Here is a 115,650-nt window from a genome sequence, read left to right on the forward strand (position 1 = left end):
TATCTACATAATCATTGTTAGATCCCCACCCATTCCATTCCTTTGATCTATCTTCTTTCTACCCTCAAGACCTTCCCTGCCTGCAGGGTATTATTAATCCTACCAGTTAAAACCCTCGCAACAGTTGCTAAGTAAGCTCCTACCTTTCCAGCCCCTTTTTGCCTTTCTCTGCCCCTTTCCTAGCCATTTCCATTTCCGACTTGCCACTTCTGGGTCTGTCCTTTAAAAGCCTTGGCTCTCTGATCAATAAAAAATTTTATTGCCTCGCCACCATGTGTTTGGTTCCTGAGTCATCTCCCTCACATTGCTGAATGAGTAGCAGCCCAGGCTGGCTCCGGTCGAGTTCTCTCCAACCTAGAGAGTACGCGTCCAGGAAGAGGCACCCCCACACTAGCCCAACACAATGACAGTGGAGAGAGGGATTTGTGAGAGGTCTAGGCCCATCATATCTGTGTGGGGATCCTAAGATTCCCTGACTAGGGCCCTGGATGACGGGATGGCCTAGTAGTTAACAAAAGAGCCATCATTAAAATATGCTGGTTTCTTGCCCTTATCCAGCTTTGATGTTCCACTGTGAACTGAAACTCCTCAGACCTAGGTCAATTCACTTTCTTTAGTCCTCTAACAGTGCCTCATCAGGGTCTCTTTTTCTGTCTCAGTACACCCAACTTGGTCACTGACACCCACTCTGTTCTTGTCCACTGCTTCATTTGTACTTCCTGTGATGGCTCTTTTATGGACCAGTGAGTTACTACTGAGAGACTTGCACTGATGGCTGTTTTTTTTTTTTTAATACTTTATTTATTAATGAGATTAGATAGAAGGAGAGAGAAAGAACCAGATATCACTCTGGTACATGTGCAGCCAAGTATCAAACTCATGCTTGAGAGTCTAATATTTTATCTACCTCCTGGACCACACCGGTTTTTTTTCCCCTTCATTTATTTACTTACTTATTTGATAGGACAAAAAGAAACTGAAAGGGAGTAGGGTAATTCTGGTTTGAGGCCCTGGCTCCCCACATTCAGGGGGCTGCTTCACAACTGGTGAAGCAGGTCTGCAGGTGTCTGTCTCTTGCTCTTTCTATCTTTCCCTACCCTCTCAATTGGGAAAAAATGGCTGCCAGGAGCAGTGGATTCGTAATACCAGCACCTAGCCCCAGAGATAACCCTGGAGAGAGAGAGAAAGAGAGAGAGAGAGAGAGAGAGAGAATAAGGGAAATAGAGAGAGAATAAGGAAAATGAGAGGGAGAATGAATAAGGGAAATAGAAAGAGAATAAGGGAAATGAGAGAAAGAGAGAGAAAGACCTTCAGTACTACTTCACCACTCTTAAGCTTCCCACCTGCAGGTAGATCTGGGTCCTTGAACCAGGGTCCTTGCACATGGTAATGTGTGCTCAACTAGTTGCACCACAACCCTGCCCCCTTGATGGCTGACTTTTTCCAACACATTCTCTTTGTTATAAAAATAAATAAATAAAAACTCTGTCCTTCCTGGCAGCAGGCTTTCTACATCCCACTGAGTGTCAGTATAGATGCTGAGATTGAAAGGAGAAGGGCTGGTAATTGCTGGCTGTCAGAAAGGCTTCCTGCTCAACTTGGCCAGAACACTTAGCCTCCAGTACACAGATCTGCCTGGCATGCAGGCTTGAAACTGTTCTGCTGGGAGATATTATGATTGTCAAAGCTACATTTTGGATCAAGGAACATCTTGAGGAAGTTTTACTGGCTGGTTTTATTTCTTTTGCTCTTCTCTCCTTCCTTCTTTCTCCTCCTCCTCCTCTTCCTTCTTCTTTTCTTGATACCATGGCTATCACTGGGGGTCAGTGCCTACACAAAGATGCCATTATTCGTGGCAGTAGAATTTCTTTTCTCTATTTTCTGATAGAGACTCAGAGAGAGAGAGAGAGACACCTGTAGCACTGTTCTGTTCTACTGATTATGAATCTTCCCTCTGCAAGTGAGGACCAGGGGCTTGAACCCAGGTCTTTGTACATGGTAATGTGTATACTCTACTGGGTGTGACCTGCCCTCCTCCTTGACTGACTGATTTCCCCCTCCTCTAAAGCACTGTTTACTTTAGTATGGTGTGGGGGATTGAACCTGGGACTTTTGAAGACTCAGGCATGAGAGCCTCTTGGCATAACCATTCTGCTATCTATCCCCACCCATACTAAAGTAAAGACTGACTGATTTCTAAAACTCTTCACATACTCTCCAATCCTACTAATTTTCTAAGTTTTCTGAATCCCATAGTTGATGTGGATGCATCTCCTCTTGAGTTGATTTATCTTCTTAACCCATAAAAATTGCCTTTTGGGGGGCCAGACTGTGGCTCATTTGGTTGAGCTTTTCATCTGCAAGAGGAATGCCTCATCAGCTGTGAAGCAGGTCTGCAGGTATCTTTCTTTCTCTCTATCTCCCTCTCCATTTCTCTCTGTCCTACGAAATAAAACAGAAATACTAATAATAAATATAGGAAAATATGGCCACCAGGAGTTATGGATTCATAGTGCTGGCACCAAGGCCTAGCAATAATCCTGGTGGGGAAAAAATCATTTTAAATCAATGGAACAGCTCCCTGGACCCAGAACAGACCAATGTGGGGAATCAGCCAGGTGCCTATCCAGGGTGCCCTGTCCTAGGAGATAAATATGCCACCACATTGTGGGCAAAGCTATCAGGATTTTCCCCAATGATTGGGGTCTCTCTATCTCCAGCTCTTTTAGAAAGAGACAGAGAGGGAGAGAGACGGAGGGGGAGAGAATGAAAGAGACTATAGCACCAAATTTTCCTTTAATGCAGTGGGGACTGTAATCTAACTGGGTCACACACATGGCAAATCAGTGTGCAGTTCAAGTGAGTAATTTTGCTGTTCACCCCCCCGCCATGGTTTCTAAACTCTTGGCAGTGACCATAGTGTCTACTGCAACTTTGTCTTGTCTGCATTTTATTTTTAGGTCTGGAGACAGATTGGCATAGTAGAGTGACAGAAGAAAGGCTTAGATGCCAGACATAGCCACCCATCCATTTTCTGTATGTCTTGCACCTCCTGTCCAGAGCTCCCATAAACCTGTCTGGACTCAGTCTCAGGCCCCCCCCTACACTAGACAGTATGTGGTGTTTTGTTAATACCAACTCATCCTCCTAAACTCCGAGTCCTCTCCTCAAACAGCCCTCTGCTCTGTCTTAAGATTACTATGTGGTGTATTGCACTAAAGTAAAAGACTCTGGGGTGGGTAGGGAACAATGATGGCAGAGGACCTAGTGGGTGTTGTATTATTATGTGGAAAACTGGAAACTGTTATGCATGCACAAACTATTGTATTTACTATCGACTGTGAAACATCAATCCCCTAATAAAGGAAAAAATGAGGGGAAAAAAGAGATTCCTATGGATACTGCTCCCTTAGCATCCCTTCATTCAGGCAGTCAAAACTTCCCTTCTTTTCGTGTTTCTCTGCCTCTGGCACCTGATTTTATACCATCAGCCAACCTTAAAACCAGACTGAGCTCTGATCTGGCTCCACCATTCACCAGCTGGGTATCTATGTCAAGTTTCTTACATTTGTTGTGACTTAAGTTTCTCACCTGGTGAATGGGCACAGAATAGTCCCCATCTATCTGGTTATTGCCATAATTAAATGAAACATCGTAGGCAAAGAGTTTAAAACAGTGTTCAACAAATGCCGGCTATTGTTATCACTATTGCTGTTACTATCCTTGCAATTGTCATCATCCCTGACACCTATGGCAGTTTCTGCATGATTGCACTGCTCCTGGGAGACTTTTTTCTTCAGATAGAGAAAGAGAGGGAGAAGGAGGAGAGTGAGAAGGAAAGGGAGAAGAAGGGGTAATAGCACTGCTCACCACCCCACCACTCACCCTTTGCAATGGTGCTCCCATGTGGTGATGGGGCCTAGAACTCAGGGATCTGCCTAAAGGTAAGTATGCACTCCCTGGAAGAACTATTTCCTGGTCCCTATACCTAAGGTAATTTCTGAGGGTGAGTGAGTGAATGGCAGTGTACATGTGCACGCACGCACACACACACTCATTCATACACACATATGCACTTGCACAAGTAATAAATATACAAGAGTTTGGTTCTCTTCTCATACTTCATGCAGTTAGTTGCCAACATCCTAGATTGTCTGCCCCTCAGGTAAGCCATTCTCTGAGGTTCATGCTCAAGTTTAACTGAGCAGTGCTCTGATTAAAAATAATAATAAGAAGAAGGATGAGATTATATCATGGAACAAAGTGGATGGAACTGGTGGCTGTTATACTAAGTGAAATAAAGAGGTGAAAGACAACCACCAGATGGTCTTGCTCATATATGGAATGTAAATAATTAAATCAAACAAACTTGAGAAGAAGAAGGAGAAGAAGGAGACTAGAAGAAAAGAAAGAAAAGAACTAAACCCAAACTTATTTATGATAAAGGGGCCAAAACTGCCCAATGAGGAAAAGAAAGTCTTTTTAACAAATGGTGTTAGGTGAATTGGGCAACCACCTACAGAAAAATGAAATTAGACCACCACCTAATACCTAACACAAAATTAACTCAAAATGGACCAAAGATATGGATATTAGACCTGAAACTATAAAATACAGAGGAGAATAAATCAGTGATACATTTCAGGACCTTAATATTAAAGACATATTTGGGCAAGGGAAACAAAAACAAAAATGGATAAATGGGACTATATCAAACTGAAAAGCTCCTACACATCAAAAGAAAATCCTATAAGGATAAACAGGAAACTCAACAAGTGGGAAAAGATATTTGCACACAACACTTCAGACTAGCAGTTGATATCAAACATCTATAAAGAGTTCATAAAGCTCAATGAAAAGAAAAAGAACCCAATTAAAAAATGGGCAGAATATATGAATAGATGGTTCTCTAAAGAAGAGATACACATGGTCCACAGAAACATGCTGGAATGTTCTAACTCATTTATTATCAGAGAAATGGAAATCAAAACCACATTGTTATTCCACTTCACACCTGTGAAAATGGACTACATTAATAAAACAAGAGAAGATAAGTGTTGGGAGGATGTGGAAAGAGGGAACTCTATGATACAGATGGTAGGAATGTAAACTGGTACAACCCCTATGGAGAACGGTATTGAGAATCCTTAAACAAATACACATAGAAATGCCATATGACCCAGCAATCCCACTACTAGGCATTCACCCAAAAGATGCAATAACATCAATTCAAAGGGAAATGTGCACCCTCATAGTTATAGTGGTTTTATTCACAATAGAAAAAACTTGGTAACAATGAAATGCCCTTCAACAGATGACTGGATAAAAAAGTTATGGGGCATATACTCATTAGGTTATTATACAGCAATAAAGATGGATGACATTGTATCCTTTGGGATAAAATGGATGGAACTGGAGGATATTATGCTTAGTGAAGCAATAAGGAGGTGAAGGACAACTATAGAATGGTTTCACTCATATGTGGAACATAAATAATTGAAAAAAGTCAACCAAACATTAAGACTGTGGGAGAACTATAGTGATTATTTGTGGGTGTGGGGATGGGGACACAGACCTTTGGTGATGGACGTGATGAAATTAAAGTAATAATATTAATAAAATTTAGAAAAAGAGAAATAAAAGAAAATAGTAACCAACTCATCTCTTAGATTTAGCAAGAACAGTGGTGGTGATCATAGGATTCTGGTGGTACATGTAGTGACTCATACATACATATACAAATAAGAAATTGTTATATTCCTGAAATCTTATCATGTCCCAAGCCACTGTTAAATCACTAATAATAATTTAAAAAATCACAAAATGAAAAATAAAATGCAGCCTAATACGGCCTCCTAGTCAGCTTCTCAGGACATAGTCCCATCTGCAGTATTGGATACCTATCTCAAGTGTTCAGGGCACAGATCCCAAGAAAGGGAGGCTCTGTTCTTCCAGTGCCTTATCAGTTGTCTTGGTTCCTCTCCTCCCCTGAAACAGTAACAGTCAAATACACTGAGTGTGGAGTAATAGGACTGTCCCTGTAGCAAACACTGGCTTATCATCAGGTTGAAGGTCACAAGTATAGGACCAAATATGTCATTAAATCCAAATGAATAACGAATACATAAAATGATATCAATTTACATGCTTCCAAATAAGTAAGATTTAGATACATGGCAGCAGTAACAAACAAGGAATAAGGAGATTAGGAATTATAGTGTTTGAAGTCTTGTCACCATTTTTGAAATGACAGACATACTTATTTACAGTAGACTCAAGCCAAGGATGCTTGTTACAACTGTTAGTGTTACCACTAAAAGAAGGGGGGCAGTAAAACCACTGAGAAGAGTGAACGGAATAATAAAAATACCTCAGTTCAAAAAAGAATAAAAGGAAAAGTAGACACAAATGAATTTGCAGTGGCTCAGCTCCATAATAATGAGATGGAAGAGGACTTATACAGGTTGCAGGAATGGAGGAGTCCAGTTAAAGGTGAGAGGCAGTCTTTCTGCTCATGCTTAGATGAAATGGTTGGAAGCAGGTATGATGTCACAGGGGCTCACCACACTCCTGCAGAGACTGAGAGTGGCAAATGGGTAAGTGAGGTAATGGGAGGTGGAGTTGATACCCACAACCTGAATGCTTTGCTTGTCTGAACTCCCTGAGACTGTGGGCTACAGTCTTAGTCTAGGGAAGATCTGGTTTTCATCTCCACTCTCCAGCACTCAGGGCATATCCACAGTCCTAAGAGTTCCTGGGACACAGCCTGTGCAGGGGTACACCCACTAAACAGTCTATACACACAAGAACCCCAGCCAGGCCCATGGGGATGGGCCCGGGCAGGAGAAGGCAGGCAGTCATGGGGACATACAGAAAATGGAACCTTCCACATGCCTGTCCCTGGCTCCAAGGTTACTGTACACAGGAGGTGGGAAATGTGTCTCCCAGCTCTTCTTTCTGTTTGGCGCTGATGGGAGGGGCAAGGCTGGGAGTGGTGAGAACAGCATAGCTTATGGGCTATGCGAGACAGAGCAGCCTGGGAGGTGGAGCTGTGGAGGGTCCCTGCTACAGTTGCTGCAGCTTTCAAGAGTTACTGGCCTCCAGGGCTGACTCTGCACAACATGTTCCCAAAGGTACCGCTGCTCCTTCTGGGGTTCATTGCTCTAGGGCTTCGAGTCTGCAGTTTTGAATATGAGGATATCAGTAAGTTGTGGCCTGACTTCACCATGTGCGTGGAGTACGCAGTGTTTCGGTACAACCAGGCACAGTCAGATATATTCGCCTACAAGCTGCTGTGGGTGCACCGCAGCCAGCGCAAGGTAAGGCTCCCCATGAAACCTGCAGCCACACCCCACACCCCTGCTATTGGCCAGGGATGCAAGTCCTTAGTCTGTGTGTGTGTGTGTGGGGGGGAGGAATGTTTCGGTTTAACACATTTTTTAAAATGTACTTTATTTTGTGTGAGAGACATGGAGAGTGAGAGATATAGCATAGTGGTTATGCAGAGACTCTTATGCCTAAGGCTCTAAAGTCCCAGGTTCAATCGCCCACACTACCATAAACCAGAGCTGAGCAGTGCTCTGGTCAGAAGAGAGAGAGAGAGAGAGTATTACTGTGATACATACAATGTGTGGGGGTTGGAACTGAGGAACACATGTGTGCAAGTTCAGACCTATAGCCCTGGACACCTTCTCAGGTTTACTTTTTTTTTTTTCCCCTAAATAAAATCACTAAAAGTGCTCTGAGTTGGGACTGGGTGGTGGTATAGCCGGTAGGGACTGGGGTTCAAATTCTGAGTCCTCATCTGCGGGACTGGTGGGGAGCTTCACTAGTGGTTCTCTTTTCCTTTTTTTCTCCCCCCCCTCCTTCTCAATCTCTGACTCTATCAAAAAGGAAAAAAGTGGAAAAAAGGGCAATTAGGATCATCAACCTTGGTGGCAAAAAAAAAAAGTGCTTGAGTTTCTGTTGGGTTTTCCCTAATGAAACACAAGCAGAAGGAAAGCAGTAAGAGAGGGTGGAACATCCAAGGGAGGGATGGAGCCATTCTGGGAGGGAAAGACAACATATGCATGACCCAGGTTTGAGACCAAAATTAAAATGCTTTACAGTGGATGGGCTATGTTGTTTTGTAAAATGGTTGCACCAGTTACATTCCTATCTACAGTGTGTGGCAGGTCCTTTTCCCTCCACACCCTTTGGAACACTTGTTATTATCTCACAGTTGGTATTATTAAATAAGGAGTTCATAGAATGGTATAGAAAGCAGTTAGCTATCCATTTACAGGGAGAAAGTTCATAGGCATAGAAAGTTAATAGTGCTGCATGTGTCTGTCTTTCTCCCTATCTCCCCTTCTCCTTCTGTAGCTCCCCTCCCCTCTCGATTTCTCTGTCCCATCAAAAAAATAAAAGTAAAAATAAGTGAGATAAGCCAGAAAGAGAAGGATGAATATGGGATTGATACTACTCATAGAAGTTGAAAAATAAGAAGAAAAGGGAAAAGACGAAGCAGAACTCGGACTGAGTTTGTTATATTGCACCAAAGTAAAGAAGTCTGGGGTTTGGGTAGGGTTCAGGTCCTAGAACATGATGACAGAGGAGGACCTACAGGGGGTTAAATTATTATGTGGAAGACTAAGAAATGTTACACATGTGCAAGTTTCTGTATTTTACTGTTGACTGTAAACCATTAATCCCCAATAAAGAAAATGAAATAAATAAAATAAAAATAAATAAACTGTTAAAATGTTGTAAAAGAATGCAAATAGCAGCAAACTATTTCTAAGACTTCTGAGAACTATGGTGGTTATCTTTGGGAGGTGGGATGGTGCGGATATAGAACCTTGGTGGTGGGTGTGGTGTGGAGCCACTACTTCTGTAATCTTATAATCTTGTGACCAACTATTAATCACAAATATAAAAAATGGGAAACGAAGAATGAAATTAGCTGTAAGGGTAGGGAAGTTATGCTCATACAATTGAAGCATCATTAGTGTTTAGCTACACCTTTTTCCCTCAGTGTTTATTCTTACTACTTCCTGCTTCATTCCTTTCTTCTTTCCTTCCTTCCTTCCTCTATTTCTCTCTTCCTTCACTTTATTTCTTTCCCTCTTTCTTATTTGTCTTATTGAGTAAATAATGATTTATAATATTATTGTTGTCACATGGGTACAGTTTTTCATATTTTCATGATAGATGTCTGCACACCAATTCCACCACGAACCTAGGTCCTCTTCCTACTCCTCTAAAGGCTGTTGTCCAGGTGTCTTTCTATCCATTCTCCCATTCAGGTCCCAATGAGCTCAGAGGCAGTGATGTTACAGGAGCTCTTGAGTTTGAGGACCTCCAACTCCTACATCACTACTGAGGAGACTGAGAGTGGTCCCCACTCTCACTCCTTCTCCACCCCCCCACCCCCACTCCCACCCGACCCCACCCCTGCACAGAGCACACTGATTTCTCTGATCCTCTGCCTCTTTCTTGGTTTTCATCCAGCCCTGGAGACAGAGTAGCCCAGGTGCCTTTAGCACTGATGCCTAGTGCTGCTGCTCCAGCCCAGAGTCCTGTCCAGGCTCTAGGTCTGGGTGGCCATGCAAGAGCTAGGTGTACATGAGTGAGCGTATATAAATGTGTTGTTGATTCATGTTGGGCACCAGAGAATATTGTATGTCAGCTGTAGGATTTTCTTTTTTAAATTTATTTATTTATTTATTTATTATTTAAGAAGGGATAAATTAACAAAACCCTAAATGTAGTTGACTTTCTAGACATTTCCATGTCTGTCCTATAGGGGGAGCATTCTTCCTAGGGTAATTTCTGGCTAGATTCTTCCTCTGAGTTTTCTTCCTCCTTTAAAGAAATGAAGTCCAAAAATATAAAAAATAATAAAAAAGAAAAAAAGAAATGAAATCCTAACTTCCGATAACTTCCTACAGGTGACTAACAAGCACATGAATCATTGCCTGTTTTGTAAATATACTAATATACTCCTTGGGGGCTAGGTGGTGTTACACCTGGTTGAGTACACATGTTACAATGTGCAAGAACCTGGGTTCAAAGCCCCCATTCCCTGCCTGCATGGGGAAAGCTTTTCAAGGGTGGAGCAGGGTAGCAGCTGTCTCTCTGTCTCTTTCCCTCTCTATCTCAGCCTTCCTATCGATTTCTGGCCATCTCTATCCAATAAACAAAGATAATATTTTTTAAAAAATCTGTAAATATCCTCCAAGATGAGAATTTACAAGATGAATTCTTTGGTGCAGTAACCTCTCACATGGAAACAGGGTCACCAGAATACCACCTATTGTAAATAATTCTGTAATGTTGAATTAAAAATAAAGGACTTAATGGAAGTGTGGCTGGGTACAGGTTTAAATAATCAAAGCTTTATTAGGGTGGTACAATAGTACGGGACATTATATTTTAAATAGAGCAAAATAAGCAATTACCAGCAGAGGTATGGGTTACTCATTATGGCTGTTGAAAGTCTGGAGAGTTTACAGGCTAGCTCAGTTATATGTGTTCAGTTCCTAGGAGAAACAGCCATGTCAGGCAACTCGAGTACACAGGAAAGTTGGGAGCCAGGCAGAGAGCAGTGTCTGAACCAAGAGTTGGCAGTATGCAGCAATGGAGTCTCTTCCGCCTGGCAAACACTTCAGTTCCATCCTGATGTCAGCCTGGTGTCAGCTCCTATATTAATCCAATTCATCAACTATATGCTAATTACATCACAACAGTAATACATGCGGGGCGTAAATCGCATGTGTCAACAGGCTAATGTTCTCCATAGCAGAGTCATTCCAGTCATTCTCCTGTGTCTGCTATTGCTGCTCATTACTGTGACCGGGAGATGGGGTATGTGATAGTGCATGCAGGCTCTTCCAGTGAAGGTTTAAACCTGTCTCCAGTGCAAACTTTATATTATTATTACTATTTTAGGTTTTCTTTTTTATTTATTGTATTGGTGGCACATTACATTTCCTTTGTTTCTTTGTTTAAGATGGAGACACACCAGGGCACCAAAGTAAAAACCCTGTGGTGAGGAGTAGACATGCAGCTTCCTGGGACAGTGGGGGGTGGGAGTGGGTGGGAGGGATGGGTAACAGTCTTTTGGTGGTGAGAATGGTGTTTATGTACACTCCTAGTAAAATGTAGTCATATAAATCACTAGTTAATTAATACGAGAGGGGGAAAATTAATTGTATGTCTCGAAGTTTTTCAAAACAAACTGAATCTTTTCAATATATACACTGTGTAATTGATATGCAGACTCTCTCAAAAGCCTAGACCAAGTAGATCAGAAGCAACCAATAGCACGGCTATATACAAGGTACTGGGTACTGTACAGCAAACCCTAACAAAAGGACTTTTCAAAGTTAACCCAATTACCAAACAATGTGATGATAACATTAACTATCAATTGTCTTTTTGAACCCTAAGACAGCAGGAACCTCACATCTCCACTATAGAGCCTCTACTTCCCCCAGTCCTGGAACCCTTGGATAGGGCCCACTTTCCCGTATGCCTCTCCCAATCCATATCAAATAATATTGCATCTGCCGGTCACAACATAACCAACACAACGATTGCCACCTCAACATGCTTCACTTCAGACTGTGTCTAGAGACTTCACGTGTGGAATGACAACCCTTCAACTTCATTACTCGGGTGAGACCTTTCCTTTCATAGTATACTCTAATTTCATCTCAGGTGGTTCACTTTCTAACAAAGTCCCAAAACCTAGATATACACCAGTTTCTGTGTATCCGTAAACTACTGCAAAATATATGCCTGAAAGCAGAAGTGCACTAGAGTTTGCAGTGAATACCTCCCTAACATTTCCTCTCCACTATTCCAAGCTTTGGGTCCATGATTGCTCAACAATTTGTTTGGCTTCGTATGTTAACTCTTTTCAGCCACCAGGTTCCAGGTGTCACCAGGATGCCGGCCAGGCTTCCCTAGACTGAAGACCCCACCAATGTGTCCTGGAGCTCCGCTTCCCCAGAGACCCACCCTACTAGGGAAAGAGAGAGGCAGACTGGGAGTCTGGACCAACCAGTCAACGCCCATGTTCAGCGGGGAAGCAATTACAGAAGCCAGACATTCTACCTTCTGCAACCCACAATGACCCTGGGTCCATGCTCCCAGAGGGATAGAGAATGGGAAAGCTATCAGAGGAGGAGGTAGGATATAGAGATTGGGTGGTGGGAATTGTATGGAATTGTACCCCTCCTACCCTATGGTTTTGTTAATTAATCCTTTCTTAAATTAAAAAAAAAAAAGATGGAGACACACATACACAGAGGATGAAAGAAACTATAGCACTAAAACTTTCTTCAGTGCAATGGAGACTAGACTCACACTTAGACTGTATGCATGACACAGTAGCAAACTACTTATTTTTTATTTTTATTTTTATATTACAGAATTACATGTCGACAGGAGTTTGAATCCACTCCGTTTCCACCACCAGAGTTCTGAATCTGAATCTTTACTCTCCCCACTGCAATCCACCACAGTTCCCCTAAAGTTGTAGACATGGGCCAACCATCTTCTGTACAACTATCTGTCCTCATTTGTACATAGTTGCCCTTCTTTTTATGATTCAATCCTCTCTTCCCCTCTAGGCCACTCATAACATCATAGCTACCTCCATATATCCCTCTCCTTTTCTTTCTCTCTCTGGGTAATGAAGGAACTGGAGTGCACAGCACTCTTATTTTCTTTTTTTATTAGTATTAATTTATTTATAAAAAGGAAACACTGACAAAACCATAGGATAAGAGGGGTGCAACTCCACACAGTTTCCACCACCAGAAACCCGTATCCCATCCCCTCCCCTGATAGCTTTCCTATTATTTTTTTAAAATTTATTTAAGCAAGGAGACATTAACAAAATCATAGGATGGGGGGTACAACTCCACACAATTCCTGCCACCCAATCTCCATATCGCATCCCCTCCCCAATAGCTTTCCCATTCTCTATCCCTCTGGGAACATGGACCCAGGGTCGTTGTGGGTTGCAGAAGGTAGAATGTCTGGCTTCTGTAATTGCTTCCCCGCTGAACATAGGCGTTGACTGGTCGATCCATACTCCCAGTCTGCCTCTCTCTTTCCCTAGTAGGGTGAGTCTCTGGGGAAGCAGAGCTCCAGGACACATTGGTGGGGTCTTCAGTCCAGGGAAGCCTGGCCGGCATCCTGATGGCATCTGGAACCTGGTGGCTGAAAAGAGTTAACATATAAAGCCAAACAAATTGTTGAAGAATCATGGACCCAAAGTTTGGAATAGTGGAGATGAAGTGTTAGGGGTACTCACTGCAAACTCTAGTGTACTACTGCTTTCAGGTATATATTTTCCCTGGTTTATGGATACCTGTGAACATATGCTCTATCTCCTGGAACCTGGTCTATATTTAGGTTTTGGGACTTTGTTAGGAAGTGAACCACCTGGAATGGAATTAGAGAATCCTATGAAAGGAAAGGTCTCACCCAAGTGATGAAGCTGAAGGGTTGTCGTTCCACACCTGAAGTTTCTAGACACCGTCTGAAGTGAAGCATGCTGGGGTGGCACTTGTTGTGTTGATTAGGTTGTGATCAGTGGATGCAATATTATTTGATAAGAATTGGGAGAAGCATAAAGGAAAGTGGGCCCTTCCCTAGGATCCCAGGACTGGGGGAAGTTTAGGCTCTATAGTGGAAATGTGAGGTTCCTGCTGTCTTAGGGTTCAAGAAGACAATGGATAGTTACTGTTATCATCACATATTTGGTAATTGGGTTAACTTTGAAAAGTCCCTTTGTTAGACATACAATTTTTCCCCCTCATATTAACTAAATAGTGATTTATATGACTACAATTTAATAGGTGTGTACATAAACACCATTCCCATCACCAAAAGATAGTATCCCAACCCACCCATCCACCCCTAACCCCGCCAACCCCCACCCCGCCGGCCCAGGAAGCTGTATGTCCACCCTCCCCCTCACCACAGGGTTTTTACTTTGGTGCCCTAGTAGCTTTCCTATTCTTAAACCTTCTGGGAGTTTGGACCCAAGGTCACTGTGGGATGCAGAAGGTGGAAGGTCTGATTTCTGTAATTGCTTCCCCACTGAACATGGGCATTGACAGGTGGATCCATACCCCCAGTCTGCCTCTCTCTTTCCCTGGTGGGGTGGGGTTCTAGGGAATCGGAGTTCCAGGACACATTGGTCCAGGGAAGTCTGGTTGTCATCATGCTAGCATCTGGAACTTGGTGGCTGAAAAGGGAGTTAACACATAAAGCCAAACAAATTGTTGACCAGTCATGAACCTAAAGGCTGGAATAGTGCAGATGAAGAGTTGGGGGGTGGTCTCTGTTTTGTAGATAGCTATTAGGCATATTTTAGTTATATTACAAAGGGCCTGTGGCTATACTAGTCTTTTCTTTTTCTTTTTTTTTCCCCCCCTGAGCCTGAAATCTGATATGCAGGTGGATCCAAGTTATTATCTGGGGGAGATGATATCATGGGTGGAAAAAGGACCTGAAAGCTGGATCAGGGAAGAGAGTAGCTCCCTAATATGGGAAAGGGGTGTAAATATTGTAGACTGTAAACTCCATCAATTTGATGGGATCTGAGGCCCATATACAGTTTAGGAGCCTATGTGACTTCTGCATCCCTGTAGATCTGAGCTTACATTCTGTGGTCATGAGTAGGAATGTTCCAAGCTGTCCCAATTTCAGGACCCATCTTCCTCAGGTGTAGCATAGAGTATGTTGTCCAATCTCCCTTCGGAGGACGGAATATTCTCTACCATTGTTGATCCAAGTTGAGGGCAAGGTCCTCTGGGGGCCCACACAGGGGTCTATTGTGTTGTTCCTGATAGAGATGACCAGAAACAATGGAGAGAGGGATTTATTTGAGGTCTAGGCCCATCATGTCTGTTTGGGAATCTCAGGACTCCCTGAATAGGGCCCCAGCTGATGGGGTGGCCTGATAGTGACTAAAGAGTCATCATTAAAGTATGCCAGTCTCTTGCCCTTATTTAGCTTTTGCAGTCCTTGCTTTGATAAGGATAGCTTTGGAGTGAGTGAGGTAAGTATATAATAGGAAGTAGGTGAGGAGGGTATCTAAGTCTAAGTAGACAGTATTTCACTATGAAATTATTACTGACTCACTGCAGACTATTGTGTACTTTTGCTTTCGGGTATATATTTTGCTCTAATTTATGGATACATATGAACATATGCTCTATCTCACAGGATCTGGTCCATATCTAGGTTTTGGCACTTTGTTAGGAAGTGAGCCACCTGGAATGAGTTAGATAATCCTATGAAATGGAAGGTCTCACCTGAGTAATGAGGGTGAAGGGTTGACATTCCATGCCTGGTGTCTCTGGACACAGTCTGAAATGAAGCATGCTGAGGTGGTACTCTTTGCATTGATTAGGTTGGGATCAGCAGATGCAATATCATTTGGCCTGACTTGAGAGAAGCATGCAGGAAAGTGAGCCCCACCCTAGAGGTTCCAGGATTGGGAGAAACATAGGCTCTAAGGAGGAAGAGGGAGGTTCCTGCTATCTTAGGGTTTAAGAAGTCAATAGATAGTTAGAGCTGTAATAAAATTATTTGGAAATTGGGTTAATTTTGAAAAATCCCTTTGTTAGGATTTGATGTATCATACACAACATCACCATAATTTATGTCCTTTGACATTATTTGTATATAGCTGTGCCATTGGTGGCTTCTGTTCTTCCTGGTCTAAGCTTTTTTTTTTTTTTTTTTCCTCCAGGGTTATTGCTGGGCTCGGTGCCTGCACCATGAATCCACCGCTCCTGGAGGCCATTTTTTCCCCCTTTTGTTGCCCTTGTTGTTGTAGCCTCATTGTGGTTATTATTATTGCCATTGTTGATGCTGTTCATTGTTGGATAGGACAGAGAGAAATGGAGAGAGGAAGAGAAGACAGAGAGGGGGAGAGAAAAACAGACACCTGCAGACCTGCTTCACCATCTGTGAAGTGACTCCCCTGCAGGTGGGGAGCCGGGGGCTCGAACCGGGATCCTTATGCTGGTCCTTGCGCTTTGCGCCACATGCGCTTAACCACTGCGCCACCGCCTGACCCCCCCTGGTCTAAGCTTTTAAAGAGAGTCAACATATTGAAGACTAAGTCTATGGTCTGTGCATTGAAAAGTTTGAGACACTCAATTTTTCCCCTCTCATATTAGTTAAATAGTTATTTACATGAATACAAATCAATAGGAGTGTACATAAACACCATTCCCACCACCGAAGGACTGTCCCATCCCATTCCCCACTCCCCACCGCCCTGTGAAGCCCAACATCCACCTTCACCCTCAACCTAGGGTTTTTACTTTGGTGCCCTATGACTTCTTTTTTTGCATTCTATCACTTCTCCCCCACTGGGGAGTATGGATCAAGGTTGTTTATGGGGAACAGAAGGTAGGAGTTCTGGCTTCTGTCGCTGCTTCTCCACTGAGCATGGGCCTTGATAGGTCGATCCATACCCACAGCCTATTTCTATCTTTCCCTTGTGGACCAGAGCTCTGGAGATGCGAGGGTCCAGGACACATTGGTGAGGTCGTCTGCCCAGAGAAGTCGGGATGGAGTTGTGGTAGCATCTGTAACTTGGTGTCTGGAAGGTGGCATGACTTAAGCTGACACAAGATGGTTAATGAACAGGAACCAGAAAGTAGGATCAGAGCAGATGAGCTTAGGGATTTTAGGGTAGAAGAAAGCTAGGAGAACCATTTTAGGCATGTTCCTGGGGGCATACAACTATAGTAGTTTTGCTTGAGTTTGGTAGCTAGCCTGAGGTTGGATAACAATATTGTCTTAAGGGGGCAGGCAGTGGTGCATCTGGTTAAGCACACACATTACAGCGTGCAAGGACTTGGGTTCTAGCCCCTGGTTTCCTGCAGGCAGGGAGGCTTTAAGAGTGGTGAAGCAGGGCTGCAGGTGTCTCCCTGTCTCTCTCCCTCTCTATCTCTTCTTCCCCTCTCAATTTCTGACTGTTTCTATCCAATAGAAAATCAATAAAACACACACATATATATAAAAGAATATTGTCTGAGGGAATGGTGTCAGAGTAGAGAAAAGGGCTAGAAAGTTGGATTAGGGCAGGGAGTAGCTCTCATTCTTATATAAAAAAAATTCTGTGGCTAAAATTAACTATTTACCTCCATTCACCTGCTCCAGGGCCCATATATAAATACATTTTTATATTTAGCACCAGAGCCTGTGTAACCTCTAAGTCTGTATTGGTTTGAGCTTATAGCTCATGGTACATCTGAGGAAAATTGCAGGCTGCACTCATTTCAGGACCAGTCTTTCTTGAGTGGCAGGGCAGAATACCCTCCCCCTAGCCTCCCTTTGGAGACTGGGGCTATCCCTACCATCATTGCTTTATGGTAGAGCCAAGGTCCTGAGAGGGCCCACAAGATGTTGTTCTTTATGGAAGTGACCACTGGTAGTGGAGAGAGGGATCCTTTAGAGGTCAAGGTGCATCACATGTGTATGGGAATCCAAGGATTCCCTAACTAGGGTCCCAGATGATCAGGTGGATAGCACACTATTTAAATGAGCTATTTTGCCAGCCCTCTTTTTTTTAAGTAAAGGAAAAAAAGAAAGAGAGAAATCTTTGAAGCTTTTTAAATTATGTGGTATCCACCACAAACCTAGGGTAATCATATGAACTTTCTTTTTTTTTTTTTTAAGAAATAGAGAATTAAGAGGGAAATGTAGGATCTGAATAGCTCAGCGAGAGAGCACAGGCCTTTCATGATGGGATTCTAGATTTAATCCCTGACACTGCACATGCCAGAACAGAGTATCACTGTGTGGGGGGAGGTCTGTCTTTCACAAACATAAATAAGAAGGGCTAGAAAGAGAGCAGCCTGGGAAGTGGCACACTGGATAAAGCACTGAACTTTCAGATTAAGGTCTGGAGTTTAATCCCCAGAATTAAACATGTCAGAGTGATACTCTGGTTCTCCTTTTCCCCTTCTCTAGTTAATAGATAAACTTAAGAAAAAATAAATATTTAGCAACAAAAAAGCAAATGACCCCATTCAAAAATGGGCAGAGGATATGAACAAAACATTCACTACAGAGGAGATCCAAAAGGCTAACAAACATATGAAAAATTGCCCCAGGTCGTTGCTTGTCAGAGAAATGCAAATTAAGACAACATTGCTGTGAGAATGGCATACATCAAAAAGGACAGCAGCAACAAATGCTAGAGAGGCTGCGGGGACAGAGGAACCCTTCTGCACTGCTGGTGGGAATGTAAATTGGTCCAGCTTCTGTGGAGAACAGACTGGAGAACTCTCACAAGGATAGACATGGATCTTCCATATGACCCAGTAATTCCTCTCCTGGAGATATACCCCAAGGAATCCCTAACACCCAACCAAAAAGATATGTGCACACCTATGTTCATAGCAGTACAATTCATAATAGCTAAAACCTGGAAGCAACCCAGGTGCCAAACAACAGATGAGTGGCTGAGAAAGCTGTGGTATATATACACAATGGAATACTATGCAGCAATTAAGAACAATGAACCCACCTTCTCTGACCCATCTTGGATGGAGCTAGAATAAATTATGTTAAGTGAGCTAAGTCAGAAAGATAAAGATGAGTATGGGATGATCCCACTCATCAACAGAAGTTGAGAAAGAAGAGCAGAAAGGGAAATTCAAAGCAGGAGTTGACTGAATTTGGAGTAGGGCACCAAAGAAAAAAACCTGGGTGGAGGGTGAGGGTGAATGTTCAGCTTCATGGGGGTGGGGTGAGACACAGTTTTTTGGTGGTGGGAATGGTACTTACGTACACTCCTATCAATTTGCAGTCATATAAATCACTAATTAATATGAGAGGGGAAAAATTGATTGAATATCTTCAAAGTTTTAAAGCACAGACTGAGTCTTTTTAATACATAGGCTGAGTTTTTGATATGTTGACTCCCCTAAAAGCTTAGTCCAGGGAGAACAAAAGCAACTGGTATCATAGCTATATGCAAACAATGTCAAAGGACATAAAATATGGTGAGGGTGCTGTATGATAACAAAGGGATTCTTCAAGTTAACCCAATTGCCAAACAATGTGATTATGCAATAACTATCTATTGTCTTCTTAAACCCTAAGACAACAGTAATCTCCTGCTTCTTCTATGGAGCCTATGTTTCTCCCAATCCTGGAACCTCTGGGGTGGGGCTCACTTCCCTGCATGCTTCTCTTAACTCATACCAAATGATATTGCATCCGCTGATTCCAACCTAATCAATGCAACAAGTACCATCTCAGCATGCTTCACCTCAGACTGTGTACAGAGACATCAGGCATGGATTGCCAACCCTTCACCCTCATTACTCAGGTGAGACCTTTCCTTTCATGGTAGTCTCTAATTCCATTCCAGGTGGTTCACTTCCTAACAAAGTCCCAAAATCTAGATCTATATCCAGGTCCCTAAAATAGAGCATATGTTCCATAAACTAGGGCAAAATATATACCTGAAAGCAAAAGTACACAATAGTCTGCAGTGAGTCAGTATCAAGTTCATAATGAAATAGTATCTAACTAGACTTAGATACCCTCCTCACCTACTTCCTATTACAGTTCTCTCACTCACTCACTTTTGCTAACTTTAGCAAGGCAAGGACTGCAAAAGCTGAATAAGGGCGAGAGACTGGCATACTTTAATGATGACTCTTTAGTCACTATCAGGCCATTCCACCAGCTGGGGCCCTAATCGGGGAGTCCTGAGTCTCCCTAAAAGACATGATGGGCCTAGACCTCAAATAAATCCCTCTCTTCATTGTTACAGGTCATCTCTATCAGGAACAACACAATAGACCCCTGTGTGGGCCCCCAGAGGACCTTGCCCTCAACCTGGATCAACAATGGTAGAGAATGTTCCATCCTCCGAAGGGAGACTGGACAACATACTCTATGCTACACCTGAGGAAGATGGGTCAATACTGGGGCAGCATGGAATGATCCTATTCATGACCACAGAATGTGAGCTCAGATCTACAGGGATGTAGAGGTCACATAGGCTCCTAAGCTAATTATGGGCCCCAGATCACATCAAATTGATGGAGTTTACAGTCAACAATATTTATACCCCTTTCCCATATTAGGGAACTACTCTCTTCCCTGATCCAGCTTTCTGGTCCTTTTCCCAGCCATGATATCATCGCCCCAGACAATAATTAGGATTCACCTGCATATCAGATTTCAGGCTCAGGCAAAAAAAAAAAAAAAAAAAACCAGAAAAATACCACTATTATAGCTACAGACCCTTTGAAATGTAACTGAAATATGCCTACTAGCTATCTATAAAATGGAGGTCCCCCCCCCAATTCTTCACCTGCACTATTCCAGTCTTTAGCTCCATGATTGTCCAACAATTTGTTTGGCTTTGTATATTAGCTCTCTTTTCAGCCACCAGATTCCAGATGCTAGCAGGATGCGACCAGACTTCCCTGGATGGACGACCCCACCAATGTGCCTTGGAGCTCTGCTTCCCCAGAGCCCTTCCCCACTAGGGAAAGAGAGAGACAGGATGGGAGTATGGATTGACCTGTCAACACCCATGCTCAGTCTGGGGGGGGGGGGGGGCAATTACAGAAACCAGACCTTCAACCTTCTGCATGCCACAATGATCTTGGGTCCATATTCCCAGAGGGTTAAAGAGTAGGAAAGCTATCAGGGGAGGGGTTGGTATATGGACTTCTGCTGGTGGGAATTGTGTGAAGCTGTACCCCTCTTATCCTATGGTTTTGTTAATGTTTCCTTTTTTTTTTTTTAAATAAACAGTTTTTTTTTAAAAAAAAAAAAAGGAAAAATAAATAGGGCCAGAAAAATAGTTTACTTGACTACTGCATCTGCTTTGCCATATTTGCAACCCAGCTGAGCCCAGCCCCCACAATACTAAAAGAAGTATCATTGCTTCATTGTTTTCTCATAAATATATATATATATATATATATATATATATATATATATATATATATGGATATGGATAAGTAGGTGCAGCATGGTGAAGCCCAGTGACAAAACACAAATAAAAAAATCTCATAAATGAATATATTTTTTAAAAAGAGGAAAAAGTAAGATAATATGCTGAGCACTTGTTCATATGTACATCCTTATTTGAATGAGCACAGACACACCTTTTTCCTTTAATTCTTTTCTCTTTAAACCTTTTCTCTTTAATTCTGTCACAAGTACAAAGTAAGTACTTCTCAACAGGTTCTACAATCTCTTCTTGACAGCAATTTACTTGGACATATTTAATGGACTTGGAGATGGGCCGCACAATTTGTAAAAAACATGACGAAGACATCGACAACTGCCGTCTGCAAGGAGGCCCAGAAAAAAAAGTGGTATAAATATAAATAATAGCAAGGAGGGCTTCTGGGAGGAGGTATGGGAAAGTTGTCATGGAGCTCTGAGAAAGAATGGAGCTCCTAGTCCCCACACACCAAGCTCTGGGACCTCCTACATGGAAAATGGTCATGAGAAACATAGTGTTCCTAATAGTGTAGTGACTGAGCCCAGTGCCCACAACCCAGATGTCTGACCAGGACTGCCTTTAAGACATCCATAAGCTAGATGGAGTCCACCACATGGTCCAGCCTTCAAGTTTGCTGAAACCGATATTGCTTTCCTCTGTTTTTTTTTTTTTTTTTTTTTACCAGAACACTGATCAGTTCTGGCTTATGGTGGTGGTGGGGATTGAACCTGAGGCTTTGGAGCTTCAGGCATGAGAGTCTCTTTGCATAACCATTGTGGTATCTACCCCCACCCCTCACTCTTCCTTTGCATCTCTTCTTCCTGGTTAGAAGACTGCTCAGTTTGCCTACTTAAGTATTTGCTAACATCTAGGCTAACATCTTCTCCATGGCATCTGAGACCTTGAGAATGAACCTCTTTCAAGATGATGCCATTGAGGTGCTAACCCTCTTCCAAGCTCAACTTTGGGGGCAGCCTCCCCTTTGAGTGAGCTTGCACCTGCTGAGTAGTAGATGGTAGCTGGACTTTTCCACAGGCACCTGCTAGCTCCCTCAGGACTGACAGGCTGTTCATGGAGCATCAGGTGCATGGGGAAATTCCATAGGAACATGTGATGCCCCATTCTGGGCACTCCTCTGAGTTCCCAGGCTCAGTTCAGTTCATTCAGAAACTTCTGCCCACTATCCTGATGGAAACTTGAGCGTCTCAAACCTTGATACAGTGCATTGTTTGGGATTTTATTTTATTATTTGGTTGCTAGTTTTTGCTGTTCTTTCCCCTCTTGCAGTTGAAATGTTTCTGGAGCCACTAATGGATGCTAAGTGCCTGTGTGTGTGTGTGTGTGTGTGTGTGTGTGTGTGTGGTTGTTGTTGTTGTTTTAATTTTATGCTTACTATTCTTTTTTTCAGGTGCGCTGCACTTTTGTGGTGAATGTTATCCCTATGACGAGTGAGTTCACCCTCTTGAACAGTACCTGCCTGTAGATATAGGTAGGAAAGATGTTCTTGGCTGTTCTTAGCATAAGTTCTTTCTCGTATGGACAGTAGCAGTCAACTGAGAGATTTATGTAGCAACATTAGGACAATTAAAGGTATCTCAGAGCACTTTGAGTCCTTGTCAGTTTTGTACTCTCCCTCATCGCTTATTTTTCCATTGACTTTCCTGCAAATTTCAAGTGATGGACAGTTTATCTGTTACTCGATTTCTTTTTTAAAATATTTTATTTATTCCCTTTGATGACCTTACTGTTTTATTGCTATAGTTATTATTGTTGCCATTTTGTTGATGTCGTTATTGGATAGGACAGAGAGAAATGGAGAGAGAAGGGGAAGACAAAGAGGGGGAGAGAAAGACAGACACCTGCAGACCTGCTTCACCACCTGTGAAGCGACTCCCCTGCAGGTGGGGATCTTTATGCCGGTCCTCGCACTTTGCGCCACCTGCACTTAACCCGCTGCGCTACCGCCTGACTTCCTTTTTTTTATTTTTAATATTTATTTGTTCACTTTTGTTGCCCGTGTTGTTTTATTGTTGTAGTTATTATTGTCATCATTGTTGAATAGGACAGAGAGAAATGGAGAGAGGAGGGGAAGACAAAGAGGGAGAGAGAAAGGTAGACACCTGCAGACCTGCTTCACCACTTGTGAAGCGACTCCCCTGCAGGTGGGGAGCTGGGGGCTCCTTATGCTGGTCCTTGCGCTTTACGCCATCGCTTAACCGGCTGCGCTACCGCCCGACTCCCCTGTTATTCAATATCTTGACTGTAGACACAGAGTGTTCATTAAATCAAACTCCTCAGGTCATGGAGACTGTCATAACTGGAATTTGGATATTTACTTATACATTAATTTATCTACCTATCAATCCATCTGTGTATTCACCTATCATCCATTCATCCACTCGTCCATCCATCCATCCCCTCATTCTTCAATCCATCCTCCATGTATCCATTCTTTCTTCCATCCATCATCCATTCACGTCTTTATCCTTCCATTTGTTCATTTATTTATTCCCAATCTCTCCATTCCCCTTGTTGATTCTTCTGAAAGAGAATGCAGACAGTTTTGCTAGGGAACATCTACCTGCATCCATGGTCTGCTCCTAGACATGGAACTAGAATGGGCCTTTTCTTACTTCTCTCTCCTCACAATGTAGCCACAAGCCACATGCTTTGAAGTTTACATTTTTAAAATTCAGTAAGTTTTGATTTTGTTTGTCTCATTTTACCAGAGCACTGCTCAGTTCTAGCTTATGATGGTGCCAAAGATTGAACCTAGGACTTTAGAACCTCAGGCATGAAAGTCTTTTTGCATAACCATTATGCTATTTCCCCCATGCTCTCAATAAGGTATTTTTTGTTGCTATTTTTTTATGAGAGACATCATAAATTCTACAAGCTATAAAGAAATAGTAAGAAATTTTTTCATAAAAAATTAAGCTTTTTGTGTAAGATATTAAAATCATAGATTCAATGGATAAATTCCAAAGAAAGAAGATAAAAAGGAAAAAAGATTAATTTGTAGTCATATAAATCATTATTTAATTAATATGAGAGGGGAAAAATTGATTGTATGTCTCAAACTTTTTAAAGTACAGACTGAGTGTTTTTAATACATAGGCTGAGTCTTTGATATGTTCACTCTCTCAAAAGCCTGGACCAGGAAGAACAAAACCAAGTGGTGGCATATCTATATACAAATAATGTCAAAGGACATAAATTATGGTGATGTTGGGTATTATACAGCAAATATTAACAAAGGGATTTTTCAAAGTTAACCCAATTACCAAACAATGTGATTATAACAATACTATCTATTGTCTTCTTGAATCCTAAGACAGCGGGAACCTCATATTTCCACTATAGAGCCTATATTTCCCCCAGTCCTGGAACCTTAGGGTGGGGCACACTATCCTGCATGCTTCTCTTAACTCATAGCAAATAATATTGCATCTGCTGATCCCAACCTAATCAGCGCAAAGAGTACCACCTCAGCATGCTTCACTTCAGACTGTGTCCAGACACTTCAGGTATGCAATGACAGCCCTTCAGCCTCATTACTCGGGTGAGACCTTTCCTTTCATTCTCTAATTCCATTCCAGGTGGTTTACTTCCTAACAAAGTCCCAAAACCTAGCTATAGACTAGGTCCCATGAGATAGAACATATGTTCCATAAACTAGGGCAAAATATATACCTGAAAGCAAAAGTACACAATAGTCTGCAGTGAGTCAGTATCAAGTTCATAATGAAATAGTATCTAATTAGACTTAGATACCCTCCTCACCTACTTCCTATTACAGTTCTCTCACTCACTCCAAAACTAACTTTTGCAAAGCAAGGACTGCAAAAGCTGAATAAGGGCAAGAGACTGGTTTACTTTAATGATGACTCTTTAGTCACTATCAGGCCACCCCATCAGCTGGGGCCCTATTCAGGGAGTCCTGAGATTCCCAAACAGACATGATGGGCCTAGACCTCAAATAAATCCCTCTCTCCATTGTTACAGGTCATCTCTATCAGGAACAACACAATAGACCCCTTTGTGGGCCCCCATAGGACCTTGCCCTCAACTTGGATCAACAATGGTAGAGAATGTTCCATCCTCCAAAGGGAGACTGGAAAACATACTCTATGCTACACCTGAGGAAGGTGGGTCGATATTAGGGCAGCTTGGAACATTCCTACTCATGACCACAGAATGTGAGCTCAGATCTACAGGGATGTAGAGGTCACATAGGCTCCTAAGCTAATTATGGGCCCCAGATCACATCAAATTGATGGAGTTTACAGTCAACAATATTTATACCCCTTTCCCATATTAGGGAGCTACTCTCTTCCCTGATCCAGCTTTCTGGTCCTTTTTCCACCCATGACATCATCTCCCCAGACAATAATTAGGATTCACCTGCATATCAGATTTCAGGCTCAGGCAAAAAAAAAAAAAAAAAAAAAAAATCAGAAAAATACCACTATTATAGCTACAGACCCTTTGAAATGTAACTGAAATATGCCTACTAGCTATCTACAAAATGGAGGACCCCCAACACTTCATCTACACTATTCCAACCTTTAGGTCCATGATTGTTCAACAATTTGTTTGGCTTTGTATGTTAACTCTCTTTTCAGCCACCAGGTTCCAGATACTATCATGATGCCAACCAGACTTCCCTGGACAGAGGACACCACCGATGTGTCCTGGAGCTCCACTTCCCCAGAGTCCCACCCTACTAGGGAAAGAGAGAGGAAGGCTGGGAGTATGGATTGACCAGTCAACGCCCATGTTCATCGGGGAAACAATTACAGAAACCAGACCTTCAACCTTCTGCATCCCACAATGATCTTAGGTCCATACTCCCAGAGGGATAAAGAATATGAAAGCTCTCAGGGAAGGGGATGGGATACGGAGATCTGTTGGTGGGAATTGTGTGGAGTTGTACCCTCTTATACTATGGTTTTGTTAATGTCTCCTTTTTTAAATAAATTTAAAAAAAGAAAAAAAGAAAACCTTGGTGGACATAGTTAAAACCAAGCATTAATTTCCCTAAAATAACACTGAAGGATGTAAAGAAGAACTAACAAAACACTACAGAAAATGAATAGGGCACCTTCCAGATACCAAGTTGCAGACATTACCATGATACCATCCTGACTTCTCTGGGCAGATGATCTCACCAATGTGTCCTGGAACCTCACCTCTCCAGAGCTCTACCCTACTAAGGAAAGACATAAAAAGGCTGGGGGTATAGGTTGACCTGCCAACACCCATGTGCAGCAGAGAAACAATTACAGAAGCCAAAACTTCTACCTTCTGCACCCCCAAAACAATTTTGATCCATAAACCCCAGTGGGGGAGAAGTGATAGGAGGAAGAGGATAAGAGGGCTCTGAACTCCAGCTCCATCAGGACTCAGAGAGAAAGAAGGAAAAAGGGAGGGACATTTGGATGTAGTAATAGGGCTGTTGTAGCTTGGAAGGAAAGAGAGGTTGGGAAGAAATGGGGCAATTATGTGCAAATGTAGACAGACAGTTGTAGAGATGATAGTTAACCCTTGGGAGAACTGCTGTGGCTTGCAATGGAAGGATTGGGGATTTACAACTTTGGTGGTGGGAATGGTGTGGAATTACCTCCCTGCTGACATGTAATTTTGTAAACCAATATTAAATTGCTAATAAAATAAAAAAAAAAAACAGGTAGGACATCCATAAAGAAAAATATCAAACATACATGAGAAGATAATTAATTTTGCTCTATTAAAAAGAATTGTTTTGTCCAGTTAAAGAATAGCTGAGTGGGGCCCACCTGCAGGCAGGAGAGCTTTGTAAGTGGTGAAGCAGTGTCGCATGTGTCTCTATATCTCTCTCCCTCTCTATCACCCCCTTTCCTCACCCCCTTTCCTGGCTGTCTCTGTCCAATAAATAAAGATTTAAAAAAAAAAAAAAAAAGAATAGCTGAGCTGCAGGCAGAAAAATAGAGAAGCATAGGTTGTCAAATTCTGGTCAAAGACTCTTAAGCATCTACTGTACTTCACTTGAGTGCTAGTTAGAATTCCAGGCTTTCAGGCCCTGCACATTCCTGCTAAGTCAGGACCTACATTTTTCTGAGCTTCCTGGGTGGCTCAAATGCACTATGATATTCAGGAAGCATGGAGACAGACCATTGCTTCTCAAACATAGCTGCACTTTGTAACCCTGTGGAATTTTTTTAAATGTTGACTTTACAGAAATTTGGTGGTGGATGCAGAATGAAACCATACTGCCATAATCTTATAATATTTTAATTTTTATTTTATTTAGCTTTTTTTTATAGCCACTGACGTTATTACTTAGACTTGAGGCCCAACACTATGAATCCACTGCTCCTGGCTGCCATTTTTTCCCTTTTATTTATTTTTTTCTCTTTATATTTTATTTGATAGGGTAGAGGGAAAATGAGAGGAGAGAAGGAAGTGGATTGGAAGAAAGACAGACAGCTACAGACCTGCTACACTACTCTTAAAGAGTTCCCCCTGTTGGTAGGGAAGTGGGAGCTAGAACCTCGCTCCTTGCACATGCACTCAACCAGGTACAGCACCACCCAGGCCCAGTCTTGTAATCTTGCAGCCATTCCTTTTTAAGTCACTAATAAAAAATTAAAAATAAAAACATAAATAAATAAAAGTCTGACTTCCTGGACCCTCCTCACAGATTGACTTACTATTATTAATGTATTTATCATTGGATAAAGACAAGAGAAATCAAGAGGGAAGGGAAGATAGAAAAGAAAAGAGACAGAGATACCTACAGCCCTGCTTCACCACTTGTGCTTTTCCCCTACAGGTGGGGATCAGGGGCTTGAGCCCAGGTTCTTGTACACTGACTTTTTTTTTTTTATGAGACAGAGAGAAATTGACAGAGGAGCAGGAGAAGAAGAGGAAGGAAGAGAGACAAATAAACACCTGCAACACTTCTTCACTGCTCCTGAAGCCACCCACCCACAGGTGGGGGGGGGACCAGGGGCTTGAGCTCAGTTGGTAATATGCATGCACTTGGTAATATGTGAGCTCAACCAAGTACTCCACCACCCAGCACGTACAGATTGATCTTTTAAAGACAAATTTATATATTAACAAGACAGTGAGAACTAGAGCATCACTGGAACATGTGATACCAGGATTAGAACTTAAGACTTTCTGCATGCAAGTTCAGTGCTCTATCCACTGTACTACCTCATAAGCCACACCTGAAACTGATTTTATGGACAGAATTGACATGAACATTGTTTCAATTTGAAAGATTTTTACTTACTTATTGATGAGGTAGAAGGGTAGATTAAAAAAAAAAAGTAAATAGAGCATTACTGGCACATGCATTTCCAGGGACTGAACTCAGGACCTCTTTATCCACTGTGCTGCCTTGCAGACCACTGCCCCAGGTATTTCTCTGGAACCTTAGGCATTAAAGTCCTTTTGAATAGTCATTATGCAAAAAACATTATTTTCTTACCATAGCACTGCTGGACTGTGGCTTATGGTGGTATGAGGGGTTGAACCTGGGACTTTGGAATCTCAGGCATTAAAGTCTTTTTGCATAACAATTGTATTTTCTCCCCACTCACCCAGGAATTTCTTAAAAGTCCCCAAATGCTTTTAATATCAAGCTTAACTTGAAAAGTCATAAATATGACTTCTTTTTTAAAAAATATTTTATTAATGAGAAAGCTAGGAGACAGAGAGAGAGAGAACCAGACATCATTCTGATACATGTGCTGCCTGGTATTGAACTCAGAACCTCATGTTTGAGAGTCCAGTGCTTTATCCACTGTGCCACCTCCTAGACCACATAAATATGACTTCTATGACTAAATTCATAAAAGACTGAATTGTGCAAATCTTTTGAATAAATTCTTTTTAGTGTATTTAATATTAAAATGATCACATACATTTGCAAAGATACAGGAAAACTATTGCCCAATACAGTTGTAACTATTGAACATTAGAAATAACCAAACACCCCCTCAGTAGTCAGGCAGTTTAAATACAATATGGTGAGTTTGTATCTATACTGTTGGACAACCTGTCTAGCAGATTCATGCCTATATCTTCTTCCCTATACACCAATCCCCCTCATGTCTATCTCATTAGTCTTTGACCCCTGAAACTTCTCCAGCAAGTAGCTGAACACTGATTTTGGATTTTACAGAGTGACCTCACTATTGAGAGCCTGGGAGATGCATACCTCATATAAGTATGGCAAAGGACCTGGCTTCACAGGCTGTGTGACCTGTACCCTGGAAAGACAGTGGAAGGAGAAGACAGTGGCCTAAAAGAGAGGGAATCCTGAGGCCAAACATTTTAGATGCTGGCATCTAGGTATAGGAGGGTAGGAAGCCTGTGAAGGTCCATCCACGCTGAGGGCAGAGGCAAGAGGCCTGTGGATAGAAAGTCCCACATGTAAGAGGTGTCCTCAGTGCTGCAGGGTCACAGACTGTGAATTACATCACAAAGTGTGAGCTCCCTGCAGGGGTGTGTGCAGGGGGTAGGTAGGACAACCTCTCATGAGGGCATAGGCACAGACTGGGAGTGCTGGAGACCTGAAAGAACACAGACAGGGGCTCCAGGAAGAGCCTAACCTACCAAGAGTAAGGGGTACTGGTAAGTAGAGCAAGTTTCAAGTCAGAAAACCTGAAAACACCTTTTTCAGTCATATCTTCCAGTAAGTAGAAGCACAGGAGCCAGTGTGGTGACAAGGGTCTCAGGTCTGCACATCGATGCCTAAATGCTCTTTACAGTTTACATGGAGGCTGAAAGCAAAAACAAGCTTCAGGTGGGAGGTTTTTCCTCAAAGGAACGGGCAACCCTAAAAGATGACTCTAATAGTTCTGTCTTTTGTATTTAGCCTAGTAGCCGCTGTTGTGGTAAGATCTCTGAGTTTGCAGGGGCAGTAGCAGCTACCTTACCTCACACCACCGCAGCTCCGGTGCCCAGAAGGAGGCTCACCTACCCACCTGAGTGAAGATGACAGGTCCCCAGGGGTCCTGCCTGCTCCTACTTGCCCTTGTGGTGGTCCTGGTGATCAGCATAGACCCAGACAAGAATAAGATCAAGGTGCTGAGGGAATTAAAAGTCATCAATGCTTCCAATGCCAATGTGAAGCAGTGTCTCTGGTTTGCCATGCAAGAATACAACAAAGAGAGTGAGGACAAATACCTCTTCCATGTGGTGAAGATAGTACAAGCCCAGCTGCAGGTAAAGGTGTTCTTGCCAAACATGGACATTTGTATGAGGTGGCAAAGACTGAATCCTGACTGAAAGAATCAGCATGTGAGAAGATATTAATATACAAAAAAATCATAAATATGTGTATGCTCAAGTGCATGTATTACCATAACACCAGAGCAATTTCAGTAGATTGTTTTAAATACTTTTTTAAAAAATACTTTTTATTTTTATGCTTGTTCCAGATAAATACTAAATAATTTGCATATATGAACTCATTGACCCTCAAATAGCAAATGTTTATTGCTTCTATTTGCTATGGGTAGAATATAAATTGATTGCCATCTTTTTTTTTTTTTTTTTAACCAGAGCACTGCTCAGCTCTGGCTTATGGTAGTGTTGTGTATTGAAAAAGGACCTCCAAATCACAAGCACAGAAGTCTTTTGCATTATCATTATCCTAGCTCTTCAGCCCTATGCAATGGATATTTTGCTGTGATGCTAGCACAGGGCACATTTTAATCTATCCATGTGACATAGAATGTGGGATTGCAAAAAGACATTTGGCGCTATTTATGTTGAGATTACTGAAGTGCCATCTGTTATTCTTTAATTCTTCTTTTTTTTTTTTTAATTGCCACCAGTTGTTGCTGGGGCTTGGTACTAACACTACGAATCCACCGCTACCAGTGGTCACATTTCATTTTCCTTTTTTTTTTTTTTTCTATTTTACTTGATAGGAGAGAGAAAATTTGAGAGGGAGGGGTCGGAAGACATAGAGGGAGAAAAGTGTCCTACCCCTTCACAAGTGGGGTGTGCTAGTTCAAACCCTGGTCCTTGTGCTTGGTAGCATGTATACTCAACAGAGGGCACCACTACCTGGCCCTCATTTTTTTTTTTTTTTTTTTTTTTACCAGAGCACTGCTCAGCTCTGGTTTATAGTGGTAGTGGTGTAGTGGATTGAACCTGGGACTTTGAAGCCTCAGGCATGAGAATCTCTTTGCATAACCATTATGCTATCTACACCTTAACCACCCCCATCCTTGAATTCTTGTAAATCTAAGATTTATTTTGTGAAACCAAGGACATTCCACTCTTCTGTCTACAAAAACAGTTCCTCCCTCACAAGTTGCCCAGTGCTAGAAGGCATTGTTTACTTGGATGCCATTATGGTTGGTACTTTCTAAAGTTTACAACACATGGCCTGACCTGCCATGTTCTAGGAAAGGCTGTGGGAGTAGGAATTCAGCGATAATACCAGTCTCATTTTATTGGTTGATCATATGGCTTTTTAATGCTGCCTCACACTTGTAGTAATGCGTTGTAGAGACAATCATTGTAGGCAGATCATTGTTGGCAGAGTAGTTTCAGCCTCAAACTCTCCATGCTTCCCTCCACTAGCAGCAGCTGGGCTGGTTTACCTACTGGCATTCATGATCCCCTCTCAGCAGGCAAATATGAGCCATAAGCGCCACATTTTCAGTGTATTCTATTTATAACATAGCACCTTTTACTAACAGGACAGACTTGTCCATCTGGAGGCATGTCCCCAACACTTCTTTGAAATGGAGTGGCTCTGTGTATCAGTCTCCTTTCTTTGATACAGGCAGGCAGGATGGTAGGTAACAGTGTATCTCACCAGTCTCATCTCTGTTAGCTGCAGAAGACAGAACAAAGAAAGACAAACATGATCACAGCCCTGAGCGAGTTGGCAGTCTTATTAGGAAGCAAAGCTGCTAATCCAGGAATGAGGGTTGTGATGTAGCAGGTTGGATTATAAGAGCTAGCGGTTTTACAGTTCCTATCCTATTCCTCTGACACTTCATGGACCAGGTTTATTCCCTTGACTTTGGAAGGAGAAATGGAAGTAGGAGGTCTTACCTTTAGGTCCAGGTGGTGGCATACCTGGTTAAATGCATATATTACTATGTGCAAGGACCTGGCTTCAAGTCCCCAGTCCTTACCTACAGGGGGAAAGCTACACAAGTGGTGAAGCATATCTGCAGGGGTCTCTGTCTCTCTCTCTCTCTTTCTATTCCCCTTCCCTTTCAATTTCTCTGTTTTACCAAATAAAATAAAGTTAAAAAAATAATAAAGGTATAAATAAATAGAAGGTCCTACCTTCAGTAAGCCTCCACAATTTAAAGGAATTTTTCCCTAAGTATCCAGACCTAGAGGATAATTGGCATCAGCATGTATAGAATGTAAGGGCATCCAGCATCATGGGCTTTCCTCTAAAGATGTACTAAGAGAGGGAAGAGAGATAGTGTGGAGAAGGGGTTAAAAGTGAGTATAAGGGGGTGTCAGGTAGTATGCAGCGGGTTAAGTGCACTGTGACACAAAGCTCAAGGACCTGCGTAAGGATCCCGGTTTGAGCCCCGGATCCTCACCTGCAGGGGGTCGCTTCACAAGCGGTGAAGCAAGTCTGCAGGTGTCTATCTTTCTCTTCCTCTCTCTGTCTTCTCCTCCTCTCTTGATTGCTCTCTGTCCTATCCAACAACAAACGACATCAACAACAACAGTAATGACCACAACAAGGCTGCAACAACAAGGGCAACAAAAGGGGGGGAAATGGGCTCCAGGAGCAGTGGATTCACTGAGCCCCAGCAATAACCCTGGAGGCAAAAAAAAAATGAGTATGAGTGACATTTTTAGTCTGTGCTAAAATTTAAATCAATCTTTTAAAAAGGGAATTTCACATTGCTGATTGGCAGGTCACGGATCATTTGGAATACTTTCTTGATGTTGAAATTGCCCGCAGCAATTGCAAAAAACTTTCAAACAATAATGAAAACTGTGTCATTCAAGAAAATGTCAAACTGGAAAAGGTAGGTGACATACCATTTGTCTGTATTGTTTGGGGATGCTCTAAGCTCCAGTCAGATCTCTTTGAGATCGGGATCACTGCTAATGTTTGACCTCCATAGTGGTCATACCTTTGGTTTAGGGAGCAGGGTGTACAGGGAAGCAGAATCTGGTGGGGTCCTCAGAATCTTTCCTCACTCCTCTTCTTAGAGCATAGTCTCAGTTAATTAACCTTCTGGTGCAAGAAAACTTGTCAACACATATTTAAGAATGTCTGTCCTCTTGAATCTCATGAACAAATTAATTGTTGTTGGCCCCATAGCTGCTTGTCTTCTGAAAGCACATACACACCCCAAACACCAAAGCATCAATTCATTCCTCTATCTGCTCATTAAAACTTACTTTGTACTATCGTTCGTATTGGAGATTGAGCAGTGATGGGTGGGAGGGAAGATAGCATAATGGTTACGCAAAAGACTCTCATGACTGAGGCTCCAAAGTACCAGGGTCAATCCTCTGCACCACCAAAAGCCAGAGATGAGCAGTGCTCTAGCAAAGAGAGAGAGAGAAGGGAGGTGATTTAGAGAGAGAGATTGGTGCTGGGTAGTGGTGCACCTGGTTAAATGAACCTGTTATAATGTACAAGGATCCAGATTTGAGCCCCTGGTCCCCATCTGCAAGGGGAAAGTTTTGCGAGTGGTGAAGCAGTGCTGAAGGTGTCTCTGTCCCTCTCCCTCTCTATCTCCCCATTCCTTCTCAATTTATGGCTGTTTTTATCCAATAAATAAATATAATTTTAAATTTTTTTAATAAAAAAAGAGAGAGAGAGAGAGAAGCGACTAGAATGGACAATGCTCCCCATTCTCCCATGTTTACAGATGACTCTTGCCAGGTTCAGTCATAGTTTCCAGGAAGATCAGAGGGCAATCCAAAGACTTTCACAAAGGACTGCCTCAAGCCTCTATTTCTTTCTCTCGGTGGGGAGAGTACTGTACTCGTCTCAGTGCTTAATCTGAGATTGGTGTGGCATCTGACTTTCTGATGTTTGTTTCTTTCTTCACATAAGTCATTCTCCAGCATGAGTGGACATCTGATTTACCTGGATGCCTTGATAAACCAAAGTGTTTTGAGTTTGAGCTGCAGTTTTTGATCCAGTTAGTCTGGAATAGGTACAAGAATTTCTGTTCTTGTGGCCCAGGAGGTGGAGCAGTAGCAAGAGCACTGGACTTGGAATATGAGATACTGAGTTTGACCCAAGGGGATCCTTTGATTCTCCCTCACATATTAAATAAAAAATAATAATTTGCATTCTTTACAAGTTCACAGCTGCTGCTATTTCCCACCTTAGAGTCATATTTTCACAATATGTTATGTAACCATGGCATAGGAAATTGCTAGGAACAGTTAACCAAATGCATTCACATTATGCTGGACTAAAACTGCTTCTGTGGGCTCAAATGGGACAAATGCCTTTGTTTCTAGTTAGTAATAAATTCCCAACAGGACAAACATTGAAGCAGTAAACATGTCTTAATACCATCTTGTCTTTGTGTCAGTTTTGTTGATGTTTACTAATAGTAAACATGTATGATTGGTGTTTAGTCTCTGATCACCACATTTTTGGTGGATTAACAGTCCCTCTTTGTACCTTTTATTGTGGGAGCCATACTGCTAATCCCAAATTGTAAAGAGAATGTTGGGTTTTGTCTTCACTTGTCTCTGAGGACATGTGGGATTCATTATGCTGATTTTAAATTAGGAATTTTGATATCATATACATTATGTACTTTTATACTTCCCTGATGTTAAGAATCACTTAGAACATGTGGTTAACACACAACACACACACACACACACACACTCTCATTCTAAACCTATTAGAATTTCCTGTTGGGAGCTGAGCGGTAGCACAGCTGGTTAAGCCCACATGGTGGGAAGCACAAGGACCCGCATGAGGATGCAGGGGAGTCACTTCACAGGCGGTGAAGCAGGTCTGCAGGTGTCTATCTTTCTCTCTCCCTGTCTGTCTTCCCCCTCTTCTTTCAATTTCTCTCTGTCCTATCCATCAAAAACAACAGCTATGACAACAATAACAACTACAACAAGCGCAATATCATGGGCAACAAAATGGGAAAAATGGCCTCCAGGAGCTGTGGATTCATAGTGCAGGCACCAAGCCCTAGCGATAAGCCTGGAGGCAAAAAAAAATCCAATTGATTGTGGGGTATGGACAATAATTTAATATAAAACTGTTTTGAATTTGTCAGTCAATATTTTGTTTGGCATATTTGCTCTATTTACTAGGTAAAGTTGAGGTAAAATTTATTTCTCAATTATATTTTGGTTTTAGGTATTTTTTTTCAGTCTTCTATAATGATAACAGGGCTATTTCACCTTTTCCTGTGTTCTTGATCAATTAAAAAATCAAAGAGCTCTTGGCTCCCAAATATTGATGTGATTTGTCCATGAAACTACTTTGATTTGGTATGTTTCGGTATTCTGTGAGTAAGGGAGGTCTACATATTTCATGGAAGTACCTTAGTGTTTCTTTATTATTATTATTTTATTTATAAAAAGAAAGCATTGACAAAACCATAGGATAAGAGGGGTACAACTCCACACAATTCCCACCACAAGAATTTTGTATCCTATCCCCTCCCCTGATAGCTTTCTTATTCTTTAACCCTCTGGGAGTATGGACCCAAGGTCATTGTGAGGTGCAGAAGGTGGAAGGTCTGGCTTCTGTAATTGCTTCCCCACTGAACATGGGCATTGACAGGTCGATCCATACTCTCAGCCTGCCTCTTTCTTTCCCTAGTGGGGTGGAGCTCTGGGGAACTGGAGCTCCAGAACACATTGATGGGGTTGTCTGTCCAGAGGAACCTGGTGGCTGAAAAGAGAGTTAACATACAAAGCCAAACAAATTGTTGACCAATCATGAACCTAAAGGCTGGAATAGTGCAGATTAAGAGTTGGGGAGGTCTCCATTTTTTAAATAGCTCGTAGGCATATTTTAGTTATATTCCAAAGGGCCTGTGGATATACTAGTTTTTATTTATTTTTCCCCTGAGCATGAAATCTGATATGCAGGCAGATCCAAGTTATTGTCTGGGGAAGTACCTTACTGTTTCTAACCAATTATTTAAGATGTCCTTTACTTTTTTCCCACCAGAACTGCAATCTAACTAGTCTATCAACTATTATCTGTCACTATTACTATTATAGTCTGTTTATCAATAATCTACCCACATAGTCAGCCATCCATTCACCTGTTCGTTTATTCATCTATCCACTCATCTGTCTACCCATACATCCACCTATCACACATGTGCAGACTGTTAAATCTATCCTTTCAATAGTATTTTGAAATGCAAAAGGGGTTTTTGGAATAATGTATATATTAGGTCCTAGAAACCTCTAAGTCTCTCTATTCTGACTTTATTATTTACTAGAATAGTTATTTGGGCAACATACGTTAGTTCATATATAAAATATAGTTGTTTTATTTACATTTTATAATAGTAAAATCATTACTAAAATTTAAAAATAAAACCAAATTCACATTTATTCTGCCATTGAAAAATGATGCTTGCTAGTATTTGTTACAACCGTGACTGGTATTAGTACAGAGAATTCTCCAGTAGCTGTTGATGACTGTGAATATCTCCAGCTCCCAGCAAGTAGATACCTGGGATCTGCCTTGATAGACGACAGTCCCCTTTCCAGTAAACTGATAGCCAGCAACAGGGAAAGTTCTTTTCTTGTCTTTTATTTTGTCTCCTGTTCTTTTATTTTTCTTTTAGCACACTACTGATTTTTGTTATGGTGATCTTTTTCAGAGAGCAGTTTGCAACTTTTTGGTGAGTGCTCTTCCCTGGAATGGGGAATTCAATGTGATGAAGAAGAAGTGTGTGGATGCCTGATGGGCTCTGGAGCATGTCTCTATCTTCAGTGTCTACCTTCCTTGTAAAGAGTAAAGGCACATGGCAGTATTCCAACATACTTCTCTCATGTGTGCTTCTCTGCTTGCCACTTTGCTTTCTAGTTTCACATTACTTGGTGACAGAAGATAAATATGCCCAATGTCTCTCTCTTTCCTGCCTCTAGGAATGACTGATGTCACTGAGTACAAAGATGGAATGAGGTCCAATCACATTTCCTATTAGCAATCTAAGGAGAAATGCCTTTTTATTATTGAGTAATGTCTCCTGGATGTAGGGGGAGTTAACTCAGGAAACTTCCTTTGGCTTGAGGTTCCAACCTGCTTCAGGATCCTACATGGATAAGTCAACTGGGTTTGGAGACACCCCCTGGCAGAAGAGGAGTCCTCTCCCAATGGGGTCTCTCTGAATTGGAGGAAGCTGTGTTGCTTCTTAGGTAAATATTTATACTGGTCAAAGAGATAGAGGGGTAAGGACTATAGCCTTAAGAGTAGACTGTGTGGGGGCTGGGTGGTGGCACAGCAGGTTAAGTGTACATGGCGACAAGCGCAAGGACCAGCGTAAGGATCCCAGTTTGAGACCCCGGCTCTTCACCTGCAGGTGGAAAGCTTCATGAATGATGAAGCAGTACTGCAGGCCTCTCTATCTCTTCCTCTATATCCCTCTCTGGTTGTCTCTATCAAATAAATAAAGATAATAAAAATAACTAAAGTGTGGTTCTGTGGTCACTTTTACTCTCAAACTGTCAGTCTACTATAGTGCTTGACTTTTGCAACTTCAAAGTAGGTCAGGAACAAAACATATTGCCATGCTCTTGCCCAAAGAACAATGGGTTTTTAGACAATAGGATATGGGTTTGGGAGCTCACAAGCTTTTTTTTAAAACAAATAATCCCGTATTTCTTGAAATATTATATACAGTAGTCAATACCTAGAAGCAACCCAAGTGCTCATCTACTAAGGAGTGGGTAAAGAAAATGTAGCAAAGGTAGATAACATAATATAATGTTTATACATACTGACCCTAATGCCTGAAGCTCCAAGATCCCAGGTTCAATCCCTCACAGCACCATAAGTCAGAGCTGAGCAATGACTGTGATAAGAAAGAGGAAGAAGAGAAAGAAGAAGAAGAGGAAGAAGAGGATGAGAAATTCTGACATTTACAGCAACATGAATGGTCCTAGAGTAAGGTATCATGCTAGAACCATAGAATTTCACTCATATGTGGGATATAGAAAAATCAGGAGTAAGAGGAGAAGATAATGGTTATGTAATGCTGGGAGAGCCTGAAGGTGCTTCTTCCTGAACAAGCGCTCTCTGGGTTGGAGAGAACTTGACTGGAGCCAACCTAGGCTGCTGTGTGGGAGAGGGATCAGGAACTCGTGCCGGGCTAGTGTTGCAGGAGACTCTGGGACTCTCAGAGCTGGAAGGCAATCTCAAGTGTGTTAAAACAGAAGAGCAGCTGTACATATACTCGCTATGTAGGGTGGAAACAGGATGTGACGTAAAGAGGGTGGAGCAAAAAGAGACTGGTGGAAATCAGGGTGACTACGAGAGGGGGCGGAGCAGAAAGACATCATGAACCAGTGGGGATTAAACCAATGCCCTGGAGGCATGGTAGTGCTTAGTTAAGCAGGATTAGAGACAGAGGCTTTAGGCCAGGGGGAGCTGGCATACTACCCAACAAGGTAAGAGACTTTCATGCCTGAGACTCTGAAGTTCTAGGTTCAATCTCCTATACCACCTTAAGCCAGAACTTAACAATGTTCTGATATATATATATATGGGTAAGGGAGATAGCATCATGGTTATGCAAAGTAACTCTCTTCCTGAAGCTCCAAGGTCATAGATTCAATCCCCCACGTCACCATAAGCCAGAGGTTGGCAGTACTCTGGTAAAATAAAATAAAGATTTAAAAAAGAGAGAAAACTAAATCAATAACAAAATTTTAAATTATAAAAACAATTAATAATTATTAGTAGAGAAGGGGAAGGCTATGCAAAGGTTCCCGAGTGGTTGTTGGTTTTGTTAGTTTTATTCTCATTGAAATGGAAAGGTTTCTTTACTTGCTGGAAGACCACAGGATCCTCTATCATCACTTTGACCTGGTTTATCCTTAATTCCCTTAGTATCATTTAACCTTGATTTACCCTATCTATAAAAACTAGTGTCCATTTTTTGTTGTTGTAGTTGGTAGTGGTGTTTCAAGAGAAAAATAAAAGATCCAATCTTAAAAATGGCTAGAGATTGCAGTTTTAGCTAGTAGCAGAGTCTGGTGAGATTTGCCTTAAATCAATTTAAAAAGTAATTGCCAACCTAGCTTTGCTGGAGAGAGAGATGAGGAACTTGTGGCAGCGTGGTAATACAATTTTTACTGATGTGGATGTCCCAGAGTCGGGTGTGAGCACAGCACATTTAGGCCACATGGAGCTAGCAAAATGGCCGCCTCCTGCTATGCACACCAGCCCTTCTCCAGGTCTTCTCCAGGTCGGGACTTGAAGAGAAAGAGGGCAAAACCAGAACAGCAGTGGGCTTTCTAGGGTAAAAACCAGAAGTGGCAAGTCGGAAATGGAAATGTCTAGGAAAGGGGGTGGAGAGAAGTAAAAGGTATGCTGGGAAGGCGGAAGTGTCCATAGCAACTGTTGTGATGGTTTTAACTGAATTAGCAATACCATGAGGGGATAACGTGGTGGGGATCTTTCAGGCAAAACTATGATTATGTAAATAAACCATAATGTCAGCAATGGAGCAGAGCAGGGGGCCTGGCTTTAAGGCCTGGTAAGTAATCAACAAAATTAATAAACTTAGACAAGCAATATTATGGGAAGGAAAAAAAATCTCAAGGAAGTGCACTGCTTACAATCAAAATGTGTATAACTGAATTCATGAATGTATGTCTTCTATTGCAAAAAATCTAGTGTTCAGCTACATTTTTCTGACAAAAATTGTATCAAAGAAAATCAGAATGGAAGATGCCAATAGATTCAGCAGGAAAAAGTTTTTTAAAACCCACTCTGTTAGACCTGAAGACTGGAATCTAGGGCCAAGCGGTGGTGCACCTGGTTGAGTACACATGTTATAGTGTGCAAGGACCTGGGTTCGAATCACTGGTCCCCACCTGTGCATTGCACAGGTGAAGCAGAGCTGCAAGTGTCTCTCTGTCTTTCTCCTCCCACTCTATCTCCCCCTTCCTCTCAATTTCTGGCTGTCTCCAATAAATAAATAAAAAGATAATTAAAAAAAAGACTGGACTCTGAAGTAGAGTATAACATACAGGTACTTTAAACCTTTAAGTATTTTGCTTGAGGATGATGAGCTCAACGTGGGTCACTCTCAGGAAGAGAATCAGCTGAGAGTAATGACATTATCCCCTGTTCCAAGTAGTGTCTGCCTACGGACATGACAGTGACAGGCCCAAGAATGTTCAGTCAGGCTCACTCACAGCATGTCCATGAACCCTACTACTACTCCTGGGAATCTCAAGGGCTTTTTTTTTTTTTTTTTTTTTTTTGCCTCTAGGGTTGTTGCTGGGGCTACTCCTGGTGGTCATTTCCTCCATTTTTATTTGATGGGACGTAGAGAAATTGAGAGAGGAGGGAGAGACAGAGCTGGAGAAAGAAATATAGAATCTTGCAGAGCTGCTTCTCCACTTGTGAAGTGTCACCCTTGCAGGTGGGGAATGGGGGCTGGAACCCTTATGCTTCCGCAGGTCTTCACATGAGCTTAACTCTGTGCATCGCTGCACCACTCCTCAAGGCTCATCTCTCACTATGTGGTGCACTTGCAACCTTATTATCTCACAATCTTGTTAATAATTATTAAATCACTAATAAATTTAAAAAGAAGAAGAAGGGGGGTTGGGCGGTAGCACAGTGGGTTAAGCGCATGTGGTGGGAAGCAAGGACCAATGTAAGGATACCAGGTTGAGCATGGTTCCCCACCTGCAGGGGGTCGCTTCACAGGGGGTGAAGCAGGTCTGCAGGGTCTAGCTTTCTCTCCCCCTCTCTGTCTTCCCCTCCTCTCTCCATTTCTCTCTGTCCTATCCAACAACAGCAATAGAAACAATGACAATAATAACAACTAGGACAACAGAAATGGGGAAAAGTGGCCTCCGGGAGCAGTGGATTTGTAGTGCAGACACTAAGCTTCAACAATAAATATTTTAAATTTATTGGAGGCAATAAATAAATCAATCATTAAAAAGAAGAACAACAACAACAACAATGGAAAACATTTCTCTAATCACTCAGTCTTCTATTATTAGTAAAACATAATGAGAATGTGAAACCTTGGATCAACACCAGATGTGCGATGAAGAGAACTTCAATTTACTGAGACTTACAACAAATTCCATTAACCAAAGAAGGTCCAAAGTGAAGCTACAGAGAAGTTAATTGCATAAGCTTCAGCAAATAAACAACAAATTTTAGTAAAGGTATAAGATATAAAGTATAAAAAAATCAAATGGACTTTCGTGGTAGGTATGGTATGGAACTATACCCCTACAATCTTATAATCTTGTCAACTATTATAGAATCACTAATAGCAAATTATATTGAATTAAAAAATAAATGAAATTTTTAGAAATTAAAGGAACAACTGAAAATATGAAAATTCAGTGGATGAGTTGATAGCAGAATAAAAAGAACAGGAAATGCCCAAGGACAAGAGTAAGGATCCTGGTTGGAGTCCCTGGTTCCCCACCTGCAGGAGGGGTCACTTCACGGGTGGTGAAGCAGGTCTGCAGGTGTCTATCTTTCTCTCCCCCTCTCTGTCTTCCCCTCCTCTCTTGATTTCTCTCTGTCCTATCCGGCAACAACAGCAGCAATGACAATAATAATAATGACAACAAGGGCAATAAAATGGGAAAAATGGCTTCTAGGAGCAGTGGATTAGTAGTGCAGGCACCAAGCCCCAGCGATAACCCTGAAGGCAAAAAAAAAAAAAAAAAGTTGGTAGGACAAAGGTAGATAGCATATTGGTTATGTAAAGAGACTCTCATGCCTGAGGCTCCAAAGTTCCAGGTTCATTCCCCTACTTCACCATACACCAGATCTGAACAGTGCTCTAGTTTAAAAAGGAAAGAAAGAAAGAAAGAAAGAAAGAAAGAAAGAAAGAAAGAAAGAAAGAAAGAAAGAAAGAAAGAAAGAAGGGAGGGAGGGAGGGAGGGAGGGAGGGAGGGAGGGAGGGAGGAAGGAAGGAAGGAAGGAAGGAAAGAAGAAAGAAAGGAAGAGGGGGAAGTAATGGCTGAAAACTCTTTAAATTTGATAAGAGACATAAGCCTGTATATTTCATAAGCTGAGTAAAACACAACAGGAGAATTCCAATCTAATGGACACAGTAAAACCTACACATAAATTTCTAAAATCTCGGAGAATCGGGCAGTAGCGCAGCGGGTTAAGTGCGTGGTGTGAAGCTCAGGGATCAGCGCTGGGATGCATTGGATCGACCTTCCCGTGGTGCATGCCGTGAGTACCCATTCATTGGGGAAACTGACGATCCTTCCTAGCCGACTGAATCTACATGGATCCCAGTCACTTTCAAAGCCATTAACTGGCTACGGAAGAAGGGCAAACGCTAGAAGAAGAAGGATCAGAGCTAGGATCCCGGTTGGAGACCCCGGCTCCCCACCTGCAGAGGAGTCACTTCACAGGTGGGTGAAGCAGGTCTGCAGGTGTCTGTCTTTCTCTCCCCCTCCGTGTCTTCTCCTCCTCTCTCCATTTTTCTCTGCCCTAAGGACGACGACATCAATAACAACAACAATAATAACTACAGCAACAATAAAAAAAAAAAAAAGGGCAACAAAAGGGAAAATAAATAAATTTTGGAACTCCACTTCCCCAGAGACCCACCCTATTAGGGAAAGAGAGAGGCAGACTGGGAGTATGGATGGGACCAGTCAACGTCCATGTTCAGCAGGGAAGCAATTACAGAAGCCAGATCTTCCACCTTCTGCAACCCTTAACGACCCTGGGCCCATGCTCCCAGAGGGATAGAGAATGGGAAAGCTATTGGGGAGGGGATGGGATATGGAGATTGGGTGGTGGGAATTGTGTGGCATTGTACCCCTCCTATCCTATGGTTGTGTTAATCTATCCTTTCTCAAATAAAAAATAAATTAAAAGAAAAACATTTCTAAAAACTAAAGCAAATTAGAAAAAAAAAAAAGATACCTTTTGTATAGGGGGAAACCAGTTTGAACGATAGATTTCTCATCAAAAACCAAAAGGTCAGAAAAAAAAAAGGATCATTTTATAGGCAAGGAATGTTAGCCTAGTAGCCTATCTGTAGTGAAATAAAATCCCACAGAAATTATGGAGAACACAAAATATTCTTAAATGAGGGGAAACTAAGAAAAAAACTGTTGGACTGGATCAAGCCATAGCTCCCCAGATAGGGCACTTGTCTTGCCATGCTCATGGCCTATATTGGAAGGTGCTAAGGTACTCAAGGAAAACTCAAATGCTGTGATGTCTCTCCTTCTCTCTGTCTCTTTCTGAGGGAAAAGTTTGCCTGGACAGTGAAATTGCGCAGACACAGGGCCCTGGCTCTGAGTGAAGAAAAAGTAAAGAAGGATTTTTAAAAAAAACCTCAGTCAAAATTTAAGGGGATCTTTTACTAACAAATCTGTCTTTTAATATTATTTTAGGAGAGAGAGAGGGAGAGAGATTTTTGGAGGGGCTGGGCGATGGTGCACCCAGTTGAATACAAGTTACCATACACACCTAGATTCAAGGCCATATTCCTCACCTTCAGTGTGAAAGCTATATGAAATGAAGCAGGTCTGCAGGTTTTATCTTTTTTCTATCTCCCTTTTCCCTTTTAATTTCTCTCTGTCCTATCAAATACACTAGAAAGAAGAAGGGGAAAAAAAGGCTCCCAGGAATGGTGGATTCATGGTGCTGGCACTGAGCCCCAACAATAACCCTAGTGGCAAGAAAAATAAAATTGTGGGGCTGGATAGTGATATTTCTGGTTAAGTGCACATATTATAGTGCATAAGGCCCCAAGACCCAGGTATGAATCCCTGGCCCCTACCTGCAGGGGTGAAACTTCACAAGTGGTAAAGTAGTGCTGCAAGTTTCTCTCTCCCTATCTCCATTTCCCTTTCCTTCTCCCTTTGCCTATCTCCCCTTCCCTCTCCATTTCTCTCTGCCTCTATCCAAATACGTAAATACAAATATTTTTAAAAGAAAATGTTTTTCTTCTTTATTGGGGGCATTAGTGGTTTACAGTCAACAGTAAAATACAGTAGCTTGTACATGTATAACATATCTCAGTTTTCCACATAACAATGCAAGCCCCTCTAGATTCTCCTCTGCCATCATGTTCCAGGACCTGAGCGCCTCCTCTCCCTCCCCCACACTCCAGATTCCTTTACTTTGGTGCAATACACCAAACCCAGTCCAAGTTCTGCTTTGTGTTTTAAAAGAAATTTTTTATTGTTGGGCACCTGGGCTGCTTCCAGGTTTTAGCTATTACGAATTGTTCTGCTATGAACATAGGTGTATATCTTTTTGGTTGGCAGTATGGTTCGACCTATCAATGCCCGTGTTCAGCAGGGAAGCAATTACAGAAGCCAGACCTTCCACCTTCTGCACCCCATAATGACCGTGGGTCCATACTCCTAGAGGGATAAAGAATAGGGATGCTATCAGGGGAGGGGATGGGACTGTACCCCTCTTATCCTATGATTTTTGTCAGTGTTTCCTTTTTATAAATAAAATTAAAAAATAAAATAAATAAAATGAAAAATGCATGAAGAAAATATACCATGTTAACACTGGACTAAAGAGAGTAACAGAGAAACAGCTTAGAATTTCATCTTACACTTCTCAGTTATGATTCTCTGACAATGCCAATCGGTACTTATCCGAGTAAGAGAAAGACCAATTTCCAGGCTTCTTAGCTCTTGAGAGATTCTGTCGGCAGACACAGAGAATGGGATTAAACCTGGCTAGGGAGCTTAGAGTCACAAAGAGGAAACTCCAGCAAAGTGGAGAGCCAGGTAAGCAGAAATGGGAATGCTTAGCTGAGCCAAGGTTACAAATGAGTGAGAACATGACTGGCAATTGAGTCCTTTTTTTTTTTTTTTTTTTTTTTTGCCTCCAGGGTTATTGCTGGGGCTGGATGCCTGTACTATGAATCTACTGCTCCTGGAGGCCATTTTTCCTGTTTTGTTTCCCTAGTTGTTGTTGTTATTGCTGTTGTTGTTGGATAGGACAGAGAGAAATTGATAGGAGAGAAGACAGAGAGGGGGAATCTGCAGACCTGCTTCACCACTTGTGAAGCAATCCCCCTGCAGGTCCTGGGGAGGCAGGGGCTGGAACCAGGATCCTTATTCAGTTCTTGCACTTCCCACCATGTGCACTTAACCCACTGTGCTACTGCCTGGCCCCCAGTTGAGCCTTTTTATCCCACAGAAGTATATTATTGTTGGGTAGTATGCCAGCTCCCCCTGGCTTCTGCTTAACCAAGCACCGGTATACCTGTATAGGGATTGGTTTGATCCCATTCAAAGCGGTCTATTTACATGGTTTGATCCCATTCAAAGTGGTCTATTTACATAAATTACTTTTACATTTACATAAAGCACCACACTCCCTCCAGGGCATTAGTGGTTCAGTGATAGAATTCTTGCCTGCTCCGCACCCTCTCCTTGTCATACCGATTTTCACCAGTCACTTTTCTCTCCACCCTCTCTGCGTCGCATCCTGTTCCCACCCTACTGGGCTAGTATATTTATAAGGGCAAGATTGTAGTTTTTAGTTTAGCTTAGCTTGGTATAGATTGTGCTGCGTCCTGCATGAATAAAGAGATACTGCCTACAGCTCAACCATGAGTCCCGGGTTGTCTGTTACCTGCCCGTGAAGCCAGCCCGGCGAAAACAACATATTATATCTGCACAGACTTGTCAGCTCACACCTACTTTGCATTTCTGTTAGCAACTGCTGTTGGCTATAGGTCCCCCAGCTCCTGGCCCAGCTACCACCCACAGCCTCTTATTCCTGAGGGACTCTCAAGTCTCTGATCCTCTGAGCTTTGCTGTTTCGTACCTTATCCTGCCACTAAGACCATGGGTAACATAACATGTGCAGCAGGGTTAGTCCTAAGCTAAGACATTCACAAAACCAACGGATGTTGAACAAGAGGACTTCTCCATGGGACAGGAGCTGGGTGCTCTTGCTAAGTCTGTGGACACCTAAGAATTGAGCGACCCCTGTCACAGTGGCCTGGCCACTCACTGATGCATCAGAGTAGCTGGGCTTACCTCACAAAGGAGCCATAGATGTGATCACCTGGCTGGCGGGTGCAGCCAGCAACCTAAGCTCCTCCCACCCACACCTTGAACCTTAAGGGTGCTGGGGACAAGATTGGAGCTGGGAGGAGCTCAAGTCCTTGGGGAGGAGAGAGGTTGTCCCTGGGGATCCAGACAACCAGCTTCAGACTAAGCACACAGGAATGTGGGCGAGGGCTGGGTTCTGATGTGGGTCTGGGCATAGCTGAACCAGGTAAGAATGACCATGATGTCAGGGTAATTTCAAGTATGTCCCTGACAACTCTTTCGGAGATAATAGAGCAAAAGGGCTCAAAGGCCAGATTGAGCTGCTGAAATCTCACAGTAACGCAAACCACTGAGGGAGAAGTTAGGCTTCAGCAAAGAGCATGTTGATGTCCTTATGGCACAGAGGCAAGTGTGGGAAGCTGACCTGGGCTTCCAGGTTATACCAGCCTTCCTGTGGAAGGGTTACGAACCCACAGTGGGACTCATAGAGCAGGCAGGAGGTGTGTGTGTGTGTGTGTGTGTGTGTGTGTGTGTGTGTGTGTGTGTACAGAAAGGAAACAATTAAGTTGGGGAAATGAACTGCAACTAATTTCTCACTGGATTTCTCTTTGGAGAAAGAGAATCCCAGAAAGAGCATTTTTTTTTTTCTTTTTCTTTCTCCTTTCTCTCTCTTTCTTCGTCTACTACGAACCCACCACTCTCAGTAGCCATCTTTCCCCCCTCTTTTTTCCCTTTTTATATTTTATATGATAAGAAGAGGGATTGAGAGTGGAGGGGAAGAGAGAGGGAGAGAGCGGGAGAGACCTGCAGACTTGCTTCATTGCCTGTGAAGTGCCCCGGCCCCCAAGGTGGAAAATGAGGCTTGAGACCAGGTCCTTGCACACGGTAATGTGTGATTAGCCAGGTACACACCACCACCTAGCCTCCCCCAACCTCCAAAAAAGCAATGTTAACAAGGCTTCTCTTTTTCACCACAGTTCTGCCAGGAAGCCCTTGGATAGAGGCACAGGACCAGATCTGGGAGGCCTGAAGGAACTTGGTCTGTGGTTGCTGGGCTAATGCATCATGGCCAGGCTCTGTCTGAGTCTGCTGTTCTTGGTGGCCTCTGCAGTCCTTGTGTCCAGAAGTGTTCACTCCTGGGGCTCATCGAAGGTGGTGAGGGAATTCAAGGATATCCCTAAAAACTATGTCTATGTGCAGCAGGCACTGTGGTTTGCCATGAAAGAATACAACAGCAAGAGCAGAGACAAGTACACTTTCAAGGTCGTGGACATTTTGAGATCCCAGGAGCAGGTCAGTGAGCAATTGCTCCTTATTCTCTCTCTCTTCATGTCCAAGGTCATGGCATATACATTTTTTCTCTCAGTTCACCTAAAGACCATATGCATGACTCAGGTTTGAGTTCAGCCCCCACTGCATTAAAGAAAGCTCCTGTGTTGTTTTTTCTTTGCATAACTTTCTCTCTCTCTCTCTCTCTCTCTTTTTTTTTTTTTTTTTTTTTTGCCAGAATACTGCTCAGCTCTGGTTCACAGTGGTGCAAGGGATTCAACCCGGGACTATTGGAGCCTCAGGCATGAGTCTCTTTGCATGACCATTATGCTATCTATCCCTGCCCTTCAGTGCTGCTCTCTCTCCCTCTCCCACCCTCCCTCAAAAACAAAACAGTGGTGGGTACAACATAGCTGTTTAAAATCCCTTGACATTCTACATATATACTGTTAGAAACATAATGAAGAAAGGGATAATGAAGAACACATTATTCTCACAAACAACAGAAAGGAGAAGGAGGAGAGGGAGAAGGAGGGGAAAGAGGGGGGGAGGGGGCGGGGGAGGGGGCGGGGATGGAGGAAGGAGAGAAAGCAATCAGGTGGGAAGCAGAATACTTGTCAGTTCGCCCGCTCTCCCGTGCTCACTACATCCAAGGATGCTCTGGTGCTGTCGTTCTCCCTTTCTCCGTTTGTCTCTCTGGCTCTATCTCTTTTTAAAAGAACTTCTTATTGGGTGGAGACAAATTGAGAAGGGAGGGGGAGATAGAGAGGGAGAGAGACAGAGACACCTACATCCTTGTGCACTGTAATGTGTGTGTGTGTGTCTCTCTTTTAATTTGAATAAGGCCACTTGGAGCAATGAATCCCTGTGATGACAAAAAACAAACACAAACCAGACTGGGTGGTGGTATACTTGGTTGAGCGCACTTGTTACAATGCACAAGGACCAGGATTCGAGCCCCTCATCCCCACCTGCAAAAGGAAAGCTTTGCAAGGGATGAAGCAAGGCTGCAGGTGTCTCTCTGTCTCTCTATCATCCCCTTGCATCTTGATTTCTGGTTGTCTCTATCCAATAAATAAAGATAATAAATTTTTAAAGACAACAAAACTATTATAAGGCAAATAAAAACAAAAAAGGAAAAATGCTGGAAATTATCTGGGATTTTAAAAAAATATTTATTTTATTTATTTATTCCCTTTTGTTGCCCTTGTTGTTTTGTTGTTGTAGTTATTATTGTTGTTGTCGTTGTTGGATAGGACAGAGAGAAATGGAGAGAGGAGGGGAAGACAGAGAGGAGAGAAAGATAGACACCTGCAGACCTGCTTCACCGCCTGTGAAGCAACTCCCCTGCAGGTGGGGAGCCGGGGTTTGAACCGGGATCCTTATGCTTTGCGCCACCTGCGCTTAACCCGCTGCGCTACAGCCCGACTCCCCTGGGATTTTTTTTAAGACAGAGATAAGAGAGAGAGAGAGAGAGAGAGAGAGAGAGAGAGGATCAGACCATTACTCTGGCACATTAGTGTCAGAGATGGAGCTTAGCATCTCATGCTTGAGAGTCCAATGCCTCATGCACTGTGCCACCTCCTGGGTACTGGCTTCTTTGCTTTTTACCAGAGCACTACTCACTACTGAATTATGTTGGTGGTGAGGACTGAACCTGAGACCTCAAAGCCTCAGTTATGAAATTTTTTTGCATGACCATTATGCTGTTGCTATCTCATGCCTTCCCTGATTTGGAAACTTAATGGTATACACACAGGCCCTGTGTAAAGAAAACAGTTACACTGCAAAGTCAAAACAACATGACATATTTTTTCTTTTCTTTTTTGTCTCCAGGCACTATGAATCCACTGCTCCCAGAGGCCATTTTTTTCATTTTATTGGATAGGACACAGAGAAGTTGAAAGAGGCGAGGGGAGATAGGGAGAGAGACAGAGAGATACCAGCAGACCTGTTTCACTGCTTGTGAAGTGACCCCCCTGAAGGTGAGGAGCCAAGGCTCTAACCAGAATCATTGAGAGGGTCCTTGTACTTTGTATCATGTACACTTAATCCAGTGTGCCACCGCATGGTCCCTTCTTTTCTTTCTTTTTAAAATAATTTTTAACCTTTTAAAATTACTTATTTATTATTAGAGACAGAAATTGAGGGGGAGAGGAAATAGAGAGGGAAAGAGATGGAGACACACCAGCAGCCCTGTTTCACCACTTGCAAAGCTTTCCCCCTGCAGGTGGAGACCAGGGACTTGAACCCAGGTCCTTGTGCACTATAATGTATGTGCTTAACCTAGTGTGCTACCTCCTGGCTCCATGCAAAAAGAAATTTTTTTTGTTCTGACTTTTCCAGCAGCCCAATATCTTACTGGATGATTTCAAAAGTGAAAAGTACACAGAGCTATGTCAGGAGTTGGCCAATTATAACCTGCAGCCAAACCTGGCCTGCTACCCATTTTAATGTTCTGTGGACTAAGAATGAGTCCAAGAAATAGAAATTGGATTTTTGTGATATAAAATCTAATGTCAGTGTTTGCAAATAGAGTTTTAGTAGAACATGGTCAGACACACTTGCTGGGTGTAGTCTTGGAGTTGTATTTATGCTGCAATGGCAAAACCGAATGGCCTGCAAAGCTGCCATTACCTACTCCCTGGTCCTTCAAGAAATAATCTACAGCTGTCCTCTTCAGTTTATTGTCAGCTGAGATTCTATTGCAGGTTTTTAAAATTTCTTTATTGGGGACTAATGTTTCACAGTCAACAGTAAATACAATAGTTTGTACATGCATAACATTTCCCAGTTTTCCACATAACAATACAGCCCCCACGAGGTCCTCTGTCATTATGTCTATTGCAGATTTTGTGCAACATAAATGCTGGTCAAAGCAGGTGATAGTAGCACTCGAGTGACAGCTGGCAACTACATAAATATTAATCTGGGGCCCATCCAACTACTTTCCATGAGTTCACTCCCTTGGGTCTCATAATGTGTTTGGAGGAAGCTACTTTCTCTCACTTAAGTGCCTCTCAGTGGTGCAGATGAAGCAGGGGTAGCAAGTCAAGGGAGCTTGATGGAGACAGATTAGGAGAGCCAGGGGGCATCTGTGACAACAACTAGGAGTGAATGAGCACATTCACAATCAGGACCCCCTCAACCTCTCATCCTCAGGGAATCTAGAGTCATCATAGAGCTCCATTTACCATGAGACCTCTGAATGGGAGGGCTGAGGGTGGGCCCCGCAACAGTGAGGAAGGCATCCTGAAAGCAGGGGTTGGAGAGAGAGTATCACAAGGAATAAGGAGTGGGTCACAAAACTTGTGAATGCATTAGAGAGAAATGATGCAATCTAAGCAGATTTCAGCTGTATGTTTTGTTTCCCATTGTATGAAGCTGCTGTGGCCTCTATTTCCTCCTCTCTCTCTTCTCCTCCTCCTCTCCCTCCTCCTCTGTACTTATTCCCATCTCTAACAACTAATCGTTACCTCTCAGAATATTTTCTTGGGAGTAGTTTTCTTGTTTTACTTCAGGAACAACAGTCATTTATTCAAAAATTAAATACCAGGGCCAAGTGATCTTGCACCCAGAAGAGCACATACATAACCATGCACAAGGACCCAGGTCCAAGTACCCAGTCCCCACTTATAGGGGGAACCTTCATGAGCAGTGAAGCAGTGCTGCAGGTGTCTCTCTTTTTCCTTCTTCATCTCAGCTTCTCTCTGTCCTATCAAATAAAAGAAAGGAGGGAGTCCAGTGGTAGCACAGTGGGTTAAGTGCAAGTGGCACAAAGTGCAAGGACCGGCGTCAAGATCCCGGTTCGAGCCCCCGGCTCCCCACCTGCAGAGTCACTTCACAGGCGGTGAAGCAGGTCTGCCGGTGTCTATCTTTCTCTCCCCCTCTCTGTCTTCCCCTCCTCTTTCCATTTCTCTCTGTCCTATCCAACAACGACGACATTAATAATAACAACAACAATAATAATTACAACAATAAAACAACAAGGGTAACAAAAGGGAATAAATAAATAAGTATTAAAAAAAAAAAAAGGAAAAAAGCGGGCTGGGGAATGGCCACCAGGACCGGCAGATTTTTCCAAGCAGGCACAGAGCCTCAGCGACAACTCGAGTGGCATTTTTATTATTTTATTTATTTTATTTTATTTATTTTCCTTTTTGTTACCCTTGTTGATTTTTATTGTTGCTGTAGTTATTATTATAATTGATGTTGTCGCTGTTTGCTAGGACAGAGAGAAATGGAGAGAGGAGGGGAAGACAGAGAGAGGAGAGAAAGACACCTGCAGACCTGTTTCACAGCCTATGAAGCGACGTCCCCGCAGGTGGGGAGCCGAGGGTTCGAACCAGGATCCTTACACCAGTCCTTGCGCTTTGTGCCACGTGCACTTAACCCGCTGTGCTTCCACCCGACTCCCATGAAATTTTTTTAATATACATTTTTTATTATCTTTATTTATTAGATAGAGACAACCAGAAATCGAAGTAGGGGAAGACACAGAGGGAGGGAGAAAGAGACTACTGCAGCACTGCTTCACCCACTGCAAAACTTTCCCTCTGCAGGTGGGAACTGGGGCTCAAATTCGGGTCCTTATGCATTATAACGGCCAGGGGCACCACCACCTGGCATCCCCTAGTAGCGATTTTAAAAAATCAAATTAAGGCGCAGTAAGCCTCTTCCTCTCTGGGCTCGGACCTAGTTGGCGGCGCCATGGCCAAGCGTACCAAGAAGGTGGGTATCGTGGGTAAATACGGGACCCGCTACGGCGCCTCCCTGCGGAAGATGGTGAAGAAGATCAAGATCAGCCAGCACGCCAAGTACACCTGCTCCTTCTGCGGCAAGACCAAGATGAAGCGGCGCGCCATGGGCATCTGGCACTGCGGCTCCTGCATGAAGACCGTCGCGGGCGGCGCCTGGACCTACAACACCACTTCTGCTGTCACAGTGAAGTCCGCCATCAGGAGGCTGAAGGAGTTGAAAGACCAGTAGAGGCGCTACCACCTGCAATATTACTAGCCTGTAATAAATGGGTTAATTTATAAAAAAAGAAAAAAAATCAAATTAAATACCACAACGAAAGAAAGGCAGTACTCCCCTCTCCTCATTACCACAAGACATCTAGTGAGGGAACTGTAGAGGGACAGAATGGAGAAATTATTTATCCTAAATGGTCAGTGATGTATTCATTGATCAGCGATGACAATGTATACTGTTAGTTCTTTTATAGTATCTAATTTGTAATTTACAGGTCACAGATAGTTTGGACTACTATCTCGAAGTCAAAATTGCCCGAACAATGTGCAAGAAATCTTCAGGAGAAAATGAAAACTGCTTATTACAAACTGATCCTAAAATGCAAAAGGTAAGGTAGACTAGTGTTGTCAAAGAATTCACAGCAACAACTGTACAGAAAACAAACTTGATCAACAACTCAAGTTGGCAAACTGGGTAGTAAGCTTCAAAAAATGGACCAGTGATTCTATTTTTAATTTTTTGTATTGTCTTTATTTATTTATTGAATAGAGACAGCTAGAAATTGAGAGGGAAGGGCATGATAGAGAGGGAGAGAGACAGACAAACACCTACATCACTGCTTCAACACTCTCAAAGCTTTCCCCCTGCAGGTGGAGACTGGGGGCCCAGGTCCCTGTGTGTCGTAATAGGTGTGCTCAACCAGGTCTGCCACCATCTGGCCCCAGTGATTTTATATTATTTTATTTTTTCCCTCCAGGGTTATCACTGGGGCTCAGTGCTTGCACTACGAATCCACTGCTCCTGGAGGCTATTTTTTCCCCTTTTGTTGCCCTTGTTTATTGATGTTGTTCTTATTATTTTTAAACATATTTTATTTATTTATTTACTACTGAATAGAAACAGAAATTGAGAGGGAAAAGGGAGATAGACAGAGAGACACCTACAGCCCTGCTTCACCACTTGTGAAGCTTCCCCCTGCAGGTGGGGACCATGAGCTTGAATGCGGGTCCTTGAGCATTTTAGTGTGTGTGCTTAACTAGGTGTGCCACCACCTGGCCCCTTATTATTATTATTATTATTGTTTGTACGTGCATAACATTCCCCAGTTTCCCATTTAACAATACAACCCCCACTATGTCATTTATCATCCTTCATGGACCTGTATTCTCCCCACCCACCCACCCCAGAGTCTTTTACTTTGGTGAGATATGCCAATTACATTTCAGGTTCTACTTGTGTTTTCGTTTCTGATCTTGTTTTTCAACATCTGCCTGAGAGTGAGATCATCCCATATTCATCCTTCTGTTTCTGACTTATTTCACTCAACATGAAGGCCCCTTATTATTATTACTGCTCCTGGAGGCTATTTTTTTCCCTTTTGTTGCCCTTGTTCTTTTCTTGTTATTATTGTTGTCGTTGGATAGGACAGAGAAAAATCGAGAGAGGAGGGGAAGACAGGGGGAGAAGAAAGACACCTGCAGACCTGCTTCACTGCTTGTGAAAAAGCAGTGAAGCGACCTACACACACACACACACACACACACACACATACACACCCCTGCAGGAGGGGAACCAGGGCCTCAAACCAGGATCCTTATGCCGATCCTTGTGCTTTGCCCCATGTGCACTTAACCTGCTGCTACCACCTGGCCCCACCTAGTGATTCTATTTTTATGCAGACTATAGTTAGGGTGATGCAGTCATTAATATGTATCTATCTATCTACCTGTCTATCTCTGCATCTTTCAGAAAGTAGTATGCATATTTATGAAAAAAGCAATAGACATCTTGAATTTGGCAACATGCATATTGCTTGTAAGAAAAAATGGCAGAGAACACATGATCAGGGGTGGGATTTCTATATGATAATGAAAAGAAAGTTGACCAAAGTTCAGCAGTTCCACCACCCTGCAGGTGAGGAGCTGGAGGCTCCAACTGGTCCTTGTGCTTCACACCACCTGCACTTAACCCGCTGCATTACTTCTGGACTCCCGACTTTTTTTTAATGACTGCTGATGTACTTTGTGTATTTTAATGGAGCTCCCTCACTCATCTTTACAAATTTGTCTTGGCAATTCTCTATAGAAGTTACTTGCCCTTTTGTCATTAATGAAGCAATATATACATATTGTAGTACCCAAAGCCCTGATCATTCTGCAGACCCTGGAAAAAAATTGTGTCTCCTCCCAGCTCTACACACTTTTTTTTTTTTTTTCATGGTTTCTGACTAGATTTTGACATCCTTCCCCAAGGCATACAGTACCACTTACTAGGATTGTTGGGTGACTTCCTTGGGAAGAAACCATTGCACTTACGGAACTGGGATGGTCTCTATTGATATGAAAGAAGTTGGTGTCACTGGATACATGGGCCAGAACTGGAGATGAAAATGACTGAAGATGTCAAGTCCAGGGCTCTGACTAGTGGTATTCTCCTGGTGGAAAGGCAGCCATGCCCACATCTGAGCTAGCTTCAGCCCACTGGCAAGTGAATAACTTGGCCTGCCATGTGGAGTGAGGCTGACTCCTCTCTGCCATCATGTTCCAGGTATAAAACTAAAGAATGTGGGGACAAGTGAGTACTGGTGGCCTCTCAGACATCCTGAAGTCAAATATTAGCACTTGGAAATAAAAACCTTTTAGTTTTCAGAAATTTTCTTTCCTTTTTTTTTTTTTTTTGAAACTGCTTATTCTTTTTCGTCTCTTTCAGATGTTGCTTTGCACCTTTATTGTTGCATCCAAGCCCTGGAATTTTGAACTCACCATGCTGAAGAATAAATGCAAAGATACATAATTATCTCCTAGCACATTATTCTGCTCTCACTTCTATTTTAAAGAGGCAAAGACACCTAAAAGCCCTTAAAATAACATGGATGACCCACAGATTTCATTTGTGTGGCCTCTTGCTTGCATGTGTGTTCTTTGGGAACAGATTCTGAGACCGTGAAGCTGAACAGTGTGGGGCAATCTCTTATTTCTAATTCCTCCACCATCGTGGCTGATCTGCAACCAGCACATAAAGGAGAGTGTGGTCCTTTTCCACATTTCACCAAACTCTGAGCACAGGAGTTACTACCAAGGACTGCTTTTCCTGGAAAACCCAGTCCTTAACTGTCTTATTCTGGTGGGTAGTTTTGTAGAACTCTAAACTCATATCTTAAAAATGTCCATCTATGGGAGTTGGGTGGTAGCGCAGTGACTTAAGGGCACGTGGCGCTAAGTGTAAGAATCTCGGAAGGATCCCGGTTTGAGACTCTCTCAGCCCATTCCATACATAATCCTTTTTTTTTTCTTGTAAGTTCACTTGTTTTAGTTATCGTGAATGTAACTAGCTGGTAGTTGTCTCTGACCTCTTATTTTACATAATATAATCATTTCTAGTAATGTCCATTTGGTCACTATATAATGCCATCTATTTGATGGCCAAATACCATTCTATTTGTTGTAAATGATGTCCAATTAAAATTGCTTGTCTGGGAGTCGGGCGGTAGCGCAGTGGGTTAAGCACAGGTGGTACAAGGCGCAAAGCACAAGGACCAGCGTAAGGATCCTGGTTCGAGCCCCTGGCTCCCCACCTGCAGGGGAGTCGCTTAACAGGCGGTGAAGCAGGTCTGCAGGTGTCTATCTTTCTCTCTCCCTCTCTGTGTTCCCCTCCTCTCTCCATTTCTCTCTGTCCTATTCAACAATGGCAACATCAATCACAAATAACTACAATAATAAAACAATAAGGGCAACAAAAGAGAATAAAATATTTTTTAAAAATTGCTTGTCAAGGCAAAAAATAAGGAGTTGAAGCAAGGCATTTATTCTTTTGCAAAAGGACATGCCACCAACAGAGGTAGTCAGGCAGCAGTGCACCCACTTCACCCTTCTCCCATTTTTTATACCTGACGCAGAACTCCACCCCTGGACTGGGCTTCAGAGCTCATAATCTCCCCATTGCCTAAATAAGGAAAGGAGGAAGAGAGTCTGAGGGTCTCTGCTGGAGGATTAGCAAGCACTGCAAGAACTAAAGAATACAAAACTACTGCCCACAGGTGGTCATAGATAACAATTTATAAAAAGAAATTTTGTAATAACCAGTTGTTTTATTCGTGTCCCCTTTGAAGACCTAACCATCTCTCACATATTGAATATGTATCCCAGAACTTATGCATCCAGTCACCTGTCAGTGAAAATTTATACTGATTCCGTGTTTGGGAATATCGTGAATAGTGCCGCTATCAACAGGAGCACATACGTTCTTTTGAATTAGTGTCTTCATATCCTTTGAATAAGTCCCTAGGAGTGGCATTGCAGGATCATAAACCACTTCATTTTTGTTTGTTTTTACTAGTACACTACTCAGCTTTGGCTTGTGGTGCAGAGGATTACACCTGGGACTTTGGAGCCTCAGGCATGAGAGTCTCTTTGCATAACCATTATGCTATCTACCCCTGCCTCTCCCTTTTTTTTTATTTAAGGACCTCCACACTGTTTTCCTTAAGTGCTACACCAATTTGCATTTCCACCAACAATGTACCAAAGTTCCTTTTTTCTCCACATCCAGGCCAGCACTTGTTAATCTTGGTTCTTCTTCTAGCGTTTGCCCTTCTTCCGTAGCCAGTCAACAGCGTCAGGTTGAGCCTGATGTAAAGTTTCGAGACCTCCTTTGAATCTGGAGAGGTGGCAGGCGTTGACTATGTGGGTCATAGTCTGTCTGTAGCCGCAGGGGCAGTTCGGGTCGTCTCTGGCTCCCCAGCGATGGAACATAGCGGTGCACTGGCCATGGCCTGTTCAATAGCGATTGAGGAGGGCCCAATCATAACGTGCTAGGTCAAAGCCGGGTTGACGCTTGCAGGGGTCTGTGATGAGGTGTTTGTTCTTTACCTCAGCTGACTGCCAAATCTGTTTCCAAGAGACTGGAACAGAGAAGTTCAGTGTAGGCGTAGGGGACCAGATTGGGTGACGAGACGTCAAGCATTGGACAGGGTGGGCGAAGATATCCGAGTATATTGGCAGGTCCGGTCGAGCGTAGACGTGGGAAATGAACTTAGATGATGCCGCATCCCGACGAATATCTGGTGGGGCGATGTTGCTAAGAACTGGCAGCCATGGAACCGGGGTGGAACGGATGGTTCCAAAAATTATCCTCATGGAGGAATATAATTTGGAATCGACCAAGTGGACATTGGTGGAAGCCATTCTCACTAGTATGAAGTAGTATCTTTAATAATTTACATGTCTCTAATGATAAGTGATGTTTAGCACTTCTTCCTGTCTCTGGGCTATCACTATATATGATTTGGAAAAATGTCTTTTTAGATCTCTGTCAACTTTTTTATTGGGTTGCTTTCTTATTTGTTTTTGCTGTTGAGTTCTTTATCAGGAACTAGAAGTTCACTTCTGCTGCTGAGGCTGTGTATTCTAAGCAGAGCTGTATCCAGGTAGTCCTTAGAGAATGGACGCTCTTCCTGTTGCTGAACCCACATGTAACTGTCACTCCTGCCACCATGGCATCATTGTTCTTGGGCTGGTTGAGTGTCAGGGAGCCTGGAAAAAGGGTTAACTGGGGAGTGTAGAAATGCCATCCTAACCTCCAGATTGTAAGTGTTCCTTTATAAACATTGACTTTGAACTCGAATAACTTCTTTTTATCCATTCAGAAGGATCTATTACCATTTATCTGATTCATAGTTGCTTGTTTCCACTTTTCATTCTGGTTCTTTCCAGTCCTTGAACATCTAGACAAACCACTAACGTTGCTCCAACCTCAGTGTGCAACCTCACATCTGGTCGGTTCCCTGTCTGGCAGAACAAATGGCCAGATGAACTGCTTTCCATCTCCTGCTGGGATGGTGTCCTGTCACAGTGTGCTTTAGGGGCATTTGCACAGAGGCTGCCAGGCTGAGTCCTGCACTGTGGGGTGCCTGTATCCCTTGAGAGCCCCATGCAATTCAAGCTTTCCTTCCTCTGCTTCCTGATGAGGGGAATGTGTCATAGGTGAGGGCTGGGAACGAAAGGGCACTGCAGCAGAACATGGACCTGTGGCCACTACTATATATAAGATATGCTTGAGACACACAGCTCCTAGCCCAGGTCATATCTTTACTTCTGCTCCATGCTGGGGTGCTGCTCAGTACTTCTGAGCCTCAGGGATTGTGAGGGATGACTGTTTTGAGGTGCCATGACTGTGGCTTGACAGAGACGCTGAGTGCAAGATGAACCCAGAGCAGAGTCAGGTACCTTAAGACTCATGTAACCATTGTCCTGGGGAGCTTGCTCACACAGTCCTTGGCTTAACATCTCTAGGGGGAATGAAAGGGGAACTTCAGGCCTCCCCTCTGAGAGAGACTCAGCTTCCAGTAGCTGCAGCAGCACATCCTAGAGGTTCTTAGAAAGGCTTATTTGGGGGCTGGGCAGTGGCACACCCAGTTGTGCAAGGACTTGGGTTCAAGCCCTTGTTCTCCACCTGCAGCAGGGAAACTTTCACAAGCCATAAAGCAGGTTTGCAGGTATCTATCTTTCTCCCTCTCTATTTCCTCCCCCCCCTCAATAAATATTCTACCATATCCAATAAAATAGAAAAGAAAAAAAAGGCCACTGATGGTGAATTCGTAGTGCTGACTCTGAGCCCCAGTAATAACCCTGGTAGCAAATAATAAGATACTTAATCTTCTGTCTGCAATATATATTGCATCCTTATAAAGAAGATAGGGAAGAGAAAATTAAAGTCTACGGGAAGCCAGGAATATAGGTAGGATGTGCACTCACATATACGAGGCCCCGAGTTCACTGTCCACCACTCAGAAAGATAAAGATAATCATATGGAAAGTGCATTCATAGGGCTGTACCTACTGACACGTTAACAGAAAAAGCTACTTGTAAGTGATTCTGTGAAGTGCAAAGCCAACTTGTTCAAGAATCAACTGTAAAATGTCACATGAACTGGTCATACCAGGGAGCTATTACGGAAGCTCAATGTGAAATTTCACTTCAGGTGAGTACAGACAGACAGTGCTTGAATATGTTTACCTTTACGAATATTTATTGCCTGTTATTAGATTCGATTTTACAGAAAAATTAAATATACACACTTTCACACACATAAAATAGAAATCGAGGCATCTTTCAAATCAATATACTGAACCAAAGTCCTGGGTTTGAGAATTCAGTAATCATGATTTGGGTCCAGGGCCACCAGTCCATGATTTCAAATAGCTGAGAATCTTGTCAGTAATTGGAACAAAGTCTTCTTTATATGTGATAATTGTTTCCACATAAAACCCTTTTGGAGACTCAGTTAATTCATTTATTGGTGCATTCCTTTGTAGTACTTCATCACCTTAAAAATAAAATATCTGAGTTAGCCTTAAAACTCATTATTCCTAGTAAAGGCTTGGAGATAAAACTATTAAGTGTAAAAATCATCTCCAGTGGCCTGGAAGGTGGCACAGTGGACACGACACTGGATTCTCAAGTATGAGGTTCCAAGTTTGGACCCTGGCATCTCATGTACCAGTTAGTCTGGTTCTCTCATTCTCTCATTAAGATAAATATTATGAAAAACCAGAATTAACCCCCCAGCCCCAGATTCCTGACATTGTATATATTTTTTAAAGTTCTTTTTTAAAAATCTTATTTATTATTGGATAGAGACAGAGATATTGAAAGAGAAGGGAGAGATAGAGAGGAAGAGAGACAGATAGACACCTGCAGACCTGCTTCACCGCCTGTGAAGCGACTCCCTTGCAGGTGGGGAGCCGGGGGCTTGAACTGGGACCCTAACAGGTCCCTGCGCTTTGCGCCACTTGCGCTTAACCCACTGCGCTACCGCCCGACTCCCGACATTGTGTATTTTTAAAGAAACAAATGATACATGACGACTACAGACACTGGAGTGTTTTTAAGTATTCAATCAGTGAGTATGGGTACTTTCAGACCACTGAATAACATTCCTAACTATCATAGTTATCTTATTTAAAATACACAATTCAATGATTTTCAGCATTTTCAGATCTGTGCTATCAAACACCACCATCAATTTTAGAATATTTTCATCAACGAAAAGAAACCCCATAACTGTTAAAAGATCACCAGTCATTTTTTCCCTTCTGTCCCTGGAAACCACTAATCTACTTCCTGTCTCTAAGAGATTCCCAGTATCCTTTTGAAGACTAAGGGGTTTTTCTGCTCCGGCAACTAGAAAGATGTCAGTGTGCTGTGGCTGGTATAAGTCCTGTAATTAATTATTTAATCGCCAAATGCGGTAAGGCCAGTGTTACAGAAACAGCATCTCTTAAAAAAAACCCGAGCAGGCTCTTTAAAATGCCATCTGGAACCTTACAAAGGTTCGCTAAATTTTGAGTATAGGGGCTGGCTTATTCAGTACACAAACAAGATTCAGGTGAGAGGCTCTAACAGCTACTTCTGCCAGACTGCAGGACAAAAAGCGACTATGCACAACCATTTTCGCTCGTTTTGCTGTGCTACGGCACAGCAGACGAAGTCGCCCCCTACCGAAGACTGTATCAGTACCTGCCGGCTTTTTATCTTTCTTGCCGTATAAAATCATAGAGCCCAGCATCGTCCAGGCACCCAGAGCGTAAACAACCGACATGCGCCGATACCAAGAAGTGGCTTGGTTCGGAAGCATGGCGCCGTCCCAGGAAGACCTACAGCTCCGGGAGACCAAGGGCGAAGGCGGGCCTTCCTGTCAGACGTCACACCCACCGCCGCCGCCGCGTCCAATGGCGAGGTTGCTTCCGGGCGATGACCCGCTGCACCCTAGGGCGAGTAGTCTGGAAATCCACGTGAAGTATGGTAGTTCCGGTCTACACTTAACGTACCATGTGATGGGGATCAAGAGAATTTTTAACGTCTGCCTTCCTTTGGCTTCACGAAGTATATGCAAAAGTTAATCTCGTTCCTCCGTCGGGTGTCAAATTTATGGGGCTACACCTCGCCCATTCACTCAGTCATTTTTTTCCTTTCTGGAAATCTGGTTACCTCCGTGCTAATCCTTCCACTGGACTCTGGATCCCGATGCTTTACTGCCGCCTAGAGGCCTTTCACACCAGTTACACTCTAAATCACTCTTCCACCCATTTTCATTTTTTTGACCATTACCCTCATCACACAATTATACCCACATCTAAAAACAAAAGGAAACAAAACCTATCAGCTCTTCTCTTACCTACACTTTTCTTTGAACAATGTGAGAGCAAAAGTGATGTGATTGGCACAGAATAGACATTCAGAAAATTGTCTTATCAGGAACTACGTTTCAGCCATATCAAGCAAGAGTACTAACATTAGCTCCATCTGCTCCTTTTATGGCTTTACAGTGACCTTTAGGTCTATTTGGCCCACATTCTAGACGGAACATGTTCTGCCATACCTCCAAATAAACTTAAATAAATCAGAGGCTTAAATGGAACAGCAAAAATTACAAACCTAGAATACAGGAGAAAACCTTAAGTTTGAGATAGGCCAAGTTTTCTTAGCATACAAAAAGACAAAATACAACCCAGTAGGTATAATTCAAATAAAATTTTTTTATTTTTTATTTTTTTATTTTATTTTTTATTTATTAATGAGAAATGTAGGAGAGAGAAAGAACCAGGCATCATTCTGGTACATGTGCTGCTGGGGATTGAACTCGGGACCTCATGCTTGACAGTCCAATGCTTTATCCATTGTGCTACCTCCCAGACCACTCAAATAAAAGTTTTTGTCTTGTTTTGTTTTCAAAATTAAAGTTTTGGCTCTTCTGGCTGGTGAAAAGGCTCACTTGGAGAGTGTGTTGCTTTGACATGTTGCCCAACCCGGGTTTGAGCCCAGCCCTCACTGCAATGAAGGATGTTTCCTGCTGTGGTGTCTTCTACTCTCTCCCTTTGCTTCTGTCTAGAATAATCAATCAATAATAGTTCGGTTCTTCACAAGTCAATTAAGGAGGATGGGGAAGATAGCATAGGGTTATGCAGAGACTCTTCTGCCTGAGGCTCTTAAAGTCCCAGGTTCAATCCTCTGCACTACCATAATCCAGAGCTGAGCAGTGCTCTGGTAAACAGTCAATACAAAAAGGAAACATCACAATGAAATATAATAGGTATTTGACAAAGGATTTGCATCCAGAATAATAAGGATACATACATGCACCTTAACAATTCAATTATAAAAAGGCAATCCAACTAAAAAAACAGAACACATTTGGACACTTGACAAGAAAAATGGTCAATAAACACAGAAAACACCACCGGGCCCAGTGGGGAAAATAGCTTAGTTGCCTAGTGCTAAAATCTTGCATGCCTAGGGCTCCCAGTTCTGATCTTTAACTTGACATATACTAGATTGGTAGTGTAGTTTCTCTTTTTTGTAGAACCAGGACCTCACAGCAATCTTACTCCTGAGTCAGTATGTTTTTGTTTTTTCTTTTCATTCAGACACCACAGTACCATAGCTTCCTCCAATACCAAAGTACCCAAGCCTAGACTATACCTTATCAGTGAGCTACCTCTCTGGGCTCTTTTTCTCTCTCTCTCATGTGAAACTATCTCATGGCGGGGTGGGGGAGGGGTATCATTTTTAAAGAATGAGACCAGAGCATTGCTCAGCTCTAGCTAGGGATTAAACCTGGAACTTCTGGGCCCTCAGGTATGAAAAGCTGGTACACAACAAGTACACTACCTCTCTAATCCAAAATAAATCTTGTGTCCCTAGGTTCAACTGATGGCACCCAAATCAAATAACACAATGAGATATCAATACACACCTATCAGAATGATTAAAAATTAAGAATACAAGCAGGTGTACAAATTTGGGGTCTAATGAAATGTCTACTGCCACGCCCCACTCAACTTCAGAACGACAGGTCTGACAGGGTCAGCACCCCGGAAAACTCTCTTCAAGGAAGAATTCTGGGAGTGGGTCTTGGCATCCTGAGGAGATCTAAATTGGAAACTCTGATTATTGTTTTCATTATGTACATGGTAATGATGTTGTGTAATCGGGGACAAACAGCCCCTGTTCCCAGATTAGATAGATGAACAGGAAATGAGGTGTATGAAGTTATGGGTCATCAAATACATAAAGTTTTAGGAAAAATTCTTAATAATACTTACCTCCTCTTATGAAATATGTTAAAACTCTACATAAAATACTATCTGCTAAGCCTATTCCTCAGAAATGCATCACCCCATGAAGTACATTTCTGTGTAAAACCTCAAGGCCATCTAATCTAGAAATGAACTTTACTTTCTGTTTCAGCTATTGTTTATGTAAGACTGAAAGATATATAAACTCTCACTGGCTGAATAAAAACTGAGCTCAGATTCACCCTCCAACAGAGTGTGGTGTATTCTGTTCTCCCTTGCACCGACTCCTGACCCACCGGGTGCTCGTCTTCGGAGTTCCCTGATCCTTCCTGCTGCTCTTCCGCTGTAGTGGTCCGTCGCAGTCTACCAATGTAGACAGTGAGCGTGTAGTGGGGGGGGAGGGAGGAAAAAGGAAGACTTTGGGGGGGGTTGTCATCAGAACTCTTAGCAGTGAGACTATAAAATGCACACAGCCTCTTTGCAATACTGGTACAGCTACCATGACTCATATATATTATTATTAGTTATTAAAATAAATGAAAACGGGCGGGCGAGACAGCATAATGGTTATGCAAACACACTCGCATGCCCGAGGCTCCTAAGTCCCAGGTTCAATCCCCTGCAACACCATAAGCCAGAGCTGAGCAGTGCTCTGGTGTTTGTGTGTGTGTCTACATCTCTCTCAAAAATAAGATTAATAAAAATATAAATAAATAAATGAAAACATCTTATCTGTACCAAATATGGAGTATGTATATGGAGTATCTTCAGACTTAAGACTCCTAAGCCAAACAATGAAAATAATCCAGATATTCATCAACTAGTATCACTTTTTAGGAAAAGCAATTTAAAATAGCAAAATGACTTGTGGTGGGTGGAATAAAAGCAAGATAGGCTTTTTTTTTTTTAACCTGTAATCTTAAAATCTTGTAAATCACTATTAAATCACTATTAATTAAAATAAATAAACAAGACGGGCTGACTCAGGAGTCCACACCAAAAATTCCTAGAGGATATGCGTAGGTTATACGTTCATAGTTGGGCCAAGGTTTTTGTACCCTTTGTCAATGAACCCAGATTTCTGTTGAGTGTGTTGTAAACAGAGGAACCATTCCTTTTTCTTTTCTTTCTTTAATACTTTAATTATTTATTGGATATAGATAGAGAAATTGAGAGAGAAGGAGGAGATAAAAAGGGAGAGACAGGTACCTGTAGCACTGCTTCACCACTGTAAGTGGGGGCCAGGAGTGCTTGAATCCTTGCACATGATAACATGTACACTCAATCTAGTACACCACCACCCAGCCACTAAGGAACCCCTTTCTTCAGGTTTCCTGCTCTGACCACACTTGAGAGAAACTGTTGCTGTTATATGCTCTCTAGGATAAATATTTACCAGTTATATGTTCCTTTGATTAAAAGACAGTATCCACTCAAATTACTTACTTGAGTTACCAACCAGATAAATGTGGTAACAATGTGTTAGTCACTGTTCCCATCGGACACTCTTTATGCCTTTTCTGGGTTGCAGTGTTTACACAAAAAGTAAACATGCAAGTTAGGACAATACTCCACACCAGTCTGCCTCAATAATATTCCTCATATCTTGTACCTTTCCTTGAATAAATGAGAATTAAGTTGAGAAAATACCTCTTAGAGGAAACACTTTACCTCTTAGAGGAATCACTTTACACACACAGAGTTTCATGAATCAAATCTGTATTAGCATTATATTAGTCATACTTTCTTCATTCAGATTTATTTGCTTTCTCATCATAACAATTTCATTTAAGTAAGCTGCCAAAATACGTCATCTCAGATTTTATACAGACCCAAGTTAGAATACAAAAAGCATACAAACCATCTATAACACCAAAACATTTATGACCTTATAGTTTCATGGTACAAGGTAAGGAGCACAAACAAGGAATACAAATAAATTATAATCTAAAGAGTTACAACACTTCTTTTGATTATTAAAATCCACCAGAAAAGTGAAAGGAATGTTCTTAAGTCTTTAAAAATAATTGTGAACAAAACTTGACAGTGTTTTCTTCTATTTCCGGCTAATTCTCAGCTTAACTGGCACTAGAAACAGCCAACTTCTTCAAATGGTCCATGAACACCTGCAGGCTAACATCATCAGTTAGGATGGGTGCTCCTGTTTCCTGAAATTTAATTGCAAAGATTTATTATGGTTTATTATGGTTCTTTAAGACTCATTCTGCCTTAGAAAAATCCAGAATCCCCTCTGCTATGAGCATTCCACCATCCTCATCTTCTACTTAAATTCATTTTTTGTTTTAAACTGAAGCACCACTTAGAAATTGAAGAGGAGGCAGAATCAGTAGTGTAGAGAATTGGATGTTTTGGCCCTGCACTTGCATATATAAGACCCTGGATAAGGTTTCCAGAACTGTATAACAGGAAGGACAATAGTCAATGGACATCTTTGAAATGGGGAGCAGTGCACTGCTCTTCCCCCCTATACCTCCCTCCCCCAAAACAAAGGTAGGGTGGGGAGGAAGAGTGCTGTCCTCTGGCCTGAATTTACCATTACACTGCATATTGTGGACGGGTAGGAACTACACTGGGGTACCCCACTTCTCATATTTATTTATTTATATCCCCAGCAAAATATTCAACTTGTCCTGGTTTTGGGTCAAAAACCATCTAGTTCGGGAGTTGGGTGGTAGCGCAGCAGGTTAAGCGCACGTGGCGCAAAGCGCAAGGATGGGCATAAGGATCCTGGTTCGAGCCCCCGGCTCCCCACCTGCAGGGGAGTCGCTTCACAGGTGGTGAAGCAGGTCTGCAGGTGTCTGTTTTTCTCTCCCCCTCCTTTCTCCATTTCTCTCTGTTCTATCTAACAATGAACAACGTCAATAACAACAACAATAATAACTACATCAATAAAAAAAAGCAACATGGGCAACAAAAGGGAATAAATAAATAAATATTTTAAAAAAACCATCTAGTTCATAGGATTTAAAAACAAGTGTTTAAAAAAATAGTCTGGCCTCCCCAAAACATCTGATAATTTCTTACCTGCCCCCAAGCGTATAGGTTGTTGTGTGTTTGGGATGGGTTCACTTTGGACAAGAGGAATCGAGCCTTAAAAAGAAAGAAAGGAAGTGGCATTGATATTAGTGTAACAGTAAAAAAAAGTTTTCACAATATTTTGTGTGTTCATTTTTTTTTTTAACCAACAGAAACCTATTTCTATAGCTTGAGGCTCTCCATTTATTAGGGTTTCTAAAACATTGCTAATAATGTTATTTGTTTATTGGTCGCCAGTGGGGTTTCACTATTCCAAGTCAACTTTCTCAGACACAAAGACAATGTAACAGCAAAGCTGCCTTGAATCTGGGTCATGCCCAGGACATAGCAAGCACATTGTAAGTATGTATTTTATTTTAGCAATGCCCTACATCAATGTTTGTGATAACCTGATTAAAAATGATTTTTTTAAATTTACTAATGTCAATTTATGCCACCACATAAAATATTAGCCGCGCTGTTTGGACTTATAGCCATAAAGTATGTAATAAAACCAAACACACATGAGAGCAAGGATTCAGCTCACTCACCTGACTACCTCCATGCTCCGTATTAATGTAACGAGGCATTGGGAAGCGCGCCTGCAGAATTTCTTGAGCATCATCCAATGGTGCCTGCAGAAGGTGCTTGAAGTTTTCATACTCGGGCATATCCTGGTACCCAGCTTTACGCCACTGGGCTATGGTCTACACCAAAACAAACAAACCAAAATTATCGTGGATGGTGTATTGCACCAAAGTAAAAGACTCTAGGGTGGGTGGGGGGGAGAGTACAGGTCCTGGAAAAGAATGACAGAGGACCAAGTGGGGATTGTATCGTTATGTGGAAAACTGAGAAATGTTATGCATGTACAAACTACTGTATTTACTGTCGACTGTGAAACATTAATCCCCCAGTAAAGAAATTAAAAAAAATTATTGTGGAAACAATGAAATAACAACTTTGAGAATTTAACTTTAACACTGTCACAACCATCTTGTATAAGGTGAAGCTGTTTGCAGTGAAGAAGACAAGTTAAGAATGACAAGTCTGAGCCGGGTGGTGGCGCACCTGGTTGAGTGCACATGTTATGATGCTCAAGGACCCAGGTTCAAGCCCCCAGTCCCCATCTGCAGGGGGAATGCTTTGCAAGTGGTGAAGCAGTGTTGCAGGCGTCTCTATCTCTTCCTCTCTGTCACCCCCTTCCCTCTCGATTTCTAGCTGTCTCTACCCAGTCAATGAAATAAAGAGGGGGGTCAGGCATCACAGTGGGTTCATCGCACATGGCGCGAAGCACAAAGACTGGTGTAAAGATCCCAGTTTGAGCCCCCGGCTCCCCACCTTCAGGGGGGTTGCGTCACAAGTGGTGAAGCAGGGCTGCAGGTGTCTATCTTTCTCTCCTACTCTCTGTCTTCCCCGCTTTTCTCCATTTCTCTCAGTCCTATCCGAAAATGACATCAATAACAACAATAATAATACCTACAACAATGATAAAAAACAACAAGGGCAACAAAATGGAAAATAAGTAAAATAATGATAATAACAAAAAAACAAAAAAAGAATAACAAGTTTCAGAAGGAAAGCTGACTAGGAGAAGTACATGTGAGCAAAGAGCTGTATCCAGGCTCACACACCCCCTAACCACACATAAGTACACCTGCATAGCTCTCTCAGAAATGTGAGGGTCATCAGCTAGACCTCCTGTTCCCTTTCTCACTGAACCTATCAACTAGCTTAAACTGCCAAGAAATTAGTTGTTCCAAGGAGTTAGAGGCCCCCTATCTTTCCAATTCCACTATCTTTAGAGTCTCCCCCCCTACACCCAGTAAGGAAAGAGATTTGTTGGCTGTGTACACCAAATCCATCTCCCCTTCTCCTTCCTAATGGCACATGGTTTACACCCCCTTCCAGTGCACAGCAGTTACTCAGACAGGGAGGAAGTGAACCCATTTCTCTCCCTCAGTCTCTTGGATTCTGAAGTGCACTTGAATAATGTGTGGACATTAATTAGGTGAAGAATAGAAGTGAGTATGTTAAAGTTGGAAAGAATAAACTGTCTCAACAACTAGGATAAACACTTTGTCTCATTCCTACTTTTAAAAAATTTTACTGAATTTATTTGTAATTGGATAGAGACAGACAGAAAATGAGAGGGGAGGGGAAGATAGAGAGGTTGAGAGACAGAAAGACACCTGCAGCTCTACTTCACCACGCCTGAAGCCTTCCCACTGGCCCACAACCTAGGACCATTATTGATGGCCTAGTATCTATGGGAAAACTTCCACAGTGCTGAGAAAAGTTCAAAGTTATAAAACGCCTATTAAAAAATTAATTCTTATGGTCTGGGAGATGGTACAGTGGATAAAGCACTGGATTCTCAACCATGAGGTTGAGTTCAATCCCTGGCAGCAAATGTACCAGAGTGATGTCTGGTTCTTTCTCTCTCTGCCTATCTTTCTCATGAATAAATAAATTCTTAAAAAAAAAACCTAATTCTTCTGGATTGCAAAATCGATCAGAAGCAGGGTGGGGAGAGAACCAGGGAGAGGAGGAGAAAAAAAATAAAGAGAAACCTCAACTATTCTTCCTAAGTTATTAAGGGAATTCTGAAACAAAAGTTCAGTACATTTGAAATTACTGCTAATGCACAGCATCTAAAAATTAAAGAGGCATGCCAAAGTAAATGTACAATAGGAGAAAACACTGTTGAGTCCCAGGATCAATCCCTCGCACCACCATAAATCAGAGCTGATCAGTGCTCTGGTGAAAAAAAAAAAAAAGAAAAGAAAAAGAAAGCCATCAGCCAGCCATTCCAGGGACTACAGACCCAGCATCATAAGTTTCACTGTGCTATGCTATATATAGTATATGTATATATACTATATAACATATATATATATATGTTACTAGTAACTCCATCATAACTCTGGAAAGATAATAGTGTGAGTAAAAAGCTCACATTGATCTTGATTGACAACTAAGGAAATGGCATATTACATAGTGGTTTAATGGATCACCTGAGATTTACTTACAATAAATACTATTCTTAAAATACAAATATTTCAGAAATCTGAAAAATTTGTTAAATAAAAGTCACTGACTCATTATAGTTTGGTTTCATAAACCCAATCTCTTGTTTTGAATGTCATACAAACTAAATTTATAAGAAGCAGGGAATGAGGAAATAGTGCAGTGGGATGTCTGTGGCCAACGAGATAACATGCTCAATTCTTTATAAAGTTTTTTTTTTTAATTTATGTATAAAATTAAAAAGGAGTAAAATTCCATACATTTCCCACCACCAGAGTTCCATATCCCATCCCCTCCACTGGAAGCTTCCCTATTCTTTTTCTCTCTGGGAGTATAGACCCAAGATCATTATTGGGTGCAGAAGGTAGAAGGTCTGGCTTCTCTGTTGAACATGTTCAAGGTTTGACACCACAATATGCCAGGGCTCTGGTCTGTCTTTCTTCTCTCATAAACACCTTTTTTTGTTTTTTTAAAGAAAGTAAGAGTAATAGTAATAGTAAGGAAAGAAATGAGTATTATCTTACCTCACCAAGATAAATGACAATTTGGAAGAAAGTATCCATCAGCAAAATTCTGTCAGCTAGAATGCTGCTGCTGTCCAGGAGCACAGGCTAAAGAAAAAGGGAAAGATGGTGATATGTGCGCTTAAACAAGTTCACCACTGCCAGCCCTCATGGAAAGATGCTTTGGTCTCCTCTCTGCTCCCACATGGCAATACCCCCAATCCCACGTTCAGGGTGTCCACAGATCAAGTACAAGACTGTTTACTAGAGCACCTGGCAAGCTGGTTCTCCTACTTGATAGCATGTTCCCACTTTCTGCTCCCTGACTCAACACAGCTTATTCTCTAAATTATAAAAGAGAGAAGTTCCAAATAATCCCTTGTCAGTTGGGAAGAGAAATTAATCTTCTGCTATCAGAATAAGAAATAACCCCAGGAGTCGGATGTAGTGCAGCAGGTTAAGCACGTGGCGTGAAGCACAAGGACCAGCATAAGGATGCCGGTTTGAGCCCCCCGGTTTGACTCCCTGCAGGTGCAGAATCACTTCACAGGCGGTGAAGCAGGTCTGCAGGTGTCTACCTTTCTCTCCCCCCTCTGTCTTCCCCATCTCTATCCATTTCTCTCTGTCCTATCCAACAATGACATCAATAACAACAATAATAACTACAACAATAAAACAAGGGCAACAAAAGGGAATAAATAAATATAATTTTTTTTTTTTAATTTAGAGTTTCTGGTCTAATATCCACATCTTTGATCCATTTTGACTTGACCTTGGTGTATGGTGTTAGGTGGTGTTCTAACTTCACTTTTCTACACGTGGTTGTCCAATATTCCCAGCACCATTTGTTGAAGAGACCTTACTAGGTGGTTATATATGTGTGGGCTCATTTCTAGGCTTTTCATTCTGATTCAAGTGTCCATTTTTATCCCAGTACCATGCTTTTTTGATTACTATTTCTTTGTAGTATAAACTGAAGTTGTGGAGTGTGATACCTCCATATTTTACCTTTTTGTCATAGTGTTGTGGCAATTTGTGGCCTGTTGTGGATCCACACAATTTTTTTTTTCTTTTTTTATTGGGGAATTAATGTTTTACATTCAACAGTAAGTACAATAGTTTGTACATGCATAACATTCCCCAGTTGCCCATATAACAATACAACCCCCACTAAGTCCTCTGAATCCTTCTTGGACCTGTATTCTCCCCACCCACCCACCTCAGAGTCTTTTACTTTGGTGCGATTCGTCAATTCCATTTCAGGTTCTACTTGTGTTTTCTTTTAAGATCCACATAATTTTTTGATAAGTTGTTAAATTTGCTTAAAAAATGTCACTAGAATCTTGATAGGACTGCATTGAAATTGTAGGCTGCTTTTGGTAGAATGGCATTTTAATAATGTTTATTCTTCCAGTCCAATCTAGGAACAAAGGATGTTCTTTCACTTCTGTGTGTCCTCTATTTCTACTAACAATGTTCTATAGTTTTCCCCATAAAGGTCCTTCACCTCTTTTGTGAGATTCACCCCAAGGTATTTTATCTCTTTGGGTTTGATTGTAAAGGGGATTGAGTCTTTTATTGCTCTTTCTTCTGACTTCTTGTTTGTACTCAGAAAAGCCAAAGATTTATGTGTATTGGTTTTATATCCTGCTACTTTACTGAATTTATTACTTATTTCCAGTAGTTTTTTAGTGGAGTCTTTGAGGTTCTCTTGGTGTATTATCATGTCATTAGCAAATAGTGAGAGTTTGATTTCTTCCTTTCCAATCTGTATTATCTCAAGGGCTATATTGAATAATAGTGGATATAGTGAACATCCTTATCTGGTTCCCAAGTTTAAGGGAAAAACTTTCAACTTTTCCCCATTCTCTGTAATATATATATATATAATTTTTATTATTATTTTTTTTCCCTCAGAAAGAGAGAAAAGGGGAGAAAGAACCAGAGCACCACTTCTGGCACATGCAATGCCAGGGACTAAACTCAAGACCTCATGCTTGACAGTCCAGCACTTTATCCACTGGACTATATCCAGGCAGTGCTATACATATGTTTTAATACTCAGTAATAGTAAATTACTATAAAAAAACTAAAAGTAAGTTTGCCAGAAAAAAATTTAATATATACAAGGTATTTACAATTCTAAGAAAAGTATTCATATAAAGTCTTACCTCTGGTGGCCCATGGAAAGAATAGGAATAGAGAATGGGTTGGATCATAATGAGAGATTGGGTTAGGTCTTGTCGAGCAAAATGGTGCCTGTAATATGATGACTCATCAGGACTGTTGTTAAACACTTGAAGAAATGGAGATCTTCTAAGATGGAACATGAACTGCATTTACAAAGAAAAAAATAGTTGTAACCTTAGAAACTCAGCAGACCTATTTTAACATCTCTGAGAAAAAAGAACCAAACCAACAACAACAAAAAAAGCCTCTGGGTTAATTGAAATAGTAAAGAAAAAGTTAAATGATGATGTGGTCCAGAAGCTAGGGGAAGAGGATAATGGGTATTTGTTTATATAATTTCAGTTTTGCAAGATGAATTACACAGCAGTATGAATACATTTAACAGTACTGAACTATATACTTAGAAGTGGTTAATATAGGGCTAGGGAGATAGCATAGTGTTAGAAAGTTCTAGTGTCTTCAGTTACAGATGAAAATGGAGTTTTAGAAAACAAAATGCTGGTGGTGACTGTGCTAAGTAAAACAAATGATGTGGTGAAAGAAAACTATCAGATGGTTTTACTCATTTGTGGAGTAGAAATAACTTAAACCTATGAACTTGCCCCAAAGAGAGGGACAGAGAGAGAGAGAGTAACCAAAGTGTATTGAGAATTATGGTGTGTGTGTGTGGGGGGGGAGGGGGGACCTGAATCTAAATCACTAATTGATTTAGTGAAAGTAGGAACAAGTAAATATAGACAGTGTAGAGCTACAGTCCTGACAGAAGCTCTACACTTCACTTACTTCTCTCTCACTTTTCCATTAATATAAGTTCTCAAATGTTTGGTTTACAAATGGTGCAGTTATGGGCAATATCTGTTTATCCTTGGTTCCCAGAAATAATGCAACATAATTACCACAAACATAAAATATTGGTCATATTAACCGTGTTCTCCTTTATTATTATATGCATGTTCATGCATGCTTCTTCACTTTCTTGATTTTCTAAAAAGATAACCAGTTAACTGTCTACCCAGAACTTCTGCAAATTAGAGATTTGCAGCAAGCTAGTATTAATAGTCCTATTTTGTCTTTTCATATTAGTTTATGTGTTGAGCCAAGGAGAAACACAGTGGTTTTACACAACAGATTATCATGCCTGAGGCTCAGAGGGATCAAACTCAATCCCAGCATCATGATAAGCCAGAACTGAGCAGTGCTCTGTATTTGGGCGCCGGGTGGTTGGGTGGCCGGCACCACGGTTGTGTGCTGGGGCTGCCGGGCAGGGAGGGGCTGCCCTGCGTAGTGAGTGTGGACAGCAGTTCCTGGATTATATTTTAACTCTTGCCAACTAGAGAAAACGATGGAGAATGCTTAGAACATTTAATATTCAAACTGCTCTCTGGTCAGTCATCTTTAGAAGACTGGACTTCTGGACCACTCTTCTATCCCATTCCTACTGACTCTGTAAACATGACGGTGAAGACCTGTAAGAGTAGCAGGCATCTGTGAACTTTGATTGTATCTGTCAATAATGCTGGCAACTTCCTCAGGATTTTACAATGACATCAGCAGAGATTGAAAGTGGAAGTTCTGTGCAATGGAGTGAAAGCTCAAGAGGTCAGGCGTCCGATGCCCTGTATCTCTCTCTGTCTTGTTCACAGGTGCCAATATATAAAATAATTTTGAGATTATTGGGAAATGGGTATAGTATCTAGAGTAGAAATGTATGGCTTGTCAACATAAAAAAAAAGTTTCTGCACTCATGTTCTTTAGACTGCATACCATCTCTTGTCTCTTACAGGATTTAGGGCACTGTCTTAGACAGAGAAACATGTGTCTTGAGCTGCACAAGCAAGCGCCAGGAGGTGGCATGCCTGGTAGAGTAAGTACTTGTTATTGTGCTTAAAGATGTAGGTTCAAGCTGCCAGTCTGCACTTGAATGGGGGAAGGGGAACTCATTAGCACTGAAGAAGTGTTGCAGGTCTCTCTCTTTTCTTTCTCTCTCCCTCAATTTCTGTTTCTATTAAATAAAAAAGAAAAAGGAGCAGCACAACCTTCATCACCTATAGACTGATGTCTCTAGTCCCCTTCCTTCCTTTCTTTCTTTGTTCCTTTCTTTCCTCCTCTCTCTTATATAGAGGGAGGTAGGGAGAGAGAGAGAAACCACATGTATAAAGTATGCTATTTTGCAGGCCCTAGACTAATTCTCTAAACAAGTCTTCCCACCATCCCATGAACAGCAAGCTTCATTCTATCACAATTTATCCTTCTGCAGTTATTTTTAAACGTATATGCTATTTACCTGAGGGTACAGAGAGAAGGTATCTGACAATCTGAAAGAATTGGGGTCATCTTTGTTATATTGTCCAAACTTCTGACACTAAAAAGAAAACCGAAGAAAAAGAAATTTAGGGTGAGGGTATAGCATAATGGTTATGCAAAGAGACTTTCATGCCTGAGGCTCTCAAGTCCCAGGTTCAATCCCCCACACCGCCATAAGCCAGAGATGAGCAGTGCTCTGGTTAAAAAAAAAAGAAATTTAAATTAGCGTTACCTGGAAAGAGCCTTAGTGTGGAAGCAATGGTAACAGTCTCAGATCAGCACTTTTCGAGTACAAATGAACAGACAACTCACCACAGTTGTTAAAATGCAGGTTTTCATTAAGCAGACTTGAGTGGCTAGAGACTTGGCATTTCTAATCAACTCCTAGGACATTCAGGGTAAAAACTACTTTGACTAGTAAGGGGCTAGTGGACTTATCTGAGGAGCCTCTTCTATGAGAAAAGACCTTGATATCCTAGTGTTTATAGGTAAGCCCTGATCCTACAATTTAATTTTCGTCCTCCTTTAAACAGCAAATTTCTGAACAATGTTTTCTCTTTGAACCTTTATTTCTTCACTATTTCATGTATTTGCTCTAGCCACTAGAGGGCCTGTTCACTATTATTAAAAAGTTCCTAACAAGTTTTCTCTTCCTACCAAATTTAATGTCCTTTCCACTGTTCTCATGTTGAGTGCCCAAGCATCATGAGTTAAATGACACCCCCCCCCCCACCCTTCCCCAGTTTCAGGAAACACTCTCCTTTACCTGATGAAATAATCTATCACCTACGTCTTATTTTTCCAACTAACCCTCTGCATGCTTCAGGGGCCTCAAGTCTTCCTATTGCCTCCTAATTACGAATTCCTTACAGGTGAATACTTGGTCTCCTATTCCATCCTTGCTACTTTGGATACATTAGATCCAGGCAGAGTCATCCAAATCCCTGCCTACGTTCAAAGCTGATCTCTAACTTGAGTCCCTATTAGGACTTCCATTATAGAACAGTTTTCCCTAAGAATACAGTCTTGGGTATTAAAAAAAAAAAAAAAAAAAGAATGTGTGTGTGTGTGTGAGATTCACCTGGTAAGTTATCTGCTTTGCCATATGCACAGTCCAGGTTCAAACCCTGGCACCACATGGGAAATGCTATTGCACTGGAAGAAAGCAGAGAAGAGGGAATTGGGCGGTAGCACACGTGGCGTGAAGTACAAGGACCAGCATAAGGATCCTGGCTCCAGCCCCTGACTCCCCACCTGCAGGGGAGTTGCTTCACAGGCAGTGAAGCAGGTCTGCAGGTGTCTATCTTTCTCTTCCCCTCCTCTCTTTGATTTCTCTCTGTCCTATCCAACAACGACAGCAATAACAACAGCAATAAAACAACAAGGGCAACCAAAGGAAATAAATAACTAATAAAAATAAAAGCAGGAGAGACACCACAGCACTTCCCCAACACTCATGAACACTATGCAAGTGCTCTTCTGTGGCTCCCAGGGGTTCATGTCTGAGTCCTTGAATGTGGGACAGTATACACTGAGCATTACGCTGATCTCACACCTCTCTGAGTCATACTCAAGACAGTTCACACAAGTAGAACAAGTGCTTTACTAGGACTGAGGCCCTAGATTTAAGTTCCACACCACACAAATATCATGAATGGTGGCAGAAGAAGTCCATAGATGCTAGACCAGAACTGAGGTGTCTCTCTTCTCTTTATTACCTAAGTAAAAAAAAAAGTATGTGTGTGTGTGGGGAGAACCTGTGAATCTTCTTAATGGTATTGCTTTTATTCTAGGCTCTAAGTTCATTCCCAGTTCCAAAAAAAAAAAAAAAATACAACTTTTTTTTGGAGTGGATGGAGCACTAGGCTTATAAGTATGAAGACCTAAGTTTGGATTTCTGTATAACATGTCAGAGGATACTGATTCATTCTCCCATCCCCACACCCCTGTCCCATCTTCTGAAATAAACATATTAAGAAAATAAAGATTCAATTACTTTATGAGAAAGACCAGAGCACTCTGTCACAAGTGGTGTGCCAAGGATTAAACCTAAGGCCTCACACATGCAAGAAATGTACTCTACCTGCTGACCCACCTCCATCACTGCAAGTAGTTGTTAAGCTTAAATTCAAGCTTTTCCACAATGAGTCTGTAGCTCTACTAGAGCACTTCAGCTGCATAACCTGGCCTCTTGTGACAGAATTTGTCCAGCATTCCCAACATAACCTGAAGTGCACAGCTACCTCTCACTGAGCTGTTTTAAGTTGTCTGTGAAATGTTTGTGACCCTTGAAAAATATGCTTCTATGAGACAAGATAGGAAAACATATGGCAGAACAAAGCCAAATAGGTTTCCTCACTGGGAATTTCAGTTGCTTTGATCACAAATATGTGCTCTAAGTTTCCAATAAAGACTACCAGACATGCCAACTATTCACTTATTGCTTCATGGCTCCAAATTTACCTTTTTTTTTTTTTTTGCCTGTTATGAAATAAATTTGGGCCCTTGTAATATTTTTCATTGGTCAGCTGCCATAATATTAAACTTTGTCAATAATGGATGTAGGGGGGGACAGTGGTCTAGATTCTATCGCCAGAACCACCATTAGCCAGAGCTGAAGAGTTCTGGTAATAAATATATGGGGGCAAGCACTGCTTCCTGGTTCCAATTTAGTTCTTGTTCGGCTCTAGAACATATCCTGTATGCTTCTGTTGCATTATTTCTCTGTCAACAATGTCCCCAGCACCCAGACAGTGGGTTTTTGTCCAATTCTAGAGGGTGTATTTTTAGCAAGTTTCTCTGACACAGCACTGCAACTTTTTTGCCATGAACGACTTGTGAGCCATGTAACACAAATCACCTAGGTTTGGGTCAGCCTTGAGGGAGCAGAAGCCATGGTCCTGGGTGCTCTTGCTCAGTCTAGAAGTACTGCTTATATCTGCTACTCCCACATTCTTTTTTTAAATTATTTTTTATATTAATTTATTTATAGAGGAGGGAGAAGCTGAGCATCACTCTGGCATAGGCAGTGCCAGAAGTCAAAATTGAAAACTCATGGTTCAAAGTCCAATTGTGCCACATTCCGGACTGTATATCCCTATACTCTTCAGATTTTTCTCTACTCCTTAGAAACCAAGTCCTCACTGTCCTAATTAGCACTTGGTTAGTAAAGACCCTCCCTGTTTAAGTTACTGTGTGGTTTTCCTCTCCTGATTTATCTGTACACTTACTGGGCTATGACTCAATTTCAATAATATATATCTGAATTGTGGAGAGGAAACATGCCACTGTATTCACTATGACTCGTCTAATCCCGCTGCTAACACATACAGATCCTCACCTCTCTCCACATGTCTCATGCATGCTGTTTCTTTCCAGCCATAATATATGCCCTTCAGAGGAAAATACATCTAGTATTTTATGTAATTCTCAGTCTATTGGTATTTCACATAAAGAAAAGGCGGGGGTAGCATAATGGTCATGCAAAGAGACTCTCATGCCTGAGACTCCAAAGTTCCAGGTTCAATCCCCTGCACCACCATAAGCCAGAGCTGGGCAGTAATTTGGTGAAAGAAAGAAAGGAAGAAAGAAAGAAAGGAAGGAAGAAAGAAAGAAAGAATTGTTGACTTACTATATAAAATAGTAAGACTGGGACTGTGTGGTGGTACATGTGGTTAAGTGCACACATTATAGTGCACAAGGACCTGGTTTCAAGCCCCCAGTCACCACTTGTAGGGGGAAAGCAAGCCTGCAGTGTCTGTATGTCTCCCTCCCTGTCTCCCTCTAAATTTCTCTGTTCTATCAATAATAATAATAATAAAGTCAAAAGATAAAACAAAAATAGTATAGTTAATTCACAATTTTATTTTCTCAAAAACAGAGCAAAGACCAAGGTCAAACCTAGCACCACTGTCCCTGACTTACCAGTCGGATGAGTTGTCGGTCTAGCCATCGAAGAACATCAGGCCCCTCCTCTGACTCTGCTCGGAACACTCCCAGTCGTGCCATCAAGACTGCAGCCGCCTCCTGGTCAAATGCAGCTTCTATGTGCCTAAGCTGACTCTGTGCATCTGCCCAACTGACAATGCACTAGTTAGTGCCACATTCAGATTTAAAAGACCAGAACCAGTACACCATTAAGACAAAGAAACACAAGCCCCATTCCTTCATCTAAGACAACAAACCCCAACCGCATTGTAAGTACTCATAGGAGGTGTGTGAGTGTGCATGTACGTGTGTCTATGTGTATTTACCATATCATTTTTGAAAGCTATCAGCTCAAAAGAAAAATTAACTTCTGACTCCCTGATGTACCACAAGACATTATGAAAGTAAAGTCTCCAAAATCTAACTGTGATTCAAGTCGACGTTGTTTCTTCTAAGTCAGTTTTATAAAGTTTCAATATGTACAAATTTACAAAACAACATTCCAGCACCATTTCCATGGAATATACAAAATATACATTTTGTACGTATACATACACAAAAATTTTTCAGACAATGTCAGGAAAGCTGAAAGACAGTACATATAGAGAGAGCAGGAAGACAAAAAATATAATCAATGACAAAAAGAAACAAATTTCCACAATATAGGTAAAGGCAGTCACAGAAGGCAGAGATATAGACAGTAAGTGGGTCGGCAAAATAGCTTACATGTGTACTATGCAGCTCTGCTATGTGGACCCAAGTTTGAGCCCAGCCCCCACTACACTGAAGGAAGCTTCAGAGGTGTAGTATCTGTATCTCAGTCTCTCTCTCTCATTAAAATAAAGCAAATTTAAATATATTTAAAAAAACAATAAGGGGGGGTGGCACACCTGGTTGAACACACACATTACAATGCTCAAGGACCCAGGTTCAAGTCCCAGGTCCCCACCTGTAGGGGGAAAACTTCACAAGTGGTGAAGCTCTGTCTCTCTCTCTGTGTCTAGCTCCCCCTTCCCTCTAGATTTCTGGCTGTCTCTACCTAATAAAGATAAAAAATAATAATAATAAGCACAGGAACCAGGCAGTGGTGTGCTCAGTTAAGTGCACATGTTCTGATGCACAAGGACCTAGTTTCAAGCCCCCTCTCCCCATCTGCAGGGGGAAGCTTCACAAGCAGTGAAGTAGGTCAGTAGATGTTCATCTTTCTGTTTTTCTATCTCTCACTTCCCTTTCAACACAAGAAAGGAAGGAAGGAAGGGAGAAAGGAATGAAGGAAGAAAAGAAATGGGGGGGGGGGTTGGGAGTCGGGCTATAGTGCAGCGGGCTAAGCGCAGGTGGCGCAAAGCACAAGGACCGGCATAAGGATCCCGGTTTGAACCCCGGCTCCCCACCTGCAGGGGACTCGCTTCACAGGCGGTGAAGCAGGTCTACAGGTGTCTATCTTTCTCTCCTCTCTGTCTTCCCCTCCCTCTCTCCGTTTCTCTCTGTCCTATCCAACAACGACAACAACAATAATAACTACAACAATAAAACAAGGGCAACAAAAGGGAATAAATAAAATAAATATAAAAAAAAAAGAAATGGGGGGGGGGTGGCCACTGAAGCAATGGATTCAGAGTGCCAGCACTAGTGGCAATAAGGAAGGAGGTTAAAAAAAAAGCACAGGGAGTCGGGCTGTAGCGCAGCGGGTTAAGCGCAGGTGGCGCAAAGCATAAGGATCCCGGTTCGAACCCCGGCTCCCCACCTGCAGGGGAGTCGCTTCACAGGCGGTGAAGCAGGTCTGCAGGTGTCTATCTTTTTCTCCCCCCTGTCTTCCCCTCCTCTCTCCGTTTCTCTCTGTCCTATCCAACAACGACGACAACAACAATAATAACTACAACAATAAAACAACAAGGGCAACAAAAGGGAATAAATAAATAAAATAAATATTTTAAAAAATGAATAAAATATTTTTAAAAAAGCACAAAAATTGTTTAACTCATAGATAAATGGGAAAATACAAATAAAAGTGACATACTACTAAACAAGATTAAACACTTATAGCACTCATTAAGACAGGGCATATTCCTTACACTACTGAAAATAAATACAAATCAGTTTCTTAAAGGAATAGTTATTGGGGGCTAGGCTATAGCATACCTGGTTAAGCACACACAATATGAAGCACAAGCACCTGTGCAAGGATCCTGGTTCGAGCCCCTGGCTCCCACCTGCAGGAGGGTTGCTTCATAAGCAGTGAAGCAGGTCTGCAGGTGTCTATCCTTCTCTTCCTCTACCTTCCCCCCCTCTCAATTTCTCTGCCCTATCCAATAAAAAAATTGGCCTCCAGGAGCAGCAGATTTGTAGTACAGGCACTGAGCCTGAGCAATAACACTAGAGGCAAAAAAAGAAAAAGAGGAAAAAAAAATCCACTTCTAGAGCTAGGAGATAGGTCCAGCAATCAAGACCTATAATTATATGGGGGCAGCACGGGGTGAAGTTGTGTGGTACTATAGTGACTCTCCCCTCTCATTCCCCCTTCTCTCTTTCTAAAGGTAAACAATGAAAAAAGTTTGCCTGTGTAGGCCACTCTGGTAGTACCATGTAGTTTTGAGGCACTGGGATAATTTCCTGACACTGAATTGAAAAAAAAAAAAATTCTACTTCTGCAAAGTGGTTAGAAAGAAATGCTCAAGTACACAAAGTTAATAATATGGATTCAGTCATACTAGAAGGAAGTTAGGGGCTGAAATACCCTTTGACAGGAATGATATATCCCACTTGAGCAATACCATAATGTGCAGTCATTAAAATGAATGATATGGAGTCAGCAGTAGCGCAGCAGGTTAAGGAGTAAGGACCCCGGCTCGAGCCCCTGGCTCCCCACCTACAGGAGAGTCGCTTCACAAGTAGTGAAGCAGGTCTGCAGGTGTCTATCTTTCTCTCCATGTCTGTCTTCCCTTCCTCTCTCCATTTCTCTCTGTCCTATCTAATAACGACAAGATCAATAACAACAATAATAACTATAACAATAAAACAAGGGCAACAAAAGGGGATAAATAAATATTTTTTAAAAAATTTTTTAAATGAATGATAGAGGCCTATATGTATTAACAAACATATCCTTGACACACTAAGAAAAGCTGACAAGTATATATTAATATAAAAAGCCATAAACAGATAAAGTACACATATTCCTGATACATAATGGCACAGAAATAGGATTGTAAGGTTAAAGCCAGTATGGTAATATAATTACTTGTGAGGTGAGTGGGTAAAGAACTATGTTTTATATATCTATACTTAAACTTGTTAGTCCTCTGGCGTAGAGTAAGTGCATATACTGGCAACTTATTTAAAATGTTTACAAGAAGGACTTAACTTGCAGGTTATTTATCTGATAATTAAAATAATTAAAATAATTTTTAATGAATTTGTCTCTATTAAAAGATGATTCTCCTCTAGGCAAGTGCCCATAGACCAAGCTGGATTAGTCAACAATTCCTCCTCCTCAAATCAAAGACTGGTGAGGACTATTCTATGGAATTATAAAGATGAACTTATAGATGCTAAATCATCTCTTTACAGAAAAATGTCAGTGTTGCAATAGAAAAGAAAATCAGGCTACTTACTTTCGGGCAACGGTGGTTACACGGATGCGTCTCTGGGTGCTGGAATGTTGATAATGTGTGACAAACTGGATGGCACCTCTACCTCCCTGGGGAATCGGGGCATTGTGCTACAGGGTGAGAAACCATACACCTTTATAATTAGTGGGAGAATTCAAACACAATCAACCCCAGACCTTCCATGCTCTTCCTGAAATAACTGACACATTGGTGATAGTAAAGTCTCTGATACATTTTGAGGGATATACGGAAGGTCTGGGAATCTCAGTATCTATTTTTTTTTTTAATATTTATTTTATTTATTCATTCCCTTTTGTTGCCCTTGTTGTTTTATTGTTGTAGTTATTATTGTTGTCGTTGTTGGATATGACAGAGAGAAATGGAGAGAGGAGGGGGAGACAGAGAGGAGGAGAGAAAGATAGACACCTGCAGACCTGCTTCACCGCCTGTGAAGCGACTCCCCTGCAGGTGGGGAGCCGGGGTTCGAACCGGGATCCTTATGCCGGTCCTTGTGCTTTGCGCCACCTGCGCTTAACCCGCTGTGCTACAGCCCGACTCCCAGTATCTATTTTTTATCTGAAAAAAAAAAAGTGGTCTGGAAAGTGACTCAGTGGACAAAGCTTTGGACTTGCAAGTATGAGGTCCTGAATTCAATCCCCAGCACTACACACACCACAGTGATGTTCTGGCTCTCTCATAAATAAGTAAACCTTAAAAAAGTTTTAAAGAACCATATTCAAATATGCACTAAACTTATAATGACATACATGCTGGAGTGTTTATGCATTAAAGAAATGACTATAATTTGAAATGAATCAAAAAATAAGATGAATCAGTAAATAAAAGAAAATGTAACAGGGTAAATATAGTAAAGTGGTAAATACAGAACCAGTGGTAGGTAGATGGGTATTTGCTTTATAGTCTTTTTTTTTTTTTTTTTGCTGTACAGTCATATGCCTAAAACCTTTTTTTTGGTCATCATCTCTGCTGCTTAACCAGTATGGATGGGCCAAGTTTTCCAGAGAAAGGGAGGTGGAGGGGTAGAGAGAGAGACACAGAGACAGAGGGTGGGGGAGACAGCATAATGGTTATGCAAAAAGACTCTTATGCCTTAGGTTCCAAAGTCGCAGATTCAATCCCCCACACCACAGAGCCAGAGCTGAGCAATATTCTGGGAAGACAAAAAAAAAAAAAAAAAGAAAGAAAGAACAGAGACAAAGAAAAGGAAAGAGGAAAAACTCCATAGCACTGAAGTTCCTTCCAATGCAGTGGAAGCCATGTTTGAGCCTGGATTACATAACATGGCAAAGCAAGCACACTACCCAGGTGAGATACTTGGTGGCCTTATGTGCTTAAAAGTTTTAAAAGTAAAATAATAGGAAAAGAACTAACACACTTGAAAATTCATCTGTAGTACAGGGGCTGGAGAGATAGGTCAATGGTTAGACCAAGTGCTTTGCTATGTATGGTCTTGGCACCAAATTTATGGTACTGGGTGAAGTTCTGATGCTATGGTATCTCACCCCCTCTGTCTTTGTCTATCTAAATAAAAAAAAAAAGTGAAATGGTACTTGCAGCATGGCCTCAGCTACACACACACACACACCCAGTAACATGAAGGGCAGGAGAGAAAGCATAATGGTTATGCAGAGACTCTTATCCCTGAAGCTCCAAAGTCCCACGTTCAATTCTCTGCACCACCATAAGCCAGAGCTAAGTAATGTTCTGGTAGGAAAAAAACAAAACAAAACAATGTGCTATCTGACTCTGACCAGGCAGTTGAAAAGAATAAAAGGGACTATGCCGGGAGTCGGGCAGTAGCACAGTGGGTTAAGCACATGTGGTACAAAGCAGAAGGACCAGCATAAGGATCCCAGTTCAAGCCCTCGGCTCCCTACCTGCAGGGGAGTTGCTTCACAGCGGTGAAGGAGGTCTGCAGGTGTCTGTCTTTCTCTCCCCCTCTCTGTCTCCCCCTCCTCTCTCCATTTCTCTCTGTCCTATCTAACAACGATGACATCAACAGCAACAATAACTACAACAACAATAAAAAACAAGGGCAACAAAAGGGAAAATAAATAAATAAATAAATAAATAAATAAATGGACTATGCCAGACTGATACTAGGCCAACCACACTCAAAATAGCATCAGCTGGAAGAAACAAACCAGGAGAACTGGTTTGTAATGTCAGAAAATACAACACTAGGCATTAATATATTTTTTAATTTAATTTAATTTATATATTATTGGGTAGAGACAAACAGAAATTGAGAGGGGAGAGGGAAATAGAGAGGGAAAGAGACAGACACCTGCAGTTCTACTTCACCACCTGTGAAGCTTTCCCCCTGCAGGTGAGGACCAGGGGCTTTGAACCAGTGTTCCTGCGTACTGTAGTGTGTGCTTAATGAGGTTGTGCCACTGCCTGATCCTCGACATTAATATTTTCTAGGAAATCCACTCACAGGGGCTGGGTGGTGGCGCACTTGGTTGAGCGCACATGTTGCAATGCGCAAGGACCCAGGTTCAAGCCCCCAGTCCCCACCTGCAGGGGGAAAGCTCTGCAAGTGCTGAAGCAGTGTTGCAGGTGTCTCTGTCTCTTTCTCATCTCTACTACCCCCTCCCCTCTCAATTTCTGGCTGTCTCTATCCAATAAATAAATAAAGATATTTAAAAAAAAATTTTTTTAAATAAGAAAAGAAATTCACTCACCTGATTAACTACTTCAAAGTAGATGCCCAGCGTTGATGTGGGATCTAGGCCACAGATTTTCCACTGACTTGTGCCACCAACACCAAGCTCCTAGAATTGACAAGAGGAATTTTTAATACTACAACAAAAGCAAAAAGTTACTAATGTGGTTAATTAAGTAAAATGGCGGAAGGTAGATAGCATAATGGTTATGCAAACAGACTCTCATGCCTGAGACTCCAACGTCCCAGGTTCAATCCTCCGCACCACCATAAGCCAGAACTGAACAGTGTTCTGGTAAAAAAATAAAAAATAAAAAAAAAATTTTTTAATGAAGTAAAATACTGAGTTCTCTTTTACAGAAGACACTTAGTATTGTTTCTTCAACAGGACATTCTGAATAGTTATCAGCAAAGAGATAGCATCAAAGGGATACAACAGAGGGAGCTTTGAGAAAACCCTTTACATTCTATTAGTCTCCTCATGTATCTATTCAAATTTGCCACTTATAATAGATCAAAATCTCCCTTTGTCTTGTCATTTTTTCCTTTTTTAAATTTTTTCAATGTTTATTTATTTATTGTATAGAGACAAAGAGAAATTGAGAGGGGAAGATAGAGAGGGAGAGAGACAGAAAGATACCTGCAGCCCTGCTTCACCACTCGTGAAGCTTTCCCCCTGCAGGTGGGGACCAGGGGCTTGAACCTGGATCCTTGCGCACTGTAATGTGCGTGCTTAACCAAGTGCACCACCGCCAGGCCCCCGTCTTGTCATTTTTCTACAAATTTGTTATTAATTTATTTTTAATGACATAAAGATACAGAGATACACAGAGACAGCTATCAGATCTGGTTTATGGTGGTTATGGGATTGAACATGGGACTTTGGGGCTTCAGGTATGAAAGTTTTTTGCATAACTATTATGCTATCTCCCCAGCCCTGTTCTTTTGTTTAGATACTATACAATCTAGAGGGTTTTTCTTTTTCCTTTTAAGTTTTAACTACCCTTTGAGCTACTACTCACTACTGAGTATATACAAGCCATGTGTACATGGGCCTGCATGAATAAACGTATGTTTCTCTCTGTCTCTATCTGATGATTGTGCTGTACAGTTCACCCTCTCAGTAAATAAGACCTGAGGAACAGAAAGGGCTATGATTAATCCAGACCACAGCCACACTGAACAGGTCTCACTGGGTCAAATAGTTTTGTCTCTTGGCAAAAAAAGTAATTAGAGGAAGTAAGCCATCAGTAAGATTTGGGGCCAGGCAGTGGTGTAGCAAGTTAAGTATACATGGTATGAAGCACAAGGACTGGCATAAGGATCCTGGTTCAAGCTCTTCATTCCCCACCTGCAGAAGTGTTACTTCACAAGCAGTGAAGCAAGTCTGCAAGTATGTCTTTCTCTGGCCATCTCTGTTTTCTCCTTTTCTCTTGATTCCTCTCTGTCCTATCCAACATCAGCAATAACAATACCAACAACAACAAGAGCAACAAAATGGGAAAAATGGCCTCCAGGAGCAGTGGATTTGTGGTGCAGGCACCAAGCCCCAGTGATAACCCTGAAGCCAGAAAAAAAAAGTTCTCACCCTCCACATACACAAAATTTGCTACTCAAAGAACACATATATCTGCATACACAACTCAATATAATCACTCAGAGGTGAAACAAAAGGTATTATCTCATAGGAGGTAGGGGTAATGAAAGATTTTCCTTACATTTTCTGATACACATGGTCCTTTCACATTCAGAGATACACAAGGTCCAATGGCTCCAGCAATTTTCAGTTCCCGAGAGGTCTAGAACAGAACCACATAAGATTATCACATTTGTGCTCCAGGAAAGAGGTGGCACAGTGGATAAAGTACTGGACTATCAAGCATGAGGTCCTGAGTTCAATCCCCTACAGCATATGTACCAGAGTGATGTCTGGTTCATTCTCTCTCCTATCTTTTGCATTAATAAATGAATAAATCTTAAAAAAAAAGATTATCATATTAAATATTAGATAGCCAACTTTTTCTCCTGACAAAGATACAATTTAAGAGGTAAAAACACAGTAGTTATTATCAGTTCATCAAGAGAAAATCCCATGAGGTCTATGGAAATGCTCTTACAAGATTCTATAAGACAATATGAACTGAATAAAGCTTAAATCTTCCTATAGAAACAATTTCATCATGGTCCTGGAGATACAGCAGTGGATAAAGCACTGGACTCTCAATTATGAGGTCTGGAGTTCAATCCCTGGCACTGTATGTGCCAGAACGATGCTCTGCTTCTCTTCTTTCTCATTAACATATAAATATATTTCAAAAACAGTATTATATTTGATCCAAAGATACAGGATTTTCAACTCTGAAATTACCGTCCACATAGAAAATAACAATTTCATGAACTATAATATAATCTTTTTTTAAAGATTTTACTTTTTTTAAGTTTAAGTGTTTTTTTTTTGTTATCTTTATTTATTTATTGAATAGAGAAAGCCAGAAATTGAGAGAGGGGTGATAGAGATAGACAGAGAGACACATATAGCCCTGCTTCACCACTTGTGAAGCTTCCCCCCTGGAGGTGGGGACCGGGGGCTCAAACCCGGGTCCTTGCACACTGTAACATGTGTGCTCAACCAGGTGCACCACCACTCAGCCCCGAGTATCTTTACTAGTAACATGTAAATACTTATTAATTATAATTTCTAATCGGTGAACATAGTGTTTAGTGTTGCTTTAAAATGCTAAATTCAAGTGGCTAAGAAAATACAACAACTGATACAGCACTGGGCTTCCATGCTTGAGGTTCCCAGTTCAACCTTTGGCATCACATGCAGTACTCTGCTTATCTATTTCTCATAGGAAATAAGTAAAAGATAAAATTAACTCAGGCCAGAGAGATAACATAATGGTTATAGAGACAACTTTCATCCTGGGGCTCCAAGGTCTCAAGTTCAATCCCTGGTACAACCATAAGCCAGTGCTTAATGGTCAGGTAAAACAACAACAGCGATAGTATGTGACCACGGAGATGACTCAGTAAACAGTATATTCCCTACATGTATGAGGACCTGGGTTTAACCCCAGCACTGCATATAATAAAGTGGTGCTCTGGTCTCTCTCTTCTTCATAAAGCAAATAAACTTAAAAGAAACTACAGTTTAAGGGCTGGGGAGCAGCACACCTGACTGAGCACACACATTACCATGCACAAGGGCCTGGGTTTGGGTTCAAGCATGCAGTCCCCACATGCAGGGGGAAGCTTCACAGGTGAAGAAGAGCCCTTGTTGTTGTCTCTCTCTGTCTCTATCTCCCCCTTTCCTCTCAGTTTCTCTCTGTCCTATCAAATAAAAGGGGGGGGAAAAAGGGATACTTCAAAAATATCTTACTTATGAATTTGCCAACATAAGGAAAAGCTCATTTCATATTTAACTTTAAAATAACATAGTGTGTGTATATATACACAGACACCTGTGTATAATCCCAAGACAGTGTTTTTTTTCTTTTCCTATAGACACTTAGGTAAATATATTAAGGGATTATAGTGTAATTGCAATTTATCTTCTTTTTTTTTTTTTCCCCCTCCAGAGTTATTGCTGGGCTCGGTGCCTGCACCATGAATCCACCGCTCCTGGAGGCCATTTTTTCCCCCTTTTGTTGCCCTTGTTGTTGTAGCCTCATTGTGGTTATTATTACTGCCATCGCTGACGTTGTTCATTGTTGGATAGGATAGAGAGAAATGGAGAGAGGAGGGGAAGACAGAGAGAGGGAGAGAAAGATAGACACCTGCAGACCTGCCTCACCGCCTGTGAAGTAACTCCCCTGCAGGTAGGGAGCCGGGGGCTCGAACTGGGATCCTTACGCTGGTCCCTGCGCTTTGCGCCACATGCACTTAACCCACTGCACCACCGCCCAACACCCTAATTGCAATTTATCTTCAAATGACCACCCCTCTGATGTCTTCTCAATGACTTAGAATCAAGTGTACAAAGCTGCCAGTCCTTACTGGAAAAGCAAAGCCCCTACATAGCTCTGCACTATTGCAGAGTGTTCTGGCTAGTCTGTAGGCAGGCACTAAATATAGACTATGGCCTGTTCATGCTGTGGTTCATACCAAAGGCTGGGTGGACACTCAACATTGCCTCTGTGCTTAGTCTACCACCCCCTTCTAATTCCTGCTATCTTAAAGCAAGGTAGAGACTACAGGAGGAGAATCTGTGCTTAAAATATTAGTAAACATATAAGTCAGCCTTGAAAAGTAAAATGGCAAAGTAAATATGCTTTGTTGTGACACTTTTGGGAGACTTTTTAATCTATCTTTAGTTGCTAGCATCTGGCATCTTGAGGCTTCTACAAGTTGATGAATAAGAAAGAATGTTTTTATTCCATTAGAATTTTGGAAGTTTATATTACCTTTATATCCAAAGTAGCACCAAATGCCATTCGGAAATCTCCATTAAAATCTTTAGTAAAAATTCTTTGGAATGTCTGCTTAAAAAGTGAAGTGTTGAAAGAATCTCCCATCACCATGTGGCCTCTAACAAGAAAAAACAAAAAAATGAGAGTTTAAGATGACTGAAAACCATTCAGCACTCCCTTGTTATTTATGAACACAAAGGAGAAATGATATCCATAATGGAGCTCCTGACTAATTTGAATTGAAAATTCAATTTGTATTTAGATTCTGAAGACATTTAGAATAAGTCTGCATTACCTTAATAACTGTGGTAATACAGAGATACACTATAAAACTATTAACCCCACCCCAATAAAGTGTATAATAAAAAAAAAAATCTGTACAGATGATAAAATCTCATGGAACTATACAAATACACACAACAATAACAACAAAAAATGAATGCATGTAAAACTCGTGAAATCCAAGTCAGTCTCTGATACATTTGATTATATTTCATCAATCTCGATTTCCTAGTTTTGACATTGTGCTATATTTACATAGGATATCACTAGAAATTTAAGATAAATAATATGAATAGATCTTTGTACTGTTTCTGCAATTTCTTATGAATCTAATGATTTCTTTTTAAAAATATTTATTTATTCCCTTTTGTTGCCCTTGTTGTTTTATTGTTATAGTTATTATCATTGTTGTTATTGATGTTGTTGTTGCCGGGTAGGACAGAGAGAAATGGAGAAAGTAGGGGAAGACAGAGAGGGGGTGAGAAAGATAAGACACCTGCAGACCTGCTTCACTGCTTGTGAAGCGACTCCCCTGCAGGTGGGGCGCCAAGGACTCCATCCGGGATACTTAGGCCAGTCCTTGCGCTTTGCGCCACTACGTTACCACCCGACTCCCGTGAATCTAACTATTTCAAAGTAAATAACAGAAAAAATAGACTTGGGCAGGGGAAACAGTATAATGGTTATGCAAAGAGACTCTTGTGCCTGAGGCTTCCAAGTCCCAGGTTCAATCCCCTGAACCACCATAAGCTAGAGCTGAGCAGTGCTTTGGTAAAAAAAGAAGAAGAAAAATTAGACTTTTGGGCAGGTAAATATCATAATGGTTATACAAAGAGATTCTCATGCCTAAGGCTCCAAAGTCCTAGGTTCAATCCCCTGTACCACCAAATGTTAGAGCCAAGCAGTGCTGATTAAAAAAAAAAGGGGTGGGTGAGAGAGAGAGAGAAATAGCCTTTTAATCAACAAAGAACAGTTAAATGTTTATCTGCTGAGACATCATCTCTACTCTGGAGCAGGGAGACAGCATAATAGTTATGCAAAAGACTTTCATGACTGAGGCTCTGAGGTATTGTGTTGAATCCCCCCCACACACCACAAGCTAGACAGCTGAGCATTGCTCTGGTAAAGGGGATGGGGTGGGGAAAGAGGAACGAAATTTAAGCTAATATGACCTATTTACTGTGAATCCTTGAGCCCTCACCCCAATCACTGCTACCTTTTCCAAGAGGCCCATATATACTCCCAAGCTACAAAGGCCCCATCCCAGAACTAAGTTTATTTAAGTTGGCCCATCCCTCTGATTTCATCACATGCCATTTCCTTATAGTAAACTCTCACTTTTCTGAAATGCAAGCTGCCAACATACCCAGTGAGATTTGCACAACACTTCATCTCCAGAAGTCCTGTTTGATCAAGGGCACAAGCATAAATATCAATGCAGTGACCATTTGTAGCAGTTCGATTAGCAAGCATCTCATAGTGCTGTGAAGAGAGAAAAAAATAGCTCTAGGACATGGTACTGTCATTCAAACTAGTTAAGTGTTACCATACCATAGGAAAGTAATCAAATACAAATGTGGAAACTGTTCTCTTAAAAAACATCCAGATAAAATTAAAGTAGTTTTCAATCTGAAAACACTTAACATTTTGACCACTCTAATGAAAGTCTCAGAGGTACTCTATTTTTTTTTTTTTTTTCTTCATTTGGTAGGACAGAAAGAAACTGAGAGGGGAAGTGGAGATAGAGAGACGCCTGCAGTACTGCAGTACTTACTTACCGCTCCTGAAACTTCCTTCCACCTTGCAGGTGAGGATAGGGCCTTAAGCCCAGGTCCTTGTAACATGTGTGCTAAACCAGGTGTGTCACTTCCCGGCCATGAGCTGCTCTAATTTAACAGCAGTCAAGCTCTGCACCATCAGGAGGGTCCTAGAAAAAGAATCCTTGGACTCCCCATAGATAATATGGGCCTAGACCTCTGATTGATCCCTCTCTCTACTATCACTAGTCATACCCATTGGGAACATTGTTATAAGCCCTTTTGTAGGCTTCTTTAGGATTGTACCTTCACTATGAAATAGCAATGGTAGGGACTGCCCCACTCTCTGAAGGGAGGCTGGCTCATCCTACTCTGTCACTCAATGAAGAATGGTTCTAAAATGTGTGCAGCCTAGAATGTTCCCAGTTGTAACTATGGACTGTGAGCTCAGTCTGACAGGGACTTGGAGGTTGTACAGGGTCCTGTGCTAAATATGAGTACATATAGGCCCCGGGTTAGATCACTGTGTTTAACTGTTAATTACATTTACATATCTTCTTTAAGTTTTCATGCAAGTTTCTGGCCTAATCCTGCTTCCTAATTCTACTCTCAACTCTTGACACCATCTTCCCGGACAATATTTCTAGTCCATCCCCATGTTAGCTATCAAGCTCAAGCAAAGATTATTAAGACATAGGCTCCTAGGAACATTCCTAAAATACACTTCCTAGCTCCTTCTACCCTAAGGTTCCTACTTGCATCTGCTCTATCCCTACTTTATGGTTCTTACTTATTAAACATTTTGTCCTCCTATCTTACTGCATTCAGCCATCAAGTTGCAGATGCCACTACGATCCCATCCTGACTTCCCTGTACAGATGGCCTCAACAATGCTTCCTGGAACCTCACCTCTCCAGAGCCCTATCACACAAGGGAAAGACAGAAACAGGCCTGGGGTAAGGATCAAACCTGCCAATGCCCATGTCCAGCAGAGAAGCAATTAAAAAAGCAATTAAAGAAGCCAGAACTTGGACCTTCTGCACCCCGTAAAGAATTTCAGTCCGTACTCCCAGAAAGATAAATAGGGAAGTTTCCAATAGAGGATATGGGACACAGAACTCTGGTGGTGGGAAGTGTATGGAATTATACCCCTATTACAATTATATTCCTTACAATCTGATAAATCAGTATTAAATCATTAGTAAGAAATAAAGCATACTAAAAAAAGAAAAATTGCACCATCAGGCTGGGGAAGAAGCACAAGTGTGTTTCATCAGATTTTCAAGCCTGAAGCCTCATAGTTTGAATATTCAATCCCTAGCACCAGGATATGCTAGAGCTGAGCAGTGCTCTAGTATCTATCAAGAAAGTAATTTTTTTCTTTAAAAAAAGTATCTGCGGGAGTCAGGCAGTAGTACAGCGGGTTAAGCGCACGTGGCGCAAAGCCCAAGGACTTGCCTAAGGAGACCAGTTCGAGCCCCCGGCTCCCTACCTGTAGGGGAGTCACTTCACAGGCAGTGAAGCAGGTTTGCAGGTGTCTGTCTTTCTCTCCCCCTCTCTGTCTTCCTCTCCTCTCTCCATTTCTCTCTGTCCTATCCAACAACGACGACATCAACAACAATGACAATGATAACTATAACAAGGGCAACAAAAGGAAATAAATAAATAAATAAATAAATGTATCTGCAAGGTCACCTCAGAGCAGCTATCATGCATAAAGTATGGCTTCAACAAAGTAGCCATCATTCCCTAAGAGTCTAAACCCAGCCCTGAATAACTACAACTACAGTTTGTACCCAGCTAGAATACCTACCTTGGTTGCCTTTTTCATTAAACGTGCATTGTCTTTCTCAATATCATGCCAAGAACGAATAGGAACCTTTAATTCATCTCCAACTACCATTCCAGGTCCTTGGGTTGGGGGACCTCCAGTAAACAACATAATCCTGGCTCCAGTGTTTGGAAAAGTACCCTAAGACAGTAAATGACAATATTTTAGAAGCACACACAATCATACCAAGTTTATTTACACTTTCCAAAAGAAAATCTCCAAAGTGAACTCTGGCTGGCTTTTCTAAATATTTAATATCAGAGAATAATGCAGATGGCAATGAAGAGAAAAATCTTATTTCTTCCACCTGTTTTGGACATGTTTTTAATTTATGTGAGCACTTCCATTGCGTGAATGGCTTTGTGCTCCTCATGGAAATTTCTGATATTTTCAAAACACTAAGTAGCTCCTTCAGTATAAATAATGACAGAAGCACTTCCCGATACAACTGACATAGACCATAAGTGATTTTCAAATGTGGCCTTCATGCTCAGCTTCTGAGGACAAATTTGCATAATTTGAGAAGTTCTGATGAATTGACTTACCTCCAACAAGCCAACAGCAATAGATAAAGCCACACCAGTGGATCTCAAAGGTCTCTTCCCCTGAGTTACAGGCCATGGGTCCCTCTGTAGCTCTCCGAGAAGATCAGTGAGGTTCATGTCAATCTTGTGAACAGGCTGCAGAAATCTACATGATTTTCAACAGACACATCAATCCTGGTCAAATAAAGTACCTTAGTCTTTAGCCTTAGGTAACACATGCTCTACAAAGTAGTTATGCAGAATAGAAAAAATTAACATCTTCTCCCTTTAGTGCTACTGTTCACTGCAACAGAACAACCCAACAGATTGTAATCAAAAATACAATTTAAAGCATATCTAGTAGATTATATATGCAGCATAAAAAATTCATTTGGGGCTGGGTGGGGGCGCATCTGATTGAGCGCACATTGCAATGCACATGGACCTGGATTCAAGCCCCTGGTCCCCACATGCGGGGGAAAGGGGGTGTTGAGTGGCAAAGCAAGGCTGCACGTGTCTCTTTCCCCTTCTCTATCTCTCAATTTCTGGCTGTCTCTATCCAATAAATAAATAAAGATAATAAAAAAATTAGTTTAAGAAGATGAAAAAAAATCAGTTTAAGAAGATGAATTCAGTTCAATTAATCTGAAAGTGGCAGGTGAGTGAAACAGCTCAATTAAGATAGTGTGGTGCTTTGCCAAGTGCTCAACCCAAGTTCCAGTCTGGTTTCCACTACAGTGTAGGACGCTTCAGTACTGTGGTCTCTTTCACTTTCGACCTCTCTCTGCTTCTCTATAATTAATTTAAAAATAAATATAAATAAATATATATATATACACACACACACACATCTATCTCTTGTTGGAGAGTAACGCATTTCTTTCCTTTTTCTCTTAAAGAAATTTTTAAAAAAATATTTATTCATTTATTTATTTATTCCCTTTTGTTGCCCTTGTTTTTTTATTGTTGTAGTTATTATTGTTGTTGTCACTGATGTCATCATTGTTGCATAGGACAGAGAGAAATGGAGAGAGGAGGGAAAGACAGAGAGGGGGAGAGAAAGATAGACATCTGCAGACCTGCCTCACCACCTGTGAAGAGACCCCCCTGCAGGTGGGGAGCCGGGGACTTGAACTGGGATCCTTACGCCAGTCCCTGCACTTAGTGCCACCTGCACTTAACCCACTGTGCTACCGCCTGAATCCCAAGAAGTTAAATTTTAAGCAGCAAGAAAATCCTCCAGACATACCTAATATAAATTCAGTACAAAAAAAAGTTCATTAAGTTGATAACCTTCTTCATTCTTGGAAATCACTTAGAGAGAAACTCTTATCTTAGTAAGAGGTTGTGCCTAGCATGTCAGGCAATATATTTTACCATCTTCCAGACTATTAATCCAGCTTGGGAAAACTCCAAGCACTAAACATTCTAGCTAACTGACTGGTCTCTAGTTTGAGGACACCCAACAGAAACCTTTTTATTTTCTCAGCTTTACTTAAAAATAACAAAGAACAAGAGCCATTATATCTAATGGGAGGAAAAAATATATATAGTTCCAAGACCTTCTAGGTGATACATTAATGGGAAAAGCACTCACAGTCCAGGGAGGTGGCTCAGCAGCACAGTACCTGCCTTTCATGTTTAAGTCCCTGAAATCTATCCCCAGCGCTGCATGAGAGCAACAAAGACAAAACAAGTAGAACCCCATCAATGCTGGTACAGCACTTTGTGCCAGCTCTTTGTCTCTTTTACTCTCTCTCATAAATATTTTTTAAAAAAATGTGGTCTGGGATGTGGTACAATGGATAAAGCATTGGATTCTCAAGCATGAGGCCCTGAGTTCAATCCCCGGGAGTACATGTACCAGAGTGATGTCTGTTTCTTTCTCTCTCCTCCTATCTTTCTCATTAATAAGTAAAATCTTTAAAAATATATATATTTTTTTTAAAAAGTGGGCCAAGAATAGGATTTAGCAGCAGAGTTCATTAATGGGAACTTGGGTTTGAACTAGGCACAAGGTAAGAAATGAGAAATATTCTCAGCACATTAATCATACGTATATATGTACAATTTACTTGCAAATTTTAAATATATTCTGATGTGCTATATACATTTTCAGCAGCAAATATTTTAGACTTAGAACTTTTTTTTCCCCCCAAAAAAAATAAGGAAGCCAAAGTTCTACCACTTTCCTTTCCTTACTCCAGCATGCCTGTTACCACATCTAGAACATTCTATGTTGGTGGCTCACCTGCTTGAAACAAAAGGATGCTCCTGAGGCTGAGCAGGTCTTGCTTGTTGCATGGGCATGGCAGGCTTGGTCAGGCCCAGCATATCCTAAAAGAACCAGAAACATTCATTGCTCACAACACAAAAAGTGAATGACTAATCTTTTTTAAAAATGTTCTTTTTAAATTTTTTATTAGTATTTATTTTCCCTTTTGTTGCCCTTGTAGTTTTGTTGTTATAGTTATTGTTGTTATTGATGTCATCATTGTTGGATAGGACAGAGAAATGGAGAGAGGAGGGGAAGACAGAGAGGGAAGAGAAAGACAGACACCTGCAGACCTGCTTCACTGCCTGTGAAGCGACTCCCCTGCAGGTGGAAAGCCAGGGGCTTGAATTGGGATCCTTATGCCGGTCTTTGTGCTTTGCAGCATATGTGCTTAAATCACTGTGCTACTGCCCAACTCCCTACTAATTTTCTTTTTAATATTTTATATATTTAATATTATATATATATTAATATATTTAATTTTTTTCTTTTTTTTTTTCCCTCCAGGGTTATTGCTGGGCTCGGTGCCTGCACCATGAATCCACCACTCCTGGAGGCCATTTTCCCCCCTTTTTGTTGCCCTTGTTGTTGCAGCCTCGTTGCGGTTATTATTGCCATTGTTGACGTTGCTTTTGTTGTTGGATAGGACAGAGAGAAATGGAGAGAGGAGGGGAAGACAGAGAGAGAGGGGAGAGAAAGATAGACACCTGCAGACCTGCTTCACCACCCGTGAAGCGACTCCCCTGCAGGTGGGGAGCCGGGGGCTCGAACCGGTATCCTTACGCGTGTCCCTGCACTTTGCGTCACGTGCGCTTAACCCACTGCGTCACCGCCCGACTCCCTATTTAATATTTTATATATATATATATGGAGAGAGAGAGAGAGAGAGGCCAACCGAGACCAGAGCACTGTTCAGTTCTGGCTTATGGTGCTGCCAGGGGTTGAGTCTGGGACCTCAGAGCCTCAGACATGAAGGCATGAAAGTCTTTTCAGTGTCTCCTCTGCTATCTGCCCAGTTCAACAAATTAGTTTTTAAGAAACAACCCTGTAAACAGGTCAACTAGTTTACTTGGATAGTATGCAACTTTGTCATGTGTACAACCCATGTTTGAATTCAGCCCCCTCTACAAAGAGGAAGCTCCAAATACTGTGGTCTCTCTCTCTCTCTCTGGTTCTCTGTATCTAAAAAAGAAAGAAAAGGGAAGGGGGAGAAAGGGAGTATGGGAAAAAAAGGGGAGGGGATGGGGAGAGGTGGGGAAGAGAAGAGGGGGAGTGAGGGTAGGAGAGGGAGAGGGAGAGGGAGAGGGAGAGGGAGAGGGAGAGCAAGAGGGATCCCCTTGCTTTGGCTAGGGCAATGGTGTCATCAGCAAGCAGAACACACACTTTGTGGATCTGGGACTCCAGACTCTGCAAATAATCAGAGTGTTACTCCTATCTATCTGTCTCTCTTTCCACCCATCGCCCCATTAAATACTTTTTCAAAAAAGGAAAGAAAGAGACAGAAAGGAAGTCAGAAAAACATTTCTGTTTACATACAAACCTGTATTTGCTTTGCAGTTAAATCCTTGGTCCCTCGAAAGACATAACTTTTGGAGATTCCTTCACAGCTGAGTTCATGAACCTGCACCATCCTCCCAAATGTGATCAAGCCTACCAGAGCATCTGGAGGAAGGAGACTCAAGGACATTTGGAGGGATTCTTTGAGGGCTTGAAGATCATCTTCTTCCAGGCATGTGTCAACCACATAAAGGAAGATCAGAGGGGTTTGAGCACCTCGCTTTAAGCAAAGGAAAATTAAACAATGATCAATATACAAATAGACACAATTCGCTCCTTTATCTACTGCACCACCTCCCAAACCACAATTTGCTCCTTTTAAAGCATATCAGGTATGCAAGGCCCAAGAAGTAGCACAGTGGATAAGGTGGCTTACTCTCAAGCGTGAGATCCTGAGTTTGATCTTCAGCATAGTATGTGCCAGAGTGAAGTTCTGGTTCTCTTTCTCTCCTCTTCCTCTCTCACAAATATAATAATAATAATAGTAATAATAATAATAATAATAGCAGTAGTAGGTGGTCTGGGAAGTGGTGCAGTGAATCAGGCACTGGACTCTCAAAAATGAGGTCCCAAATTCAATCCCAGAACAAGTGCATATACCAGAGTGATGCCCAAGTTCTCTCTCTTTCTCTCTCTTTTCTGATTTCTCTCATTAGTAACTAAAATCTTGGGCAGGGAAGATAGCATAATGATTATGCAAACAGACTCTCATGCCTGAGGTTTTGAGGTCCCAGGTTCAATCCTCCACACCACCATAAGCCAGAACTGAGCAGTGCTCTGGTAAATAAGTAAATTTAATTTTTAAAATAATAGTAAAAAAAATTAGGTGTATAAATAACAAGACTTCATCTATATCTACTGTCAGGGGATAAAGACATCTAAACATGCCACCATGTAGTTCACTAACTGACAGTAGTCTGGGTAGTGGCACCTGGTTGAGCACACATTACAATGTGCAAGGGTCTGGGTTTAAGCCTCCAGTCCCCATCTGCAGAGGGAAAGCTTTGCAAGTGATAAAGCAGTGCTGCAGGTGTCTCCCTGTCTCTGTCTCTCTCTCTACTGCCCCTTCCCTCTCAATTTCTGGTTGTTTCTATCCAATAAATAAATGAATAAATAAAATTAAAGTTTTTAATGACAGATTCTATCACAACAAACTAAACACAGGGTTATTTGTACCCAACAACTCATTTTATATATTTTTTAACATTTTTTTAAGTGCCAGACATTGTTTTGAACCTAAGAAACATCAATGAACCAAAGAATAAAGGCCTTTTTTCTGCCTCAAGAAACTAATTTTATGGGATAGAAGAGGTAAGGAAGACTACAATGTCAAGAAGGGAAGCTGGGGGAGACTGCTTAAAAAATTATCATTTGGGAGTCAGGCAGTAGCACAGTGGGTTAAGCGCAGGTGGCACAAAGCGCAAGGACCAATGTAAGGATCCTGGTTCGAGCCCCCGACTCCCCACCTGCAGGGGGGTCACTTCACAGTCACTGAAGCAGATCTGCAGGTGTCTATCTTTCTCTCCCCCTCTCTGTCTTCCCCTCCTCTCTCTGTCCCATCCAACAACGATGACAATAATAAAACAAGGGCAACAAAAGGGAATAAATAAATATTCTTTTAAAAAAAAGTTATCATTTGACGGCCCAGGGAAGTGGCTCAGCAGTAGAATACATGCTTTTTATGCATGAGACCCTAATTTCAATCCCCAGAAACACGTGGGAAAAGCATGGACACCAACAACTAAAATGAATGGAGCTCCATGGATGGAAAAGCATTGCTGTAACGTCTATCCTTCTGTAAAAATATGGAAAGAAAATTGGGCCAGGGAGGCAGCTCAGTGATATTACATGTACAGGGCCCTGGGTTCAATCTACAGCACCATACATTTAAAGAAGAAAAGAGTTAAGACATGAATAAAAACCTGGAGGATAAAAGAGAGAAAGTAACACAGATGCTGAAGGCACACAGAGCTCTGATGTCTATTATTTCAGGTAAAAAGGGAGCCATTTTTACCACTGGATTTTTCTGAACACAGAAGCTCACATGACATATTTTTAATGAGTTCCTTTGGGGCCTGGAAGTAGTGTACCTGGTAAAAGCACACATTTTGCCGCACACAGGTACAGATTTGAGCTTCCAGCACCACACAGAAACACCACGCACAATACCAGGGGAAGTCCCTTAAGTAGTAGAGTGGTGCTGTGGTATCTCTCCAACATTCTCAATTTCTTTTTTTTAAAAAAGAACATTTTATTTATTTGTTTATTTAATAACTGGATAGAGACAGTAAAAAATCAAGAAGGAAAGAGGGCTGGGGAAGATACCATTAATGGTTATGCAAAGACTTTCATGTCTGAGGCTCTAAGATACTAGGTTTGATCCCCAGCATCATCATAATAAGCCAGAGCTGAGAATGCTCTGGTCTCCCCTCCCCCAACCCACCATATCTCTGTCATTAAAATAAATAAAACACTGAGAGAGAGGAGAGAGAGAAGAGGGGAGAAGAGGAGACAGGAGGAGAAGAGAAGAGGGGAGGGGAGGGAAGGGGAGGGGAGGGGAGAGGGGAACCCAAAGCACTGGTTCTCCACTCATGAAACTTTTCCTCCTGCAAGTTGGAGTCAGAGACTTGAACCTATGTCCTTGTGCATTCTAACACACAAGCTCTATCAAATGTGCCACCCCCTCCTCCTCCACCCCATGCCACACTTCTATTTTTTTTCTGCCCCCAGGGTTATCTCTGGGGCTCGGTGCCTGTACTACAAATCCACTGCTCCTGTGGACATTTTATTTATTTATTTATTTTTGATGGGTCAGAAATTGAGAGGGGAAGGGAAGATAGAAAGGGAGAGAGAAAGACGGACACCTGCAGACCAGCTTCACTCCGGGTGAAGCGACTTCCCTGCAGGTGGGGGAGCCAGGGGCTTAAACTGGGATACTTGCGTGGGTCCCTATGCTTCTTGCTATGTATGCTTAACCCAGTGCACCACTACCCAAACCCCCCGTACAGACACAGACACACACGCACACACACACACTTCTTTTTATTTATTTAGTTATTTTAGTATTTATTTTCCCTTTTGTTGTCCTTATTGTTTTATTGATGTAGTTACTAATGTCATCGTTGTTGGATAGGACAGAGAGAAATGGAGAAAGGAGGGGAAGACAGAGAGGGGAGAGAGAAAGCTAGACACCTGCAGACCTGCTTCACCACCTTCAGGTGGGGAGCCAAATGCCCGAACCGGGATCCTTATGCTGGTCCTTGCGCTTTGCTTAACCCGCTGCGCTACCGCCCGACTCTCAACACACACACACACACACACACTTCTATCCATATCTGAAATTAAAGGAAAACTCTGCTGGAAGTTATAGAGGGCTGGGAGACCAAAAAATAGTAAATGAATAGATAATTACCTTTGCTATTGGGTTAAGAATAATGGAGTCAGGCGGTAGTACAGGGGGTTAAGTGCATGTGGCACAAAGTTAAGAATATGGAGTCAGGCGGTAGTACAGGGGGTTAAGTGCATGTGGCACAAAGCACAAGGACGGGAGTTAAAGATTTTGGTTCGAGCCCCCAGCCCCTCACCTGTAGGGGAGTCACTTCACAAGTGGTGAAGCAGGTCTGCAGGTGTCTATCTTCCTCTCCCTCACTCTGTCTTCCCCTCCTCTGTCCATTTCTCTCTGTCTTATCCAACAACGATGATATCAATAACAATAATAATAACTACAGCAATAAAACAACAAGGGCAACAAAAGGGAATAAATAAAAATATAGGTTAACAAGGGCAAAATCAGGGAAAAGAGTGAAAGATACTGCCCCAATTATTTAATTGACAGTGAGGGATGGCCAAGGATTAGAGCAGTAAGGAGAAAAAAACAGTTAAATCCTGAATGAACTTTTAATATAGACCTATCAGGATTTCCTAATGGATTAGATACAGCAAATGAGAGAAAGAAAGGATGACTAAGTTCTAGAAGCTGAATAACCAGGAGATGTAGATATATTGAGACAGAGAAGACTGTGGAGGACAGGTTTTGAATTGATTCAGTGCTACACTTTTTTATAGCCTTCTTTCAAGACCTGGAAACAGTGCAAGTAAGTTCACATGTATGATAATCTAACATTTACAATCTTGTTGTAATTACAGCTAACTCTGAGTTACGGAGAGAGTTAAGAGATATGAAAGTATCTCAATCCAAAAAAGAAGTATTTCAAGTGAAGCACAGCATTTAATAATACTCATAAAATTCACGACAAACAAGTTACCTGTAGCATGTACTCAACTGTAGAAAACTGGGGCATCAATTCAGCTGGCTGATTCACCTCAGATATACCTGCATAAGCTGGAGGAAACTGAAGAGGAAAGGGAAAAAAATAAAGGAATATTTTATTAGGACTGAAAGATATTTATGTCACACCTCTGGAATTTAAAGTAAATGAAATATACTTATTCTACAAGTACCAAATGTTACTTAAATGCTATAATTACCAAGATATAATAATTCATAGCCCTGCCTTACACTTATATCAATTTGTAACTTTTAAAAATGCAGCTTTAGGTTGCATTGTATCTTCTAAATGGTTAAAAAAAACTCATCATTAAAAATCATTTCTTCTTTCCTTGAAGAACCAAAAAAAAAAAAAAAATCGTTTCTTCACTGGGGGAAGATAGAAATAGGCTGGGGGTATGGATCGACCTGCCAACACCCATGTCCAGTGGAGAAGCAATTACAGAAGCCAAGCCAGCAGACCTTCCACCTTCTGCACCCTATGAAGAATTTTGGTCCATATTCCCAGAGGGATAAATGTTAGGGAAAGATGAAAATATTTACATACACCTATTTTACTCTTTCCACACTGCCTTTTGATGTTTTAAAATTTTAAAAAAAATTATATATTTATTTTCCCTCTTGTTGCCCTTGTTTAACATTGTTGTGGTTACTGATGTCGTTGTTGTTGGATAGGACAGAGAAATGGAGAGAGGAGGGGAAGACAGAGAGGGGGAGAGAAAGATAGACACCTGCAGACCTGCTTCACCGTTTGTGAAGCGACTCCCCAGCAGGTGGGGAGCCAGGGGCTCAACCGGGATTTAACTGGTCCTTGTGCTTTGCGCCACGTGTGTTTAACCTGCTGAGCCACCGCCTCACTCTCCGATGCTTTGCATTTTTTAATAAATTAAACATAGACCTAAATTTTGAACATAAAAGTGTATAGAGATGTTAAGATATGTATTACTTCTGAATCTCTCTCTGGTGGTGCTAAGTCTTGAATGGTATCTATTTATAGTCTCAAGCCTGCAGTTAGTTATCATGTCAGCTGTAAAATAATCTCTACACTTCAGGACTAGTTGTAAGCTATATATGAACTACAGTTCACTTACTCTTTTTTAAATATTTATTTACTTATTTATTTATTCCCTTTTGTTGCCTTTTATTGTTGTAGTTATTATTGTTGTTGTTGTTATTGATGTCATTGTTGGATAGGACAGAGAGAAATGGAGAGAAGAGGGGAAAGACAGAGAGGGGGAGAGAAAGATAGACACCTGCAGACCTGCTCTGCCGCCTATGAAGCGACTCCCCTGCAGGTGGGGAGCCAGTAGCTGGAACCAGGATCCTTAGGCCGTTCCTAGCGCATGGCGCCACGTGCGCTTAACCCGCTGTTACCGCTAGTTATTGCTCACTTTGAAGAGTAGTCTTTCACCAGTCATTATGAGTTCATTCTAGTTTGTTTTTAAATCCAAAGCAACCCAACTAAAAATCATTAGAAAATAAAAATATGCACTGTGTTACTAGAGTCAACTGAAGTCAAATAAATTATCAACAAGGTCTCTTCCTTCCTAAGGTAATGTATTCAACACCTACAGAGAAGTTGTAAGAAAAGGGAATTAATTCCATGTCCCTTCCACAACAAATGAGAAAAATAACTAAACTAATGATTATCTGTAACAAACTATTAATAACAACAAAATGATATTACTCGAGAGAAAAATCACAAATGTTTAACTTTCAATATCAAGTTTAACAAGTTACCACCTTGAATTAAGCAGAAATTACTGACTGCTACAGCATACACAAATTCAAGCTCACTTAATTTTACTCAGAATAGTACAACTAAAATGATATATAGAAAATATGTTTTAAAATAACTCACATACCTGATTTCTTTGGAAACAGAAATTACAGGCCCAAAGTTTTGCTCGATAATCAACCTGACTGTGAGAAAGATAATTATTACAACTAGGAACCACTTTCATTTTTTAAGGTAGAAAACAACTTTCATTGAATTACCCGGATATGTTTCTGTGCTTGTTTACAAATGATGACTGACAAAATGTTCACAGAAATTAAGAGTGCTGATCATTAAATACACCAAAAATTTCCAACAGGGGCAATAATTTAGTAAACTCTTTTTTCTCTTTTCCAACTTCATAAATATTTAAAATTTTGTGTTTTGTATAAAGTATAGGTTATTTCCTTCTGATCTCTTAACATTTTTTTCTAAAACCTTTATTGTTCAGAAACACAAAATGACTAAAATTCAGTATTATAAGTACATTTCACATACAAGAATAACACTAGAGACTTCAACTACACATAGTTCACTTGATGTAAAGTTGGGCAAGCATGTGTCTAGACTGATACATTTTCTAGTACTGGCTGGAGATAATGCTTCAATTGTTTTCCCTCTTTTTAAAAATTATTATTTTTTAATACAGTGTTAGGGATGAACTTAGGGCTTTGTGCATACAAATTATAACCAAGTAGACTCCTCAATCCAATTATTTATTCCTAAAAGTGACACTTTCCTGAAAGTCAGAGCAAGAGAGAGAGAGAGAGAGACAAAGACAGACATACACATAGGAGACACTACAGCTCTACATAATGCCACCCAGATGGTGCCAGGGCTCAAACTCTGGGTCTTACACATGGTAAGTCACATACTCCACTGGTTGAGCTATCTCTCAGTCCCTAAATTTAGAAACTTATCAGTGGCAATCATTTTATATAAGCAAAATAGTATCTTATATATGATCATATTAAATAAAAGCAGAGAGCGGCTGGGGGTGGGATGGGCAGTGGTACAACTGGTAGAACTCATACTTCACCATTCTGGGATCAAGTCCCTAAGCCCCCATCTGCAGTAGGAAAACTGCACAAGCAGTAAGCAGTGCTGCAGGCATCTATCTCACTTTCTCTCTCGTTCTCTACCTCTACTATCAATTTTTCTCTGCCCTATCAATCAAATAAAGGGAGAGAGAAAAAGAACTAAAATGAATTTAGTTTTCTTTAAAAAGTTCCCTCATGTTAACCTTTTGTCTTTTGTCTTTTTCTTTTTGCCACCAGGGTCATCACTGGAGCTTGGTATCTGCATGATGAATCTGCTGTTCCTGGCAGCCACATATATATATTTCTCTTTCTATTTTTTTATTTGACAGAACACAGAGAAATTGTGAGGGGTGGGGAGATAGGGAGAAAGACACCTGCAGACCTGCTTCACTGCTTGTGAAGTGGCCCCCCCACCCCTGCCCTGCAGGTAGGGAGTGGAGGCTTGAACTCAGGCCCTTGCTCTTGGTAATATGTGTGTTTAACTGGGTACACAATCACCTGGCTCCAAACTTTTGTCTTTTAAAGGGTATTTACGACACTGCCTATTTCAAATTTCTTCCAAGGTGCCAAGAATGTGGCTCAATAGGAAGAACATCCTGCATATATGAGGCCCTGGGTTCTATGCCCCAGCACTGTACACAATAGCATAGTGCTCTGCTGTCACTCAATAAAAAATTATTTTGGGTGGTCCGGGAGGTGGCGCAGTGGATAAAGCATCAGACCCTCAAGCATGAGATTCTGAGTTCAATCCCCGGTAGCACATGTGCCAGAATAATGTCTGGCTCTTTCTCTCTCCTATGTTTCTCATCAATAAATTAATAAATAAATAAAATATTTTAAAAAATTATTTTGGGGTTGAGTAATGAACTTGCATATCTAAGGGCCCAGAGGCCATAGGTTCAACATCAGCACAGCCTTATCCCAGAGGTGAGCCATGTTCTGTCCTCCCCCTCACTCTTATCCTTTTTTTGTGTGTGTGCCTCCAGGGTTAATGCTGGAGCTTGGTGCCTGCACTATGAATCCACTGCTCCTGGAGACCATTTTTCCCCTTTTGCTGCCCTTGTTTTATTGTTGTTTTGGTTATTATTGTTGTCGTTATTGTTGGATAGGACAGAGAGAAAGGGGAAGTTGGAGAGAGGATGGGAAGACAGAGAAAGGGAGAGAAAGACAGACACCTGCAGACCTACTTCACAGCTTGTGAAGCGACCTCCCTGCAGGTGGGGGGCCGGGGGCTCGAACCAGGATCTTTGTGTCCGTCCTTGTGCTTTGCACCACGTGTGCTCAACCTGCTGAGCCACCGCCCAGCCCCCTTCACTCTTGTTCTATCTTGTTTCCTCTCTCACAGTAATTAAACAAGTAAGTTTTTTTCCATAAAAATAATTGGCCACTATGTATTTTCTGAATTTTACCCTCTTAAGTCTTTAATATTTATTTATTTAATGAGGGCAATGCTCAGCTCTGGTTTATAATGGTGTGAGGGATTAAACTTGAGACTCTGGAGCCTCAGACATGAGAGTCTCTTTGCATAAACACTACACTATCTTCCCCTGCCTGCAAATAAGTCTTTAAAAAAGATAATTTCAGGGAGCCGGGCAGTAGCACAGTGGTTTAAGTGCAGGTGGCATAAAGCACAACGACCAACGTAAGGATCCTGGTTAGAGCCCCCAGCTCCCCACCTGCAGGGAGGTTGCCTCACAAGCGGTGAAGCAGGTCTGCAGGTGTCTATCTTTCTCTCCCCCTCACTATCTTCTCCTTCTCTCTCCATTTCTCTCTGTCCTATCCGACAACAATAAAATACAACAATAAAAAAAAAGGGCAACAAAAGGGAATAAATATTTTTTTAAAAAAGATCATTTCAAATAGTGACCATGTCTAAGAGAAATACCACAGGTTACTATCTCAAGTTCAAAAAATGAACTTAAAAATTACTGAGTTAAATTTTCTTCTGCTATCACTTCTTCCCCCCAATTTAAATTAGGTAAGACAGAGAGAAATTGAGAGAGGACAGGGAGACAGAGGGAGAGAAAGATAGACACCTGCACATACACCTGCCTCACTGCTTGTAAAGCAGACTCCCTGCAGACAGAGAGTGGGGGACCCAAACCCCAGTCCTTGAGCTTGCTAACAGGTGCAAGGAATTTTGAGGAATTTATTATTTTTTTTAGAAAATGCTTTTAAAAGACACTAGTAAAATCAATACTTAAGCCAAAAGTAAACTCAAACTCAGCAAAAATAAGAGTAAGTGAGTTTCCACTCTCAGGCCGAAGTTGAAAAACAAGATTAGAAAAGAAAACACAAGTCGAACCTGAAATGGAATTGGAGTATTACACCAAAGTAAAAGACTCTGGGGTGGGTGGGTGGGTGGGGAGAATACAGGTCCATGAAAAATGATGAATGAAATAGTGGGGTGGTATTGCTAAATGGGAATCTGGGGAATGTTATGCATGTAAAAAAAAAAAAAAGAGAAGTAGAAACGCAAAGCAGAAATTGACTGAGTTTGGAGTATGGCACCAAAGTAAGAAAGCAGAAGTATATTAGAGTTTGCAGTGAGTACCTCCCTAATACTTCCTCTCCACTTTTCCAAGCTTTGGGTCCATGATTGCTCAACAATTTGTTTGGCTTTGTATGTTAACTCTCTTTTCAGTCACCAGGTTCCAGGTGTCATCAGGATGCCGGCCAGACTTCCCTGGATTGAAGACACCACCAATGTGTCCTGGAGCTCAGCTTCCCCAGAGACCCATCCTACTAGGGAAAGAGAGAGGCAGACTGGGAGTATGGACCGACCAGTCAACGCCCATGTTCAGCGAGGAAGCAATTACAGAAGCCAGACCTTCTACCTTCTGCAACCCTCAATGACCCTGGGTCCATGCTCCCAGAGGGATAGAGAATGGGAAAGCTATCGGGGGAGGGGGTGGGATATGGAGATTGGGCGGTGGGAATTGTGTGGAGTTGTACCCCTCCTACCCTATGGTTTTGTTAATTAAAAAAAAAAAAAAAAAGAGTGAGTGAGTTTCAAATCTTGACCCTCTACTTCTATCTTCTTTCCATAAGTTTTAACTTTATTTGGAGTATGAGTCCAGGAAGATTCCTTAATACTTACCCAAGCTGACTCACTTTTGTGAAAAAACAGTTTTAATTTACCATATGCATACATTTTTTTTTACTAATTTTATGAATAATTCATACCAAAGTGGATTGAGAATAGCTTTGCAGGTTGGCCTGCTGCACAGCACAGGGTCATATTGTACAGGAGGCAGGTCAGGACGTTCTTTTAAAGGTGTAAGAAGACAAGCCAGGGGGACAACCATTCTTGTAGCTTCAAGCCGGCTGGAAGGCCACACATTCCAACTAAAGCGCACACCATCCCTTTCTTCATTCTGCTGAATGAACTCTAGATATGTTGCCATAGTCTAAAAAGGAACTAGAGACAAAACTTTAATTATGGGTGAGGATCTCAACTAGACTTCAGAAAAGAAAACAGTCACCCAAAGAACAGTCTGGAAGAGCCTGTCACTGGAGAATGACAATATTTTCCTTCCTTCTATCACACTTCAATTAACTCTGACTACTCGTTTTCTCGATTCTCTTCTCCAGCACTCAAAAAATAGAAAGGATAGGAGGTTTACAATCATCTGACCATCTCTAAACTGCATGCAGTTTTGTAAAACTAATTCAAACCTCTTCCTCAACCACAGATTGTCTGAATTTCAGTCCCCTGCCCAAGTTAAGTTCTCAAAACTCAGTTCCAGCATCCAATCAGCTCCTTCCTTACTCAACTGAAATACAGTATTATGCTTTACATGCAAAGTGCTCTTGCTTTTGTGCCCTTTCACCAGCTTCTTTTTCTTTTCCCTGTGTGGGAAAGAAATGGATACTAATGAGCTAACTCAATTAAAACTGGAAACAGGCACCAGTTCTGTGAGGTGACCAAAATTACCAAGGAAAGTTTACAATCATGCTGAATCTCACCAGGACCCCTCTCCTCACAATGGTTTCTTATACTCACAAGTTCAAAGACGGTAGTTCATTAAATTTCTATTCAGGCTAAGCATTTCAAGTCCAGATAACACGAACTCCATTAGTATTTTATACTGAACACAAATACATGCTAATATCTAGGCTGACACATGTAAATTAGGGTTCAAGATAATACAAGCCCCTCAAGAAAAACAAACAAGGGGGGGCAAAGAGCAAGTTAAAAGATGATAGCAGTGGTCTTTATTGCTTGTAATGCAGTGAATAGCAATTGTCAGGAACATCAGCCTAAGCTCTCTCGTGGGCTACTCTAGGAACTTGTCCTTCCTATAAAAGAGCAATGGTAGGGCTGCTCTACTCTCTAAAGGGAGAACACTTGAGGAAGACTGGTCCCAAAATCAGTGCAGCCTTGAATGGTCTCAGTTGAGACTATGGACTGTACGCTCAGATTGACAGGGACTCAGAGGCTACACAGGCTCATGTACTAAATATGAATATATATGGGTCATGGGTCAGACTGATGGGGTAAACAGTTAATTTTATTCATAGATTTTCTTCAAGTTTGGGAGGTACTCTCTGCCCTAGTCCAACTTTTTTTTTTTAACCTCCAGGGTTAGCACTGGGGCTCGGTGCCAGCAATATGAGTCCTCTGCTCCTGGAGGCTATTTTCCTATTTTTGTTGCCCTTGTTGTGGTTGTTCTTGTTATTTCTGTTATAGCTGTTGTTGTTGTTGGATAGGACGGAGAGAATTTGAGAGAAGAGGGGAAGACAGAGAGGAGAGGACACCTGCAGACCTGCTTCATCGCTTGTGAGATGATCCCCCTGCAGGTGGGCAGCTAGAGGCTCGAACCGGGATCATTACACCAGTTCTTGTGCTTGGTGCCATGTGCGCTTAGCCTGCTGGCTACCACCCAGGCTCCCCCCATCCAACTTCTTTGTCCTATTTTCAACTTTGACACCATCTTCTCAGACAATATTTTTGTCCAACAGCACGTTAGCTATCAAATTCAAACAAAAACTATGAAAGTCATAAGCCCCAAGGAATATACCTAAAATAGACTTCCTTACTTCTTTCCACCCTAAGCTATTATCACAATCTGTATTTGTACTTTTTGGTTCCTATTCATTAATCATTTTGTCTTGCTTTATATCTTACTGCCTTTCAGCCACCAAGTTGCAGAAGTTACTATAATGCCATTCTGACTTCCCTGGGCAGACAACCTCTCCAATGTGTCCTGAAGTCTCACCTCTCCAGAGCCCCACTCCACTAGGGAAAGACAGAAACAGGCTGAGGATATGGATCCACTTGCAAATGCCCATGTCCAATGGAGAAGCACTTACAGAAGCCAATATTCCCACCATCTGCATCCCCAAAAGATTTCTGGTGCAAAATCCCAGTGGGGAAGAAATGTTAGGGGGAAGATGACCAGAGAGTTCTTAATTCCAATTCCAACAGGGCCCAGTGAGAGAAGAGGGAAAAAGGAAGGACATTCAGAAGTAGTAACAGGTGTAGGTGTGGCTTATAAAGGGAGAAGGCAGGACCATAGGAGAAAAATAAAAGGAAAATATATGTAGACAGTTATAAATATAATAGTCTTATGGGGGGCCAGGTGGTGGCGCACCTGGTTGAGCGCACATGCAACAGTGCGCAAGGACCCAGGTTTGAGCCCCCGGCCCCCACCTGCAGGGGGAAAGCTTCACAAGTGGTGAAGCAGTACTGCAGGTGTCTCTCTGTCTCTCTCCTATCACTCCCTTCCCTCTCAATTTCTGACTGTTTCTATCCAACAAGTAAGTAAAGAGTTAAAAATATTTTAAAATAATAATAATAAGTCAACCCATATCTAAAACCTTGGGAGAACGAATGTAGCTTCCAGTGGGAGGAATGGGGATCATAAAACTTGGGTGATGGAAATGGTGTTGGATTATACCCTGTTATCTTATAATTCTGTTGATCAATATTAAATCGATAATTAAAAAATCTAAAAAAGGAAAAAGAATTGGGGCAATTGGTGGTAGCGCACCTGTTGAGCGCACATATTACAAGGACCCGGGCTGAGGGGGTAGATAGATTCCGCCTGAGAATCTCTTTACATAAAGCCCAGGTTCATTCCCCCACACCACCATAAGTCAGAGCTGAGCAGTGCTCTGGTTAAATGAAGAAGAAAAACAAACAAACAACAACAACAAAAAAACAAAGACCCAGGTTGGAGGCCACCTATAAGGGTGCAGCAGGGCTGCAGGTGTCTCTGTCTCCCTATTACTCCTTCCCTCCCGACTTCTGACTGCGTCTATCCAATAAATGAATAAAGATTTACAGAGCGAGAATGTATTAAGTGGTAGTAGAAGTATCTGTCACCCACCCCAACCCCATTCAAGCAAAAAAAAAAAAAAAAAAAAAATCTGAGCCAAAGCCTGCCTAGCTTTTCAAGCCAAGGTATTCAAGTTTGGGGGGCGGGGGCAGGCAGGTCCAAGACCAGAGTTCTAGTACCCACGTTGTTAGGAGGATGTTACTTCTCCCTGAATCTTCAGTCCCTCGACTGTGAAACTGGGCCTTTCCGCACCTCGATATTCTCAGATATTCTCCCAGCCTTGGAGAGGATCCAAGGTCCCTTTCAACGATTCCCTCGGTCCTTCAGCTCGCCCGGAAAAGGACTCAACCGAACACAACATAATCATTCTAAGAGAGGCTCAGCACCCCTCCATCGCCTATACTTTCAACTCACCTGGCAGACACCACCCGGCACACACAGCTGCTAAACACACCAGGCTCCGGTTCTCACCACCAAGTCCAACTCAGCTCTCAGTTGATTGGTCAACGACTCCTGCGTAAAGCCACGGCACCTGTTTTCCCACCAATCAAAGAGCGTTTTCCGGAGGACGCACGGAAGTAAAACATTCAATGAAGTCTCACTGCCATCTTGGAACAGGGCAGCTAGGCTATGTGCCCGGTTCTTCAAAGCCACCGCGCCTTAGACTAAAGTTTCTTCACTTTCACCTTTAAACGTTTCCGTTTAAAAAAATCTCTGGCTTCTGCCAAACTGTTCCCTATGCGTAGTCAGCAGGTCTGGGTTTGGCCCTGATCCAAAGTGACTTCCCCTTGCCTCAGTGGGAAACCCCTCCCATCACCTTAGTTACCGGAAAGCGAGAATGATGACGTTCGAGCCAGAGAGGAGCGGCCCGCTTAGAGGAAACGGAAGTGGACGCAATAGTGTTGGGGAGGGGGGGGTGGTGGTGGAGGGAATGTAGGGACGCATGCGCAAGATTCTTCTACCTGCAACAGGTGTAGTCCTCTCTCCATTGCATGGTTTGTCTTCATTACTTCCTTCTTCCCTTACCGCTTCCCTCTTAATTTCTGTCTCCAAAATAAATAGTAAACAAAATATGTTAAAAATAAATAAATAGGGGGTCGCGCGGTAGCGCAGCGGGTTAAGCGCACGTGGCGCGAAGCACAAGGACCTGACTAAGGATCCCGGTTCGAGCCCTGGCTCCCTACCTGCGGGGGGGGGGGGGGCGCGTAGCTTCACAAATGCTTCTGCAGGTCTGAAGATGTCTTTCTCTACCCTCTCTGTCTCCCTCTCCTCTTTCCATTTCTCTCTGTCCTATCCAACAACGACGACGACATAAACAACAATAACTACAACAACAAAAAAGCAACAAGGGGGGGTCAGGCGCAGCAGGTTATGCACACATGGCACGAAACTCGAGCGTAAGGATCCTGGTTCCAGCCCCCGGCTCCCCACCTGCGCGCGGGGGGGGGGGGGGGGGGTCGCTTCACAAGCGGTGAAGCAGGTCCGCAGGTGTCTTATCTTTCTTTCCCCATCTCTGTCTTCCCCTCCTTTTTCTATTTCTCTCTGTCCTATACGGCAACAACATAAATAACAACAATAATAACCACAACAATGATAAAAACAAGGGCAACAAAAAAGGAAAATAAAAAAATATTTTTTAGAAGTCAACAAAAGGGAAAATAAATAAGAGATTAAAAAATAAATAAATTTGAAAGAGAGGAAGGGAGAGGGAAACCTACAGCACTGCTTCACCACTCAAGAAGCTTCCTCCCTAGGTGAGGGTGGAGGTTCTGGAGCCCAGATCCTTGCACACTGTTATCTGTGCCATCAACCAGGTGTGCCACTACCTAGCCTTCTAAATTGTGTGATTTTTAGAAAGTTCAAATTAATTCTCTCAACAAGGAAAATATAAAATACACGTTTCTGTTATATTTTACACTAATAAAAGGTTTGACTTTTTTCTCTTTTTTTAATTGTAGTTATTATTTTTGTTGTTGTCATTGTTGGATAGGACAGAGAGAAATGTAGACAGGAGGGGAAGACAGAGGGGGAGAGAAAGACACCTGCAGACCTGCTTCACCGCTTGTGAAGCAACTCCCCTGAAGGTGGGGAGCCAGGGGCTTGAACCAGGATCCTTATGCTGGTCCTTGCGCTTGGCGCCACGTGCGCTTAACCCGCTGTGCTTCCACTTGACTCCCTGACTTTTTTTTTTTCTTTTAAACCAAACAATATCATTTGCCAGGGGACTGACGCAATAGCTCACCTGGGAAGGTGTCTGCTTAGCTTTGCTACCAATAGCAGGACCAAACCCCTGATAAACCACAAAGGAATTCTACTACACTGAGGGAAGCTTTGATTCCATGGTCGGTTGGTATCTAGGTCTCTTCTCTCTTATAGTGGTTAAATTCTAGTGATAATACACACACACACACACACACACACACACACACACACACACACCACTTGACCAAGTTTGAGTTATTTATGTACTACATATTTTATCCTTTATTATTATTTTTTTCTATTTATTTTCCCTTTTGTTGCCCTTGTTTTTTATTGTTGTAGTTATCACTGTTATTGATGTCGTCGTTGTTAGATAGGACAGAGAGAAATGGAGAAAGGAGGGAAAGACAGAGAGGGGGGAGAGAAAAACACCTACAGACCTGCTTCACCATCTGTGAAGCGACTCCCCTACAGGTGGGGAGCCAGGGGATCGAACTGGATCTTTACACTGGTCCTTGCACTTCGTGCCACATGTGTTTAACCTGCTGCGCCACCGCCTCACTCCCTGTACTACATATATATATATATATATGTAGTACATATATATATATATATTTTTTTTTTTTAAAGATTTTATTAATGAGGAAGATAGGAGGAGAGAGAAAGAACCAGACATCACTCTGGCACATGTGCTGCTAGGGATCGAACTCAGGACCTCATGCTTGAGAGTCCAAAGCTTTATCACTGCGCCACCTCCCGGACCAGTGTACTACATACTTTTAAAGGAACACAAGTCTCCCAGTTGCCTTCTTAGTTCCGGCCCTCATTCTGTCTCGTGGATTACTAAACAGCCTCTCAAATAAAGAAAGCAAACTTTGAATACTTTAAGCACTTTAAATGTGGTGGATAAAATAAGAAAAGGAAAGGAAAAAAACCAACCTTCTTATGTGGTTCTTCACTTGGCTGCTTCTAGTTCAAAGGACAACAGGAACTGTGGGCTGAAAAAGGATCTATCGTCCTTAAAATTCCTTTTAAGGTTTTTTTTTTTTTTTCCCCATTCAGGTGATTAGTTCGTCCTTTGAGAAGGAGAAAAATAAACCAGTGGCTTCTATTCTCACCTTTCTCAGATTATGCCAACAATGATTACAGAGATTAAATAATTGTACACAGCCACTCAGTTACAGGAATTCCACCTCTTGTTTCATTTTCAACAGTTTAAGTAGATGAAGGGGCAGGCAGTGATGCACCTGGGTAAGTGCACAGATTACCAAACACAAGGACCAATTTTAAGCCTTCTGCTCCCCACCTACAACCGGTCAGTTTCACAAGCAGTGAACTAAGTCTGCAGGTGTCTTTCTCTTCTTTTCTCTATTTCCCCTGTCTCTCTCAATTTCTCTGTCCTAGCCAATAAAAAGTAGAAAGAAAAAAATTTAATTTATAAACAACAAGGGCAACAAAAGGGAGAAAATAGCCTCCAGGATCAGTAGATTCATAGTGCAGGCACCGAGTGTCAGCAATAACCCTGGAGACAAATAATAATAATAATTTAAATAGATGTATAAGGTATAGTTGGCATACAATAGCTGCACATGTTTTTACACTGAAATAAAATCCTAATTAATCTTCACCTTAAATAGAGGAACAATATGATATATCACATTCTGAAGAAACTACTGAAAGTTATAAGAGTAAGAGTTGAAACAATGCAGATAAGCTGCAATAACCACTACCTTAAACTGAAGGAGACAAATGCTCCAACCTGCAGAATAACATTTGAATACTCAGATTGGTTACAGTGATGACTTGAAAATAACAAGAGTCAGGAACTGGATATGAGAGGGATAGATAGAGGTTTGTGTGTTTGTAAAAGAAGGGTAGAATTCTGTCAATGCAGAAAAAAAAAAATGCCAAAATGAAAGGAGTTGCCATAGCAAATACTAGAATAATGAAAGATTCATATATATATATATATATATATATATATATATATATATATTTCCCCTTTTGTTGCCCTTGTTGTATAACATTGTTGTAGTTATTGATGTCATTGTTGTTGGATAGGACAGAGAGAAATGGAGAGAGGAGGGGAAAACAGAGAGAAGAGAAAGATAGACACCTGCAGACCTGCTTCACCGCCTGTGAAGTGACTCCGCTGCAGATGGGGAGTCGGAGGCTCAAACTGGGATCCTTATGCCGGTCCTTGTGCTTTCCGCCATGTGTGCTTAACCCGCTGCGCCACCGGCCGACTCCCGAAAGATTCTTTTTTTAAAAAAAGATTTTATTTATTTATTTATTTATTTATTTATTTATTAATGAGAAGATAGGAGGAGAGAGAAAGAACCAGACATCACTCTGGCACATGTGCTGCCGGGGATCGAACTCAGGACCACATACTTGAGAGTCCAAAGCTTTACCACTGCGCCACCTCCCGGACCACAGATTCTTTTTTTTTTTTTAAATGATTTATTTTTTAAAGAACTTTAAACTTTATTTTATTTGATATAACAGAGAGAAATTGAGAAGGAGGGGAAAACAGGAGAAGAGAGGCAGAGGACACCTGCAGCACTGCTTTTCCATTTGCAAAG

The 115,650-nt window shown here is 41.7% G+C and overlaps 6 protein-coding genes and 1 non-coding gene across 9 annotated transcripts; 4 read left to right on the plus strand and 3 right to left on the minus strand.

Annotated features, from left to right (window-relative positions):
- The first annotated feature begins 7,071 nt into the window (after window positions 1-7,071).
- On the plus strand, window positions 7,072-27,765 carry LOC132536863 (probable cystatin-15). 2 transcript variants are annotated; one of them, XM_060186291.1, is made up of 4 exons: window positions 7,072-7,319; window positions 21,267-21,377; window positions 22,416-22,496; window positions 25,013-27,765. In XM_060186291.1, exons 1-3 carry the CDS (start codon window positions 7,122-7,124, stop codon window positions 22,488-22,490), a joined length of 384 nt encoding a protein of 127 aa, XP_060042274.1. In that variant the 5' UTR covers window positions 7,072-7,121; the 3' UTR covers window positions 22,491-22,496; window positions 25,013-27,765. The 2 variants fall into 2 exon arrangements, with proteins under 2 accessions (XP_060042274.1, XP_060042265.1); XM_060186282.1 differs by lacking the exon at window positions 25,013-27,765 and having other exon boundaries at window positions 22,416-22,610.
- Window positions 27,766-27,819: 54 nt separating this feature from the next.
- On the plus strand, window positions 27,820-37,002 carry LOC103116081 (cystatin-8). The gene is made up of 4 exons (XM_007525948.2): window positions 27,820-29,635; window positions 29,880-30,229; window positions 32,914-33,027; window positions 36,844-37,002. Exons 2-4 carry the CDS (start codon window positions 29,999-30,001, stop codon window positions 36,925-36,927), a joined length of 429 nt encoding a protein of 142 aa, XP_007526010.1. The 5' UTR covers window positions 27,820-29,635; window positions 29,880-29,998; the 3' UTR covers window positions 36,928-37,002.
- Window positions 37,003-46,275: 9,273 nt separating this feature from the next.
- On the plus strand, window positions 46,276-55,358 carry LOC103116092 (cystatin-13-like). The gene is made up of 4 exons (XM_007525958.2): window positions 46,276-46,457; window positions 47,209-47,524; window positions 52,749-52,862; window positions 55,184-55,358. Exons 2-4 carry the CDS (start codon window positions 47,297-47,299, stop codon window positions 55,265-55,267), a joined length of 426 nt encoding a protein of 141 aa, XP_007526020.1. The 5' UTR covers window positions 46,276-46,457; window positions 47,209-47,296; the 3' UTR covers window positions 55,268-55,358.
- LOC103115753 (large ribosomal subunit protein eL43-like) lies at window positions 52,168-52,559 on the plus strand. The gene has a single exon (XM_007525561.3). The coding sequence runs from the start codon at window positions 52,211-52,213 to the stop codon at window positions 52,487-52,489; it is 279 nt and encodes a 92-aa protein (XP_007525623.1). The 5' UTR covers window positions 52,168-52,210; the 3' UTR covers window positions 52,490-52,559.
- A 4,125-nt stretch (window positions 55,359-59,483) lies between the features above and the next one.
- Window positions 59,484-61,153, minus strand: SMIM26 (small integral membrane protein 26). 2 transcript variants are annotated; one of them, XM_060186305.1, is made up of 2 exons: window positions 60,974-61,153; window positions 59,484-59,798 (listed from the first exon to the last, which is right to left on the minus strand). In XM_060186305.1, exons 1-2 carry the CDS (start codon window positions 61,107-61,109, stop codon window positions 59,632-59,634), a joined length of 303 nt encoding a protein of 100 aa, XP_060042288.1. In that variant the 5' UTR covers window positions 61,110-61,153; the 3' UTR covers window positions 59,484-59,631. The 2 variants fall into 2 exon arrangements, with proteins under 2 accessions (XP_060042288.1, XP_060042293.1); XM_060186310.1 differs by having other exon boundaries at window positions 60,992-61,148.
- Window positions 61,154-64,564: 3,411 nt separating this feature from the next.
- LOC132542978 (small nucleolar RNA SNORA11) lies at window positions 64,565-64,690 on the minus strand. The gene has a single exon (XR_009544400.1). It is a non-coding gene; the product is annotated as a small nucleolar RNA SNORA11 (small nucleolar RNA).
- A 563-nt stretch (window positions 64,691-65,253) lies between these two features.
- On the minus strand, window positions 65,254-108,031 carry SEC23B (SEC23 homolog B, COPII coat complex component). Its single transcript, XM_007525575.3, has 19 exons — window positions 107,766-108,031; window positions 103,628-103,685; window positions 101,740-101,826; window positions 97,458-97,694; window positions 95,894-95,979; window positions 93,664-93,808; window positions 93,101-93,259; window positions 90,897-91,012; window positions 89,243-89,366; window positions 86,555-86,635; window positions 84,856-84,945; window positions 82,151-82,257; window positions 78,537-78,690; window positions 74,593-74,670; window positions 72,290-72,451; window positions 70,140-70,226; window positions 67,137-67,292; window positions 66,595-66,660; window positions 65,254-65,717 (listed from the first exon to the last, which is right to left on the minus strand). The coding sequence occupies exons 1-19, from the start codon at window positions 107,984-107,986 to the stop codon at window positions 65,628-65,630; spliced, it is 2,304 nt and encodes a 767-aa protein (XP_007525637.2). The 5' UTR covers window positions 107,987-108,031; the 3' UTR covers window positions 65,254-65,627.
- Window positions 108,032-115,650: the final 7,619 nt, after the last annotated feature.

This window comes from Erinaceus europaeus, chromosome 1 (genome assembly GCF_950295315.1).
Source record: "Erinaceus europaeus chromosome 1, mEriEur2.1, whole genome shotgun sequence".
Classification (NCBI taxonomy): Eukaryota; Metazoa; Chordata; class Mammalia; order Eulipotyphla; family Erinaceidae; genus Erinaceus; species Erinaceus europaeus.

Bases quoted from the DNA above. Each gene is read 5' to 3' on its own strand.
- LOC103115753 (XM_007525561.3), top strand. From the start codon at position 52,211: ATGGCCAAGCGTACCAAGAAGGTGGGTATCGTGGGTAAATACGGGACC.
- LOC132536863 (XM_060186291.1), top strand. From the start codon at position 7,122: ATGTTCCCAAAGGTACCGCTGCTCCTTCTGGGGTTCATTGCTCTAGGG. The intron at 7,320-21,266 runs GTAAGGCTCCCC...TCTTCTTGACAG, and splicing joins TGCACCGCAGCCAGCGCAAG to CAATTTACTTGGACATATTT. The intron at 21,378-22,415 runs GTATAAATATAA...TCTTTTTTTCAG, and splicing joins GAGGCCCAGAAAAAAAAGTG to GTGCGCTGCACTTTTGTGGT.
- SEC23B (XM_007525575.3), bottom strand. From the start codon at position 107,986: ATGGCAACATATCTAGAGTTCATTCAGCAGAATGAAGAAAGGGATGGT. The intron at 70,227-72,289 runs GTAAGACTTTAT...CTTTTTCTTTAG, and splicing joins CTTTCCATGGGCCACCAGAG to CCTGTGCTCCTGGACAGCAG. The intron at 67,293-70,139 runs GTAAGATAATAC...GTTTTGGTGTAG, and splicing joins TTGTCATTTATCTTGGTGAG to ACCATAGCCCAGTGGCGTAA.
- LOC103116092 (XM_007525958.2), top strand. From the start codon at position 47,297: ATGGCCAGGCTCTGTCTGAGTCTGCTGTTCTTGGTGGCCTCTGCAGTC. The intron at 47,525-52,748 runs GTCAGTGAGCAA...TGTAATTTACAG, and splicing joins TTTTGAGATCCCAGGAGCAG to GTCACAGATAGTTTGGACTA. The intron at 52,863-55,183 runs GTAAGGTAGACT...CGTCTCTTTCAG, and splicing joins CTGATCCTAAAATGCAAAAG to ATGTTGCTTTGCACCTTTAT.
- LOC103116081 (XM_007525948.2), top strand. From the start codon at position 29,999: ATGACAGGTCCCCAGGGGTCCTGCCTGCTCCTACTTGCCCTTGTGGTG. The intron at 30,230-32,913 runs GTAAAGGTGTTC...GCTGATTGGCAG, and splicing joins TAGTACAAGCCCAGCTGCAG to GTCACGGATCATTTGGAATA. The intron at 33,028-36,843 runs GTAGGTGACATA...GATCTTTTTCAG, and splicing joins AAAATGTCAAACTGGAAAAG to AGAGCAGTTTGCAACTTTTT.
- SMIM26 (XM_060186305.1), bottom strand. From the start codon at position 61,109: ATGCTTCCGAACCAAGCCACTTCTTGGTATCGGCGCATGTCGGTTGTT. The intron at 59,799-60,973 runs GTAGGGGGCGAC...TTTATTTTTAAG, and splicing joins AGGTACTGATACAGTCTTCG to GTGATGAAGTACTACAAAGG.